This window comes from Rhinatrema bivittatum, chromosome 3, assembly GCF_901001135.1.
Source record: "Rhinatrema bivittatum chromosome 3, aRhiBiv1.1, whole genome shotgun sequence".
In the NCBI taxonomy this organism is placed as follows: domain Eukaryota; kingdom Metazoa; phylum Chordata; class Amphibia; order Gymnophiona; family Rhinatrematidae; genus Rhinatrema; species Rhinatrema bivittatum.
Genome location: NC_042617.1, coordinates 176,129,465 through 176,273,643, shown reverse-complemented (window position 1 = coordinate 176,273,643; position 144,179 = coordinate 176,129,465). Strand labels below are relative to the sequence as shown.

At 45.7% G+C, this 144,179-nt stretch overlaps 1 protein-coding gene and 1 long non-coding RNA gene across 2 annotated transcripts; one reads left to right on the top strand and one right to left on the bottom strand.

Moving 5' to 3' along the window:
* Positions 1-48,947: 48,947 nt before the first annotated feature.
* Positions 48,948-51,891, bottom strand: LOC115087157. Its single transcript, XR_003855448.1, has 2 exons — positions 51,788-51,891; positions 48,948-51,572 (listed from the first exon to the last, which is right to left on the bottom strand). It is a non-coding gene; the product is annotated as an uncharacterized LOC115087157 (long non-coding RNA).
* Positions 51,892-52,078: 187 nt separating this feature from the next.
* LOC115087156 (cytochrome c oxidase assembly protein COX20, mitochondrial) lies at positions 52,079-132,204 on the top strand. The gene is made up of 5 exons (XM_029593954.1): positions 52,079-52,233; positions 52,333-52,380; positions 63,363-63,477; positions 89,840-89,903; positions 129,883-132,204. Exons 1-5 carry the CDS (start codon positions 52,198-52,200, stop codon positions 130,010-130,012), a joined length of 393 nt encoding a protein of 130 aa, XP_029449814.1. The 5' UTR covers positions 52,079-52,197; the 3' UTR covers positions 130,013-132,204.
* Positions 132,205-144,179: the final 11,975 nt, after the last annotated feature.

Sequence of the window (144,179 nt, the reverse complement as noted above, 5' to 3'; positions counted from 1 at the left end):
ATGCTATGGAGCGAGGCCTGAGCTTTTATACACTGAAGAGTCTGACGTCAGCATCCAGGTCCGCGGCCAGGTTCCCACCACGGGCCCTTTAAAACAACTAGAGATGTGTGTGCTCGTGCGCGCCTAGGAAGGGGCGTGGTGCTGATGGCGGCGTCTCTCCACGGGCCACACGGAGAGGCCCAACGAGCAAGGACATCTTGACTAGCAACACTGGGTGGCGAGGCAGGACCGGAGACACTGGAGGGAACCGAGGTCGGAGCTGGCGGCCCACCGCCGTCAGAGAAGAGGAGCCAGGCCCTGGGGCCCGTCTTAGAAGGTGAGAGGGCTACGCTGCGGAGCTGCTACAGGCAGCGCGCGTAACACTTCTAGAGCCCACTCAATACCTTCAATTCATTGAAGCCATCGTAGATTCATTCAAGTACACGCATTCCTGCTCTTGGACAGAGTAACAGTGCTCTACAAGGTTGCCATTGCATTTCTAAAATCAACATTTACAACAGCCTGCCACATTGAAATCATCGGTTCAGTGTGCTGCGGCAGTCAAAAATTATTAGAAAGGGAATGGTGAATAAAACAGAAAATGTCATAATGCCTCTGTATCGCTCCATGGTGAAACCGCACCTTGAATACTGTGTACAATTCTGGTCGCCGCACCTCAAAAAAGATATAGTTGCAATGGAGAAGGTACAGAGAAGGGTGACCAAAATGATAAGGGAAATGGAACAGCTCCCCTATGAGGAAAGACTAAAGAGGTTAGGACTTTTCAGCTTGAAAAAGAGATGGCTGAGGGGGGATATGATAGAGGTGTTTAAAATCATGAGAGGTCTAGAACAGGTAGATGTGAATCGGTTATTTACTCTTTCAGATAATAGAAAGACTAGGGGGCACTCCATGAAGTTAGCATGTGGCACATTTAAAACTAATCGGAGAAGGTTCTTTTTCACTCAACGCACAATTAAACTCTGGAATTTGTTGCCAGAGGATGTGGTTAGTGCAGTTAGTGTAGCTGTGTTTAAAAAAGGATTGGATAAGTTCTTGGAGGAGAAGTCCATTACCTGCTATTAATTAAGTTGACTTAGAAAATAGCCACTGCTATTACTAGCAATAGTAACATGGAATAGGCTTAGTTTTTGGGTACTTGCCAGGTTCTTATGGCCTGGATTGGCCACTGTTGAAAACAGGATGCTGGGCTTGATGGACCTTTGGTCTGACCAGGTATGGCATGTTCTTATGTTCTCACAACAGAAGAATGTGCGGCAATCAATTAAACTGGACAATAGCACTATAAATGAAGTATAAACAATTTAATAAGTGCACACACCAATAGTGCACAAAATTCAAATACTAAACGTAAATACGTAGTTATACATTAAATTGTTTATACTTCATTTATAGTGCTATTGTCCAGTTTAATTGATTGCCGCACATTCTTCTGTTGTGATTTACCTAAATGTGTGTGCCTTTAACTCCGCCCTTTATGTATGTTCTTACATTCTTATATTATTGGGACATTTGGCAGCAGCAATTCATGTAATCCCGTTAACAAACTTACGCATGCATCAACTACAATGGGGACCAAGAACTTAGTGAAACCAACTTCTCCAGCCTTTTCAAACAAAAATCATACCTCTAAGATAAGGAAAGAGATAAGTTGGTGGATACAACCATCCATACTTCAAGAAGGTACTTCCCTTCACTCAGTGCTGTATTAAATCATTCTAGTCACAGATTCTTCCACCATGGGCTGGAGAGCCCACACCAGAATGGAAAGTGCTTAATGATCCAGATGAACAATCAAGTAGTGATGTTCTACGTGAACAAACAAGGAGGAACAGGATCATGGATTCTATGCCAGGAAGCCCTTCACATATGGCAATGGACAATAGAAAATAAGGCCAAGCTTCAAGCCACCTACTTACCAAGCATTGATGGTGAACAGAATATTCCACCCACACGAATAGTCCTTGAATCAAGCCATAGCTAATTATCTATTCAGCCTATTGGGTCACCCATGGATCAACCTCTTTGCAACAGAACAGAACTGAAAACTATATCAATTCTGCTCCATTTAGCCCTGTATGCTACATAAAGCTCCAGACATCTTCCTAATTCTCTGGAATTACAAGCCTCATATACACTTTTCCATCGATACCACTTATAGTGAGGATCGTGCAAAAACTCATGTGAGAACAAGCCACTAGGATTCTCATCACATCGGCATAGCCAAGACAAGCATGGTATGTTTATATAGTTCAATTCTCTACAACACCTCCAAGTCATTTGAAAGACAGCTCTCTTCTACATCCTGTCCTATCGACCGTCAACCTGACAGTATAGATATTGAGCACTCAGTCATAGCGCAGTGATATCTCTTCTAGAAACAATCTAAAATATCCTTCTCTCAGCAAGAAAGCCATCAACATGATGAAGTTACTCCTTCAAATGAAAATATTACTCAAAATGGTATGTTTCGCACAAGCTGAACCCATTCAACTGCAAACCAAGCCATCTCCTGTCCTTTCTTCACTACCTTTCATGATTGTTGCGTCCGGTTGCAGACGGTTGCGACCACTCTGCCTTACCTCTCTTTCTCCCCTTTCTCTTCTTTGGGCAAGATGGTTGTCTCCGATGCCAAGTGCCTCGGTGTTTCCAGACGAGCATGGGCGTCCGCATCCGCCATGCTCACTCCCGTGGCTTCCTAGGGCGCGAGCACGCACAACCCAGACGCTCAAATACACTTCATGGCAGGAACCTCGGGGGCGGCCCCACTGCATGACGTCAGTACCTCCGGGTATAACTAGCCTCCGCTTCCGCTACCAATTTGAGTTAGCAAAGACTTTGCTTCGCTACTCTGCCTGCTCTAAGCTGCTAGCTTAGACTCCTTGTTTCGCTAAAGGGCCTCGCTCCAGCAGAAGCTCTAGACACCTGCTCCTCAGGACCCCTTCGGGGTCCTCACTAACCTAGACAACCACTCCTCGGGGGTCTTCTATTTTATTCTTTCCAGGATATTGGACCTTTGGGTACTCGCTCAAGGGCCTATCTACTTTGTATTGTTGCATCCGTTGGTCTCAGACGGCTTCGACCTCTGTGCCTCACCTTTCTTCCTTCTCTCTCCTCAAGCCTTGGGAAGATGGCTGCTGCCACGTCTTCATGCCTCTCTCTCCGGTTCGGCAACAGCGACAGTGTTCGCCATGATTTTCCTGAGGGCCTCCTAGGGTGCGCAAGCACACGCCACCCACATCTTTATCCATGTCAGGGCGGGAACTTCGGGGGTGTCCCCTCCGAGTGATGACATCACATACTGGTATTTAGCCTGCCCTTCATTTGCTAACAAACTGAGTTAGCAAGGATTGGATTGCCTCCGGTCTAAGCTGCTCTGCCGCTTCCCAGCTGCTGCAGGAAGTTCTCTCTGCCCATCAGGGTATTTCTTCACTAACCTGGGTACCCGCTCCTCGGGGGCCCTTCTGCTCTATTTCAGGTACCTAGCTTGGGATACCGGGTACTCGCTCCTCGAGGGCCTGCTCTCCCTAATCTGGTGCCTGCCACTAAACAACTTCTACCTGCCAGGACCTTCAACAATACAGCTTCTGCTTCAGTGAGTTCTAACCCTTTCAGTCTGTCTCACCTTCAGCTTCAGCGCTCTGTGTCTACATCCGGGACTTGTCCCTTCTACGCCGCACTGCCTACCACCTACTCAAGTGTGAGACGTCCCCTCTGCTGAGGACCCCTGGACTACTACTGCTGGGCTACCTTCACTGCTGTCCGCTCCCCGGGCAGTACCATCGAGCTGTACAATAAATACAACTTCTCTGTGTTTGCATGTATAGAGTCTAGCCTAGTACTGCGGTTCCTCACGGGGCTCTTCCCTATGGGAGTGGCCATCACCGCAGAACCCAAGAATCCACTCCAACACCTCATAACCATAACACATATCCTGCACCACGGACCTTTGGTCCCACTACTCTACCATCAGGAAGATGCCTTCACTCTGTGAGTACCTCTATGAACTGGCGCTCCAACTCCACCCACCAGCCGCGGCGTTACCCGCACTGCGGGCTCCTGCCTATCATGAACATCTGGGTGAGACTATACTTCTGAGCCTGATGAGCGTATTGGGACCTCATGGATCAGTGGCTTATCTTCCTGCATTACCATCTAATCACAGCAGTACAATAAAGACTCTATCCATTCTGTGTCTACTGTGTCAGCCAATTGCAGTGGTTCCCCACGGGGAGGAGCCCCGTGGGGAGAGTCATCTCCATTGCGACAAAGGGTCCACAATGCCTCAAACACAACAGTGATCTGGACTCGCCCTATTACAGCCTATCATTTCCCAGAGAACAGAGAACCTATTTCTATGCATCCTCTGGTCTCCAAATTTATGAAAGGTCTGTTGAATCTGCACCCACAAGTTTGGAAAACACAGTGCTTTGGGAATTCAATGTAGTTCTCACTCACCTAATACAAGCACCATGTGAGCCCTTAGAATCTGCATCTCTGAAATATTTAACTTGGAAGGTTCTCTTCCTTGTAATAATTACTTCCACTTGACGAGTCAGTAAGTTGCAAGTGATAATTGACTTCCTTACTTGCAATTTTTCCAGATAAAGTGGTACTCAGAACACTTACCAAATTCCTGCAAAAAATAGTATCTGTGTTCCATTTAAATTAGTCAGTAGTTCTCCCTACATTTTTTTATAAAACATCATGCTCATGAAGGTGAAAAAAACATTGCATACTTTGGCTGCTGGTTTACTATAAGCACTGTACACAATCTCACAGAAAAGCTGATTGTATCATATGATCCTAACAAACTGGGCACACATGTGGCGAAAATAAAACTTTCCAATTTGATTATGAGCTGCATTCAACATTGTTATGCAGCAGCTGGACTTGATCTCACTAATCCAATCAGAGCTCATCAGGTACGAGCAACAGCTTCTGCCATTGCGTACCTCAAAAAGGTTCCAGTTGAAGACATTTGTAAAGCAGCTACCTAGTCTTCAGTGCATACATTCACTTCCCACTACTGCCTAGATGCCTTGACTTCCATGGACGGTGCAGTATAACGGACATTGTTGCACCACTTGATGCAAAAGTAGTCTGCTATCCATGGTGGAGTCCAGTTTGCTTATAAGAGATCACTTCGCAGCAACCCTCATCTTGGGACTCTTCACAGATCATGTCTAATTCAGTCCTGCTTATCAATAAAAAAAAGTTTGCTTACTGTAAATGGTGTTTTCCCTAGCTAGTAGGATGAATTAGATATGAGATGCCCAGCCTCCTCTCTGAACAGTTTTGGAACAGACTGAGCAGGCTCTGAGGCAATGCCCATGTGGGAATGCCCACATATGCTCGTCAGAGCTCAAAGCTCTACTAGCTTGGAGCAACAGTTCTGTTCAGTGCTGCGTGATGACGGCACCTGCAGATCATGTCTAAGCCATCCTGCTATCTACAGAAAACACAGTTTACATTAAGCAAACTTGCTTTTTTCATGCACATTCAAAGGAAAAAGCCTGTGAGGGAGTCAATCGGGCTGCAAGATGATCGAATAGTAAAAGGGGTGCTCAAGGAAGACAAGAAAATAGCAGAAAAACTAAATGAATTCTTTGCTTCTGTCTTTATTAAGGAATATGTCAGGGTCATGCACACACTAAAAACATTTTTTGATGGTGATAACCGTGAGTGACTAAACAAAATCATTGTTAAACGAGAATGTAATAAATCACATTGACAAACTAGAATAACAAATCACTGGGATTGGATGGTATTCACCCCAGAGTTCTGAAGACCTCAAACATGAAATTGCAGACTTCTTTCTGGTGATTTGCAGCCTATCATTTAAAACACACCTGAAGACTAGAGGATGGTAAATGTGACGGTGGCCAATATGCTGCCAAATTTTTAAAAAGGCTTCTGGGTGATCTGGGAAACTATAGACTAGTGATCCCGACGTTGATGTCTGGCAAAAAGATAGAGGCTATTCTTAAAAACAAAATTACTAGGCACATAGATAGAAAAGGTTTAATAGGGGAAATTCAACATGGTTTTTGCGAAGGAAAGCCTTGCCTTGCCAATTTACTAGATTTTTTTGAAAGTGTAAATAAACATGCAAATAAAAGTATGTTGTTGATATACTGCATTTGGATTTTCAGAAGGCATTTGACAAAAAAAAATCCCTGAGGAAAGACTTCTCAGGAAATTGGGAGGTCATGGGATCGGAGGCATGGCCTATTGTGGATTGGTATTTGGATAAAAGAGTGGAAATAGAAGGTAAGACTACATGGTCTGTTTTCCAAATGGAGAAAGGTCATTAGTGGATTGTCCCAGGGGTCTATACTGGGACCTGTGCTACTTAGCATATTTATAAATGATCTGGAGAAAGGAACAGCAAATGAGGTGACTAAATTTGCAGATGAGTCCAAATTGTTTTGACTCATTAAAACAGCATTGGATTGTGAGGAACTGCAGAAGGACCTTGTGAGCCTAGGAGACTGGGCATCTAAATGGCAGATGCAATTTTATGAACAAATACAAAGTATTGCACGTACTTTGAAATTGTCGGCTCAGTGTGCTGCAGCAGTCAAAAAAGCAAATAGAATGTTAGGAATTATTAGGAAGGGAAAGGTTAATAAAACGGAAAATGTCATAATGCCTCTATATCGCTCCATGGTGAGACCGCACCTTGAATACTGTGTTCAATTCTGTTTGCCACATCTGAAAAAAGATATAGTTGCGATGGAGAAGGTACAGAGAAGGGCTACCAAAATGATAAAGGGGATGGAACAACTCCCCTATGAGGAAAGGCTGAAGAGGATAGGGGGGATATGATAGAGGTTTTTAAAATCATGAGAGGTCTTGAACGAGTAGATGTGAATCAGTTATTTACACTTTCAGATAATAGTAGGACTAGGGGGCACTCCATGAAGTTAGCAAGTAGCACATTTAAGACTAATCGGAGAAAATTCTTTTTCACTCAATGTACAATAAAGCTCTGGAATTTGTTGCCAGAAGATGTGGTTAGTGCAATTAGTGTAGCTGGATTCAAAAAAGGTTTGGATAAGTTCTTGGAGGAGAAGTCCATTAACTGCTATTAATCAAATTTACTTAGGGAATAGCCACTGCTATTAATTGCATCAGTAGCATGGTATCTTCTTGGTGTTTGAGTACTTGCCAGGTTCTTGTGGCCTGGATTGGCCTGTTTGAAACAGGATGCTGGGCTTGATGGGACCCTTGATCTGACCCAGCGTGGCATTTTCTTATGTTCTTATGTAGGGAAAAATAATGTCAACTACACAATGCTAGGTTCCGAGTTAGGAGTCACCACCCAGGAAAAGGACCTCAGAGTCCTTGTGGACAGTACCTTGAAATCTTTGGCTCAGTGTGCGGCAACAGTCAAAACAGTGAATAGAAAATGTTAGCAATTATTTTGAAAGGAATAGGGAACAAAAAGAAAATTATTCCTTACCTGCTAATTTTCGTTCCTGTAGTACCATGGATCATTCCAGACGGTGGGTTATGTCCCCCGTCCAGCAGGTGGAGTCAGAACAAAAAACTCTCAGGGGAGGTCCCTTATAACCACGCCTCCCCTGACTCAATTCTCAGTAAACAGACTATCAAAGCCATCAGAGAAGAGAATAGAAAACCAGAGGGATCAAGTTAAAGAACAAAACAACCTCTGGACCAAAAAGTCCAGGAACTAGATTTGTAATTAACAAACTATAAACTTTGAAACTTGCAAACAGTACTGCGTGGAAGAACAGTCCCACAGTACAAGAAGTACAGAGAGCAAAAGTGATAGAGACAGGTAAGCAGGGATGTCCCACAACAAACTACCCCCAAGTCTAGGGAGGGTGTCTGGAATGATCCATGGTACTACAGGAACGAAAATTAGTAGGTAAGGAATAATTTTCTTTTCCCTGTACGTACCAGGATCATTCCAGACGGTGGGATGTACCAAAGCTTTCCCATCATGGGTGGGCCATGGACAGCCCTGCCCAAATGACCCTATCTCCTAGATACCCGTCCGAAGGTGCCCGGACATCCAGGCGATAATGCCTGGTAAAAGTATGAATAGACTTCCAAGTAGCTGCCCTGCAGATTTCCTGGGCGGGTACGGAAGAACTCTCAGCCCAGGAAGTTGCCTGAGCACGGAGAGAATGAGCCTTTAGCACCAACGGAGGCGACTTACCTGCGCCTAGGTATGCCGCTACAATCGCTCCCTTCAACCAGCGAGCAATGGATTGCTTCGAGGCCATGCAACCTCTCCGAGGTCCTGATCAAAGAACAAACAAATGATCAGAAAGCCGGAACTCATTCGTAATCTCCAGGTAGTGCATTAATACTCGTCGTACATCAAGCTTTTGTAGATCACCCGACTCTGTAGAGGGAAAAGAAGGAAGTTCCACCGACTGATTAAGATGAAAACCAGATACCACCTTAGGTAAAATTGAGGGAACAGTACGCAAGGAAACTCCACCCGGTGAGAAGCGGAGGTATGGCTCCCGGCAGGATAGAGCCTGTAACTCCGAGACCCGTCTTGCTGAACTGATCGCCACCAGGAAGACCATCTTGAAAGTAACATCCTTGATGGTAGCGGAACTCAAAGGTTCAAAAGGTGGATTGCAGAGGGCCCGGAGTATCAGGTTCAAATTCCACAATGGGCAGGGCAGCCGGATTGGAGGCTTCAGGTGTCTCACTCCCTTCAGAAAACGCAGGATATCCGGATGGGAGGAGAGAGGACTTCCCTTCGTTCCCTGAAGGAAGGCTCCAAGCGCCGCCACTTGTACTCAAAGAGAATTATAGGCCAGACCCATATCCAGGCCCTCCTGTAGGAATGAAAGAATTTGTGCCAACAAAGCCTGTGGGGCCAGAATGGCTTTTGAGCCACACCACTCCTCAAAAACCTTCCACACTCGAACATAAGTAACTGATGTGGACGTCTTGCGCGCCCGTAGTAGAGTGGATATGACAGACTCAGGGTAACCGCGACGCCTCAGCTTTCGCCATTCAAAAGCCAGGCCACAAGACAGAAGCGATCTGCCGCTGGAAAAAATATTGGTCCCTGACGCAGGAGTCGCGGAAGGTGAACGAGGCGGAGCGGATCCCCCACCGCTAACTGGAGAAGATCCGCAAACCACGGTCGCCGGGGCCATTCCGGAGCCACGAGGATTACTGGGCCCTGATGAGCTTCTATTCTTCGAATAACCTTTCCCACCAGTGGCCACGGTGGGAAGACATACAGAAGACACCGACGTGGCCATGGAAGTACTAGCGCATCGATTCCTTCCGCTCCGTGTTCCCTTCTTCGACTGAAGAAGCAAGCGGCCTTTGCATTTCTGGCCGTTGCCATGAGATCTAAGCGTGGAGTTCCCCAGCGCTTGACTATCAGGGCCATCGCGTTCTCCGAAAGTTCCCACTCTCCTGGGTCCAAGTGGTGCCGGCTGAGGAAATCCGCCAGAATGTTGTCGACGCCCGCTATGTGGGAAGCTGCCAGACGAAGAAGATGGAGCTCCGCCCATTCCATCAGGCTGTCTGTCTCCAAGGACACCAGAAGACTCCTTGTGCCTCCCTGCCTGTTGATGTACGCCACCGTGGTGGCGTTGTCCGACAGTACCCGGACTGCTCGGTGGTGTACCAAGTGTAGTAAGCCCTGAAGCGCGAGCCGAACGGCTCTTGACTCCAAACAGTTGATGGGCCAGGTCGCCTGTTCCTTCGACCACCGTCCCTGAATCGAGGTGTCCAGACAGACCGCTCCCCAGCTGGAAAGGCTGGCGTCTGTGGTCACTATCATCCAGTCTGGAGACTCCAGGGACACTCCTTGAGGTAACTGGTGAGGGTCCAGCCACCAGTCGAGACTGTACCTTGCAAAGTCTGGGAGTGGAAGCTCCGCTTGATAATCCCGGGACATCGGCTTCCAACGGGAAAGCAATGCTCTCTGAAGGGGCTGAAGCTGGGCAAAAGCCCATGGAACCAGGTCGATGGTGGAGGCCATGGTTCCCAGGACCTGAAGATAGTCCCACGCCCTTGGAACCTCGAGAGTCAAGAAAGTGAGGATCTGTTCGCGTAGCGCCTGAGCTCTCTCCGCACTGAGGAAGACCATGGCCTTCCCCGTGTCGAAATGGGCTCCCAGAAAATCCAGTGTTTGAGATGGATGCAGTCTGCTCTTTGCAAAGTTGACAACCCAACCCAGTTCCTGGAGGAGCTGGATCACTCTGTGGACTGCCTGAATTCCCTGTTCCCGTGATTTCGCTCTGATGAGCCAATCGTCTAGGTAAGGATGTACCAGGATTCCTTCTCTCCTGAGCACGGCCGCCACTACCACCATGATCTTTGTGAATACCCGTGGAGCCGTGGCCAGCCCGAAAGGCAGAGCACGGAACTGGAAATGCTGTCCCAAAATCTTGAACCGAAGATAACATTGATGAGACTGGTGGATCGGGATATGTAGATACGCCTCCGTGAGATCCAACGAGGCTAGAAACTCCCCTGGATGTACCGCCGCCAGAACCGAGCGGAGCGTCTCCATGCGGAAACGAGGGACCCTGAGAAAATTGTTGACAGTCTTGAGATCCAAAATGGGTCGATAGGTTCCCTCCTTCTTGGGAACTACGAAGTAAACGGAATAGTGACCCCGTCCCAACTCGGAAGCCGGAACCGGCACTATCACTCCCAAAGCATGGAGACGATCCAGAGTCTGAAGTACGGCTTGACGCTTTGCGAGGGATCCGCAGGGAGAGAACAGAAACCTGTCTGGTGGCATGTGTACAAAATCCAACACGTAGCCTTGCCTTAGAATGCTGAGGACCCATTGGTCTGAAGTGATTTGGACCCACGCCCCGTAGAAGAGCGAAAGTCAACCCCCCAGGCGAGGAATCGACTCGAGGGTCCTCCTGGCATCATTGCGGCGACTTTGTGGAAGGGCCCGTACTGTGGCCGTCCTTACCGGGCCGATGACCCCGAAAGGACCGATTCCAAGTATGCAAGCGTGAGGAAGGAGCCCGTGGAGGCTGCTGTCTCGAGGGTCGGACCTTACGTTGATTGCGATATCTGTTCCTGTTAGTGTTGAAGGATCTGTAAGAACGCGGTCGATCCTCTGGTAACTTATGAACCGCATTTTCGTTGAGTGTCTTAATGATCTGATCCAGATCTTCCCCAAACAGGAACTTGCCCTTGAAAGGAAGAGACCCCAAACGGGTCTTGGAGGAAGCATCCGCAGACCAGTTCCTTAACCAAAGGAGACGGCACGCAGATACCGCTGCCACCATGGTTCGTGCCTGTACTCTGATGAGATCATACAGAGCGTCCGCTCCATAGGCTATCACGGCCTCTAACCTGTTCGTTTGTTGAGCCTCGGCATCTGGAAGAGCCTGCGAGGTGAGAAGTTGTTGTACCCACCTGAGTCCTGCATGCTGGGCTAGAGAACTGCAGATAGCCGCTCTCATGCCCAGAGTCGAGACCTCGAACACCCGCTTCAGGAACACCTCTAGCTTCCTATCTTGAAGATCCTTCAAAGCTGTGCCCCCGGTAACGGGAATGGTCGTGTGCTTCGTCACCGCTGAAACCGCCGAATCCACTGCGGGCACTCAAAGCAGCTCCAAGAAATCTGCCGGCAAAGGATATAATTTATCCATGGCTCTACCAACCCTGAGATTGGCCTCTGGAGTGTCCCACTCTCTGGCAATTAGTTGCAAAATACTGTGATGGGTAGGAAAAGCCTTTACCAGAGGCCGAAGGCCCGCAAGAAGTGGATCCCCCTTGACATTCGGATCTGGAGCCACCGGCTCAGGTGGAGGGTCAGTATCCATCTCCTGTAGGATGTGTGGAATGAGATCCTCTAACTCCCCCACCTGAAAAATCCGCAGAATTCTGGGATCATCCCCTTCAACCTGAGCTGTCAGGGAGGGGTCGTCTGTGAGCTGATCTAAAAGAGGGTCACCTCCAACTCCTCCTCCTGTTGGCTGTGGCGCTGGTGGAATAACAGGGGAGGTCTTTGAAGTTCCTGGAAACCCCTCAGTGAGAGACCCGGTAAACTGTGTGGAGTCCCCCTAAGGGGGGAGCCGGGCACGGTCACTTGGTCGGAGGAGTATCCCCCCCTCCTGACAGGGAGTCCTTGCAATGCATGAAAGCCCTGTTCATTAGGACTATGAACTCAGGAGAGAAAAAAATTACCTGAGTTCATACAAAGTTGACTCTCCGATAGCGCTCCGGTGACTGGTAAAGGTAGAGTCTGTGCATCCTCAGCTGAAATACCAACGCTTGAGGGAAGAAACAAAATGGCCGCCGTTCCCGCGGTCTGCGAGAACAGAGCCTGCCTCTTTCTGCCCCCGCGGTCCTGAAGCCGCTCTGTGTCCCCCGGAGCGGGGCTGTCCTCCCCCTCAGACGACATGAGCAGTACAAAAAGTCTTTCGTGGAGAAGAAAATCCCCTCAGAGAACGACGTCGCCGCCCCACTACTGCCGCTGACTCGGTGAGGAGAAAGCGGGGGGGGGGGGGGGGGAGGGAGGAAGGTGCAGTTCACGCCGAAAGCAGTGAGAGAAACGGCGAAAACGCCGGCACGAACCTGAAACCCACCCACCGGCCCAGAGAAAACCGCCGGGGAATGACCCTTCCCGACGGCAAGTAGCCCCGGGGAATATAACGTCGCGGGGCCGCGGACCGGGAGACTCCTCACACCAAAAAAGGCGGGGTGGGTTCGCACCAACACAAGCAAGAGGGGAGTGAAAACGGCACTACCGATATGCACCCTCAGCCGTGAATGTTCTGTTTCGAAGACTCCCACGGCGCTCTAAAAACAGAAAGACACTTACCTTCAGCCCTATAAAAAATAAAAAGAAAGAAATAGGGGAAGGAGGAAAAATAAGAAAGAGTTAGAACAGCCTGTCAGCAAGTCCCTGTTCACTGAGGAAGGGGGTTTCTGCCTTGGCTGTCAAGCTACACAAGAGCTGAATCTCTAAATTTAATAAACTTGATCCCTCTTAAAGAAAAATTAGAAAATTTAAGACCTTAAAGGCCAACTGCTGGGGACCTCAGTGTCCCCTGCTCACACCTGCTGGAGTCAGAACTATACTGAGAATTGAGACAGGGGAGGCGTGGTTATAAGGGACCTCCCCTGAGAGTTTTTTGTTCTGACTCCACCTGCTGGACGGGGGACATAACCCACCGTCTGGAATGATCCTGGTGCGTACAGGGAAACTGAGAATATCATAATGCCTTTGTACAGATCCATGGTGCAACCGCACATTGAGTATTGTGTGCAGTTCTGGTCGCCCCCATCTCAAAAAAGACCTAGCGGACATAGAAAAGTTACAGAAAAGAGTGACAAAAATAATAAAGGGGATGGAAAAGTTCACTTATGGAGATAAGCTGAACAGATTAGGGCTCTTTAGTTTGAAAAAGAGATGGGATACGATTTGAGACTTATAAAATCATGAGTGGGGTAGAACAGGTAAATAGGAAACAATTATTTACTCTTTCAAATAACACTAAGGCTTGAGGATACTCCACGAAAATGGCAACTGGAAGATTTAAAACAAATCATAGGAAATAGGTTTTCACTCAGTGCACAATAAAGGTATGGAAGCTGTTGCCAGAGGATGTAGTCAAAACGACTAACATAGGGCCTCATTTTCCAAGCCGCTCACACGCAATAAGTGACCTTTCGCACGCGAAAAGTCCCTTATTGCGTGCGATACCAGGATGGGGGCGGAGTCGGCCCCGGAAGAGGAGGAGTCGGGGCATGACCGGGGCCGACTCTGCGCCGACGCCGCAGACAGCGAAAAGGTAAGTGCCTTTTCGCTGCCTATTTCGCTCCCAATAGCTACACCTCCTATGGTGGCGCTATTGGGTGCGAAACCGGCAGCGATCGGACCGCGACAGTATGATCACTGCCGGCTAGCGCAGGCCTGCCCCCCCATTTCGGCCCCCCGCCCCTCATCTTCTAAAGTATCGCAGGCCTGCGATACTTTAGAAAATGAGGCCCATAGTGCGGTTCAAAAGAGGGTTGGACAAGTTCCTGAAGGAAAAGTCCATAAACAATTGTTAGCCAGGTAGACTTGGGAACGCCAACACTTACCCCTGTGAGTGAGAAACAAGAAACAGATCAGCTATTGGAGATCTTTTGGGTATTTCTAACCTGCGGGCCGATACAGTAAAGCGCGGCCGCAGTTACCCCGTTTCTAACCCGCTGTTTACTCACAATTTGGCCGTGTAAGTCCAACCCGCGATTCACTATCCCTTTTAACCCATCCTTACTGCTTCTTTAAATCAACGGGTAACCCTTTCCGCCCGCGGCATGTATATGATATGTAAACGATCGGATTAGCTATTCCCTCCCATTCAGTAACGTGCGCCCCGACTATCGCCTTTTTAACCTGCAGTTTAGCCGCGTCTTTAACCTGCTAAATTACCGCCTACCCTTACCCCTGCATTAGAGGCAGGGGTAAGGGTAGGCGGCAAACTTTCCCCCAGCCCCCGCTCACCTGCCCTGGCCGCCGGTCTCCGGGGCAGCCCCAGTCCTCTCTCCCCTCCTCGCGAAGCAAGGTGCAGGGCGAAAAGCGACTCGACATGCTATTAAAATATTGTAAATAAAGTGTAACAAAACTTAACTTACTTTTTCTTACAGTCCTCTCTGCCCTCCTCCGGAGGTGCGCACCGTGGCTCCCCTGCCTCCCGGGGGCAGCCGGCAGCGAAAGCGGCTTCCAGCGGCCCCCGCCGGCGAAGATGGATGAACTCAAGCCCATAGTGCACGGGTGCTTGTCAGCAAAGGCGCATGAACGGGCGTGTGTGAAAACATAACAAATAAGATTGATACAATGGCCTACATGCTAGTAAAATCCCTCACCTCGGTCTCACACACACAGAACTGACCTTCACCAAGTACAGAAAGACCACACATTATAAATATGGAGACAAACTGGAATGGAAAACCAAAAAAAGCCACTCTGCATGCAGTGCAAACCTGAAGAAATGGAAAGAGAAATATAGCACCTAACACAGTCCCAGGATCTGCAATAATGCACATAAATTAATCTGCACAAAGTTACACCTGCATTATGGAACACATAACAACCCTATCTATGAAAAGGCAACACTACAAATATTAAATCAGGTCCTAAACACTAATACACCTCCTATTAGGAAACAGAACAAGCCAAGCTGCTACAGAGCCCCACATAGAAATAACTGTAAAACTATATTAATAAATGTTTCAAAACAGCTGATGAACAGAATAACATCAAACAATTAAAAGTCATAAAAATTATAAAAAATTGTCCAAATATCAATAAAAGATTTCGAAACAGCAGACACATCACATAATACTCAATAATTAAAATGGCAGTCAGTCAAGAAAAATAAACTTAAAATGCCACCTTTACTTACCCCCTCCAGCAACTCTCCTACTCCTTTCCCTTGAAAGCACATACCAGGAACAGCAGCGGCTGCTGAAGCTCTGTCCTCACGGTTCTCTTCTTTAGGGCCCACAAGTCACTCACACCCCCCCTCCCCCCCCCAATTAAACCCTACGACCAGTCTCTGTCTCACACATAGACACCAGTCATCTCCCTGCCTAGTCTTATCTCTCTCTGTCTCAGACACACACCCCAGTCACCTCCCTAACCAGTCTGTGTCACACACAACCCAGCCACTTCCCTGCCCAGTCTCTCTCTCTCTCTCTCACACACACACACACACTCCAGTCAACTCCCTGCCCAGTCGCTCTCTCTCACACACAACCCGGTTACCTCCCTGCCCAGCCTCTGTCTCTCACACACACCCCAATCACCCTCCCTGCCCAGTCTCTGTCTCTCACACACAACCCAGTCACCTCCCTGCCCAGTCTGCCTCTCACACTCACCCCAGTCACCTCCCTGCCCAGTTTCTGTCTCTCACACACCCCAGTCACCTCCCTGCCCAGTCTCTCTCACACACACCCGTCACTTCCCTGCAGTCTCTGTCTCTCACACACACCCCAGTCACCTACCTGCCCAGACTGTCTCTCACACACCCCAGTCTCCTCCCTGCCCATTCTCTATCTCTCACACTCACCCCAGTCACCTCCCTGCCCAGACTCTTTCTCTCACACACACATCCCAGTCACCTCCCTGCCCAGTCTGTCTCTCACACACACCCCAGTCACCTCCCTGCCCAGTCTCTGTCTCTCACACACACTTTGCTTAGAGCCCCAATGCTGTGTTCCCCTTTAATTTCGCAGTGGCAGATTTCCCAGTGCTGCTGCTGCCTTCTCAGCCGCACTGAAGCAGCAAACATTTATTTTATAAAAATATGCCACAGCACTCAGGCCTTTCTTCTGGCTGTCAGGATATCCCTAGGCTCCTACGCGCACCCCCCCCCCCCCCCCCAATGTGCCTGCTTTTACGGCTGCTGGGAGCTCCAATTGCCCCATCTGTAATCAGCATGGCTGAGTGCCACTTTTACTTTAAATGCGGTTCTGCTGCGCTCACTGTTGCATGGGGGGGGGGAGGAATCCCTGCAGCATCCGGCCTCTTCGTGCTTGCAAATCACTGCCACTTTGGGGAATCCCTACTCTATCGCGGTTCCTGGCGCGGCTGGCCTCTTTTCTTTGTGGCTCGCCGCTGTGTTTAATTTCAGCACTTCCAACCCAAGGCGGCCACAGGGTCGGGCTTTTCGCCACCACGGGCCTGGACACTGCCATTCCTCCCAGCCCCCCTCAAACCACCCCCCCCCCCGGGCTATGAGATGCCCCCCTTCTTCCTGCCCCACCGGCCAATTAGAGACTTCCTCCTCCCACTGGCAGGATGAAGGGAGGAGGCTTCCAATTGGCCCGCGGGGGGCAGGAAAAAGGAAAAGGGAAGTATAACTGGGGATGTGGGACACCGGGAGCCGTGACACTTTGGTGTGTCACAACACACTGGTTAGTCCTGTGTCTAAAGTTGCTATCACCTTAAATCTAGCCCTGGTGACACCACTGCCTTTTAATAGACTAATTTAGTACTTTTGTTTCTACCTGCCCAGAGCTATGCTTGATTAGATCAATTAAATACTTTGAAGCAAACACAAAAGGAAATGGGAAAATCGGTTTCTACACCATTGCTCAGCATGGTCCTCCTGCATCTGTACACTCTGCTGTATATTTCTGCTATCGTATCACAACCACCTGCCATCCCCTTTTCCTTTATTTACTACTCTTACAACTTTGAAAACAAACAGCACCATTGTAAGATAACCTGTAATTTACTTGTACATTCAGGCAATTTCATGCTTAGCTCATTCTGTATTGACCTGAGGAAGGAGACAAGAGATCTCAAAACCTAGTTACAGATGTATTTAGTACGATAAAGTCTTATTTACTGTCCTTTATTTCTAAAGTACAGTGTAACCTTTGGCACAATGCTCATTCTCAGTCCTAGGATGCTGAACTTTACTCTAAATTACTTTTTTTTTTCCAGCGTATTTCCACTGAGTTAAAAAAAAAAACAGTTAGAGAGGACTTCTTTGTTCTACAAAAACGTCATCTAAGCAAGACAACTTATTTTAATGTAAATAATCTTATAAACGGAACTCTTAGGGTTCCTTGTCCTGTGATTTAGAAATGTATAAATTCACTCCTATAAAACATGTGCATGTGTTCTATTCACTGGGTATTGTATGGGTTATGGAAGGTATAAACTAACTTTACACTGTAAAAGTACAGCGTGTGTGTGTGTGTGTGTGTGTGTGTGTGTGTGTGTGTGCGCCCCTGATATCAACTATTGTAAAATCCGGTGATCACCAGTGCTTTGTCCAAATCGTTCCTATTACAAAAAAAAATTTACTTGTTTGCCTAGGATTTGCTGAACAAACTATACACGTGAGACGGTAAACAGACGGCAGACAAAAAAAAGCTTTCCTCCACAAAGAGCCAACTTTATGTTTCGGGTGTTTGCAGTGTTCTCAATCCGATCCTCAGAACCGGAAGGGAGGAGGAAATAAAGCAGAGCATAACCTAGGGAATTTTTTCTGCCTTAGATCTTCAGATTGCCAGCCCCATCCGTTGAATCAGGTTGGATATTTTTCAGTTGTTTGCAGTGGAGACAGTCTTCCATCTCTTCCTCGTGCTCCCTCCCGCCGCTGCACCAGCCAGTCACCCACCCGAGGATGGAGATGCTCTTTCTGCTGGTTCCGTCGCCTTCCGGCGTCGCCTTTTCTTCCGACGTTCTGTATTTCTCCTCCCTCCCCCTCCGGCTTTTCCTGAAGAGTCTTAGGAAGCGGCCAGACCTTGCAGAGCGTGGATCCTCCGTGATATCGCATACAGACTTTTGCCGAAATCTCAGCTTGATGTCCAGGAAGTCTTCGAGTTCCTTGTGCAGCTTCAGGCTCTCTTCCCGTAGCCGAGTCATCTCTTCCGACAGCTGTAAGATGCTCTGGCGGACATTGTCAACGTACTCGGTCACCCCCACGTAGCTTGGATCGTTCTGCAAGATCATCATCAATCTTTAAAAAGCCTGTTAAGAAAAAATAATAATCATGTTTGTTTGTTGTTGTTTTTTACTTCAGATCCTTTACAAGCTTAACCTTTAATAAAAGTGATACCTAAGTAAATCTAAGTAGTCACCTTTAAAACTTCTATTTAGATTTAATACCCAGGTTCAGAAAAAAAAAAAAAAGAAAATAAAACTCCTTATTCTGGGTAGTTTATCTGCCGTACAAGGGTTGGGTTTCTTTTTGGCCTGCTGCTGTTATGTTTCCCCTTCACAGGCACATTTTCCTTGGTGACATCACTCCTGCTTACAGTATATGACATCATAATACTGAGCAAAGCTACTGTACAATCACTTTCAGGCAGTTAAATGGTTTAGATTTGTTCTTGCACAAATGCAGCATTCCAGTTTGAAAGGCTTACAGTTAAACATGTCAGCTAGCTACCTGTGAACTTTATAAGAAGGGCCCTCCCACTTCTGCAAGGACCATGAAATTGGCTCCATGCCAAGGGATTGCCAAAACAACTGAAGGCACTGCAGCTTCCAACCTTAGGGTTTCCTGAGCCAATGCAACAATAGCTGCTTCTGCTTTCTTCTTAGGTCCCAGGTCCTTCATGTTGTTTTTTTAGATATATGGCCGGGAACAGGGGCATTGGCATGGCTATGGGGAGGGGGGCCAAATGATGGTAAGTACTGCTCCCCCTCCCCCACCATTTGTTATCCCATTTCTGGCAGGATGGTGGCTGTGGTGCAAAGGATGTTTGTTGGAGTCAGCTGATTGAGCTTGACTTGGCTACTAGGCTCCTCCTCCAGCAGGGGGCAGCGGGGTGCACAGGCAGAGCTTGCCTCACACAGGAAGTCCACTGCCAGGATCTATGGCCCACAGAGGAGTTCACCAGAGGCAAGCACAATGAGGGAAGAGGAGATCAGGTTCACTACACACATTAGTGTTGCAGCTACTGTTGCACCCATCTTCCAGCAAAGGGTGGGCAGGGCTTCCATTTTTGCTGCCATGGCCGCAAAGGAGGAAACCAGAGCAGCACAAAGAATGAGGAGGTCGAGGCCATGATAGGGAGTTGCTGCAGGATGAGAGGAATCAGATAGGGTCTCTGTTGTGTCTATGGACACTTGGGCTGAGGAGGGACTGGCGCTTCCTGCAGGGTGGAGCCCTGCAGGTTCTTGCCATCAGCAGGCGGATCCAGGTGAAGTAGAGACTGGACAGGACCCTCACCTATACCAGCCCACGTTCCCCTCGAGTTGAGCCTTTGGGTGCCGGGGGCCAGAAGGACTTAGGTCAGGGTCTCTGTTGATGATGGGAGACATAGTCCAAGGCCAAGTGAAGGTCGTAGGCAGGCAGTGAGCAGACATGTCGAGGTCTGGGCAAGGGTCAGAGGCAGGCAGTGGTCAGGCATATCCAGAGTCCAGGCAAGGTCAAACCAGGTATCCCTCTGAAGGAGAAGACAGGCAAGGCAGGATCAGATGGGTCAGGCGAGGAGTGGGGCAGGCTGAAGACAAAGACTGGAACAGGACTGAGAAGCAACACACGCTACGCACAGTAGCTGGACCTGATGCTGAGGCAGTGAGGGAAAGGCAGAGAGGACCTTTTAAGAACCGAGCCTATGAGGTCATCAAGAGGTGCTTTGGGGCTTTTCCCACCGTGAGTCCTTTAAATAGGGTAGTGTCGGGTGCATGCCTAAGGAGGAGAGTGGCTGGTTAGGGCTGGCAGCATCCTGCTGTGTGGTGAGCTGGCGGTGCTTTACCACAACGGTGAGCAGCGTCCTGCGACGTAGTGAGCTTGCGGCATTTCGCCACATTGGGAGGCAGCACGGCTGGCCCAACCAAGGAGGTAAGGGCTGTGGCTCACGGGAGCAGCCCGCAGACTGCCGAATGCAACAGTCTTCTGCAGAGCATCTGTTGTGTATGTAGGGTGTCAGCGCTGAGGGACGTGTATAAGGGAGAGGGGCTCTGGGTGATGTGTATGGAAGACGGGGTTGTAGTTACAGGGAATGTATATGGGAGCAAGAGGATTCTAGGGGATGTTTATGGAGGAAGGGTGACTCTAGGAGAGGTGTGTGGGAGAGAATAGGGCTCAGGGGATGGCACTGGGGGATGTGTATTAGAAGTGGTCTCCAGTAATGGATTTAGGATTTTGCCTAGAAACTGTTAGTTCTGTCACCCTCTCCTTTCCATTCTGCCCCACCCTGTAAGGTCAGACAACAGAGAGTAGAAGGTCATAGGCACAGCCCCACCATTTCCTGAGGCAGCTTAGAAGTAAATTCTGTAGCAACAGTTAGAAAATTTTGAAGCACACTGGCAAATATTTCCATATTGTACTTTACATTATAAAAATAAAGTCGTTTTACAATCTTGTTTGTTGGTATACTTTATTTTCTTTTTATTAGGTGAGAAAAAGAGATCTCAAGTATTAGTACCTGGAGGAAATACCAGGGATGGGGAGAGGACCAGGGATGGGAAAAGGAAGGGAGGAGGACTAGGAAAGGACTGGAGATGGGGAGGATCAAGGAAGTTAAGACCATAATAACACAAAGTTGCCATACTGGGTCAGACGAAGGGTCCATCAAGCCCAGCACCCTGTTTTGAACCATGGCCAATCCAGGTTACAAGTTCCTGGCAAGTATCCAAACAATAAGTAGATCCCGTGCTACTGATGCCAGTAATAGCAGTGGCTATTCCCTAAGTGAACTTGATTAATAGCGGTAATGGACTTCTCCAAGAACTTATACAAACCTTTTAAAAACCCAGCTACACTAACTGCACTAACTACATCCTTTGGCAACAAATTCCAGAGCTTAATTGTGCGTTGAGTGAAAAAGAATTTTCTCAGATTAGTTTTAAATGTGCTAGTTGCTAACTTCATGGAGTGCCCCCAGTCCTTCTATTAAAAAAAAACTGTTAAATAAATAAATATTATCTGAAAGAGTAAATAACCGATTCACATATACCCGTTCTAGACCTCTCATTATTTTAAACACCTCTATTATATCCCCCCTCAGCCGTCTCTTCTCCAAGCGGAACAACCCTAATCTCTTTAGCCTTTCCTCATAGGGGAGCTGTTCCATCCCCTTTATCATTTTGGTCACCCTTCTCTGTACCTTCTCCAGTGCAACTATATCTTTTTTTTGAGATGCAGTGACCAGAATTGTACACAGTACTCAAGGTGCGGTCTCACCATCGAGCGATACAGAGACATGACATTTTCCATTTTATTCACCATTCCCATCCTAATAATTCCTAACATTCTGTTTGCTTTTTTGACTGCCACAGCACACGGAGCTGACAATTTCAATGTATTATCCACTATGATGCCTAGATCTTTTTCCTGGGTGGTAGCTCCTAATATGGAACCTAACATTGTGTAACTACACCATGGGTTATTTTTCCCTATATGCATCACCTTACACTTGTCCACATTAAATTTCATTTGCTATTTGGATGCCGAATCTTCCAGTCTCACAAGATCCTCCTGCAATTTATCACAATCCGCTTGTAATTTAACTACTCTGAATAATTTTGTATCATATGAAATTTTGATTACCTCACTTGTTGTATTCCTTTCCAGATCATTTTTAAATATATTGTAATCCACGAAAGAACACTGCCTCCTATCCCATGACTTTTTAATTTTCTTAGAAGCCTCTCATGAGGGATTTTGTCAAACACCTTCTGAAAATCCAAATACACTACATCTACCGGTTCACCTTTATCCAAATGTTTATTAACCCCTTCAAAAAAATGAAGCAGATTTGTAAGGCAAGACTTCTCTTGGGTAAATCCATGCTATGTTCCATTAAACCATGTCTTTCTATATGCTCTGTGATTTTGATCTTTAGAATAGTTTCCCTATTTTTCCCAACACTGAAGTCAGGCTCACCGGTCTATAGTTTCCCGGTCATCCCTGGAGCCCTTTTTAAATATTGGGGTTAAATTGGCCATCCTTCAGTCTTCAGGTACAATGGATGATTCTAATGATAGGTTACAAATTTTAACTAATAGATCTTAAATTTCATTTTTTAGTTCTTTCAGAATCCTGGGATGCATACCATCCAGTCCAGGTTTACTATATCTTCCAGATTCACAGTGATTTGGTTCAGTTCATCTGACTCATCATCCTTGAAAACCATCTCCTCAGTACTATTTATAATCCTATCTAGGTGATGCATGAGGTCTGTCATCTTTGCACCAGGCAGTCAAGTTACTAGGCGGTCCTCACGTCCACCATCCACCTAGCTGTCTACATTTCTAATAATTGAATCATCAACTATGACGGCCAACCTAATCCTTCCTTCCTGAGCAGTAGCCCTGGGAGACTCGTCCTCAGTGCGCGAGGTCAATGCATCACCTGGAGAGCAAGTCCTTGCTACAGGATCAATTCCTGCTACATCAGAATGATGCTCTCCAACTGGGAGACCTTTCTGATCCAAGGCAGCACCAGGGCTGCCAGACTGGATTTGGGACTTGGCTACTATGTCCCTGAAGGTCTCATCAATGTACCTCTCTGTCTGCCTCAGCTCCTCCAGGTTTGCCACTCTAACCTCCAGAGATCGGATTTGTTTTCTGAGAGTCAGGAGCTCTTTGCACCGGGTGCACATATATAACCTCTCACTGGCGGGTAAAAAACCAAACATGTGATACTCAATGCAAAAGACTGGATAACCCCTCTCTTGCTGCTGAACTGCTGCCTTCATCTTAATTTTGTTGAGTTCCTAGTTAAGTTTAGGTTGCTATGGCAGTTGGAATTAGAGTCCTTTAAATTTATATGTGCATTCACTAATTAATCTGGTAGTGACCTTCTCAATAAGGGCTGGTGCAATAGTATGATTTAGATAAGAGCCTGATTTATTTTTTATGAGAAGTGTCTCTTGCCTATAAATCAAGGGGTGAGCTAGGGGTGGGTGGAGGGAAAGACAGACACAGAATTAACTCCTTTGGGCTTGCTTATTATCTCAGACACACACAAACTCTAAAGAATATATCCCACTATTTCACCTCCAAACCTTTTAAAGGCCTAAGATGTTCCAAAGCTATACTTACCAATCCTCTTCAACCACAATTAAGTTGAACTTCTCTCAGTGGATTGAGAGGTTTGAGATTCGCACACCGATCCTTTTCTATTGCAAAGGGTATGGGGCCTCTGGAAGCTGGAGCTGTGGAGTTCGAAGCCTGAATCTCTCGCTGTGATCTCTGGAGTCCTCTCCTGGGGGATGCTGGGAGCAGTATGCAGATGAGCCTTCCGGTCCTCTTCTATTGCAAAGTTGGGGGAGAATCAGGGAGACTAAGGGAGGTTCTGAGACTGAGAAAAGGGAGGTGGGTGCAGGAGGGTTTGATGGGTGGGTTCCAGAATCTGAAGAAGAGGGAGAGGTAGAAAGGAGGAGTCTGGGTGATAGAATTTGAGATCAGCAGGGGGGGGGGGGGAACAGCAGATATCTTTACCATGCTCTAGTCCTGATTCCCCTTGAAGTCCCTATCTAACTTCTCAATATAGCATTCACCAATTTCACAGATATATTTAGTCCAATACAAAGGAATAGCCTAAAACATATTTGTTGATTCTTAATTCTAGATATCAAAGTAGACTAACAGGCAACTACAGTTCTTTATTCTTACACAAAAACACTGCCCGCTCTCCTTTCTCACACCCAAATAATTTTCTTTAATCCTCCAGCCTCTCTCCTCATTAAATGATCCCCATTCATCCCCTCCTAGTCTCTCTATAATTATCCTCCTTTGCTCTATCTGCTCCAGCCTCACCTCCATCCATCCTATTCTTGAATGACAGGATGGGAGGGGCTGGATCAGGAAGCAGAGGGCTATTCTCTGCTAAATTAAATTGCACAATTGGGGTCAGCAAATCTACTGACTCCAACATTTTGCCACCCTAGGTACAGACCTAGTGTATTTATTACCAACAACCAAACCTCAGTTCCCACCTAAAAAGATCATCAACTACTAACCATAGATAGGGAACTCCCTAATGTGTGGTTATGTGCGGTAGCCATATATGTGAAATAACCACTCTGTGATTATACATTTTTATGGACACTGTCTTTATTCTCAAAATAAAGACGGTGTGGGTTTTTTTTCCTTTTTTTTTTTTTTTCAAATATTTTGTTTATTTCATATCTGGTCCTTGAGTGCCATTCTCCCTGGCTGTCAGCTCGACTCCCATAGCAGATCTTTTTCATTTAAAGGACCATCCACGAGGTGGAGACCTTAATCTACGATTGACACAAATAGAACAATGGTTCATCTATACATGAAACACAGTATCCCCCCATGGACTGAACCAAGAAATTGACTGGTCAGTATTTTAACAGCAGTTGAATACTGTGGATGCCGGGAGAAATGGAGATACGATACGTTGGATCAGTCCATGAAAAAGGACCGAATAGAGGACAAAGAAGATAGAGTGAAACAGTCCTCTCCGAAGCAGTTGGACAGAAATCATATATCCTGAGGACTTAGTTTGTAGGTAGAGGGGCTTGACTGGGGATGTTCACATTTTTATTAATAAGCTGCTTTATAGATAACATTGTGTGAAATGAACCTCATTGGGTAACGTTAGGTAGAGATGGGGAGAGGCTACTCAAATTTGGTAATGATGAGAAGCAGCATGTGTAGTGTGTAAGCGAGACTGAAGGTTTTTTCAATCAGGTCCGCTCATTGAGCCAGGCAAACCAAGGCTAACCCAGTAATGCAAAAGATCGGGAGGAACCACCAATGTCTTGAAAATACCATAAAGCACAAATAGGTTTATTGAGGTAAATAATATCACTTTGAAGATGGATTGGCAGGTCAATAAAAACACTTGGTGTAATGGACCAAATAGGGAACTGATCTAGATAGGGCAATAGTGGACAAAGACAGGAACGGCACACAGGTTACAGTCGGGTCCGCCCGATGAATTCAGAATAGCATATGCAACACGGGGAGCAAGGTTCACAGTTCTCAACCAGGTCCAGGAATCGTGCGCAAGAAAAAACATGCGATATATGGATAATGAAAGGGAATGAGGCAGTGAAACATACAAAATTAGATAGGCTTTGGCAGCAGGAATATAGTGGGACCTAGTAACCCCGGATGGGAATGGGTAATAATAGAGTTTTAGTTCAAATTGTGTGAGTGCAGCCTCACTCTGAATTAGATCGTGATGATTGGTCCAGGTTAGTTTAAAAGCAGGGAGGACAAAGCAGGACGCCGAATGTCACAGTAAAGGCGTCACGCGCAAGAATTATTCTGAAAGAAAATATGTAAGTAAAAAAGAAATTTTTTGTGAGGTACAAAATTGTTTTTAGTTGAAGGTAATATTAAAACATAGTAGATTAAGTGGTATTTCTTATATTTTTAAGAAGTGTGTTCCAGAGGCCTTGAAACTATGAGGTGGCTAAAGTAAAAACTCTCCACCAGGGTCCCTGAAGTAGACAAACATTGTCGAAACACGGCCGACGTCGGGCAGGCGGCTTCGACTCATGTGAAAGGTAGCAGCAGTTGGGTAGGCTTTGACCCACATCACAGAGGTAGATAAGTATTGATTTAAAGAAGTGCGTGCGTTCTATGGGAGTTGAGCTGACCACCAGGGAGAGTGGCAATCAAGGACCAGATATGAAATAAAGGAAATATTTGGAAAAAAAAAAAAAGGAAAAAAGAAACACAGAAGAATCATTTTGAGAATAAAGACAGTGGCCATAAAAAGGTATAATCCACAGAGTGGTTATTTCACATGTACGGCTACCGCACATAACCACACATTAGGGAGTTCCCTATATATGGTTAGTAGTTGATGATCTAGTGTATTTATTGACAAATCCAGGCCTGGGGTTCTCATGGAGTAAGTAGTGTATGGGACAGAAGGGACGCTTTGGGAATGCGTATGTGAGTGGATTCTGAAGATGTGCATGAGAGAGACGGATTCGGGGGGGGGGGGGGGTGTATGAGGGCTCTGAACAATGTGTACAGAAGAAAGGGGGGTTTTGCAGGATGAGAGGGGTTCTCATGGGATAATGTATAGAGGGGGTGCTATGGAGAATGTGTACGGGAGACAGAGAGTTATGGGGGCTGTGCATGAAGGGGTTGTGCAGGCATAGAAATCTGCACGGATAGGATGATCACAATCTGGGAACAGCATGCTGGACAGGACCAGCGGAAGCACTAGGCGAACTAGGCCTGGACCTAGGGCGCCAACAATTAGGGGGCGCGAGCCATGTGGAGCCACGAGCAGCAGCAGCAGCAGCAAAGGGGCCTGGAGATTTGGCAGTTCGCGAGCAGCGCCCAACCTGCTCGCGGCCCAGAAAACCAAGAACAAGGTAGGAGTCCGAGTCAGGGCTGTGACCAGGGGCGGATGCAAGGCAGAAGGTGCCTAGGGTGCCTAATCCCCTTGCATCGGCCCTGATGCTGGACCAAAGAGTTGTTGATTCCTGCTGCTCAGGAGAAGCCAATAAGCACAGCTACCTGTGCTGCCCCACTCCTAGTGTGACAGATGAACAGTGCCGGTGGCCCATTCCATTTACACATATATACCTCTCTCTGCTGGTACTGACCTGTCCTGTACAGTTCATAAGATCAACTGTTTGAACCATGTAGTGCTCTGTAGATCTCTCTACAGAACACAATGGGATTCAAACTACTGATCAGAGGTTTGAACCAAGTAGGAGATGGCAGCATCAGTAGGAGGATGAGGTCATTAAACATGTCAGCCCTCAGCTTGGGGGCCGAAGGAGGAGCCTGGGAAGTGACAGAGGCCCTGAAAGCATCTAGAGGAGTGAGAAGGGGAACTCTGATTTATTATTATTATTATTATTATTATTATTATTTTTAGGGGAGGGCAGAACAGAAAATTGGAACTTGTGGGAGGCTGGGGGAGAATGAGGACTCAACAATTGGATTGTGAGACAGTCTATGTACCCTGGATTTTCTGGGAGATTCCTGGGCCGTCTTCTCTGCCCTCCCAAATTACTATCTGTATCTCCCTCCATGGTGGTGGCACAGGCTCCCAACCATAGACAGCCATTGGCCATACCATTCTTCCTTTTCTCCCTTTCTCTGAAGCTGAAGGGTTGGAACAGAGAACTGGAGAGTGAGAGCCTGGAGAAGAAAGGCTGAAATTTAGCTACAGTTGCATGCCAAAATTTAGGAAACCCTGGTTGAATTGTATGTTTCAATTAATCTCTAAGTGAACAGAAGTTGACACAACCTTTACAAGGTACAAAAGTTAAACATGGCATCTTTCTGCAAATTTAATGCATAAGTATTATTTGCAGTTTTTTTACAGCTTCAAAATAAGAAAACAGTGAATATGGCACTACTATTCTAGAATATGTTGAAATTTAGGTTGAATCCATTCTTCCTTCCACCTGCACCATATTTCCTGTGTCACTGACTGATACAGAATGCCAAAGCATAATGGATCTGAAGAGGTTCAATTTCGGGACCCCCCCTGAAGTACGAAAGAGCAACTGAACATCTTCCGACTAATCATGCCAGCAGTGAAACGCACAGCCATCTTGAACATACTAATATTTGCAACGCAAATGATACGTAATGCGTAGTGACGCAGTGACCGTACTAATTTTAGCGTAACATAACGTAACTCCATTTTGGAATAATACTTTGTATTGTATTAATACGAATGACAATGTAAAATGTCTAACACGTCAATTAAATGACGAAACAATAGTCTGATCTTAAGCTACACCTACTAGAGGACCACGCTAGCTCATGCTTGTTCAGCAATTTGTGAAATGTTTGTTCAGCAAAAACCAGAACGCATGTGTGAAAGATAAGAGTTGTAAAGTGCATAAAAGTTTGCTCCGGAGGGGGCGTGGCATGCAGTTGTACTGAGCCTATGTCTTAGCTGCATCTTGCTGGCAATAAAAGTCTATCTTTACGGATCAGTGTCTGGACCTCCTTACTGACTAAAAAGAGACGGTTACATTTGGCGAGCCTCAGCCAGGAGGTACCGGGGACGCTATTTTAGCCCCCCAGTTGGTCCGGTAGTTTGGTGGCGGAGCGATCCCCCAGACGCACCTGGTGAGTGGCCACCGCTGAGTTCAGCGATCGGGTTTCTGAGGGACCGTTCCACAGAAATTCTTCTGAGACCTCTGGGCTGGTGATCTGGAAAGAAGGCTTTCGTGACGATCGGAAGAATCCTGCAGGCGAGTATTATGGGAATGATGGAAAAAAGAAGAATAGCTAAAAGAGTAGCAAATAACCGGTCCATCCGTGAGGGGACCGAGGGGGCTTTGATCACACCCCAAGCGGTGGTTTGGTAGGAATTGCATTCCGAAAACCACGCGCATAAAAAGAGGAAAAGAAGTAACGCATACGATAGTGGGAATAGGTTTCTTGTTGTGTGAAAGAGAGTGAATGGCCTCGCAGTTCTAGACCGGGCGACCGCGTTCTAGTCGGGGCAATTGTGACCCTTTTGTGTCTGACGGATACGGACCCCCTTACCTATCCGTCTTCCCTTCCCTCCTTTGTCTGTGAATTCTATCCTAATGGGAGGGGCTATTCAACTCCACTAAAGTTATGACGGAAACACTATAGTGAAGTGTTCGATAAACGTAAATGTACTAAGCCCGGAATGGTTCAGCGATGCACCCATAGGTGGCCCGGTTTGTGTGTAAATTGGCCTCCGGAAGGAACTTTCAATTTCCAAACGGCCACAAGGGTCTTGAAAATAGTTGAGAAAGAAGAAAATCCGGGTTGCCCTGAGGATAAGCCATACATAACTGCTTGGATTGCAGTTATCGAGAATCCTCCGAAGTGGGCAAAGAAGTTAGTGGAGGGAGCCGCCCTCGTAATGGTGGCGCAAGTAAACAAAATGGGTGACCGGAAGTCCTCAAACCGGAAAAAGAAGGGAAGGGCGGCTATCTTAGGAATAAAGGACCATGCGTCATCTGCGGCGGCCATGTTTGTAGTGCAAGGGAACACACGGACTCAAGAAAAAAAAGTTAAACCCCTGCCGCCTGCAGTACTGCCTGACGCAGAAGATCTTCTGCCGCCACCCTATGCCCCTAGCTGGCCCTCAATCGTATAATGCGCCACCAGATCCCCCAGCTCCCGCCGCTGCCCAAGTTGATCATGAAATAATGCCGATTCCCGAAGTACGGCTTGAAGCGGAGGAAGGCAGGCGGCGGCAAAAGTTGAGGACGGCGGCGAGTCGTCCGTATCCGGCGGCACTCGCAGTAAAACCCAAGCCGCAAGTTTACAACTACCAATTAGAGAAACAACCACCGTAGTTCCCGTGGTCCCTACTGAAGAAACGAGTATAATACTACGCAAACTATAAAGTTGTTTACTTACATTACCTTTCACTTCCAGCGATCTTTTTAACTGGAAACAGCTCGGCCCCTCTTACGCTGATAATCCAGATCAGATGCTAGATTTTTTTACGAGGAATTTTGCAGCCCATAACCCCCAACTGGGCTGACATTCGGCACCTCGCCTCCATCCTTTTTACCACCGAAGAGAACGCCGACAAATACAATTAACATGGAAGAAGCAGCTCGGCTGGGAGCCGGGTCAGACGGTAATCCAGATGAGTAGTGAGAGAGCATGCCCCTGTCGCCGATCCCAACTGGGATTTCCAGACGGCTGCAGGGCGAGCCAGCATTGCTGCATACCAAGTCGCCTTTCTCGGAGCTTTAAAGAAAGGAAAGCAGAAAAGTCATGAATATGGGAAAGATCCGCGACGTGGTGCAAGGAAAAGACGAAACTCCTGGAATCTTTTTGGAGAGATTGATGGATGCATATCGGCAATACAGTCCGTTCGACCCAGAGGACCCCAAAAGTCAGTCCGTCATAGTAATGAGCTTTGTCGGACAATCCTGTCCCGATATCCGCCGGAAGCTACAGAAATCAGAAGGATTTGAGGGAATGACTATTAGCCACTTAAAAGCCATGGCTGACAGAGTTTATGTAAACCGAGAGCCGGACGGAGACAAGAAAGAAAAGAAAGAAAGTAGAAAGTTAAGAGAAAGTGTTAGTTTTGTTAGCTTGCAGCGCTGGAAGAAGAACGAATTTCGGAAACTCGGCTAGGCACTATCAGGGATATCCTGGGCCGAGAGGAAGGGCAGGTCACCCTCGAGGGGACCGCCCAGAGGACGAGCTAGCAGAGGAGGATCGTTTAGGGGGGGGAAGGGTGCCGTTGGGAGCCAATCAATGTGCATTCTGTAGACAAGAAGGACACTGGAAGTCTGAATGCCCAGAGTCCCTGCAAATGAAGCAGGAAGGATATACTCCGTCCAAACCAAAGGAAGCTGAATGGCAGATGACTGTAGGAGAAACCTCTAGCGAAGACAGCAGTGAAGCATGACTAGAGAAGGGAATTCTTCCATTCGATCCCTTAGTAGAAATTAAAGTAGGAACTGAGACATTTAAGGGATTGTTTAGATACCGGGGCACAAAGATCAGTCATGACTACCGCTATTACCACACCCACTTCGAAAAACATTTCTATGTAGGGGCCTCTGGAAAGCCACTTATCGCTCCCTTTCTTCAGAAAACGACAAGTCCGGGTGGGAGGACAATTAGTATCTCATCAGTTTCTCTACGTCCCGGGATGCCCAGTTCCCCTCATAGGGAGAGACCTTCTTTGTAAGTTAAGAGCCAACTTACAATTCGAATCGACAGGAGAAATAAGAGCATCCTTCGCTGATAACCCAGTCTCTCTCATCTGTCCACTCCAAGAAGAATGGAGATTACATCTCCCCATAGTCAAACATACCACTACGCACCGATATGGAGGAAAACACCGTCCTCAACGAAAAGCGCAGACAGCTAATGGACAGTATACCTAAAGTATGGGGCTGAACAAATCCAGGAGGAATAGCCATCAACGCTACCCCTATTGGATCGAGATGAAACAGAATGCACAGGTGATAAATCAATCTCAATACCCCATTCCTTATATGGCCAGACAAGGAATTCAGATACACCTGCAAAGATTGTATGATTTGGGCATTCTCCGGCGAATCCGATCTGCTTGGAACACCCCCTCTGTTGCCAGTAAAGAAGCCTGGATCAAATGACTATCGACCAGTACAAGACTTAAGAAAGTGAATAGTCAAGTAGCAGAATCTAGTAGCCCTCGTGCCAAATCCGTACTCAATCCTGGCTCAAGTCTCTCCTGCATCAAAGTGGTACAGTGTCATTGATCTCAAAGATGCCTTCTTCTCCGTCCCGGTGGCGGAGGAATGTCAAAAGATTTTTGCTTTCACATGGGAAAATGCAGATACTGGAGTAAAGCAGCAGTACACATGGACTAGGTTGCCTCAAGGGTATAGGCACTCACCTACGCTGTTCGGTGAGCAACTGGCAAACGATTTAAAGATGTATCAAGTAAAGTATGGGCCAGTCATACAATACGTGGATGACCTTCTGTTGTTTCGAGAGACGTACCTCGAATGTGCGGTATCCACTCTTCAGCTGCTAAAGACATTGTACTCAAAAGGGTATCGTGCAAGTAAAAAGAAAGCGCAAATCTGTGAATTGGAAGTAGAGTATTTAGGCTTCCAAATACGTGGAGGAACCCGATGTCTGGGGATTTCTCGCACCAGTTCTATAAGAGATCAAACCTGTACCCACTTGTAAGAAAGAGCTCCGGGCGTTCCTGGGAGCTGCAGGATACTGTAGGCTGTGGATTGCTAACTATGCAGTTATTGCTCAACCCCTGTACGACAAGCTGCGGGGTAAAGAGGCAGAATCTCAACCCTTCCAATGGGAAGGAAACGAACTGGCAAGCTTACGACAACTAAAAGAAGCCTTAATTGAACCACCTGCCTTGGGGTTGCCAGATGTGATGAAAACCATTCCATCTATTCGTCGACGAGGAAAAAAGGCATGGCCATAGGGGTATTGACTCAAACCTTAGGCTCATGGGAACGACCTGTTGCATATCTGTCAAAAGGAATGGACAATGTGTCAAAAGGATGGCCGGGATGCCTCCGAAGCATTGCTGCTGCATGTCTACTGATAACCCGAAGCAGTTAAGCTAACATTTGGACAGATTTTACAAGTAACAACTCCTCATACTATCAAAGGACTGCTAGAGACCCATGGGCCAAAATGGATGACAAATTCACGTCTTGTAAAGTACCAAGCGTTATTATGTGAAACTCCAGAGATTCAAATACAGGACAGTAAAAACTTGAATCCTGCAACTCTACTCCCAACCCCCACTCCAGTTTCTCATGAATGTGGGGAAATTATGGCAACAGTACATTCCAGCCGACCCGACTTACGCGACCAACCCTGGCAAGGAGCATGGACTTATTCACTGATGGATAGCAGCCAGGTTATAAATGGAGTCAGGGTCGCTGGGTATGCTGTAGTCTCCGAAGACGACATTGTTGAAGCTGAACCCCTGCCCCCAGGGACATCAGCGCAAAAAGCTGAACTAATTGCGCTCACAAGGGCTCTGCAGTTGGCAGAAGGAAAAAACTGTAAATATTTATACTGATTCAAAATACGCTTTCCTTACAATCCAAGTGCATGGAGCTTTATACAAGGAACGAGGATTCCTAACTGCGGAAGGGAAACAAATAGCTAATGCATCGGAGATACATCAATTGCTAGACTCTGTATGGGCACCAAAGAAGGTAGCTGTCATGCATTGTAAAGCCCATACAGGGAGAACTGATCCCATCGCCAAAGGAAACCAATGGGCAGATAAGACTGCGAAAGAAGCAGCACGTGTGCAATCACCACATACATCAACTCCCACTTGCCCACTTCTACAGTTCACGAATGAAACCCCCATTTATTCAGCGGAAGAAAATGATTGGGCACAAACCGAACAATTTCATCAGCAGGATGGGTGGTGGATTGTACAAGAAGATAGGGTATGGATACCCGACGCCCTGGCATGGACTGTTGTCAGGGAAGCCCATAATAAAACCCATCTCGGCCGAGATGCATTAGCAACACTGTTGGCAAAAACTTACTACATTAATAGACTCTTTCAACTAACTAAATATGCTGTTAATCAATGTGTTACCTGTGCAAGGAACAATCCCAGAAATGGACCTGGTCCAGCCCCTGGACATATATTGCGAGGAACAACTCCGTTTCAAGTTTGCCAAATCGACTTCACCCACATGACTGCTTCAAAAAGATACAAAGCAATGCTGGTAGCTGTCTGTACTTATACCGGATGGATCGAAGCCATACCCACTCGAACTGAGACTGCCAAGGAAGTAGTAACATTGCTTCTCCACAAAATTTTACCACGATACGGATTACCTCGGCAGATAAATTCAGATAATGGACCAGCCTTCACCAGTGAAGTCACGCGACGTCTGAGTCAAATTCTGGGCATCCAATGGCACCTGCACTGCGCCTGGAGACCTCAAAGTAGTGGAGCAGTTGAACGAGCTAACAGGACACTAAAAAATCAGCTCGCTAAATTGTGTCAGGAAACAAAGACTAAATGGCCAGACATCCTGCCATTAGCTCTACTACACGTCCGATGTACCCCACGGAAGTCGGGGTTAACTCCTTATGAAATGATGTACGCAAGGCCTCCACCTCTTCCATCTTTTCCTGAATCGCTGCAAATACAAGGGGAAATGTCTCTCAGTAACCAACTCAAAGGACTATATAACACAGTTATTGCGATTCAAAAATACACCTGTGACACTGAACCATTGGTCCTGCTAAACCCGATTCATCCATACCAGATAGGAAATTCGGTGTGGATAAAAGACTGGGATGAGTCTGATTCCCTCCAGCCCCGATGGAAAGGGCCGTACACTGTATTGCTAACTACTCCAACAGCTGTCAAAGTTTTTGGATGTTCTTCATGGATTCATTGGACACGTCTCAAACCAGCTTCAGCCAACTGGCAGGTTTCCAGGATTGGAGACCACAAATTAAGATTCACCCAAGGCAGGCCCAGTGCTAGTCCTGAGTAAAAAAGTATCAGTAACTACAACTGAATATTAATGTGTCCATTTCTTTCCTTCCTTTCAGAATCCATTACTTATGAATGCAACCATCTACGTCATAAAGCAATGTCACAGATTCCGACTTCCAAGATCTACGTTGCATCCATCTTCTGCATTCACTTACTATTCTTCTGTAACCCGACTACCTCTGTTTTCCTGTCCTTGAGCAAGAATTGCACTGAATGTATCAAGCTAATTCGTACTACCACTCAAACTGGATTTCAAGTTGTCTCAACAATCATCCACCAATCTCAACCACCAACTTCCTGTGCCACACTACCTGCTTGCGCCCTGAATACTACTCAAGGCTATCAGTCCTTCCATCGATGTTTAGAAACTGGCAAAGTCATATGTCATACCCCAACCACTCCTAAGTACTACAACATCACCCTCACTGTAGGTCTACCAAAGAGCTATACATCAAGTATTGTCCCAGAAGGAAAAGGCATCTTGTACTACATCAACTCCACTAAGGTTCTTATGGGAAGTGAAACGATTGTCACAATAACGTTCGATGCCTGCGAAGCCATTGATAAACACCCAAATGCACTTCACTGTGGGTCTCAAGCCTGGAGAAATTCCTATGTCTACAATCACAAATACCTCTGCCCATACAACCGGGCAGCTAATCCATCCAGATGGCTGCCATGCGGAGGGGACCTGACATTGTCAGGATGGGCTCTAGTTTGTGATTACACCGGTGGAGGTTACCATGGCTGCCACGGGATTGGACGATTAACTGCAGTAAATGGTAATACAGTATCGATACAATGGCCTCTAAGAAGCGAAGGAATCCCTTGGCAAGATACTTGGGGATTTGGTATCGACGGAACTGGAAAAGACCCCATGACCTACATTACCATCACTCAGCGAAAAGACAAACCTCGTCCAATTATTCACCAGACTACTGTGGTGGGTTATCAATCCTTCTTCGATGAAATATCTCATGCCACTGAGGGATTAAAGAAACATACAATTTCTCAACAAGTAAAAAACCTGTTTGTCAATTTGGCGGAAAACATAGCTCTCTCTCTCGAAGTCAAGAACTGTTTTGTATGTGGAGGAACAGATACAGGAGAGCAATGGCCATGGGAAGCCAAGGAAACCTTCCAATCCGATCTTAACACCTTGAATACCACTGTAACCTATAACCGTAAATCTCATCCATATGAGTGGGCACTACAGACTGATGTTATTGGCAGACTATGTATCTCTCGACAACATTCACGCATCTATACCGTGCCTGTTGGAAATTCTCCATGCACAGGAGTTCTTACTGCCAACCTTACCACCCAGACATGGTGGCAGACTGAAAATTCTACCATGCCAACTCCCATCTGGACTGACTCGACTTTGAACAAGACATGGACAGCTGCAGGTGTTGCTACTACCGTTTTCAATGCTCCAGATGGTTATTATTATGTATGTGGACGAAGAGCTTATGAACAGTTACCAACAAACTGGTATGGAACTTGCTTTCTTGGCTACAATTCGGCCAAGTTTCTTCCTACTTCCCATTACTGCTGGAGAACCTTAGGAGTTCCAGTATACAGTCCCATGAGACCCAACAAACGTCGCAGCACTCCTAAAGTATCCATAGGAGATTGGAAAGATCAAGAGTGGCCTCCTGAACGAATTGTACAATACTATGGTCCGGCCACCTGGGCTGAGGATGGTTTCTTATGGATATAGAACACCTATCTATATGCTCAATCGAATTATAAGACTCCAAGCAGTACTGGAACTCCTGACAAATGATTCTGCCTTGGCTCTCAACATCTTAGCCAAGCAAAACACTAAAATTCTAACAGCTGTCTACCAAAACCGATTGGCTTTAGACTACCTCCTAGCCCAGGAAGGTGGTGTATGTGGCAAATTTAATCTTTCTAACTGTTGTTTACAGGTAGATGACAAGAGTAAAATCATTGAGGAGATCACTGATCGAATGATTCGCCTGGCCCATGTACCAGTGCAGACGTGGACTGGAATCCTTGACTGGACAGGGTCTTTACCCAACTGGCTCACTTCCATTCCTGGCCTTAAAGAACTCCTCTTTCCTCTGATACTTCTTGTTTTTACATGCATTCTGTTTCCTATTTGTCTCCCTCTTATTTTTAGGCATCTCCGATCCATGATTGAACATATTGCTGATCGGCGAGCAGCTGCTCACGTCATGATGATTAATAAGTATGTGTCTGTCTCCACACTTCCTTCATCTGATTCTTCTGACTACGACACTACCAATGATTCGGATACTGATTCTGATAAAGAGTACTTAACTACTAACTTATAAGTCTGATAAACTCTAACCTCTAAGCATTGCCATAATGGAGCCAACGTGTTGTTGGGGTAAGTCGGGCTACAAAGGGGGGTGACACCAATATGGTCCACCCGTCTCAAACCGTGAAGAAACCAACGACCTAACAACATATTAGGGCTCACATTCAATGTCACTGGTATTAACTCTCATTGTCGTTTCAGTTCCTCTTCAGATATAAAGTGATACTTCTGCCTTCTCTTCAAAGTTGAAGTATCAAAGGGGGGAATGAAGAGGTTCAATTTCGGGACCCCCCCTGAAGTACGAAAGAGCAACTGAACATCTTCCGACTAATCATGCCAGCAGTGAAACGCACAGCCATCTTGAACATACTAATATTTGCAACGCAAATGATACGTAATGCGTAGTGACGCAGTGACGTACTAATTTTTAGCGTAACATAACGTAACTCCATTTTGGAATAATACTTTGTATTGTATTAATACGAATGACAATGTAAAATGTCTAACACGTCAATTAAATGACGAAACAATAGTCTGATCTTAAGCTACACCTACTAGAGGACCACGCTAGCTAATGCTTGTTCAGCAATTTGTGAAATGTTTGTTCAGCAAAAACCAGAACGCATGTGTGAAAGATAAGAGTTGTAAAGTGCATAAAAGTTTGCTCCGGAGGGGGCGTGGCATGCAGTTGTACTGAGCCTTTGTCTTAGCTGCATCTTGCTGGCAATAAAAGTCTATCTTTACGGATCAGTTGTCTGGACCTCCTTACTGACTAAAAAGAGACGGTTACAGATCCACCCCTGTGTTGACGGTTGGCAAGGCGTTGTTCTTTCCTTGAAATGCTTTGCTCTTTTTTCTAAATGTATTTTGTGTGGTTGTGGCCAAATAGTTCAATTTGGTTTCATCAGTTCAATGCACCTTATTGCAAAAAGTTTCAGGCTTATCAAGGTTTTGTTTTGCATACTTTAGACATTGACTTATGTGATAAGGCTGTAGAAAACGTTTTTTCTGAAAACTCTCCCATGCAGCTCATTGCTGTGTAAACAACGTTATACTGTAAACCTGTGAACAACTACTCCAGTGTCAGCTAAATCAGTATTTCCCAACCAGTCATGGCACACTGGAGTGCCATTGAAAAGTTACCACTACCTGATGCTTGGGTCCAGAACAGCACCTGGGCTCTGCTTTCAGCCCCTAACAGCAACAAAGTCACCTTTGGTGGCTTTTAAACCTGTAGGAGCTCCTTTCTGAGAACATGTGTAATCATGCATGCCTCTTCTTCCTAGCTACTGCATGGGCCCTGGAGTGTGGTAATTAATGGGCAGCATATAGGGCACAGATAGGCACCACTTTGTGTGGCACATACAGCACCCACTGCAACTCCTTGCCTTCTCCCTCCTGAGCTTTCTCCTTTTGAGTCCTTCCAGCTTCTGTCTTATCCCCAGGGTGAGTGAGAAAGGGAGAAGTGTCCTAAGCACTGGATGTGATTTAATCTGAATGTTGGGAGCAGCAGCAGCAGCAGCAGCAGCAGTGGAGGAGCTCTGTCAGCCACATTCAACAGCCAAGGTGATTAACCAAGCAGGCTGCCCGCATTGCACTGAATTTTCCCTTCTTCTGCACTTATCCTGTAAACAGAGGGAACTGGCCCATTCTTGTGAGGGTCTATGTGCAATGCATGCCTCCTGCCAGCAGGGGCCCTCAGCAGGCTAAGTTACTTGCTTCTCAGTCCTCCAAACTGTATGGCTTGGAGGTCCTGCTGAGGGCCATGTTTTCTGCTCTGCCCCAGTCAGTGTTGCCAGTTTAGCAATTTTGCTGCCAGATTTGGCGACATTTTGAACCCGATAGAGAATTTACAACTGTGAATGAGACTAGGAGCTAATTTAGCTATTTTTGGACAATTTAGCTACAAATCTAGCCTCTTTCTCACAGCTTTACAATTCCCATTGGGCTCCCTATTTATGGAGCATATCTGAAAGCAGAAAAGTGCAAGTGAGTGAGACATCCTCTGGCTAGAATGCTGCAAGAGAGTGCAAGCGAGTGAGACCCTTTCTCTGGCTAGAGTGTCATGCTGTCTGGCTGATTCCTCCCTCACCCACCCCAGCACCTGACTCCTTAACACAGGGTGGCTTGCTTGGCTGCAGGCTGTCTCTATCCCTCCACCCAGACACACTGAGGAATTACATGAGGTTGCAAGGAGAAAGAACCAATCAATTAGCAAAAATAAAAAGCAGGAGCTGCATCATTCTTGTCCTGCGCTTTGACAGACTGACAGCACCAGAAAGAAGAGAGCTATGATTTATTATCAAAAGACCCGAGATATCTTGCAAAGCACTCTCTCACTAAACCTGGGATTCAAGGAACGTAATGATCATGTAGGGCCTCACCCAGGCTGAGCCTTACTCCTGGCTTCCCTGCCTCCTCTGCTCACAAGCTCTTCCTCTTGCCTGTAGCACAGGATCAAGTAATTGCTAGTTAATTTTCTCCAGACATCTCAGAGGGCATGCAGCAGCATCTGGGGCAGAAGATTATCTAGATTGTTATTTTTCATTAAAATCTGTTTACAGTTTTGTATTGTTGCTGCACATGTATAACAATGAGAGGACTAGGCAGATCTGAGAAACTGACAGATTTTAAAGAGAATGAATACTGAATTATTTTAAATCCCTCATTCCCATATTCAGTATTCACCCTGAGGTTTTAGCTACTTTTTACCCAATTTGGAGACTTTTCACAGTGGATCTGGTGATTTTCTTCAAAAAGGAGTTGGCAAAACCGGTCACCGTTTAAAAGCTGTTTTCATAATGGGGCTGATGCAGTACACTGTGTTGAGCCTACCGCAGGTTTTTATTCATGTTTTAGTGTTGGGTTTTCAGCACTAACCTTACTCAGGAATAAAATATGGGTTTTAGCGCTGAAAAAACCCGCGCCAAGAAATCTGCAATATGCTTAGTGCAGGTCTATACAAATTCTATGTAATAGAAGGCATTTGCTATTCCCCAGCCATGCAGGGAGGTGTATTACAGGGCAGATAGCTTAAAGCTGTGACTGCTGGGTCAGAGCAGGAGTAAAACTTAACTCATATTTCTGGTAGCCATGTTCTGCTATTGCTGTGCCCAGTGTGGTAGTGTCTAGCTGCTTCTTTCGGACTTGACACAGCACTAGAATTATTTTGGCCACCAGAAATGTGAGTTTACTTCACCTCGGACCCAGGAGTTTAATTTCCAGTGTAAACTCTCGAAGCAGGCACCTACAGCTAGCTGAACAATACACCGGTGCAGTGCATCCCAACTTTGACGTACTGTTTAATTGTAGATGCCCATTCCAGGGAGCTTACAGTTTGTTCCGTTACCTGTAAATGCTTACTCCAGAGAGCAAATTATTGCATCAAAGGCCATTTTATCAAGGAATGGCAAGTAAATTAAAGGCATAAGCTCTCTTTGATGGGCACCTATAGCTAGCTTAACAAAGCATAAACCTCTCTGGAGTAAGGGCACCTTCAACTGAACAGTATGCCAAAGTCAGATGCACAGCACCAAAGTGCATATAGGTCAGCTGAAAGTGCCTTCCCCAGAGAGCTTATGCTTTGATTTTTCTTTGCATTCCTTGCCAAAATGGCATTGCACGTGAGACTGGTGCTGTGCATCCCAACTTGTGGGCCCATTATCACATTCAAGGCCATTTTGACAGGAATGGCAGTGTGATAGAGTACATGACAGAAAGCCTCAGACTGCCTTAAGGGACCGGCTCCAGCTGTCTGGCCCGTCCACCTTAAGACACACTGGAAGGAGATCCTCGGGTGGGGGTGTTTCCCTGAGGTAAGGGATAAAAAGATGAGGTTGAGAGAGAGAGAGCTGTAATTAAGTGCTGCATCTGTTTTGGAAGTTTTCTTTTGCTTGTCAGTCTGCTGAGGTAAGCAGCCATTTTCCTCTGTTCTGTTACATAAACCTGTAAATAAACTGGTGAAAAGCAGACCCGACTCCAGCCTGGTCTGTTCTCCGGCCTACCCCAGTCCCAGACTGCTCCAAGGGCATCACAGGCAGGTAAAATAAAAGAATAAGCTCTCTTGGGAAGGCACCTACAGCTAGATGAACATAGGCTGTATGACCAGTGCACACTTTAGCGCTGTGTGCGAACTGTCCAGGATAAAGAAAACCTGTGATTGGTGCCTGCCTTAGAGAGCTTATATTGAAAATTTAACTTCTGGGTCTGAGATGTTGTCTATGGCTATGCCCAGTGTGGTACTCCACCTCAGATCTAGGAAGGACTTATATTTCCAATGTAAGGTGTTCAGCTGTAAGTTCTGGGTCTGGAACTTACAGCTGAACAATGTCCAAGTTCTCTTAGGCAGGCACCTACAGCTGAACAGTATGCCAGAGTCAGGATGCACAACGCCAAAGTGCATACTATTCAGTTGAAGGTGCTTTCCCTTATAGGGCTTATGTTTTGTTCAACTGTAGGTGCAAGCCCTAGAGTTTACACTGGAAATGTAGCTCCTTGGATTGAGGGGGAGGAAGTTATTCTATAGTACGCCCAGTGTGGTAGAAACAACTACCGTATATATACTCATGTATAAGTCGATCTCATGTATAAGTTAAGGTATTTTTTTGGGCCCTAAAATCAAGATTTATCTGTCACCCATAGATAAGTCGAGAGTAAAACCTAGGGGGCTTATGAAATGGTGAAATCACACTCAGAAACAAACCGATAACTTAAGAAAATTGCTGTTCAATCCCTCCCGCCCAACCCCAAGACTCACTGAAAGTCCCTGGTGGTCCAGCAGGGGGCCCAGGAGTGATCGCTCGGGTCGTTGGCTGCCAGTAAATCCCTCCCTGCCCCCCATAGCTGCTCTCCTTGTTCAATCACTCCCCCCATGGCTGCCCTCCCTTGCTGCTGACCCCCCCCCTAAAGACTCACCTAAAGTCCCTGGTGATCTGGGGGGGGGGACCCGGTAGTGATCTCCTGCTCCCGGGCCATCGGCTGCCACTAATCAAAATGGCGCCGGCGGCCCTTACCATATGACAGGGACTGGGGGGGTGGGGCCTCCGCTAGACCACCACAGACTATCGGTTAGTTCTGGGGGGAAGGGGTCGGGAGGGTGGGGGGCTATCCACAAATAGCGTAATATGTGTGTATAAGTTGAGCCAGCTTTTTTGTGTCTTTTTTCTGGCATAAATTTCTCAACTTATACACGAGTATATACGATAGCCACTACAACATGTGCACAACAATAGAAAATCATGAACACCAGAAATGTGAGTTAACTTCTTGGTCTGAGGTGGAGTAAAAATTAACAAACACATGAGTGAAAAAGGTAAGAGCTTGAAGTTGGAAGGGGTGTGACCAAAATGGCCTTACGTGTAAGACTGGTACTGGGCATCCCAACTTGGGCACAATCTCACATGCAAGGCCATTTGGACAAGGCATACCAAGTGAAATCAAAGGATACACTCTCTGTAAAGGGTAGCTACAGCCATTAGGGATGCACAGCACCAAAGTGTGTACTCTTCTGCTGTAGGTGCCCATCTTAGAGAGCTTATTCTTTGATTTCACTAGACATGCCTTGCCCAAATGGCCTTGCATGCAAGATTATGCCCAAGTTGGGATTCCCAGTGCCAATTTTGCATGCACAGTTATTTTAATCAAACTCCGTCCAACTTCAAGCACTTACCTCCTTATTCCTGTTTTAAAGCATTTTTTTTCTGCATTAGTGCAGATTTTTCAGGTTAACTCACATTTTATGCATTATTTTTCATTTACTCCTGTTCAGTTTGTGTCACATTAGCTTACTGTATCCTGTGGGGACTCCTGTTTTTAACGTGCATGTTAAGTAAAACCCATGCTAAACATTTACTCCAGCTTTAGCAAAGATTTTATTACATTGGCTCCAGTAAGTACCCTGCCTCATCTTGGAGTTTCCTACACTCTGCATTGTGGCCATCTTAATACTAGTTCTTGCCTTAGCTCTATGCTTGGCCTTATTATTGCGGCCTTCTGTGTTTGTCTTAGTCTTAGCCATAAGAAGATAAGATATGCCATACTGGGTCAGACCAAAGATGCATCAAGCCCAGTATCCTGCTTTCAACAGTGGCCAGTCCAAGTCACAAGTACTTGGCAAGTACTCAGACATTAGATAGATCACAAGCGACTATTGCTTATTAATTACCATCTTAGCAGTTTATGGATTTATCCTCTAGGAACTTATCCAAAACTTTTTAAAACCCAGTTATACTAATTGCTGTACCCACATCCTCTGGCATTGAATTCCATAGTTTAACTATGTGCTGCGTGAAAAATTTTCTTTGATTTGTTTCAAATGAGCTACCTGCTAACTTCATGGAGTGCCCCCTGGTCCTTACATTACTGAGAGAGTAAATAACTGATTTACATTAACTTGTTCAAGTCCTCTCATGATTTTGTAGACTTCTATCATATCCCCCTTCAGTTGTCTCTTCTCCAAACTGAACAGCCCTAACTTCTCTAGCCTTTCTTCACAGGGCAGCTGTTCCATGCCCCTTAAAGGTTAATCACTGCATTTATTTTTGCCAGAGAGGTAATTTGCCTTTAGCAATCCCTGAGTGGGAACTGACTTCCCTGGTTCAGGGCCCATTGCTCTGACCACTAGGCTACAACTCCACTCCACGCCACTTAGCTTTAAATCTTTGGTGTTTGTTCCTAGACTTTGTTCCTGTGTCATGTCTGGGCCCTAGTATCAAGTCCTTCTGTTTCTCTGTTTTGATCTCGATCTGTGTCTTGTTTGGTTCCTGTCTTGTAGTGCTCTTCCTTGTTCTGTCTTGTTTTGTGGGCACCTTCTTGTTTTGTCCTAGCTTTAGTTCTGCATTCAGTCTTGTGAGCACGTCAAGGTTAAATTCTGCCAGCTACCAGAACCTGAGGGCTCAACCCAAGGGGGAGGTAGCTGGTCAGGCAGAAGATTCCTGGTGCCTGGGCCAGACCTGTTCCTATCTCTAATGTTCCTGGGTTCAGCCGGCTCCTGCCCTGAAAGTTACTCATAACTGGCAGCTGTGCCATGGCAATTGTGATGAGTTCATGTTCATCTTCACCTCCATTTGTTTTTAAAATTTGGAAGAGAAACTGGTGGGCCTTTCAGTGCTTCCCTACTTCTTCTTTTGATGCGTTCTCTCCATGTTCATATTGGCAGGCCTGTGGAGGCTGCTGTGCCACACAATAGTTTTGTTAATGTAAGTGTGCCTTGGGCTTGAAAAGGTTGGGAAACAGTGAGCTAAACTATTCAACAAATCATTTGCAATGATCTGTGGGCTCTGCTTTGCAGATCTGACCAGTTTTTAGGCAATTCTATCAGAGATTTTACTTGGTCTTCCAGCTCTTGCCCTGATCTCAACAATTCCGTGTAACCTCCATTTCTTAACCAAGTTTCTAAAAGTTGAAATTGATAATTGGAAGCATTTAGAGAGCTTTTTATAGCTTTCCCTTGATTTGAAAGAGTGAATTATCTTCATTTCCAAATGCTCAGACAGCTGCTTAGAGGAGCCCATGGTTGTTGAAAGTAGAAAGAACAACAATTAGAGTCAAAGTATTTGTTTAATCATGAAATTGTCTTCACCTAACTAATTGAAGATCTAATATAGGTGTCTCAAACTTTCAAGGAAAGGGCCACATAAGATAGAAAATTTAAAAGCATGAAGAGGGCAGGGGTTCCATTTATTTATTTATTCATTCATTCATTCATACATACATACATTTTTATATACCAACAGTCATTGGGAACATCTCATTGGTTTACAAATAAAATAAAGTAGCAACAGGCTTTACAATAAACACTGATCTGGGAAATAGTGATTAAGAGGAACTATCAAGAGCTATCAAGGCAAAAAATGGGAACCATGGAGGGGGGGGGCAGAAATTATTTAAACAATATATGATAACCTGAAACATTATTTACAATCATAGAAGTCAATATGACCTGAGTAGGATGCTTATGTTTGGAGTAGATCACTGGCTGCATTGACGGATAATTATATACAAATCTGGAGCAAAGAAGAATGCATGTAAGGTAAAGGGGGGGTGTTCAGAAACTGTATATTATGGAGTGAACGTATTTGCTGTGCAAGGAGGGGGGAGGTAGAATAGCAATTAACAGGTGTATGCCTGTTTAAATAGCCAGGTCTTGAGGATCTGTTTACAATTCTTTGGGCAGGTTTCCTGGCAAAGACTGGCGGGCCTGGCCAAATCCAATCCTCAAAAGCAGTTATTTCCCAAACTTTTCTAGCCCAAGACACGCCTACATTAATGTTGTGAACGGGAGTGTTTAGTGTGCCCTTGGGCCTCAGCCCGACCCCAGACGAATCCAGGGCCGAACCGAGGGTTGACGGCATGCTCCAGCATGGCTAAACACGGTCTTACCCTCTGCCGGGCCTGCAAGCTCCCAGAACCAACAACAGATGATGTTAGTAGGGGGAACGGTCCTCCGACTGTTCCGAGCCCTTTCGGACCTGCCGCTTGATCGGCAAGGAGCAGCAGGCCGGCCTGAGGTTGAGGGCAGACGGAGGCCTTGACATCTTGTCCGAGATGCCCTCGCATCCATCATAGTCCTGTCTAGGACTATGATGGATGCGAGGGCATCTCGGACAAGACAGGGTTGATGCGATGGCATCACAAGCATGACGAGGAACTTGATCCAAACAAGACAAGACATAAGGCAGGACAACATTGGCACTGTCTCTCAGGGCGCCCTACTCAGCCCACCCGCGGACCACCCCGTCCCAGGAGAGCGAGACACGCACAGGGAAGATCCAGGCAAGAAGGAACTCCAATGACGAAGCCAGTGTCATCCGAAGCTTCCTCCATGTCTTGCGGGAACAGAGACTCAGGAGCACAGGGATGAATCCCACCTGCAGGCCACTCCATTCTTGGGCACGACATCATCCGAGAACCACGGCTTTGCAGGAACGGAAGGCTCAGGAGCACCAGACAAAGACGCAGGGAAGAACATCCTGGCAGGCAGACACATCAGGTCGAGGAAGATCATGGCGGAACATCAGGACATGGTCAGGGACCTCAGGCAAGACAATAAGACATGAAGACGCTGGACGAAGACAGACGAGACGAGGAGCTCCACGAAGAACAGAAGACCTTACAAGGCTCTGGCAGGCGGGAGCCTCCAGAGGGAAGTCACGCTGATGCAAGGCAAAGACAGACTGAAGTTGAAGTCCTTTTATAGGGCTGCAGACCGGCGACTCCCTGGGAGGAGTTTGGCAGGCCCACACCTAGCTGGCCCTATAACTACGGAGAAGTGCTGCGGGCCAGCCCCTAGGGAAAGGGCATGGCTCAAACCAGGAAGTCCATGCAAACACAAGCAGCCTCAGGCAGGCCCCAAAGACATCGAGGCCTCCCAGGCCCTGGAGCAAATCCTGGACAGTTCGCAGGTGAGACCCTGGCTTGGAGCGGCCTCCAGGAAGAGATAAGGAGCCTCCCGTAGCACCGCTACAGGAGGGTTCATAACAATTAACAAAAATGTTGTGTGGCACACCAGCCTCTATAGAGCAGGCATTTTTTGGCATATGAGGACTCATATGCCAAAAAAAGAGCTAGGAAAACACTGAAAGCCCCACCAAACTCTCTTCCAAATTTTAAAACTAAGGAAGATGGGGGCAGAGGCACACATGAACTTGTCATAATGGGCCAGTTCCATCTATATATGTACCAGTGCAGGAGAAGGAAGAAATCAGTATGATGCGGACATCCAGCTCTCAGTTATCTTGATGGGCTTTTGGGTGTGTAGTATCCTCTTCTGACACAGCCTGTGGTTAAAGGAAAATACCATGCAAATTCAAGGCCCTGTCCCCTTCCGATGCAGCCTGCAGTGTGCAACCACCCCCTGTTCTTGATGTGGGCTGAAATGGTGTTACTTCCTCTGTCCCCCTCCACCTGTGGCCAGGTCAGCAGGCAAGTAGAATGGCGGTCAGACCATCTAACCCTCTCCTGTAGCCATGGGTCTCTCTCCCACCAGTGAGAGTCAAACAGCTGATCTGAACCATGCAGGAGAGAATGACACCAACGGCAGAAGTGGGTTAAAAAGCACCAGACCACTAGCTTTGTTCTCCTGGATGGCTGAGCCAGGCTCAGCAGGAGGGGAGAGGAGGTAAAAGTGTGTGTGTGTGTGTGGGGGGGGGGGGGGGGGGGGGGGGGGGGGAATGGGATGACAGTGAGCCCTTGGAGGCAAAAGGAGCAACTTGAAGCTCCAAGAGGAGAGGGGGTAGTGGGAGGGAGCTAGGATTAGGGGACTGAACACAGACTTGGAAATGGGTGAACAGCAGGGACATTAGAGATGGGGGAAGGGTTAAGAGGCAGGGAATTAAAAGTGGAGCAATTAAGAGTGTACAGAGGTGGCTGAGCAGATCACGGGGGCAGGCTCAGTCACAGCACCTGAGTGTGCCTGCCCAGTGATTGGCTCAGCCATTTCCTTGGCTTCACGTTGGGAGTGAATGACTTGACCCTGAGCAACTTAGTCAAATTTATAGAGCACTTCCACAGGGTCTTCGATGAGCTGGGCTGGTCTTCTTCCGCTGCAGCCAATTTCCTGCGTCTTGGCCAGGGCTCTCAAATAGTGGGACATTTCACAATTCAGTTTTGGACTGAGCTGTGGTGGAATGAAGAGAGCCTAACCGCTGTATTCTGACAGGGCCTGGCCGCTCAGATCAAGGATGAACTCGCTGGACAAGAGGTTCCCACATCCCTCAATGCACTGATCTTCCTCTGCACCAAGACTGATGTTTATTTCAAGGAGAGATCCCGGAAGAGGGGTTATTCCCGCAGAGTACCATGTCTGACTACCAGATTCCAACGCCTTCGATTGGCTCCAGGAAAAGATTCTACCCCTGCACCCTTATAGGAGGAACCTATGACAGGCTAGGACTACAGACAGGCCCAGCACCACCGGGTGTGCAATCCGTGCAATTGCACAGAGCGGCACACCTGATCCCACCCGTGGCAGAAGAAGAGGAGGCCCATGGTGCTGCTAGTGGACCCGGTCCCACTGGTGGCAGAAAAAGGTCCGTGGTGCCACTGGTGGACCCGATCCCACCGGTAGCAGAAGGCCACAGCAGAGGAAGCCCATGTGGCAGCTCCTCCTCCGGTGCTGGCCCCGCGGTATTGAACACTCACAGTGCTAAAACGTCCTGTATTCTCGTGAGATAAGAATACAGGAAGTGCTAGCACCGCAAGTGCTGAATTACCGGCGTACCAGCACAGAAAGAAGAGCTGAAAAATGGCTTTTCTCCGTAAAGAACAAACAAGCTGGCAGCAGCAGCGGAGGAATGACCCATGGACCCTGACTGCCTGGTCTGTATGTATGTGTGAGTGAATGGAAGCTTGCCTGGGGTAGATGTGTGTGTGTGCACATGCATGCATGGGAGCCTTCCCAGGATGAGCAGGGGTAAGGGAGCCTGTTTGGGGTGTGTGCGTGTAAATGGGAGCTTGTCTGTGGTGTGGTGAGAGAGAAAGAATGGGGGCTGCAGGTGGATTCCAACCTGCCAGAAGCTGAAATGAAGATGAGGGCCTGGGGCTGCTGGTAGATTCCAACTATAGAGAAGTTTGTCTGAGGGAGCATCCCCCTCCCACTACTCGACCAAAATCCCAGGGTGACTGGAAATCAAAAGTTCCCAGTTATGGAGAGCGTGAATTTTTAAAATCATTTTTAGTTTTATTTTTCAGATGTTATTTGCTGTCTCTGCTGTTTTGAAATATTTTATTGGTGTTTGGGACATTTAAAAAAAACTTGTATATGAGTTTTTAATTATTTGATCTTTTATTTATCAGCTTTTTTTAAAATAATATTAGTATGTTTTAGTATTATGATTATGTATTTATTTCTTGATTTTATTGTCTGATGGGTTTTTTTTTTGGTTTTTTTTTACATTGTTGCACTGCAACAATGCAAAAAATGCATCTGGCTTCTTGTGTTTTCCAGTTCAGATTTTGTCTGCACGTTTGTATTTCTACTTTATGGTTGCTCTATTCTGTATTTGGTGAGGGTCTGTTTATGTTCTGCATGTGTGACTGAGGTGAGGCATTTTCCTAACAGGAAATACATTAGTGTTTTAGGGATTTCGGTTGGTCAAGTCCACACCCAACACATTAGGCCTAATAGCATATGGATTCCAAGTTTCTTTTTTGCAGGGATTCCTGGCTGGCATAATAGCGGTGCATGTAAATATAATGTAAGTGATATTTTTTACCTCAGAATACTGTACTTGGATATTTTTCATGTAAAATATAAATGCATCTCTCTCTTAACTGTGTGTGTGGAATGGGTCGGGGGGCGCATTGTATAAGGTTCGCCTGGGGGCACCTAATATTCTTGCACCATCCATTGGTATGGGGGGGGGGTGACAGTTTTTAAAGTTTTTATCACTGAAGGGAGCTGGGATTTTTTGGGGGGGGCCTGGGATAGAGAATAAATGAATTGGGGGGGGGGAGGGGCAGCATAATAATTGTTCACACAGGGCAGCAAAAAAACCTAGCACCGGCTCCGACTGTAGATTAACAACTGACAGTAGCTCTGTTCTTCCCACCCCCACTTCAAGTTTGGTAAGGGGTCCTGTTACAGTTCACAGAAAAGATGCCAACCATCTGAGGCAGTCAGGTAGGAACAGAGTCAGAGGAAAACCAAGAATCTCACCTTCAGGCATGCTGGCCCCACACAGTATTGCCAATTGAGCAATTTGGTGGCTAGATTTTGTAACTTTTTGAACCTCATGGAGATATTAGAACTGTGAATGCCACAAGGAGCTAGTTTAGCTCTTTTTTTAAACAATTTAGCCACAAATTTAACAATATTTTTCATAGTTCTAAAATTTCCATGACTCAGCAGAAAGTGCCTGTGTACGACTATTTTTTTTCATGACCCCGCCCCCTTTTGCTTCCTCCTGATGATGCATCCATTCCCACAACCAATCAATGTGGGAAGGACTAAGGTCAGCAGAGCAGTCTGGAACACAGCGATGAGGAAAGTCTGGACTGGCACATGAACACAAGCTTGGTCACAGGAAGGGAGGGGCTGAGCCAGGGGTTGTCACTGTACCAGCCAAGTTAAGCAGCAGTGCCAGCCAGACTGTCATCTGAGGCTTCTGTGTGAGCTCAGAAAGGGCTGGTAAAACACAACAGTGAGTGTCCTGGGCAAGTAGAGAACCAGGGAGGGAGGCAGACAAAGTGGCGACTGCAGGCTGGTGAAGGACTGGCAACCAGGGCAAGAGCTTTAGGTGATGCTGCTGTAGTGCCTGCTGGGGGAGGGTGAATGGAAGCACCAGCTGAAAAAGTACATGAGCAACAGCAGATGAGTTGAGTGTGAATGTTAAACACACGTATCCGCCTATCTGTGACAGAAAGAGGGAGTGTGCGCGTGACACCCCCTATCCATTTACACCAATCAGGGGCGGCTCAAAGCAATGTGTTGCCTGAAGCAGGAACCACATACCCCCCCCCCCCAAAGACTCACCAAAGCCCCTGGTGGTCTGGGGGGGCGGGAGCGATCTGCTGCTCCCGGGCCGTCGGCTGTCACTAACCAACATGGCGCCGGTGGCCTTTAGCCCTTACCAAGTGACAGGGGCTACTGCAGATCACTCCCTGGACCAGCAGAGGTTTTGGGGAGTCTTAGGGGGTCAGGAAAGTAGCACGACAGGGTGAGGTGGGGGCTGTGGAATTTTGAAGGGGCACTTTTTCCCACTTCAAAATTCTGCCACCTGAAGCGGCTGCCTCAACCTACCTCATTATAGAGCCACCCTAGGGCAACCAGAACTCAAAAACTCTCATCTTTACTGGTGTTACCGCATAGCAACCTGGTTCCAGCTACTGTTTAGCCACTCTGATGCTTTTCAGGGGTGAGGATCTAGTGACTTTCTTCTAAGAGTTGGCAATATTTCCTATGGCACAGGGAAGTGGGAACAGCGTCTGAAGAGTGCCACGCCCGCTGCCCCACAGCGCATTTTCCACTTCTCATGTGCCTCGTCATCCCCGCTATTATTCTAGTCCACTACTTGAGAGGCAACCACACTGCTCGTTCCACAATAGAAAATCCTGCAATCGGGCACACGGCTCTTCTGTGCCCATGTGACAGACTATGCACGCGCTGGCTCGCTGAGTCTTCTCTTTTCCAACGGAGCATGCACCTTTCCCTCAGACATGTGAGGTGTCCCAGTATGCAGCTGATGTCCCGTGGGTGTTGGATTCGTTAGCCAAGGAGAGGTGGAAGGGATATATCGCGTGAGGAGGCTGCTGAAGAGGAATCCTTGGCTAATTTGAACGGAGGTGTCTTTTTTTTTTTTTTTTTTGAAGCGTGGCCATTGGTTGAATTTCTTAACACTGGCTGTGCTGCCCTTGGTTCTCGAGCTTGGCCTGCAGGAACGCTTGAGTGGACTGGTTTTAGGGCACCTGTAATAAGCATGCATGAGAAATTTGCAAACTTTGATCTCATGCATATTCTTCAGACACATATTCTTCTTGTGACCCTATCAATCTTTGCACATGTATTTTGCATGCTCTATGATTGCTATAAATCTGAAGTGGCTTGTTTCCAGGGTTGCCAGGTTTTTGTGAAAGAACAAGCACTTTGTTTCCAAAAAAACAAGCCCAAAAAAAGCAAGACTGACAAAGGAGTCAAATCTTTTGCGTGTTTCTCCGTTTTAGTGTGTTGCAGCTGGTCTACATGATGTGCACGAATTTCACATTTACAAACACTGCCGACCACAGACTGAATCCATGCTTTTAGTTCACATTCCTCTTCCCAAGCTTTGCAGTACCTTTTACCGTACTTAGCTCAGTTCCTTACTTTAGCCACAGTAGATCAAAACCATTTAGTAGAGTAGCAGGCAATGACAGAAACAGCAAGTATGGACAGGCTTTCTTACAAAGGTGATCTTCTGCAGGGAGAAGAAATAAGAAAAAAAAAATTAAATGAAATCAAAAGTGGTGTAGAACAAATAAAAACACCAGCCCCACACACTCATTGCCCCCTCTCAGCACATCCCTGGCCCCCACGCACTCATTCCCCCCTCCCCACCCCCTACAAACACATCTTCAATCCCCTCACGCTCATTCGCCCCTCCCAGCATACTCATTCCTCCCCTCCTGATACCTGGCTGTAGCCAGCTGAGTGCTACACTCTCTTTCTGCTGCTGCACAGAAGCTTCCTGGGATCTGCCCACTTCCTTCCTCCTGCAATAATTTTGGGTGCGCCTGCTATGGACAGGGCTCATCGGCAGCAGCAGCCAATCACTGCAACAGCAGAGCACAAGTCTGGCCCACCAAGCCCCCAAAAACCCACGATTGGCAGGAAAAATTGCCCAATTAGAAACAACTGGCGAATGGGGGGGGGGGAGAGGGAGTGAATGACTAGAAAAAAACCCCCCAATCTCGCGAGAAATAAGCGAGGTTGGCAACACTGCGTTGTTTTACTGCTACTTGGCTTTCCTTTACTTTCGCTTTACTGACAGACTGCTTTTCTCTTCCCCACCCCAGCAGCATTACCAGAGACTGGAGAGCTGCATGGCTTCAGGGCAGAGTGCGGAGAGGCGGCCGCAGGTACCTGGAGAAACGTTTACATTAAGTATCCACACTGGCTTCATTGTCATGGGCATACTAAAACATGCAACTTTATTACTTTGGTTTCTTGTCTTGCAGATTTTAGACGATCCTCATCCTGAATCTCATGTCACAGAAAATACTGAGGTATCTGTTTGACTTCAATCAGAATTTGAATAACAATTGTGATGTGTGTGTGAGAGAGAGAGGCTAATCCAGTTTTGACAAGGTTAAAGATGCTGACGTAAGATATTTTTAGTTGACTTACAAGACATTGAGTATTATTCTAGGACGGGGCTCTAGTATCTGCCTCCTCTCTCTCTGCAACAGTCACGTTTTCAGGATGTGTATAATATGCAAAAGAGAGATTTGCATGTAGTAGATCTTCAGTGCATGCAAATTAATCTCATGCATATTGTTCTGGGGATTCTGAAATCCTTACTGGCTTGGGGTGGGGGCAGGAGAGAGGGGGATCATTGGCTTTTAATTCATAGTTGATTTATAGTATTCCATGAGAATGGCTAGATACTTAAGTCCTTGAGGGAACATTTTTCTTTCTTTAGAGCAGGTGATGTATGTTATTATATTGAATAAACTGTTCCATAGTTAAGGATGGTGTATATTTTTTCAATCACTTCTATGCTTTACATACACATAAGTATGCAATATTATTTTTTATTGGAGGCTGTAATTTCACATTTAAAATGCTTTAATAACAAATTGGAGTAGTTGATTAAACAATTTAAACTGCATGATGGCTTTATTTTAAACTGTATGCTGATATTATCAAAGTATTAAGCATTTGTCTATTGGGTCACTATTCATCAGCAGAGGGATGGGAAATTAGCCAGTAAAGTTTCACAGCTAAACTTATTTTAGGATATTGAGCAGCACAAAAATGAGTTCTGAATGGAAATTGGTCCTTTTTCCTGACAACTTCTGGAGGGTCCAGAGGCAGCCCCAGGTAGAATCTGGGGCTGCTTCTTTGTTCATCACATTGAAGGATCTTGTCAAGATATCTTCTCAATTGGTTCCTACAGTATTTGTATGTAATCTGCTTTGAAGTGCCTGAAAGGCAGAATATAAATCAAATAAATAAAACAACCATGGTCTTTGTTGTTAGGGCAAAATCATCAAATGGGTTTGCGTGGTACATACCTTGGCAGAAATGAACCTCATTTGTAAGCCAGGGTATGTTGGGAATGATCTTAATCTCTCAACTTTACTGCTAATGCCCTTCTTAGTACTTGTGTAACCCCATTTTTGGGTGGCCGTTAATCTTTGGGTGGCCGCTAGACAGGGGGATTGTGTGCTGGCAGGCGTAACTTGTGAGATAAAGGTACAGGGTTTTTTGTTTTTTCTTTCGGGCTGGGGGGTGGGACAGGTAGGGGAAGGGAGGAGAAGGTGGGGGAGAGGGAACGGGGAAAGCCAGCTGGTCTCCCCGAGGGCTCGGCGCGCGCAAGGTGCACTAGTGTGCACCCCCTTGTGCGCGCCAACCCCTAATTTTATAAAATCGGGCGTACATTTGTGCGTGCTGGGTAGCACGCACAAATGTACACCACGCGTGTATGTTTTAAAATCTGCCCCAGTATGTCTCCTCAGGGCTGGAACCACTCCTGACTAGCTCTTTCATAGTCTCCCCCAGGGTTGGGATTCTTTGTTGGTGGGGAGGAAAGACCAAAGTGACAGGGGTCACTTTTGGTGTGTTTCTTTTCCCAGGAAGAGGGGTATTTTTCCTTCACTGTGGTGCTGTATGTGCCAAAAAAAATCACTGGAGCCAATGATTTAGTATCCAAAAATAAAGTATGTATTGATGGGTAAGCAGGTGAAATATGGTACAATAAATTCAGTCCTCCGCATCACAGATGTACTTGTAAATTACACCTGTACAGATAACGCGAGAAACTGTATCTCGTACTAGGACATGGAGAAATGCCCACCCTCCAGAGTGTGGCTAAGTGAGGTTCCCCAAGAGGCCAAGGTATCCCTTGTTGGGATGGGAAAACCTCTCCAAAACTGGTAAAAGCCATGTAATGCACTGTCCATAGACAGAGAGTCCAAATCCTCTCTCCCCATGGGTGAAGACTCCAGATGGGTGTTCTCAAAGGCTCTTACTAACAGCTGGTGTTCTTCTCTCACGGATCCCACGATGGGAGGGATCCTTTGTGGAACAGGCAGCTCTCGCTGTGTCACTGCAGAAAGGAAGGGGCAGCCAAAACTCTTCCTCCTGGATCTTCAAAAGCAAAAGTATTCGTTACCCAACTGAATTAACACCAGAGTTCTCCCCTGCTGCAGGTCACCCCCATGCCTCCTTCCTTCCTGAGCATGCAGTGGAGCAGGCCTTCCCTACGGGTTCCCTGTGCCTCAAGTCCAGGTGGTACCTGAGGGTCTTGCAAGGTTACAACCATGAAATATGTAAAATCCCAAAAAACAACCCAGAAGGAAGCCTTAGCCAGTGGACTGGTAAGAAACACCTCCTGACCTTGCTTAAGAACCCCCAGGCAGGATTTGCCTGGTTCCTCCAAATAGGCCTGAAAATACAACGAAAAACACAATGCTCCTCACTGCCACCTAACTGTCCAAACCTGAAAACACTGCCCACAATCTCTCAGTAGAGTTGCTTATAAATTCTATCCAGGAGATGGCCATTCCAACATCCTCAAAGGGAGGGGCTGGATATAAACGGTGCCTCCCCTCTTTCTTAACCTATACCCACACTAGCTCACATGAGTACCCCAGGCCATACTGGTACTGAGTCCAGATAAGTTATTATCTGGCTGTAATTTAGCTGGATAAAAAAGAAACGTTCCATGGGTGTATCTGGGAGGAGTTTAGTTATCCGGCTAACTTAGCTGATTTTGAACTATATCTGGCTAGGTTAGCAGGCTAATTTTAGCCAGGCAGAGCAAGTCTAAAATTATCTAGCCTTTTCCGTTGATAAGGATGAATTAGCTATGCTGTTTGGGTGATGTCATCGATGGCACTCTTGCGGATGTTGTTACAGGAAGCAAAGCTTTGAATGCTGCTGCATCTGCGCAGCTCTTCCCATGCATAGCGCATCATTTGTCTCCTTGGTGCTATTTTTTTCCTCACTTAGTCATGGACGTATTTCGTTTTGTTTTTTTTTCTCTTTGCATGGGCCATGTTTTGTCTATTTTTCTATATCTTTCGCATCAGCGATCCCACAACAGCATTTTTCAGCGCTCCTCAGTGTCAAAAAAACCGGGCTTCAAATATTGTAAGTGCGGGGACACATAATGTTCTTCACTGACAATCACAGTTACTGCTATCTTTGTTTGGGCCCAGACCCTGACCAGGTGTCCTGCAAGGACTGTGGCCTGATGTCTCCAAGGGCCAGAAGACAGCGGGCGGACAAAATTGCTCAACTCCACGAAAGGGAATCATGCTGCTCCGGCTCCTGCATGCCTTCTCCAAGACACTCGACTCAGTCTTCGCCAGGGGCAGAAGGCAAGTCCCACGACGTCCTGAGATGATCTTCCTCATTGGAGCCACTGGCTAAATCAAAGGCCAAGTCAAAAATGGGTGGAAAGGTCACTTTGGCACTTATAGAACCCAGGTTGGGGCCTGAACATCGACCCCCTTCAAAAACTGTGTTGAAAGCACAGTCTGATATTTCGAAGCGTCAGCCTGATCGACCACCTGATCGACTATCTGTGTCCTATTTCGACGCTGCGACGCATCCACGGAGGCGCCATACATGACGCACCGACACAGCCCCCCAAAACAATGCCATAGACACATCACTCGACGCATGTCATTGAGCGCCCCAGGGTGCGCGACTCACTGGTGCTTCGTACCACATGAGGCACGATGCATCAACAGCCTTCTGCGATGTGTGCATCATCAGAAGATAAGAGGAAACATAGGTCTCTGTCTGGCCATAAAAAGGACCATGAATTCTGAGATCATAGGAGTCCTCACACCAAAAAGAGGAGACAAGCACCACCACAGTCTCCCAGGGGCGGGGAGTGGACTCCATTCTGGACATATTTACATTTATAGTCTTTACTCTAAGACAAAATAAAATAAAAATGACATTACAAAATAAGCAATTTCTGTAAATAAAACAATATTTCACAGTAAAAAAAAACCAATTTAAAAATAAGCTAAATTAAACAGGTTTTAACCTGTTCCCTAAAAAGTTAATTGAATCTGATTGCCTCAAGTAAATAAGATAGGTCTGGCAACGGAAAAAGCACATTCACGGGTCATATGTAAACGTGCTATTTTTGGTGAAGGAATCTCTAGTAGATCATTTTGCCACCAGAATTGTGGGCTTCCGTTCTCCAGATAAACAAACTGGGACCCAGCTTTCTCCATTAGTTGCCCAGGGTTCTCCACCTGATGTGTCTTTCTCTAGTTTGACAGGCATCCCCTCCGACCCTCTGGAGGAGTCCTCCGATCACTCTTCTCCCCCAGAAGACCTAACATATGCCAAGTTTGTAGAGAAACTGGGAGGAGAATTGGGAGTAGATGGCAAGAAACTGCCTGATTCCAGAGAAGAAATCTTTGGAATACTAAAAATCCTAGAGGTGCCAGCAGAACCCTCAGCTCTACCCTCCCACAAAATTCTGAATGCAATGCTTTTAAAGGTGTGGGAGTCTCCACATTCTGTCCCTCCGGTCTCCAGGAAGTTGGGCCTCAAGTTTAGATTGCAGAAGTTGATGACCTATGGGTGGTCCAACTTCTGTAGTCATCAAATCTGTTATGAAGTACCGGTATGCGAAAAAAATTGAAGTTGCATGCATCTACACCTTCGTACAAGGGAGTACAGGCATTTGGATGAGTCTCTACTACATTTTGTAGTAGAGACTCAAATTATCTTTAATTCCTGAGACTGATGAGGGTTGTGTATTAGTTATTACACCAGCCTGAACACCTAGATTACTCTCAGTTAATCCCAGTCTGTTATCCACCTCCATTAATTTAGAAGATAACACCAGTTGAAAACTGACAAAGCTATGAAATAGATTTAGAGACAGAGGTCTCGATACACGAGACAGTTCTCCAAATGTCCTTTTAAAGAAGTGTCAGTTGGTTCCGTAGATGTAGCCAACATACCCCCTTGTCAGTAATTGGAGGTTGTACAGTATTTGGTGTAGTTTACTCAAAAACAAGTATCAAACCAGTATCGTATTAAACCACACAAAAAACTAGCTGGTGCAACAAAATGAAGTTGCTATTCTGTAATTATAGTATTTATTAAAATTAATATTTTATGGTAGAGAGGAAAAGACCTCAGCACTGGTACCAATCTGTTTTCTGCATTCGGATTTTATTGAAACCAGTAGTTGCAGTCATAGGTCATAAAAACCTCTCATTCTTTATTTCTACTTCAAGAATTTTTTAATTTATAAATTTATAAAAAAATTACTTTTGTGACTGGTTCTTGTGTTTTGTATTTGTATATGACTGCGTTTTTCCTTTCACCATTCATAGCTCAAAAACAAAAACCAGATTTTACTTTTCAATATCAGCAATAAAAGATAGCCATTAATGGAGAAGTCCATTAACGGCTATTAATCAATTTTACTTAGGGAATAGCTACTGCTATTAATTGCATCAGTAGCATGGGAACTTCTTAGTGTTTGGGTAATTGCCAGGTTCTTGTGGCCTGGTTTTGGCCTCTTTTGGAAACAGGATGCTGGGCTTGATGGACCCTTGGTCTGACCCAGCATGGCAATTTCTTATGTTCTAAAATCGCCCGATAGATACTAATTGTCACACTTATCTTATTGAAATGGTTTCTTGATGGATTTTTCGCCAAAATTTCAGAAAGCCTTCTTATAATAACACTTGATCTGCGCTGTATCAGCTGCTGTTAAGGACGCCGACATTGTCAAAGTTTCGCCAATGCTGCGTCAGGGCGATGCGAATTCAAAATTTCACAGCATGTCTCTTCCAAAGATTCTATCGGACTGGACCTCGCTACCATAAAGTGTTAATTTTAAGAAATACTATAATTACAGAATAGCAACTTCATTTTGTTGCACCAGCTAGTTTTTTGTGCAGTATTTGGTATAGCACAAAGACCCATTTGCAGCTGGAGGAGATCCTGTGGAATTCAAAGTGGAAACTACCTCAGCTTTATGCATCAGGGACTTTTTTTTTTTTTTTTTTAATTCTTTATCATTTTAAACAATTTACAAACTGAGAGAGGATTTCATACTTTTCACAATCAGATATATCAACATATAACAAGGGAAATATTCAGTACTTAACATTCCTTATCCAATTTGTGTCTCTTACAATTTAGGAAAAATTAAATCTTAAAAGGAGGCAAGAGAAATATTTAGGAGATAATAGCAAGAAATTAAACAGACACATATGGCATTGCATAATATTACTGTCGGATTCTTTCCTATCATTTTACCCATTACCTAGTTAGCTAAAGGTGAATATGTGGATGGCTTTTGGGCCAAAATAAATTGCTGTATTTGCTCTGGCTGTGAGAAAGCAAAGGACTCGTCACCTCGTTTTAAGAGGCATCTGCAGGGATACCTTAAGGTAAAAGTAAAACCCATGGAAATTACTACTTGTCGGAAAACCAAAAATTCTCTCCTCTTAGTTTGTGTTATTGGAGATAAATTATGATAGATTCTTATCGGTTGATCACAAAAATTAACTGGAAACTTTCTGAAAAACGTTCTCATTACATCATTTACATCTTTAGTGGAAATGAATGACACCAATAAAGTTTTCCTATCTAATACTTCTAGATTTGAATTTTCTAGGAAATTTGTAAGATTATATGAGAGAGGCAATGCTGAAGTATTCCCCACATTTAAAGCCCTTTTATACAAGAAACGGCATGAATTAACAGACGGCATTTTATCCTTAGGAAAAGCAAGGGCTTGTGTTAGAAAGCACTTGAAGGTGATTATAAGAAATTTCCCCAACAATTTGGGGAAAATTTAAAATCCGTAAGTTCAACGATTATTTATATCGTTTCCAGTCTTCATGCAACTGTAAACTGAACCTTAATTATTGCAGAATTAACTTTTGAAACCGCCAATATTTTATTCTCCATTTCAGTTACTTTATTTGTAAGTGTAGATGTTTGCTGAATCTGTACAATCTTTTGCTGATTATTATAAGCCATTGAGTCCACTTTGCTTTCTAGACGCTTTAGGGAAGAGCCGAAGCCAACCATCAGCTCCCAAATAGCTTCTAGAGTGATTGCCTCGGGTTTGGGGGTTTGCAGCGAAGACTCACCCTGGATGCAGGCAGACGCTGGTTCCTGGATTCCTTCCCGAGGGCTTACAGATCTTTCTCTCCCCAACTAGACCTTCGGGCGGACCATTAGTTCTTCTCCCGTACCGGCATTCGGGTCTACTCCGGCATTGGCGGAGTTAATCACTTCCTGCAAGCTGCTGGCCGAAGTTCCCTCGCTCTCAGTCGCACCTCCCGCGTCAGCCATAAGCGACTGGGACGCCTCTCCGCTGGAGTCACACTGCGCCGGAGGCTGTTGTTGATCCGGGCTGAGGGATGTGTCTTCCGGGGGAGGCTCCGGCTCTTCCTCGCTAGAACCTCCATAGGGCTCCCTGACTCCTCCAAACATTCTGACTGGGACAGAAACTGCAGGATCTCTGGCTGTGTTAGGGAAGGTATGGGCTCAGAGGGAAAAACCCTCACTTTCCCTTTTCGTTTTGGCGGCATTTTTGTATTTCTCCAGGCAAACTCAGTCGCAAAAATTACAGCATACAATCCGCGTTTCGTCTATGCCGCCATCTTGCCCCAACATGATCAAATTTCATCAGGGACTTCTTTTTAATACCGTTACCATCTAAAAAGTAGATGACTAGTTTCCAGTATCAGATCTTCCATTAGCTAAAGAGCCTAAGGGATAGGTGGAGGAGATCTTGCCTCTGGGTTCAGAGATCTTTTCCAGCTTTGTACTTCAGTTTCCCTGCAGTAATGAATTGGTTTTATTATGTGCTGATCCAGATTTGCAATCTGCAAAGTAAAAACGTTTCCTTTTCTTTTTCTTACCATTCTCAAATGGGGGGGGGGGGGGACACAGACATAAGGGGCGCGCCCCTTTGGCAGGCGTCTTAGGTATGCCAGTCATGGCACGCCACTGCTTCATACAATTTGAAGGCCCTAGCAGACAGGTGATTCAAACTCTGGGTGGCCAATTGATAACTGCGGCAAGCTCCCAGGCTGGATTAGGAGTGACTAAACTGCTGCCCTCTGATTGATAGTCTGTATCCTATTCCACACTGTTAAAGCATTTTTCAACATTAATTTCAGTCTCATATAGTACTCTGTACTGATCTTTTTTCTCTCTAATTTATGCCAAATTGTTCCACCTAGATATTTATATACACCTCCCTGCTCCAGTTCCTTTATATTTCAATTGCCCCTGGACTGGGAGAAGTGATTGCAACTACTCCCAGTCCAGGGGCTGCACAGAATCCTTTGGGGTCTGGGTCCTTCAACTCTCCACCTCCTTAAGCAATTGTCCCCATATCTTATCTGACAATTAACTTCCCCAAGAAGGGGAGCTTGTTGGGACAAACCTTAGAGGCTGTGACTATTGCCTATCTGTGCCACTATACTAGCAAGGAATACTATAGGAGGGTGAAGCTGATATTGAAAAGTGCCTTAATAGCAAGAAATAATATACAAGCTATTAACTAACTTGCAATTCCTGCATTATCATACAGTTTTGGAATAGTAGACTTAAATATCTTAATTGGATGTAAAAACAGGAAAGCTTCTCCATGCCTATCAGGTCATTTATAAGAACCAGTGCATGCAGAGATCGTACATCCCTATAGCTGAAGGTGGTATGTGTTTTACTGAAATTGATTATGCCAAGAAAGCCACCATAATAAGCCTTCAGGCATATTTAATGGCATTGTGATGGAGTGACCCTATTTCCCTTAATTAACCTGTGTGGGACCAGGCTAGATGCGTGGTCCATCTTAAATCCTTTAGTGGGAGAGAGCTTTATGGGCGAGATCCTACTGGACAGGAAGAGCTGTGTGGGTAGGACCCTGCTGGGAAGTTAAGAAGCAGAGCCCAGCTGGGATCGGGAGGCCCCATGACTCCAGGAGTAGGATCTCCTGATGCTTTCTGAAGTTCTTTTGGAAGTATACTGCGAAATAGGCAGTTATTGTTATTGATTTTCTGTTTGTTTAATAAAAGTTGAGTTTGCATTAGAAAAGGCTGGTGTCGGTGTGGTTTTCTGCTGCTGCCCAGATTTGCTCGGTCATCCTCACAGACATCATCAACAGACACCAGCCACTGACTATGGCTCGCGCTGCCCTGTACAGCTGAGGCTAGTGAGGTGCGCTTTTATAGAAATATAGATAGCTACATAGGTTTTTGGAAGCCCTGGAGGCAGTGAGAGAGAGTGGCTTAGACACTGGTTGAATTAAATTAACCTAGGTGTGGTTATATGCTTCTTTCCCAAGCTTTAGATTCTTCACATAGGATTCATTTCTGTCCATCAAGAAGTCCAAATATTAGAACCGTGCAGAGGCAGTGCTTGCATTCCCCAGCAGCAAGGGAGAACAGAACATTTATTCAACAGCGACACCCACCAACCAACTGAAGACCACACATTTCTGAGTGACCTGCACTTCTCAGTAGAGGATTATTGCTGAGACTTGCAAGCTGTTGTAGGGAGAAGAGTTGCATAAGTTGGAGAGTCTAAATTACCAAAAATGCAGTTAATAGACTTGGTTTGTTTACAGGAAGTCTAGTATTGATCAGAAAATGCTCTTTGGATTCCTGTAGGATGTAACATGGGGCTGCTTTGTGCAAAGCAAAAAGATTTATATTTGTATTTGACAAAGTTCCTTATGAGAGGCTTCTAGGAAAAGTAAAAAGTCATGGGATAGGTGGCGATGTCCTTTCGTGGATTTACAAACTGGCTAAAAGACAGGAAACAGAGAGTAGGATTAAATGGACAATTTTCTCAGTGGAAGGGAGTGGGCAATGGAGTGCCTCAGGGATCTGTACTTGGACCGGTGCTTTTCAATATATTTATAAATGATCTGGAAAGAAATACAATGAGTCAGGTAATCAAATTTGCAGATGATACAAAATTGTTCAGAGTAGTTAAATCACAAGCAGATTGTGATAAATTGCAGGAAGACCTTGTGAGACTGGAAAATTGGACATCGAAATGGCAGATGAAATTTAATGTGGATAAATGCAAGGTGATGCACATAGGGAAAAATAACCCATGCTATAGTTACACAATGTTAGGTTCCATATTAGGTGCTACCACCCAAGAAAGAAATCTAGGCGTCATAGTGGATAACACATTGAAATTGTCGGTTCAGTGTGCTGTGGCAGTCAAAAAGCCAACAGAATGTTGGGAATTATTAGAAAGGGAATGGTGAATAAAACGGAAAATGTCATAATGCCTCTGTATCGCTCCATGGTGAGACCCCACCTTGAATACTGTGTACAGTTCTGGTCGCCGCATCTCAAAAAAGATATAATTGCAATGGAGAAGGTACAGAGAAGGGCGACCAAAATGGTAAGGGGAATGGAACAGCTCCCCTATGAGGAAAGGTTGAGGAGGCTAGGGCTGTTCAGCTTGGAAAAGAGACGGCTGAGGGGGGATATGATAGAGGTGTTTAAAATCATGAGAGGTCTAGAACGGGTAGATGTGAATCTGTTATTTACTCTTTCAGATAATAGACTAGGGGGCACTCCATGAAGTTAGCAAGTGGCACATTTAAAACTAATCAGAGAAAGTTCTTCTTCACTCAACGCACAATTAAACTCTGGAATTTGTTGCCAGAGGATGTGGTTAGTGCAGTTAGTATAGTTGTGTTTAAAAAAGGATTGGATAAGTTCTTGGAGGAGAAGTCCGTTAGTTGCTATTAATTAAGTTGACTTAGAAAATAGCCACTGCTATTACTAGCAACGGTAACATGAAATAGACTTAGTTTTTGGGTATTTGCCAGGTTCTTATGGCCTGAATTGGCCACTGTTGGAAACAGGATGCTGGCCTTGATGGACCCTTGGTCTGACCCAGTATGGCATGTTCTTATTCATGTAAACATATAAATTAACTAGGAGAAAATTCCAATTTGCTCATTGGGGGGAAAACATGTCTTGTTGAAGTATTTTTTTTTCTTAAGTCTTTTAGACTCCTCGGAATCTTAGATGTTAAAAAGGTGCCCTGTGCCCGGGAATCAGTGCTGTATGGAGCTGCAGGATCACTGGTTGCAGGTCTTGGACATTTCTTGGCAACAAGTGAGTGTATGGGGGAATACATGATAATCCAGTTTTACTTCATGACTTGTATATTTACATTTATGAATCACATGTATATTTAAGTATCATAATACACATTGTCTAACCTAAGGTATTTAAACATATGACTTGCCAAATCCCATCATCTGAACTGCTACCACTGTCGTCAGTGTAGATGTGAGGCGGCATGTCTGACAAATCTGGCTCTAGACTAGTAAATGGCGCCCCTTCCCTCCCTCCTACAGATATTTTCTCCCCTGTCTCCCTCTAGGCTTTGTCCCTCCCTCCATTCTCTCGCTCTCATTCTCCCTTCACATCCTGGATGATCCTTTCTTGCTTCACATCACCATTCCAAATCATCACTCCATTGCACCCCCCCCCCCTTCCCAATACGATGTAAGTCTCCATATTCCCCCACCTCCACTGCATGTAGGTCTATCTGTGCTTTTCTGCCCCACCATCCCTAAATGTCAAATGTAGAGAATGAAAGTACATTTATTTGTTTTCTTCATCCCTTCCAGCGGTTCCTGGTATTTTCAGTCTTCTCCCCTACTGGTAGCCATATCCCTAATTCGTCTCTGGGCCCATCATCAGCTAGCAGGATTGGCAACCCTTAATAGCATGTCATCTTCCTCTAGTGTATGGGCAGTCTCACGGAATGAGACACAGGTTGTGATCTCACACCCCCCCATACTGTGAGATTGGCCTTGATCAGCAGAGGAAGGCTCATGTGCTATTAAGTATCCCTCAACCTGCCAGCAGGGCATGTGGCTGAGACTGGACTGGAGGCACATCCAGCCCAGCCTAACAGGCAATGCTGATTGGTTCTAGAGTACCCTGGGTGACGCCATACCCTAAGGCCAGCCCTGCTGTCTGAAATTAGAGGTAGAGCATTAACAGTCCTCTGTATTTCTTCCCCACAGTCCACTTAGCGCAATCTCTGCTTCTTAAAAGGATCTCATTGATAGTGGCAATGAGACACCTGGGGCCATGCTCTCCTCTTCCGCTGAGCTTGAAATTTCTTGCTTTGAACCATGAGGCACTACAGTGTTGCATGGGATTCAAAGCATGATACTGATCTTGGTCAACAGAGGAGGAATTTCTAGCCCTAAGTGCAGCACTGCCGTTGTCCTCTTCCTAACAAGTGGGATAAGAACATGAAGGATGAATGGGTAAGAGGGAGTGAGGGGACCAAAAGTTCTGTAGAATGAGAGGATTAGAGGGGGGAAGTGGGGAGTGCTTGAGGGGACCAGAACGGGTGCAACACGGTAGGGAGAGGATTGGAGGAGAGGGGATCAGAGGGTTTGTGGGGTTGATTGAATTTTCCTTTTCTCCTAGGACAAGCAGGATGGAAGTCCTCGCATGTGGGTGACATCATCTGATGGAGCCTGGCACGGAAAACCTTTTGTCAGAGTTTCTAGAAACTTTGACTGGCAGACTGAGCATACTCAGCCTGCTGCTATCCACGCGAGGTCCCCCTTCAGTCTCTTATTTTCCGCGGTGCAGTTGGTGGAGCTCCAAATCCTCGAAAGTTTGTCTGTTTTTCGGGGGAGGTTTCTGGGTCGGGTTCCCCTTCACATTCAGTTCCTCTGTTCGGTAGGTACTCTAGGCTTTTGCCTTAGCCATTCGCTGATGATTCCCAACTCCCACTCTGTGGTTCCGGCTGTCATTGACTGCGCACCAACCTCTTTTTTTTCGATGGCGATGTCAAATTTTCAATGATGCCCCCAGTGCCTGCGGACCATGTCCATCACAGATCCACATGAGGTATGTATCCTCTGCCTGGTGGTGGCCTTGCATGACATCCGTGGGTGTCGTTTGTGTGACCTTATGACCCCCAAAAGGCGACATGTGTGCCTGGATAAAATGGAGAAGCTCTTCGGCTCTCCAAGACTCTCCAATTTGGCTTCGGTTTCCTTCATGCCCATGGACTGCGGGGTACCGTCTCCATCTCTTTCCCTGGCAGTCCAGCTCTCCAGTACCCCTAAGGACCGGGGAGAGGGAGATCGATCCTCAGTGGTCTCTACCCTCCCCCTAACTTCTGGGTCACAGTCTTCCTCGGCATCGGGGAAAGATCGCCATCGAAGCGGCACCGACCACTGGAGGTCCCACCATCTGGTGCTCCTGGTAGCCCGAGGCGCTTCCTACAGATGTCGGTGCCGGGCGCCGTGCCTCCTCGTGAGCCTTCCGAAGATGTGCTGGCAACGCCTTGTCCCCCTCCATCAGTCCTTACTACCCAGGACTTCCAGGAGGAGTTGGACCGCAGGGTGCAATCGGCAGTGCTCAAAGCGCTACAAAGTGTCGAGCTGCCGGCACCACCGCCCCCATACCGGTGCCTGAGCCTCCGCTTTCCATGTTTGCGCCCCTGCTAGAACATCTGGACCATCTGGACAACTTCTAGGCGCCCTACCGACACAACCGGTGCCCGAAAGGCCTCCAATGCCCTCCACCGGAGCGATCCCGATTCCCGGGTTCTCAGAGGAGGATGAGGCCTCGGGGACCGGGCGAACATGCCCATGATTTCTCAGGCTGCCACCGGTTCCTCCCGGCATATTGCGGTCGATGCCTCCCTCAATACTGGGGGGGGGGGTCCATCGATGCCGCCGGTGCCCCCCACGGCTCTTGGAGCCCACACCTACCGTCCTTCCTTGTCCCTGCCCTCTGCATCCAGGCCCTAATGAGGAGGAGGGTCCCTATGACGTGTGGGGCAATGACTCCTCGGACTCGTCCTCCAAGTTCTCCGACAACCCCCTCTCAGAGCCTTCACCTCCAGAGGAGAGGCGTTGATCTTCACCCGAAGACTTGTCATTTGCCAGCTTTGTAAGGGCCATGGCAGAAGCCATCCCCTTCCAGCTCCTGTCAGAGGAGGATACCCGTCACGAGATGCTGGAGGTCCTCCAGTTATTCGACGCTCCAAAGGAGATAGTGGCGGTGCTAGTCCACAACATCTTCAAGGAGCTCCTGTTCCGTATGTGGGAACACCTGGTGTCTGTTTCCCCGGTGAACAGGAAGGCTGATGTAACTTACCTGGTTCAACAGGCCGTGGGCTTTGAGCAGCAGCACCTACCCCACCAATCGGCGGTAGTGGAGTCCATGCTTTAAAAGGCCAGACACACACTTCTACCCCTCCAGGGCGCGAACATAGGCGTAGGGAGGAAAATGTTCCAGGGGGCGATGCTGGTTGCCCTTATTGCAGCCTACCAGATTTACATGGCCCAATATAACCGCAACCTGTGGAAGAAGGTCCAGGAATTTGTGGAGGGCCACACCCAGCCACAGCAGAAGTCCTTTGCAGCCATTGCTAGGCTGGGGCTGGAGGTGGGTAGACATGGAGTCCGGTCTACCTATGATGTGTTTTTATTTTTTTTGAACCGCAGCCCGCCTATCCACCGGAGGCGTTGGTGCCAGAAGGCTGGCTTGGCTCCGGGCTTCCGGTGTCTCTGGCCAGAGGTTCAGGACAGGCTTGCGGGCCTCCCTTGTACAGGTGAGAACCTGTTTGGGGATAAGGTGAAAGAGGTCATGACGCAGCTGAAAGATCAGCATGATACTCTTCAGCCACTCTCTGCCAGTCCCTCTGAAGGCCCTTCCGCCGCCGGAAGTCCTCCAGGCTGGGCTCTCGCAAGCCCTTCTTTTTGTAATTTAAAGATTTATTAACAGTGGCAGATATACAAACCAAAAAATAGATTACCAATGATACATTCCAATCAATTGCAGAAAACAGAGCACATTAACAGAAAGATCGAGTTACACCCGAAAAATCAAATACATATGCAAGTGATATGTACATTACAAATCCCACTGTGATTTTCTCCCCTAGACCCCCCCCCCCCTCCCCCCATCTTCATAGGTACGTTAAAGTGAGAAGTTTGTGTGGCATAAGAAAACCTCAAACAGCCACCCAAGCAGTCCCCGAAAGAAAAGGAGAATACTCTACATATACAACCACCGAACACATCAGGGAGAATCATTAGATAAAGAGGCTTTCCATCCTATATATGTCTGCCAGGTTTTGTCAAATTTATGCATACTTTTATGTCGGAAAGCTGTAATTTTTGACAATAAATATATTTTGTCTACTTGTTGTTGAATCTCTGCTTTTGTGGGTACTCTGGGATCCTTCCATACCCTGGCTATGATCAACCGTGTGGCCAGGAAAACATAATGGGCCAACCGATTGTGTGCATCAGGGAGGCCCGTAACTTTAAGCCCTAGTAATGCCTGAGCGGGGCCTACAACCGGGAAACCCGGCAACATCTCCCCCAACCATTGGCGAATAGCCAGCCATAAGGTCTGTAAAACAGGACAGTCCCACCACATATGAAGAAAAGAGCCCACTGACCCGCAACGCCTCCAGCAGGTCTCTGGAATCCGAGGCATGAATTTATGCAACCGCTGAGGATACATATACCATCGGTACATAATCTTATAAACATTTTCAATCAGGGAAGTAGCAATATACCCTTTCCCACGGCTTTGAAATATCATTTTCCACTGCTGATTAGAGATATCCATCCCCAAGTCCCGTTCCCATGCAAGTTGAAAGCTCGATTTTGTCCCAACCTCCCTCGCCAGGAATTGATAAATTCCTGACAACAACTGACTAGAGGCGTCAGCTTTCATACATAATTTTTCAAAAGAGGATTGACCGAGCGCCAGATGTGAACCAAGCTGAGTAGTTCTCGCAAAATGAGCGAGTTGCAAATAGGGGAAATATGCTGAATCGGGTAAGTGATACTGACGCTGCAAATCGGGAAAGGATTTAATCCCAATCGAGCCCCAGATATGACCCCATTCCAAAATCCCCTTCTCTTTCCACAAGAGGAAGGCCGGATTATCCTGTCCAGGGCGAAAGTTTTTATGGCCATAAAGACTGGAACTAGTATGGTACTCTCTCCGCTCGACAAGACGGTCACCATGCAGATGCCATAACGAGAGAGTATCCAGAATAGAAGGAGATAATGTAGTCCCCGGATCCACTATCCATGTCCTCCTAGGCTGCCAAAGGAGAGACCGCAGAGGAATATCCCCAAGCAATTCCTGATTAATTTGTATCCATTGTTTAGGATTCCTCCGCTTATGCCGGTCAACCACTTTTTTGAAATGAGCTGCCCAATAATATCGAGCAATATCCGGAACACCGAGCCCACCCATCACCTTGGTCCGAAAGAGGACGCTCCGGGCAACCCTCGGCCTTCGTCCAGCCCAAATGAAATTCATACATTTCCGTTGCCAGAGTTTAAGTTGGGGGGCAGGGACAGGTATGGGGAGAGTTTGAAAAAGATACAGTAATTTTGGTAGCAAGGACATCTTAAACACCGCCATCCGCCCCATCCAGGAGATGTGGTATCTGCTCCACTCTTCCATTTCCCCTACTAATTTTTTCCATAAAGACCCATAATTAAGAGGGAAGAGATCTGAGGACGCGCTCAATTGCACTCCTAAGTACTTGATATGAGAAGAGGCCCATCTAAAGGGAAACAAGCCCTTCAAATGTGCTACGCTTGGTGAGGTGAGGTTAATGTTCAAAATCTCCGACTTCTCCCAATTAACCCTAAAACCCGATACCCTACTAAAGGCATCCATCTCCGAAATCAGCTGTGTAAGGGAGAGTGCAGGTCTAGTGAGGGTAAGTAAGATATCGTAAGCATAGAGGGAAATCTTAGACGAGATCCCTCCCATCGTTAGCCCCTGTATATTCTCCTGTCCTCTAATTTTAATGGCAAAAGGCTCTAAAAACAATGCAAAAAGCAAAGGAGAGAGCGGACAGCCCTGCCTGGTTCCCCCTCCAACGGTAAAATTGGAAGAGTAACCACCATTGATCCGCAAGCAAGCCTGGGGATCCTTATATAATTGCCGTAGCCACTGTAAAAAAGAGGTACCAAAACCCATTCCCTCCAATGTGCGAAACAGATATGGCCAGTGAACCATATCGAACGCCTTTTCGGCGTCTATGGAAAGAGCTATGGTGGGAACCCTATTTCGCTTGGCAAACCAAATGCTATCAAAAATCTTGTGGACATTATCTGCCATTGTCCTCCCCGGGATAAACCCCGACTGGTCCGGGTGAACAAGCTGTGAAATAAAGCAATTTAACCGTGTGGCTAGAATTTTTGCCAAGAGCTTCACATCGATATTAAGTAAAGAGATAGGTCGATATGAACCACAAAGGGAGGGATCTCTCCCAGGCTTCAACAATAGGGTGATCCCGGCCGTATTAGTCTGGGGGGATAAAGCGGAGCCCACTCTCAGAGAATTAAAAAAAGTGAGAAGAATGGGAGCCAGGCTCGTGGCAAATTGCTTATAAAATCGAGGCGTAAAGCCGTCTAACCCGGGGGATTTATCCGCTTTAAGGGTTTTGATGGCTTCCGTGACTTCCAATAAAGTAATTTCTTTATCCAGAAATTGCCGCTGGACTGCTGTGAGTTCTGGTAGAGAAACATCTGCTAAATACTGAGAGATATCCTCCCCCGAAGCCTGGGAGTCCATACTGTATAATTGAGCATAAAATTGAAGGAATCTCTGCCTAATCGTGGTGTTGTCAGTCAACAAGACTCCATCCGCTCCCTTAATTTTTTGTATAGTGGCTTGGGCTTGCTTACGTTTCAGCGTTTGAGCTAAATACTTCCCGGCTTTATTCCCCCCCTCAAAGAACCGCTGTTGAGCCAAAGTTAACTGATGAGCAATCCTGGCTGAATCCAATTGCGCTATTTGATCTTTGGTCGTTTGGATTGCCTGTGAAACCTTAAGATCAGTAGGGTCTCCCATATTTATTTATTTATTTTATTTATTTAAATTTCTTATATACCGGCATTCGCGATGGGAGTCGCATCATGCCGGTTTACAAATAACAAGGTGTGACAACAGAATAAATACTTAATAACTTAAAAACATTAACATGTGATAGAAGAATAAGGTAGCAGTTACAATAAAACAGGGATAAAATGCAACTTGGAATGAAGAGAAGGCAAAAGAGAGATTAACACTGAGATAACAAAAGAATGACCAAGGTAAATAAAACCAAGGTAAATAAACCTGCCTCATTAAAAAAAAAAAAAAAAAAAAAAAAATAAATGAGAATGCTCTAAATCCTTAAGCTGCAGTAACAACCCCTGACGTTCCCCCTCAGTTTGTTTTTTAACAAATGCGGCTCGGGAAATAAATGAGCCACGTAGTACACATTTTAGACACTCCCAAAGAACCCCTGGATCCATCCCCTCGGTATCATTGATGTGCATGTAGTCCTGAATATCCCTAGCAATCTGACGTTGGAACTCGCTATCTTCCAGTAGGGAATCGTTCAGCCGCCAGAATCGTTGCCCGTTATCATAATTTTTAATTTGAAGGGTGAACCAAATGGGAGAATGATCCGACCAGACGATCGGTTCGATATCCACAGCCCTTACCATGTTTACTCGCAACCTATCCACCAGAAACATATCCAGTCGAGAATAGCTACTGTGAGGGTGCGAGTAAAATGAATAGCAGCGAGATTTAGGATATCGAGAGCGCCAGATGTCAATCCCCGAAATCAGGGATTGGATACGTTTTACAGCTTTCCGAACCAAAGTGGAGTCCGCACTACGCCCCGTAGAATTATCCAGGACCGGGTTCAGGGTCGTGTTAAAGTCACCACCTAATATCACACTCCCTTCAGCTTTACTGGCGACAGTATCATACAATTGGGAGTAAAAAATTTCCTTATGAGAGGTCGGGCCATAGATTGACATAAGGGAATACAGCTCAGATCCCACCCTAATATTCAATAATAAATAGCGCTCTTGAGAGTCAGCATGAATATTCAATAACTCATATTGTAAATCCTTTTTAAAAAGGATCCCCACCCCTGCATATTTGTTATCTTTAGTGGCCGCAGCCCAGTATTGATGCGGATATTGGGCATTTTTTAATAAAGCCTCGTACCGTCTTCTAAGGTGTGTCTCCTGTAGATAGATCACATCCGCCTGTAAACGACCCATTTCCTGAAAAAGAAGCTTACGCTTCCGCCCAGAGTTTAGGCCCTTGACATTAAGAGAAACAAATTTAATGGTAGCCATGATAATTATAGGGTCTGATTGATAGTAGAGGGCCCAGTCCAAAAAGCAGACAATAGCATTTCACCCTTAAGCGAAGGAAACTAAGGCAGACATAAAAAACAGTATGCCCACGAGTCCCCAGTATGAAACCACCATGATACCTATGAAGAGATTGAAACCCCACCTCCCTCCCCCACCCCCTTTGAACCTCCTGGGAAGGATACAATCGTTCCCAGCAACTATTGGAGGAAAACCCCATCCGGAAGCAAGGATGAAGCCTCCCACCCCTTAGACATCAAAAAATTACTATTGCTATCGCGGCTAAGTAACATGATCAGATAGAAATAAGCAAAAATAGAAAATCCAAACAACTGGTATAACCACTGCACGGCATGCTGCAGCCAAGGAAGTGACGCCACAAAAACGTCCACCACCAGCCATAACTATGGCAAGTAACCTAAAAAAGAGAAAGGTTAGTTATAGAGTCACAAAAGTCATGGCGGCACATCTTCCACGCGGACGTCACTAGGGTTTCTTCTCAGGCGTTTGCCCCCCTTAGGAACCCGCTGCCATCTAGGGGGTTCTGTGTGTCGACCCTTAGGAACCTTGGGGTCCGAAGTAGGGACCTCCACCGTCATGCCTGCCGCCACTTGTACTCCATCCTCAAAAGTATGAGCTTTGATTGACTTCCCCTCCACCTGGAACCAAATGCCAAAGGGGAATAGCCATCTGTACCGTACTTTCGCCGCAGTGAGGGCCATAGTAATTGGTTTAAAAGCGAACCGCTTCCGCAAGGTAGTGGCAGCCAGGTCCGCATACACTGCAATATCGTGACCTTCCCACCACCAAAAGTGCTGCTTGCGTGCTACAGAGGCAAGTTTGTCCTTATATTGGAATGAGTGGAAGCAGACTATTATGTCTCTGGGGGTATTGCCCACCCTAGGCCCCAGCGACCTGTGGGCTCTCTCAATCTGATCGCTATGAGTGGACTCCCCACCGTCCTTTGCCTGCTCCCCCAAAATCATAGCACAGATCCGCTGAATTACCGAAGCACAGTCCTGGTTAGCCTCACCCTCCGGCACCCCTTTAAAGCGCAAGTTACAGCGTCGGTTTCTATTTTCGATGTCCTCGAGCTTGTCAGCTAGCTCAGTCTGTCGGGCCTGCAGGGTGGAGAGATCTTTCTGTTGCGCGGTCCAGCGCTCATCATGGTCGTCTAAGCGCGCGTCCGTCTCCGCCAGCTGTCGCGCCATAGTAGCATGCTCCTCTTTTATCTCCTGCAAAGTGTTAGCAATTTCAGCTTGGAAAGATTTTATATCCGTGCGGAGCTCTGTGAACCACGAGCGCATTTCCGCGCGAAGCGAAGAATCCTCGTGGGGGCTAGGCGTTGCGCTCTCCGGCTCCTCCATCTGCCGTTGTCCCATGTCCGCCGCCATTTTGGGCGCCGCGAGCACCGCAGCTTCTCCTAGCTTATTGTAAGAAAAGTGATGTAAATCAGGGGGAGATTTTTTCGCCGCCATGAAGCCCCCACTTTCCGCTACCGAATGTGTGCAGTGGGTAGCATAAACGCAAAAGATGCACCGAAAAACACCGACGGGTGAGGAGCTCCCCTCTCAAGCGTCCAGCATGGGAAGTGACGTCACTTCCTCCTCGCAAGCCCTTCTACCGGCCGAGGAGATACTTTCCTCCAGCTGCCCGTGCCCATCCACCTCTGTCCAGCCCTAGAGGTCGTGGCCAGCAGTAATGAGTTCTGAGGGCCCAACCAGCCCCCCAACAGGCCCCGTCCGCCAGCTTTTGACTGGCGGCAAAGGGGCACGAGTCAGAGGCCAGGTCCCCTGGCTGTCGATCCCCCAGTCGGTGGCAGGCTTCTTTGCTTCGCCCACCGCTGGGAAGTGATCACTTCGGACTGTTGGGTCCTCTCCATTGACTGCCAGGGCTACCACCTGAATTTCAGCAGGCTCCCGGAGACCGCTTCCTCATGTCCATCGTGGGGTTCGCCCGCCCATCAGGTCATCCTTCAATCGGAATTTTCTGCCCTCCTAGTGGCGGATGCAGTAGATCCAGTTCCCTATCCTTGACCTCAGGGCGTTAAACTGATTTCTCGTAGGAGAAAAATTCAAGATGGTCTCTCTGAGCACGCTGATCCCACTCCTCCGACGAGGAGACTGGCTCTGCTCCCTTGACTTAAAGGAGGCTTATGCCCAGATTGCAATTGTCCCCAACCACAAGAAGTATCTCCGCTTTCTGGTGGGGACAGCACATTTTCAGTCCCACACATCTTCACGAAATGTTTGGTGGATGCCTAACTCAGGTGTCGCTCGATCCATATCTTTCCGTACTTGGACGATTGGCTGATCCGGAGTGATTTCCACTCCGGGGCCCTAAATGCTCTGGCCTTGTCGGTTCAGACCTTAGTCATTGGGATTAGTTTTCAACTTCCCCAAGTCACATCTCACTCAGTCTCCGCGGCTAGACTTTATCGGCGCCAGGTTGAATATGGCACAAAGGCTTTCCTGCCTAAGGATCGAGCGGTTGCCCTCTCCTCGCTGCTCCTCATTCGCAGCAGAAAGAGGGTGCCAACCCGTCTGCTGCTGTGCCTGCTGGGCCATATGTTGGCCTCGGTTCACGTGACCCCTTGGTCCGCCTCCGCATGAGGGACCCCCAGTAGATCTTGTGGTCCCATTGGCAACAGGCATCCCAGAATCTGGAAGCGCCGGTGACGGTCACGGACCTTCTTCGCCTCTCCCTCACCTGGTGGGAAGCCCTGCCTAATCTGGAATCTGGGCTCCCATTTCAGCCTGCGCCATCCCAGATGACCCTCACCATCGATGCCTCACCTCAGGGGTGGGGGGCCCACACGGACGGTCTGCATACCCAGGGCCTTTGGACTGTGGCCGAGACCCACTGCCAGATAAACGTCCTGGAGCTGCGGGCAATCCGGTACACCTTGTGGGCCTTCCAGGACAGGCTGTCCTCCAAGGTCATCCTTATCAGAACGGACAGCCAGGTGGCAATGAGATACATCAACAAGCCGGGCAGTACAGGGTCTTTCCCCCTCTGCCAGAAAGCGATACAGGTCGGGGATTGGGCCCTCTCCAGAGGGATGTATCTATGGGCCACCTACCTGCCGGGCCACCTGAACACACTGGCGGACTGCCTCAGCCGGTCCTTTCAGCCACACGAGTGGTCCCTGAACCCAGCGGTAACAGCCGACTTAATCCATCGCTGGAGCACACCGGACATGGACCTGTTTGCCTCTCCCCACAATCACAAGGTGAGCATGTTTTGCTCCCTGATTCTGGGAAAGGACCATCTGGCCTGCGACACATTCTCCCTTTACTGGGGATGCGTACCCCCCTATTCCACTCCTCTCAAGGACTCTGAGGAAACTGCAAGAGGACGGGGGGACCATGATCCTGGTGGCACTCTCCTGGCCAAGGCAGGTGTGGTTTCCTCTGCTCCAGGACCTATCCATAAGCGCACTGCTTCTGCTGGGGATGGCCCCCGACTTATCGCAGAACCAGGGCACCCTGCGCCCCCCCCGAACCTCCGGGCCCTGGTCCTCGCAGCATGGATGATGAGCGCATGATCCTCCAGCCCTTACAGCTCTCGGATGGTGTCACCAGGGTCTTGATTGAATCCCAGAAACCTTCCACCCGGAAATCTTACAACTTGAAGTGGAAGCATTTCTCCACCTGGTGCGGCAGCCACGGACTGGACCCCTTCTCCTGTCCGCTTCCCCACCTGCTGGATTATCTTTGGCACCTGTTCGAGTCTGGCCTCCAAACCAGCTCGGTTAGAGAACACCTCAGCGTCCTCGGTGCCTACCACCTGGGTGTCGCCAGGGCTTCCATTTCAATGCAGCCACTGGTTGGGCGTTTCATGCTGAGGATTTGGGTTAATTACTGCTTTAAGAAAACTGCCCCATGTTGACTAGTAACTGGAATAAAAAGGCCTGAAGAGAAAAAAAATGTAATTGTCAGCCCAGAGACAGAACAACTAATGCTGAGAAGGGCATGAGAGTGCAGAGTGAATTCCTGATAAGAAAGGTGCCAAGAAAGCTACAAGAACAAAAGAACTACTGAGTAAGCATAATATATGATGTCTGAGAGGCACATGAAGGAAAGTTACCAGCAAACGTAAGGGATGAGTGGGGGGGAAGAATATGCGAGCCATGTTTAACAGTGTATAAAAGACTAATGCAAATTTAAAACGATGAGTAAACTGGCAGTGCATTCGTAAGCTGGGCTCCGTTTACTTAAGGAAACACAAATCTTGATTTCCTTATAGTTTCCTCTATTTTAACTTTGTATGCATGCATGAAATAAACAATCCTGCTAGCTCTTATAGATCACTAATCTACTTAATAAATGTTATGTTTTGAAACTGAAAGACTGTTTTGTCCTCTCTGGGGAGGAAACCAGGCGGGGTAAGTTTTAAGGTTTTAACAATGAGGAGCCTAGTTCAACTGAAGCCCCCGCTTCGCCCACCAACAACCCCCGTGGGATCTTAACATTGTCCTGGCAAGGCTCATGCGGCTTACGTTCAAGTCTCTTAAATCCTGTGATCTGATGTTCCTCACCTAGAAAGTTGTTTCTGATGGCAGTTGCTTCCGCTCGCAGGGTCAGTGAGATCCAGGCCCTGGTTATGTATGCATCCTACACGTAATTATTTTATGATCATGTAGTGCTGCGCACACATCCAAAGTTTCTGCCAAAGGTGATGACTGCTTTCCACATCAACCAGTCAATCATCCTTCCCATGTTCTTTCCACGGCCTCATTCTCACCCGGGGGAACGTGCTCTCCACACCCTGGACTGCAAGCGGGCGCGCGCTTTCTACTTGGACCGTACAGCGAGCCATAGAGAGTCCAGCCAGCTCTTTGTGTTTTTGACACAATAGGCTGAGAGAAGCAGTGGGGAAGCAGACCCTAGCCAACTAGCTAGCGGATTACATTGCCTTCTGCTACGAGCAGGCAGGCCTCCAGCTGGCTGGCTTACTCTGTGCGGGCTATGGCGGCGTAAGTGTCCCAACTGCGTGCGGTTCCTGTTGCCGAAATCTGCAGGGCCGCGACCTGGAGTTCTCTTCACACATTCGTGGCTCACTACTGTCGTGACAGGGATAGTCGCCAGGACAGCACTTTTGGCCAGTCTGTCCTCCGCTATCTATTCCAGTCCTGAACCCAACTGTTTTCATTGTGCTTTCTGTGGGGCCAGACTTCCCCTGTTTTTTCCCCACAGTGCCGCAGTTGTGTTGTACTCGTTGACAGAGTGTCAACAGGTACAACGGTCTGGAGCTCTGTAATCACCCACATGTGAGGACTACCAACCTGCTTGTCCTAGGAGAAAGCACAGTTGCTTACCTGTAACAGGTGTTCTCCTAGGATAGCAGGATGTTAGTCCTCAGGAATCCCGCCTGCCTCCCCCCAATGTTGGGTTCATCTTCGGTTTGTTATGTTATTTTTTCTCACTCGTATGTTTGCTATATTATGAGACTGAAGGGGGACCTCGCATGGACATGTGGATAGCAGCAGGCTGAGCATGCTCAGTCTGCCAGTCAGTTTCTAGAAACTTTGACAAAAGTTTTCCGTGCCGGGCTCCATCAGTTGATGTTGCCCATATGTGAGGACTAACATCCTGCTGTCCTAGGAGAACACCTGTTACAGGTAAGCAGCTGTGCTTTCCATTGATAAGCAGGCTGAACTGGCTATTCTCCTAGGGCAAGCAGAATGGTAGTTCTTACACATGCGTGACTTCATTGGATGGAGCCTGGCCCAGAAAACTTGTATCAAAGTTTCTGTAACTTTGACTGAACATGCCCTATTCCACGTGTGGTCCCTCTTCAGTCTTTTTTTTTTTTTCCATGGAGCTTTCGCCTGGTGTAAAGTGAGCTTGTGGCTTTTCATTAAGAAATTGCCTTTGGAAATTTTTTTTCACCATCCTTTTCAGGTTTTTCTCACAATTCCATCGAACGCAGGTCCCTCTCGGTTCCCTCTAGTTTCCCCAGTCAGGTTTTTCAGTGGTTCGGTAAGTTTAATTTCACTTCCGTCGCGCCCCCCCTTCCCCCTCCCCATGGAAGCGGTGTCTTGGTGCCCACCGGCATTGGCCACCTGCCATCCCTGTCTTTCATTTTTCCCCTGTCTTTTCATTCGTCATGGCCTCGTCCGGTTTCCATTAGTGCCCCCAGTGTCCGAGGACCGTGCCCATCATGGACCCCCTACGAGGTGTGTGTCCTCTGCCTGGGGGCATTGCACGACATCCGGGATTGCCGCATGTGCGCCCAGATGACACCTAAAGGATGTCATGCTCAGCTCGACAAGATGGAGAAACTCTTTGGGTCCAGGAAGTTCAAGGCATCGGCGGCATCTGCACTGATGGACCTGGGAGCCGCACCAATGGGCACCGAGCATTCAGCAATAGTGGGGCCATCGGTTCCATCAACGCCATCGCCTCTGTCGGTCTCTTCCAGGTCGAGGACGTCTAGTTCATCATCGTCTACCTCGGCACTGCGGAAAGACTGGACCGAGCACTGAGGGAAGCCAAGAAAGCATCAGCACCGGTCACCTTCAATGCACGGTGCTGGGCTTGGGAAGGTGCCGGCTCATGTCTTGATGCCACTGAAGCAACCTTGCGGCGAGGAGTACCCATCCTCTATCAATGCTGGGGTTCCTGGTGTCAGTCACTGATCCACCTCTGGGATCCAAGGAAGTTTGGCCACCCCTCCTGCCTCCCAATCGGTTTTGGCATCGGCAACTTTCGAAGAGGAGCTGGAGCACAGGGTCCAGGTAATAATGCAGTGGGCATGGCAGAGCATCGAACCGGCGGCACCAATGGTGATGGTACAGGTGCTTGCCCTGCTGGGACCGTTGCTGGAACGGCTTATCTGTGTGTTACCGACCCAGTTGGAGCTGATTCCTGGGAAGCCATCGATGCCCAAATAGGGCACCAATGCTTCCCCCAACCGATACGGGGGAATGAACATGTGCAAGAGTTCCTCATGTGGATGTTGCCTCATGAGAGTCCTCAGTCATATTTTGTCTGAGCACAGCATGGATGTGATCTATCTCTGTTTTTTTTTATATAAAAGAATCCTAAAAACTCCTTCATTCGATAAATATATATATAATAAATATATATTTGTTTTACTTCAGTTTTTTCTTAAGTTGCCTCATACCTCTTCAGCCCCACAATACCTATTTTCAGTGCTACTAAAAATAAAAAAATTCTTGATGACGAACTCTGGTCTTTTCTACCATGTCTGGGCAGAAGAAGAAATCAACTACAGTGAGCAGTTTCAAGAGTTGTATCTGTGGGAAGATTATGTCCCTCACCAACAGCCATTAATTGTGTTATCTATGCCTCAATCTGGATCACGACCAGAACCACTATGCCTGTGGATGGGTATGCCCATGCTTGCAGAGGTCCAGGGCTCTGAGAATGAAAGAACTGCATAAATCTCTCTGGAGTTGCAGTAAGTCATCATCCTGCAGTGTAGCCTCATCTGCTCGCTGGGAAAGGAATTGAGCGGGAGCTTCTCAAAAACTCCCCCCATCCGCTCAGGCTGAAGCCATGGGGTCAAGTTCCACCAGCTGCCCTGCATCGAAGGTGAAGTGGCATCAATCATTGGAACCATTGTAGCCTGCATCAAAGAAAAATAAGCATTTTAAGTGCAGTGCATCGGTACCAGCATCAACTAGCCTGATGCAACTTCTATCAATGCCAATTGTGCACTGATGTGTTCGCACAGAGCACAGATACAGTCAGTGCTCTGATGCTATGCAAGCCTGCAGCCTCCATACATAGTCCAGCAATGCACAGTGAAAATCTCATGGCACAGCTCCGATGAACCGACAAAATATTGTCTACGTGCACCGGATTCCTTGACATGCGACTCTAAAGCTATTCAAGTCGTCTTAATATTCTACCCCATCGAAGCCATTGATGCGTCCACCTCAGACTTTGATTTATCAAACTGCTTTACCAGCACAGCTCTATATAACCCATCCTAGATCAATGGGAGGGGGAGGGGAAGGTTGCCCCTGCCGCTGCCAATACCCAGAATAAACTTACCCTCACCTAGACTAATGGCAAAGGGACTTCGCCTGGAGACTGCAGACCCAGTGACCTCTATAGTACCATTTACTTCTAACAGGCCACCTGTTCTCATGCAGGACCAGAATGTAGTAGTACAATTGCTCTCAGCTCCTGAACAGCCCTCCACAGCAAAATGTAACGTCTATCCATACAACCATATTTCCACAGGAGGCCTTGCTGATCTTTCCAACAGTACTGTCTACTGCTTTTTCTGGTCCGGTGTCAGCCATATCTGGCCAGACCTCGACAAAGAGAACATTGGCAACAGAGGCCTAATTTTTCATTCCTGTGAACGGTCCGTTACTGACTGTCCCCAGTAGTGGGAAGAATCCAACATTTTGTGGAGGAGAATCTTCAGATCAGCATGGACCTTTAGGTCCTCCAAATTGTGAAGTCTGGGTACTGGTTGCATTTCTCCCAGCCTCCATCCCTCCCATGTTGTTTGACCCTCCATCTGGATCCATCTCATTTACCACAGCTTCAACTGGAAGTTCATTCGCTTCTCCAACAAAAGCAATAGAACCAATTCCACCATATCAGCATGCCCTTGGATTCTATTCCCGATATTTCCTTATCCCCAAGAAAATGGGGGGATTGTAGCCCATTCTGACTTAAGATGCCTGAACAAATCCATACTCCTGAGAGAAATTCGAAATGAACTCTCTTAGCACAATCCTATATGCAGAAGAATAAATGTATGTGTGCCTTAGATCTGAAGGATTCATATGCTCACATATCCACCCATCCTTTTGCATTGGTGCCACTTCTGCTTCCAGGTGGATTCTTCCCTTTATCAGTACAAAATACTCCCAATTTCGTTTCTTGTCAACCTGGTGGGTCTTTATAAAATGCCTTGCAGTAGTGGTAGTTCATCTCCATCACCAGGAAATACAAATCTTCCTGTACCTGGATGATTGGCTCAACACAGCAAACTCAAGGAGTGAAGTACTACATTCTCTGAGCTCAACAATAGCTCTGTTACAACACTTAGGTTTTCTGCTCAAGAAATTAAGCATGGAGCCCATTCAGAGTCTCAAATTCATCAGAGCTTGCATAAACTCTTATACAGGAAAGAGCATTCATGCCTCCCAATCAAGCAAACATCATGACATTGGTCATCCACAACCTGCTGTTTTCTCCTCGCTCATCTGCAAGGAAAGCAAATGGTTCTTGGTTGGTTGACTGTGACCATCCATGCGGTTCCACTGACCCATCTTCACATCTGCTACCTCCGATGAGGTCTACATTCCCACTGGAATCAACTAACAATTGCTTCTGTTGTCTCCAATGCAGATGACAATGAAATTAGTTGCAGTAGTGGTTAGAACCTCTCTTCGCTTGCTTCCCTGTGAGGTAGTTCTGGCAACAGCTGCCTCAACCAAAGGATGGGGACCACATACCAGAACCCTTCGAACATAAGGCCTCTAGACTCTTCAAGAGAGCCGCTATCGACTCAGTCTTCTAGGATTGAGAGCAATTAGATATGCTCTATCAACCTTTGTGCATTTTCTTCAGGCACAGAGCACACTGATTCAGCCAGGTTTCCCTATTCTATGTTGGCAAGCAAGGAGGAATGGGATCATGGCCTCTCTGTCAAAAGGCCCTAAAAATCTGACATTGGGCAGAAACAAATTGAGCTACTCTTCAGGCCACTTATCTGCCAGGCATATCCAAACCACTGACAGATTGACTCAATGTTTCAAGTACATGAGTGGCCTCTACAGCAGTCAGTGGCCAATGGACTCTTCAGTTTGTGGTCTGCTGTCAGTGGACCTGTTCACATAACAGCATACAGAAAACTAATTCAGTTTTGTTTAATTCTTACAAGTAGATCACAGGTTAGTTTAAGATGCTTTCCTCCTCAACTGGGGACCGAGCCTTATATATGCTTTTCCACTGTTACCACTTATCGCCAGAATAGTGCAGAAAGTTATTTAGGATTGCACTCGTCTAATCCTTATTACCCCAGTGTGGCCAGGCAGATATGGTATGCATATCTCACACAGCTTTCCAACAGTCCTCCCCATACATCTAGGAACAGACCCTGCACTGTTGACGCAGGAAGACAGGACATTGTACCATTCCAACCTTTCAGGCCTCAGCTTCACAATTTGGATGTTGAGTGCTTAGGGATTGAGGATCTTGGTTTACCTACAGAACTTGTGGACATGCTTGTCTCCTCTAGGAAACCTTCCACTAGAAGGAATTATGCCTTCAAATGATACAGGTACTCCAAATGGTGACAACAAAATGTTTTAGACCCCTTTTCCTGCAAGCCTAAGCATCTGCTGAAATATTTGATCCACCTTTCTGACTCAGGCCTCTCTATCTTTTTCTTTTTGTACGGGTGCACTTTAGCACTATAGCGGTTTACCATACTCAAGTGGACAGTAAACTGATCTCTACCTCTCTGTTGATTGTGATATCTTGTTTCATGAAAGGCCTATGACGTCAAACGCCTGGTACAAAAACCACCTGTTCCGTGAGACTTGAATGTAGTCCTTTCCCAACTAATGAAGCCTTCTTTTGGAGTCAGCTTTTCTAAAATACTTGACATGGAAGATGGTGTTCCTCATTGCAGCGACTTTAGCTAGAAGTGTCTGTGAACTCCAAGCTCTTGTCCACTATCCTTCATACATGCAGTTCGTCTACTACAAGGTTCTCTGTATTTGCCTGAAATTTCTCCCAAAGGCCATCTCAGCTTTTCATATCTGTCAATCCATCATATTAGCTACCTTCTTTCCTGGGCCCCACATGCATGAGAACAAAAAAAAAGCCCTACATACTCTGGAGTGCAGAAGGTTTTTAGCTTATAACAAGAAATGAACTCCGCCACATTGGGAAAAACTCCTATAAAACCCCAAACTACTAGAAGTAGTAGTTTCCAAGCATATCTTGTCTAACTGGCTGGCTGAGTGCATTTATCACTGCTATATATTAGCAGGATTGCAAATTACAAACTCTGTGAAGGCTCATGAAAATGATAGCCATGACTGCTTCTGTTGCATATCTTTGAGAAGTACTTATTGAAGATATCTGCAAAGTTGCAACTTAGTCTTTTGTTTGTGCCCTTACATCCCACTACTGTCTTGAAAACATTTCAAAGACTGACAGTAAATTTGGACAAGCAGTTTTGCAAAGTCTTATCTTGCAGTAGTCCAATGTCCACAGTGAGGCCCGGGTTGCTTACTAAGTAAATGCTCCACTGCAACTCTCAGCTTGGGATTCCCCACATGCATTTATTTAATAATATGTAATGGCTAATTCAGCTTTCTTATTGATAGGAAAAACAAGCTTGCTTACCTTAGCAGGAAGAATTAGCAATGGAATACCCACCCGCCTCCCTGGAGTGTTGACTACAGAGCTAGATTAGCTCTGGAATGTACTGAGGAGACTAACAAGGCAATACTCGTGTGGGAACTTCCGCACATGTTCAGTAGCAATCAAGACTCTACCAGCTTGGAGAGATAAGACCGTTCGGTGCCATCAGATGTCACCCACAAGTAATAGCTATTTCATCCTGCTACCTACAGAAAAGCAAATGTTGCTTACCTGTAACAGGTGTTCTCACAGGACAGCAGGATGTTAGTCCTCACATATGGGTGACATCACAGGATGGAGCCCAATCACGGAACATTTTTGTCAAAGTTTCCAGAACTTTGACTGGCCCCTACTGGGCATGCCCAGCATGGCACTAACCCTACAGCAGCAGGGGTTCCCCCATCAGTCTTGTTTGAAAGCTACAGGCAGTACCAAAAAATAAAATATAAAAAGTTACGAACCCAACACCGCGGGGCAGCGGGCGGGTTTCGTGAGGACTAACATCCTGCTGTCCTGTGAGAACACCTGTTACAGGTAAGCAACATTTGCTTTCTCTCAGGACAAGCAGGATGGTAGTCCTCACATATGGGTGAGTACCGAGCTGAGGATGTCCGAACATGCACCAAATGTACCCAAAGGCGTGCAACAGGCACAACAACTGGGGTGGAATTTGGTAGAGGGCATCCTGAACCCCACCGGGCAGGCGGAAGGGTGTTGGTACTTCACGTTGTAAACAGGTTACGAAGGACAGACTGACCGAAGATGGAATCTTGACTTCTGGCTTTGTCCAAGCAGTAGTGGGCTGCAAAGGTGTAGAGAGAACTCCAGGTGGCAGCCCTGCACATGTCAGGAAGCGGCACTGATCATAGGTGTGCTATTGAAGTCGCCATGGCCCTCACAGAATGTGCTTTAACACGGTCTTGAAATGGAATGTCTGCTTGCTGATAGCAAAAGGATATGCAGTCGCCAACCAGGAGGAGAGAGTCTGCTTACCCACAGGCTGCTCTAATTTGTTAGGGTGGAAAGAGACAACACTTGAGTGCTTTTCCTGCGGGCAGCTGTACAGTCTAAATAAAATGCTAGAGCCCGTTTACAGACAAGGGTATGCAGAGTCTGCTCTCCCGGATTGGAATGGGGCCTGGGAAAAAAGGTAGGTAGTATGATGGATTGATTGAGGTGAAAATCTGAGACTACCATAGGTAAGAATTTAGGGTGAGTGCGGAGTACCGACTGGTCTTGCAGAAGTTTAGTGTAAGGCGGATAGGTAACTAGGGCCTGTAATTCACTAAATCTGCGAGCTGAAGTGATTGCCAAAAGGAAAATCACTTTCCATGTGGTGAAGAGGCTCGAATGGTGGTTTCATGAGCCGACCCACAACCAGATTAAGGTCCCAAGAAGGGGCCGGAGGACACGTGGAGGCTTGAGGTGAAGCAAGCCCTTCAAGAAACGTGTTACAAGGGGTTGTACTGATATAGGAACATCCCTGAAACCTTTATGGAAGGCGGCTACCGCACTGACATGCATTCTGATGGAAGAAGTCTTTAGACCTGACTGTGATAAATGCCAGAGATAGGCCAAAAACTTCGTGATGGGACAGGAAAAGGGGGTCAAGGGACTGAGAAGAGCACCATGACATGAACCTTTTCCATTTGTAAGAGTAAGCTTTTCTCGTGGAAGGCTTCCGTGAAGCAAGAAATGGGAAACCGGTTCAGAAAGGTTAAGTGGCTGAAGGATTAACCTTTCAACATCCATACCGTCAGGTACAAGGCGTGAAGATTGGGATGGCGGATGCACCCGTCGTTTTGAGTGATCAGAAGCAGGCCCGTCCCTAAGGGAATGCGCCTGCGAATGGAGAGATCCTGCAGTATTGGAAACCACACTTGGCGTGGCCAGTGAGGTGCTATCAGGATCATAGTTCCCTTGTCCTGACGTAACTTCACGAGAGTCTTCGAGAGAAGAGGAAGTGGTGGGAATGCATAGAGCAGACCGGTTGTCTACGAGAGGGAGAATGCGTCTCTGGGTTGAGAGTGTTTGCTGCGAATGAGAGAGCAGAAGTTCTCTACTTTGCGGTTTTGAGGAGATGCAACGAGGTCTATCTGAGGATATACCCATTGTTGGAAGATGGAGTTCGCTACTGAGGGGTTGAGAGACCACTCGTGCGGTTGAAAGATGCGACTCAGCTTGTCTGCCAACACATTGTCCACTCCCGGCAACCAGGTGGTCCTGAGGCACATCGAATGGGAGAAAGCTTCCGCCCATATCTGTGCAGCTGCCTGACACAGAAGGAAGGAGCCCGTGCCTCCCTGTTTGTTGATGTACCACATGGCCACCTGGTTGTCCGTCTGGATCAGGATAACTTGAGAGCATATGTTATTGCTTGAAGCTCCAGGAAATTTATTTGGTGTTTGGCTTCCTCTGGAGACCGAGATCCTTGTGTCTGCAGATTGGTCACATGGGCTCCCCAGCCGAGGTTGGAAGCATTGGTGGTGAGAGTTATTTGAGGGTCTGGAGCCTGAAAGGGCAAGCCATAGAGGAGATTGGTCTGATGCCTCCACCAGGCAAGAGACTGACTGAGTGAGACGGTTACGTGGAACATGGTTGACAGGGGCTGAACGCTTTGAGTCCATTGTGAGCGTAGAGTCCACTGCATGACTTTCATGGCCAATCGTGCCATTGGTGTGACTTGCACTGAGGACGCCATGTATCCCAGAAGGATGAGAAAGTGACAAGCAGTCATGGATTGCTGAGATTGAAGCTGGTGTGCAAGAGACACGAGAAGGAGCACTCGCTGTCGAGGCAGAAAAGCCTTTGCCTGCAAGGTGTCCAAGTCTGCCCCAATGAACGACAAGGTTTGAGATGGGACTAAGTAGGATTTGTCGTAGTTGACGAGAAATCCTAATGAAATTAGAGTGTGTAAGGTTAGATTGAGGGACGACAGAGCAGCTTGCTGAGTGGGAGCCCTGATTAACCAATCGTCCAGGTAGGGGTAGACATGAACACCTTGAGTCCTGAGGAAGGCTGCAACTACTACGAGGCATTTTGTGAAGACTCGTGGCGCAGATGCTAGGCCGAATGGAAGCACTCGGTATTGATAGTGCTTGGGGCCTACTAGAAACCGCAGGTATTTGTGATTGAGATGGAGTTATCGCAATATGAGTGTATGCATCCTGGAGGTCCAGAGAGCAGAGCCAGTCGCCTCTTTGTAGAAGAGGAAGAAGCGAGCCTAAGGTTACCATCTTGAACTTCTCTCGCTGGAGGTACTTGTTGAGGGCCCATAAGTCCAGGATAGGACGAATGCCTCCCGATATTTTTGGGGATTAGAAAGTACTGGGAATAGAACCCTAGGCCGTGCTGAGAGTAGGGTACGGGTTCTATTGCCTTGGACTGGAGAAGGAGGGATACTTCTTGATCCAGAAGGATGGAGTGATCGGATGTTCTCCAAATTGGTAGAGGTGGGGAGTCTGGTGGCACTGAGAGAAAGTTCAGATAGTAACCCTGAGCAATTATTGCCAATACCCATTGGTCTGAGGTGATTGAGTGCCATATGTTGTGGAAGTGGCACAATCGACCTCCTACCGGTATGTGAGGCAGTGGAATCTGGATGCTGCTCTCTATGTGGAAGTCAAAAACCTGAAGCAGGCCCTGTTGAGGAGCTGCTTGTGGCTTTTGTTTATGTGTTGACGAGACTGTGCTTTTTGAAAAGGTCTCATGGCACGGGATCTGGTTGGTGGCGGGTAGGACTTCTTCAGGCGGAATAATGACTTTCTAGAGCCCTTTCTGAAGGGCTGTTTAGAAGAATAGTCACAAGGCATCAGAGAGAGCTGTCTTAGGGTCTCATGATGGTCCTTAAGTTCCGCCACCGTTCACTGAATCTGTTCGCCAAACAGATTGTCCCCCACACAAGGCAGGTCGGATAGCCTGTCTTGTAGTTCAGGGCGAAGGTCGCAAGACTTGAGCCAGGCCCATCTTCTTGCCGAAATAGTGGCTGCAGATACCCTAGTGGCAGTGTCAAAGATATAAGATGATCTGATCTCATGCTTGCCTGCCTCAAAACCCTTGTTTACTAGGGTTTGAAGCTGATCTTGGAATTGTTGAAGCAGGGTATCTGTCAAATCTTGTATCTGCTTAAAAATGACCCTATTATATTGGGTCATATAGAGCTGATAGGCAGCAATCCGGGAGATGAGCATTGAGCCTTGGAATACCCGGCGGCCAATGGCATCTAAAAACTTCTGATCCTTGCCCGGGGGAAAAGAGGTATGAGTCTTTGATCTCTTTGCTGATCTCTTTGCAGATTCAACAACTACAGATTGGTGATCCAATTGAGTTTTCTGAAAGCCTGGAGCTGACTGCACCAAATAAGTAGTGTCAGCCTTTCTGTGCAATGGAGCAAGGATGTTCCTGGTTCTTCTTGAGGAGGTCCAGAATAACCTGGTGGATAGGGATGGAGGTTATTTCCTTGGGAGCATCCAGGAATTGGAGCAACTCCATCATCTGATGTTTGTCATCCTGTTCAGTCTGTAATTGGAAGGGAACCAATTCAGATATTTCCTTCACAAAATTTATAAAGGAGAGGTCCTCTGGAGGAGAACGCTTCCTACTTTCAGTGGGTGAAGGTAAATCATCGGTGTCTGGCGAGGAATCTTCAGTCCAGGTATCATAAGGATCAGCACCTGTCCCTCTAGGAACTAGAGGGGGGACAGGGTGGTGGGATACCTGAAGATCCTGGTCTAGGCTCCGAAGGAATGGGAGGAATTATCGGAGGCACCGATGAGGGCATCGATGGATGGCTCGGTGGCGCCGGACGTATCAGCACAAATGGCTTCCGCATCCCTCCATCCCTCTGGATGGAGGGATGCGGAACGGTGTTTCTCCTCCCGATGACAGAGTAAGTGGTCCATCGGTGGAAAAGCAGCAATGAGCGCTTCCATCCTGGATAGCAGCGGTGCCAATGCTGCTGGAATCAGGTCGGTGCTCGGTTCCACAATTGATACCGGTGTCGGTGCCGGAGGAACCTGGAGTCATTGCATCGCCTTATCGATGGCCTCTTGAACCATCCGGTCCAGTTCTTCTCAGAGACCTGGAGCAAGCAGCCCCGGCTCCACAACAAAAGGAGGCAGAGGCATAGCTGGAGGGACCACAGTTAAAGGCGGAGTCGCGGCTCCTGATCCCCTGTTGGGTGAGGGTTGCGCCTCTGTGACCCGGTCGCCGAAAAGGTCGGTGCCTTTTCTGGACGGGGTTTTTTCGACAGCGGCGAGGACAATGGCGAGGCCGATTGACTTTGCTTCCTCGATGGTCAGAGACTTACGATGCCGATGGCGATGTTTCTCTCTGCGATCCCCTCTGTCCTGAGGGGGAGTAGAAGGTGTCGATGGCCGAGATGTCTTTGATGCCGGACGGTCACCGGACGGTGGTCAATACTGGCGCGAAGTTGACATTGCCAGTTCCGACGACATTGATGCAATGGACGGAGTCGGGGTTTGAGCACAGAAGAGAGGCTCTATCTTCTCCATTCTGGCCTTGCGACCTTTTAGTGTCATTAAGGCACATTTGGTGCAGGTTAGGACATCGTGCTCTCGTCCAAGACACATTACACAGACTTTAAGAGGGTCTGTGATGGGCATGGTGCGATTACATTCTGGGCACCGACGGAACCCCGACGCCATGGCCATGGAAAAAATTGAGCCGCAGTACAGTCGACGGTAATAGACAGAAAACGGGTAAAAACTTACCGGAGTACCGCGGCTTGAAAAAAGTTAGAGGGACCCCTGTGGGGCAAATAAACTTTTAGTAATTCCGTGAGGAAAATTCCTGTCAGGAATCTCTGCTGGCTGCAGAGTTAGTGCCATGCTGGGCATGCCCAGTAGGGGCCAGTCAAAGTTCTGGAAACTTTGACAGAAGTGTTCCGTGATTGGGTTCCATATGTGAGGACTACCATCCTGCTTGTCCTGTGAGAACACAGTTCACTGTAAGCACCCTTGCTTCCCTCTTCTATTACTAATTTCCCCTCTTCCAGCCTTCCTCATTTATCCTCTTTTCCTACTATCCTGCCCCTCCTGACTGAGATCTCCATTTCTTTCCTCTAAGATCCCTGTCTCCCTTCCCAGCACCAATGACTAAGATGCCATCAGCCCCTCCCTCGTGGTGGGGGGAAGGACCAGATAGTCATTTTCTGACATTCTTGTGCTTTCAGTTAATTGTAATAAAATAAAAATGTACATAGTTTAATATACAAATCCTCCCCCCGGCCACCTTCTCGTGGTTGGCCTGCTTAAAGTACTTTTTTTTTTCCAAAGCTGAAATGTTTGACACCCCCTGGTCTAACCTATAACTTCACCAAGTGTGCACAACTACTTTCTGGACAATGCTTTTGGCTGAGGCAATTCTTTCACTTCATCCCTTCCTCCTTTTTTTTTTTTTTTTTTTTTTTTTTAAAGCCAGAGCAACAAGTTGAGCCCTGTGTCAGGAAATCCCAGATATATTTCCCCAGTGTGCTCCAGCTGCAGGCATTTTCTCCACCTTTTAACGAGCAGTACTTCTCTGCCCAGTCTGGAATTAACCCCTTACCCAGTCAGGTTTTTACAATATTCATAATGATATGCATGAGAGAGATTTGCATGTGATGCCTTCTCTGTTTGCAGCTATCTAATGCATATTCATTGTGAATGTCCGGAAAACCAGATAGTCAAGGGCTATTCTAGAACCACTGAGCTTCAGTAAAGCTAGTTTTGTATGTTATTGCTGTGTGATGTTTGGGCAATCATCAGGAACCATTTAAGAGCAACATATATATAACCTCTCCCACTTGATTAATTTTAGGTGTATGAACTGGTATTTAGCATTTCTGTATTTCAGATAGGCACTGGTTTGTGCAATTTTACAAATCATATTTTAAAAGAAAACCTTTTTTTTTTCCAGGTAGAGTGAGACGATCTTGTGATGTTGGAGTTGGGGGTTTTCTTTTGACGACTCTGGGATGTTGGTATGAGAGCTATTTCCTTATGTTTGTTAATGACAGAGCTGTTAAACTTGTGATACTGTGTTTTTCTGACCTAGTAGTTTCTTCATGCTGCTTTGTGCTTTCAGGTCATTTTGGACCCAAGCAATTTTTTAAATTTTATTTTATATCCCTGCCCAAATTGTGTTTAGTATAGTCATTGCAGTGATGGCCCTGAGTTTGGGGCCCCTACATCAGGGCTCATTCCAGGATCCTGAAATCATAGCCCCTGAATCCAACCACCAGGTGTCATGTTAAAGCAATGATTATGACTCCTTCCCTTTTCATCTCCTGGAGGTTGTGACCACTGCCTCCACAACATTTTCAGCCCTGGTTGACTTAAGAAGCTGAAGACCTGACTTGGGCATTGAACCAGGTAGCTTCCATGTGGCAGTGCACATCACCAACCATCAGGTCAGCTCTGTCATTTAAATATAATTTTTTTTTTTGAATATAAAGTTTTATTGGTCAAATTAAACAATTAACATACAGAAATACCATAATGAGACCAATACAATTTTCAGATAAGAATTCCCCCACGTCCCCTCTCCCTCCCCTCCCATCCCCGTCTCTTCCCAATATCACATCTCATAGATAGTAAGCAAAACAGTAACAATATGAAAGAACAACAATGCGTAACATGAACTAGGACAGTCATGAGTACAAAATCCGAGTGGTATTAGATATGAGGCACACCCCCTTGTATGTTACTGGATCCACGTCCAAAAAAACCCCCCAAAAAAACAACAATCCAAGCTCCTAGCTAGTGTCATCTGGTAAAGAGTGTCCTTGTAGCCACTTAAGAAAGGGTTCCCAGGATCGCTGAAATTTAGAGACCTTGTCCCGACGTATTGCAGTGAGGTGCTCCATACGATGACACAGATGTAGTCTATGGCTCACCGCTGTGAAAGAAGGCAGTTCAGGTAGTTTCCACGCCTTAGCAATTTCATGGCGAGCTGCAATAAGTACCTGTGTTATAAAAGCTTGCAGGAATTTGTCCACATCCGCGCAAGGCAAATTCAACAAGACCTGAAGGGGCCCCAAGATAATATCCATATCAAGCACATCCTGCAACCAGGCACACACTTTATTCCAAAAGACAGTTACTATTGGGCATGACCACCAGATATGAAGGTAGGATCCCACCTGTCCACATTGTCTCCAGCACTGAGCAGATCGCTGGGGAAACATGGCATGCAATCGGACTGGGGTAACATGCCATCTATATAAAAGTTTATAACCGTGTTCCTGAATTGCCGCAGAAATAGAGCTTTTAGCAGTGTTGTGAAATACAACAACCCAATCTTCGTCTGAGACACTGACACCCAACTCAGTCTCCCAGGCTTTAAGGTGAGGAAAAGCAAAAGGGGACCGCGCATTTAATAAAATATACAATTTGGAGATTACACGTCGGAGTTTATCAGCATGTTCACAATAGGTCTCAAATAATGATTTAGTGAGGCGTACTAAATGCGCGTCCTGTATCATTTGTAGAAAATGTCGGACTTGAGCCACTCACAGGAAGTCCCCCCCATACCCCCTTTAACTCTGTTCATGAAGTCTTGGGTTGGGATCATATCCCCGTCCCTCCAGAGATGGCTTATAGTGACTATGCCCTGCTGCTTCCAGTTGTGAAAAACCGGGGAACTAAAGTCCATCTGAAAAGCAGTGTTATGGAACAAGTGTGTCAGCTGCTAATATGTATGGGGACCAACGAGCTGACTGCGCCAATGGGACCATATGGTAAGAGTGGTTCGTAACGCCTCAGGCAGATAACCAATAGTCCGCTATGTGTGTTTGGGCTGCCAAAATAATGCTTGAATAGGCATTCCCGCTATCATGGCTTGTTCTAAGCGGACCCATTGCTTAGTATCGCGTTGTTGATAAGTAGCAATAATAGCTCTCATATGAGCTGCTCCATGGTACCATGCTAAGTGTGGGACCCCCCGCCCCCCACTTTTACGTGGGAGGTAGAGGACAGCTCTCGACACCCTGGGCGGTCTCCTCTTCCAGATATATCCAAAAAGCTTCCTTTGCCAGACTATAAGAACCGTTTTTGGCACTAGTATGGGGAGAGTAGAAAACAGATATAGTAAGCGTGGGAGCACATTCATTTTTAGGATTGCAATACGTCCCATCCAAGAAAAGGCCTTTCTACCCCACCGGTGGAGATCACCTTCTATTTTCTGCCAGAGTTTGGTATAATTAAGGCTAAATAAGTCAGATATACGTGCTCCAATATGAACCCCCAAATATTTAATAAAATGGGTCGCCCACTGGAAGGGGAACGTCTCCTTTATACGCTCAATTTCAGATTGGTTCATAGTTAGGTTCAATAGTTCTGATTTATCATGATTAACCCTGAAACCAGCAACCCTCTGAAAATCCTCGAGTTCACCCTTCACAGCTGTAAGAGAATCAAAGGGTTTCGTTAACGTAAAGAGGACATCGTCCGCAAAAAGCGACATTTTACAATGAATTCCCGGAAGTGCAACCCCCACCACCTTAGATGAAGCACGGACCTTCGAGGCAAGGGGCTCCAAAAAAAGAGCAAATAGCATGGGGGACAAGGGGCAGCCCTGCCTGGTGCCCCTCTGAATAGGAAAGAGCGAGCCATATCCTCCATTCACCTTTACTCTAGCCTGTGGGGAGTCATAGAGGGCTTGTACCCAACCCTGAAAATAAGGACCAAAACCCATTTTTTGCAATACTTTAAATAGAAAGGGCCAGTGAACCAGATCAAAGGCTTTTTCAGCGTCAATGGCCAGGAGTACTGCAGGAATTTGTTTGACCTGGACCCAATCTATCAAATCAATTACTTTACGAATATTATCACTGGCCATCCGATCTGGTACAAAGCCAACTTGGTCATTATGAATCAAGTCGGGTAATATAGTCTTTAACCGCTCCGCGAGAACACGTGCTAGTAGCTTAAGATCAAGGTTTATCAAGGAAATCGGTCGATACGAGCCGCATAACTGTGGATCCCTCCCTGGCTTTGCAATAACCGTAATACCTGCTACATTAGAATGTGCAGCTAACCTCGGGTCACCCCGTAAAGAGTTAAACATGTCTGTGAGGGGTTTAGACAAAATGTGTCAATTTTTTATAATAGCCCCCCGAAAGTCCATCAAGGCCCGGTGCCTTTCCCACCTTCAACATTTTAATAGCGTATTGGACCTCAGCATCAGTGATGGGCCCATCAAGCCGTGCTTGTTGGTCAGGAGTCAGGGTCGCCAAGGCAACTGGAGTTAAGTAGCTATCAATATCCTTGTCTTTAATAGCATGATCTGCTTCATAGAGCGCCGCATAAAACTCTGTGAAGCTATGGCGAATATCGTGAGATGTTGTAAACACCTCACCCTTAGGGTCTTTGATTTTAGCAATATTATTTTGGGCAAGCACCACCTTGAGACGCCGGGCCAAAAGATGGCCGGCCTTATCGCCTTCCTCATAAAACTGCTGTTTGGTAATGTTTAAAGCCAGATTAGTAATGTCGAGATCCAACGACCGAAGTTCCGATCTCGCTCTTTCCAGCCGACTATAAATTTTAGAACTTTGTCTGGCTTGATGAAGCCGCGACAATTGGGCAATAGAGGCGTGCAAGAGTGCCCTACATTCCCCCTTCACCTTTTTACAGTAAGTCGCCTTTCCTCAGTAGGTGGTATATTGGTATTCTAGGACCCAGTGTAATATTTACCCTTGCTTTTTCACAGATAGGGTTATTGTTGTTTGAATCCTTGGTGTTATTACTGTTATGTTACGATGGGATTGCAGTATAGATTTTGTGTGTCTTTTTTGCGGGATTTTGTGTTAGTTCACAGTGTGCCTAGCAGTGGAAGGTGTTTGTGCTGCTGTTTCTGTGAGGTGACATCAGAATTTGAAAATACCTTTTAGTATGATGAGCTGTAAGGGAAACATCCAAGCTCCATTGTTTGGGGGAATTTCAGTGGATGCACAGAGTTACAGAACTGGAGGTGCAGGATTTATATTGACATTCTGTCCCTTCCTATATTCCAGACTTCACTCTCATAGCCATAAAGAATTAGTTGAATGAGGCTATCAATTTTAGAGTGTGAAACTGGCCAGCTTTTTAAAATTACACAGAAGACCCTTTGGACTTTTTTTTATTAACATCAAATATTCAAAAGCTGTGTTCATCCCATCAAGCTCATACATCTCATTAAAGAGGTAAATTGAATAACACAATATCTTTGTTATAATTTGAGTAACAATAATAAACAATCTTGGAATATTATATATTTTTAATATAAATGAAAGGTTTTCACAAGACAAAATGTTTCACGACGATCTATGTATATATTTAAGGAAACATACATAAATTGTCGAAATACATTTCGTTCGTTTAACCTTTAACCTCTGATTTGCTAGTAGACTGAATTACTGTGTCACTAAGTTGTTTGTCTAAAAAGTGTGTCACCAACATGAAAAGTTTGGAAAGCTCTGGTGTAGAAGGTTTAACAAACAAAAAAAATTAATAGAAATAAAGTTGAAAGGTAGACATATAAACTGGATGACAATAGGGGATGTATCGAAGGATTAAGAGGGAGCTATAATTAAAGAGAAATGGAGGTGGTGGTGCTGAAAGCCAGGTTTCAGTTCTTGCTTAAATTTCTTGGTGTCAGTAAATGTTGGAAGGTTTTCTGGTAATGAGTGCCAGAGAGTGGGATCAGCTATTGATATAGCTCTGTTTCTCATATGTTTTAGGTGGTAGTTTTTTTTTATAGTTGGCATTTCGAGTAATCCTTTGTTGTAGGATCGAAGAGAATGTGCAGGAGTATGAGGATTAAAATTTCTTCCTAGTAGTTCATTATTAGGATTCAAATTATTGTGAATTTTTGTTAGGGCTTTGTATATTATTCTGGATTGCATGGGTAGTCAATGTAAAGCAAACAGAGTTGTGGTGATGTCATTAAATTTTCTTTTCCCAGTGAGGAGTCTGGCCACTGCATTTTGAAGACTTTGGAGAGGCTTGAAGTGATTGGCTGGAAGTCTTGGGGGATGCCTGGGGGTAGTCCAGGTTAGAGAAGTTATTGTATAACAGTTCTAAAATCTGATAATGTCAGTAGGGTTTTAGGCGGCTTGATATTCGTAGTTTAAAGAAACCAGATTTGATTAATTTGCTCATGTGAGGTTTTATGAATAAATTTATCAATTTGTACACAGAGATCTCTTACTTGAGTTGCAGGGGAGAGAAGCTAGTTTCCTAGATGGATGCTAGGGAGAATAGTTTTAGATGGGCTTTTGCTTAGCCAGATTAGTTCAGTTTTTTTTGGTTCATTGAAAGTTTCAGTTAAGAGAGGTTTTTAAAGCTGGTCATACACTCAGAAATAAGTGAGGCTGTTTTCTCAAGAGTTTGTAAAAGGGACAAAGAATTGCAGGTCATCTGCATACAGAAAGAAATTCAGTCCAAGGTTAGTTAAATTTGCATAGGGGAAGCAAGTAGATCTCAAAGTTGCTGAAAGAGAGGATCCTTGCGGAATGCCAGTGGTGCATTGGAAAGTGTCAGAAAGGTGATTATTAAGTTTTACTTGGAAGGATTTGTCGGTAAGAAAGGAGGAGAACCATTTTAGAACTTTGCCTTCAATTACTATGCTTTTTAGTTGAAGGCATAGATTATGGTCTACTGTATCGAAGGCAGCAGTTAAGTCAATCAGAAAGACAGTAAGATTTGTTAGTCGCATCCTCATGGTACAGGATAAATTATTGATTGAAGAAGAGTCGCTGTAGAGGGATTCTTTCAGAAGCCAAATTAGTTAGGACATAGGATTTTATTGTCATCAAGGTGAGATTACAGTTGAGAGAAAGCAGCCTTTAAGGATTTTTGCAAGGAAGGTTAAGTTGGAGATTGGACGATAGTTACCCCATTCGTCTAGTTTTCCAGATTTGTTTTTTAAAATTGGTTTAATTACAGCTTGTTTTAGGTTATGAGACACAAAGCCTTCTGTGTGGCTGAGGTTAATAATAGTTGTAACTGGGGAGGTTATTGTTTGGATTACTTGTTTTAGTGAGGATGCCGGAATCGAGTCAAGGGGATGAGTAGCTGGTTTAAGTTTTGATATTGGTTTGAGACTGTGTTGAAGTCTAACAATTTATTTTTAGGATCAATGACATCATAATTGAAAGAAGAGATACTGATTGGGAATTGTTTCATAATTTTGTGAGATAGGGCAGTTGCATATTTGTTACAAGATATTTTAGAGAAAATAGGGTTGGATGTTTGACATGAAGCTTCTTTGATCAAATTCTTTATTATATCAAATAGTTTTGAGTTGAAGATTATTCCATGGATTAGTTTTGCATAGTAATCCTTTTTTTTTTTTTTTAGATTTATTTGTAAGGTTTCGATATTGAGAGAGCTGAGTTTTGTATCTTTTTAGAGGGGCCTCTGGAATTCAATCCCTGGATTGCTCGCTGTGACCTCTGGCCTCCACTCCAGGGGGATGCTGGGAGCAGTATGCAGATGAGCCTTCCGGTCCTCTTCTACTGCCACTTGGCAATAGTGATCATAACATGATCAAATTTAAACTAATAACTAGAAGAGGGGACAATAAGTAAATCTACAGCTCTAACACTACATTTTCAAAAGGGAAACTTTGATAAAATGAGGAAAATAGTCAGGAAAAAACTGAAAGGTGCAGCTGCAAAGGTTAAGTGTTGAACAGGCATGGACACTGTTTAAAAATACAATCCTAGATGTGCAGTCCAGGTGTATTCATAGAAACATAGAAATGATGGCAGAAGAAGACCAATCTGTCCATCCAGTCTGCCCAGCAAGCTTCACACTTCTTTTTTTCTCATACTTACCTGTTTCTCTTGGCTTTTAGTAACCTTAGGTTCTATTTCCCTTTCACCCCCACTATTAATGTAGAGAGCATTAAGAAAGGTGGAAGGAAGGCAAAACGATTACCGGCATGGTTAAAAGGTGAGGTGAAAGAGGCTATTTTAGCCAAAAAAAATCCTTCAAAAATTGGAAAAAGGATCCATCTGAAGAAAATAGGATAAAGCATAAGCATTGTCAAGTTAAGTGTAAAACATTGATAAGCGGAGAGAATTTGAACTGAAGTTGGCCATAGAGGCAAAAACTCATAATAAAAATATTTTTAAATATATCCAAAGCAAGAAAACTGTGAGGGAGGCTGTTGGACCGTTAGATGACGGAGGGGTTAAAGGGGCTCTTAGGGAAGATAAGGCCATTGCAGAAAGACTAAATTAATTCTTTGCTTCTGTTTACTAATGAGGATGGTGGGGAGATACCAGTTCTGGAGATGGCTTTCAAGGGTGATGAGTCAGATGAACTGAACCAAATCACTGTGAACCTGGAAGATATAGTAGGCCAGATTGACAAACTAAAGAGTAGCAAGTCACCTGGACCGGATGGTATGCATCCTAGGGTACTGAAGGAACTAAAAAATGAAATTTCTGATCTATTAGTTAAAATTTGTAACCTATCATTAAAATCATCTATTGTACCTGAAGACTGGAAGGGGGGCCAGTGTAACCCCAATATTTAAAAAGGGCTCCAGGGGCAATCAGGGAAACTATAGACCAGTGAGCCTGACTTCAGTGCCGGGAAAAATAGTGGAAACTATTCTCAAGATCAAAATCGTAGAGTATATAGAAAGACATGGTTTAATGGAACACAGTCAACATGGATTTACCCAAGAGAAGTCTTGCCTAACAAATATGCTTCATTTTTTGAAGGGGTTAAAGATGTGGCTAAAGGTGAACCTGTAGATGTAGTGTCTTTGGATTTTCAGAAGGCGTTTGACAAAGTCCCTCATGAGAGGCTTCTAAGAAAATTAAAAAGTCATGGGATAGGTGGCGATGTCCTTTTTTGGATTACAAACTGGTTAAAAGTCAGGAAACAGAGAGTAGGATTAAATGGTCAATTTTCTCAGTGGAAAAGGGTAAACAGTGGAGTGCCTCAGGGATCTGTACTTGGACCGGTGCTTTTCAATATATATATATTAATGATCTGGAAAGGAATACAACGAGTGAGGATATCAAATTGGCGGATGATACAAAATTATTCAGAGTAGTTAAATCACAAGAGTATTGTGATACATTACAGGAGGACCTTGCAAGACTGGAAGATTGGGCATCCAAATGGCAGATGAAATAATTTAAAATGGATAAGTGCAAGGTATTGCATATAGGGAAAAATAACCTTTGCTGTAGTTACACGATGTTAGGTTCCATATTAGGAGCTACCACCCAGGAAAAAGATCTAGGCATCATAGTGGATAACACTTTGAAATAGTCGGCTCAGTGTGCTGCAGCAGTCAAAAAAGCAAACAATGTTAGGAATTATTAGGAAGGGAAAGGTTAATAAAACGGAAAATGTCATAATGCCTCTGTATCGCTCCATGGTGAGACCGCACCTTGAATACAGTGTACAGTTCTGGTCGCCGCATTTCAAAAAAGATATAGTTGCGATGGAGAAAATACAGAGAAGGGCAACCAAAATGATAAAGGGAATGGAACAGCTCCCCTATGAGGAAAGGCTGAAGAAGTTGGGGCTGTTCAGCTTGGAGAAGAGACAGCTGAAGGGGGAATATGATAGAGGTGTTTAAGATAATGAGAGGTCTTGAACGAGTAGATGTGAATCGATTATTTATACTTTCAGATAATAGAAGGACCAGGGGGCATTCCATGAAATTAGCAAGTAGCACATTTAAGACTAATCAGAGAAAATTCTTTTTCACTCAGCGCACAATAAAGCTCTGGAATTTGTTGCCAGAGGATGGTGGTTAGTGCAGTTAGTGTAGCTGGGTTCAAAAAAAGGTTTGGATAAGTTCTTGCAGGAGAAGTCCATTAACTGCTATTAATCAAGTTTACTTAGCTAATAGCCACTGCTATTAATTGCATCAGTAGCATGGGATCTTCTTGGTGTTTGGGTACTTGCCAGGTTCTTGTGACCTGGTTTGGCTTCTGTTAGAAACAGGATGCTGGGATTGATGGACCCTTGGTCTGACCCAGCATGGCAATTTCTTATGTTCAAGTTTGCTTAGGTGTTTTGTTTTTTTTTTTTATTCTTTGTGTTTCATTATACCAAGGGTTCATCAGTTTTATTTTGAGAAAGTTATATTTGTTAAAGAATCTGGTTTGTATCAGGCTAAATTTGTCTGCTATTTCCTTAAGAGTTGTATCCCATGAGTTTGAAGGCCTCAGTATAGTTTGTAAGTTAAGTCATAAATTTTGGATTCTAAAGTTTGTTAGTGTATCAGTATTTATTTTCCTTCTAATCATATAAGTGTTAGTATTTTCAGGAAAGCTCAATATTTGATTTTTGAATATTAGTTCAGCTTTGATTAGATGGTCAGACCAGGGAATTGTTGAATGTTTTTTTGTTACATTTGTTTGGGTTAGCGAAAATTAGGTAGAGTGTATTTCCAGCTTTGAGTGGGTTTATCCTAATGCTTCCATTGTTTCAAGGAAAATGTCACATGGGGAAGATCTTGGAGAATCATTTACATGAAGGTTAGTCTCCTAGGATAACTGTAGTTTCAGGATTAGGAAATTCTTTAGTGAAGAGTTCAAAACAAATCAATATTGGATTGGTATACTGCCCTCCAGGTCTTCACCTTAAAGACTGCTCACCTCTAATTGATTTTAATAAGGCCACTTCATATGACGGGTCAGTATCAATTTTCTTTATGGATAAATTGAGTTTTTGTTTTATAGATTAGTAATCCACCACCTTTTCTCCTTTTTCTAGGTACATGGAATAGGTAGTAGTTTAGATGAGAGAATTGATTTAAGAGTACATTGTCTTTGTCAGTTAACCATGTTTCAGTAATACAGAATATTGATGGCTGTTGGTCATTAATAATATTGATTAGTGGGATTTTGTTTTAGATGGATTGAGCATTTAGAAGAAGGGTGAGCAGGAAGCCTGTGTTAAGATATTGGTAATTCTTGTTTGTTGGAAGGAGTGGATGGTTGATATTCTTGGAAGAATTTTTATGTTTTTGTTTTACATATTGATATGAGTGATAAACATTTTTCAAACCTTCTAATTAATGAGAAAATGAGATTAAAGGTGAAGAAAGTAGGTGAAGTGGCCAGTTCTGTAATAGGAGGTGACCACCGCTTATGTTATTGACAGATTGAGGAGCTGACGAGTTAAAATGTTTGATGGTTTTTGAAGAAAGTATACTCTCTGAGCAGAGAAGTGTTTCTGAAATGGTTGAAGATTTGAGTTTTTATCAGCAGGAGGATTGTAGAGTTAATGGTAAAATAATTTTAGTTTGTTTTATATTCAGGCATGACTCAGGCACACTCAAAGGGGCAGGCTCCTTTGTTGTGCTCCTTCGTGCGCGCGCCCCTCAGCATAAGCACAGTTGGTGTAGCCATGGTGGATTAGTGCTGCTGGGAGCGATGTGGGCGGGTGTTAGGCAGCGCTGTCCTTGGTGCTGGACTCCTCCTTCTGGTGGGGTGGGGGAAGGAGGACTTCGCTTCCAGAGAGTTCACAGATGCTGTGATTGTGGCAGGGAGAGTCCACCAGGCAGTCGGGGTGGAGAGGAGGGTGCTTCAGCGAAGTTTCCTGGGGCAGCCCTTCCCTTGCTACCTTCGGCGGTGCCGCTGTGGATCAGTGAATTATAATAATTATAATAATTCAAAAGAATTATCTGATATAGGGGGGAGTCCTTGGGATTGATTTCACTCTTGGAAGATGGAAAATAATAAATCTAAGCAATAGATGGTAACTGTCTCAGGAATTTCTAGGTTCTCCAACATATATCTTCTAAACATGTCCTTGGCGGAGACCATAGGAACACAAGGAAAACTTATAAAGCGCAAATTTTTGCATTGCAACAAATTCTCCACTTTAACCAGACTGTCCTGGAGAGTTTAATTTGCAATACCATGTTGAACTTTAGAAATTTGTTGGCAAATTTGCATGATTTTAAATAAAGATTCACATCTTTGTGCAAAAAAGTCAATTTTTTATTGAGAATTATTCACATTTTAAATATTTAAACTGTGTACAAATACAAAATTTACTAAGTACAAAAATCAGAAATTTATCAAGTAAAGACATGTTTTAACTGTGAAATATTACTTTTGAAATACAGTGAAACTTTTTTATATTTTCTTGAGTCTGTTTTTCCAAGTATGAGTATACTGAAAATGCCCTCAGTATCATCTGTGTGCCATCCTGTTAATTACACACAAAGATATGGGCGCCTATATTGGACACATGGCAACAGACAAAATAGTTGACGTAACACTAATTTGAAAGTTGTCAGCAGTTGTGCTGGTCATCAAGACTTCTATGAATTGAAAATAATACTCTCTGCCAGTTAAAGTGATTAATCTCTTCCCATATGTTTTATGGATACATATGTTCAGCGTATCATACCCCTTTCATGATAATGAAAGGAGTATCGGAGAAAGTTCTTTTTTACTCAACGCACAATTAAACTCTGGAATTTTTTGCCAGAGAATGTGGTTCGTGCAGTTAGTATAGCTGTGTTTAAAAAAGGATTGGATAAGTTCTTGGAGGAGAAGTCCATTACCTGCTATTAAGTTCACTTAGAGAATAGCCACTGCCATTAGCAATGGTTACATGGAATAGACTTAGTTTTTGGGTACTTGCCAGGTTCTTATGGCCTGGATTGGCCACTGTTGGAAACAGGATGCTGGGCTTGATGGACCCTTGGTCTGACCCAGTATGGCATTTTCTTATGTTCTTATGTTCTTATAACCTTCTTATAACAGCGTAGGACAGTTAAACAGCGCCAGAACTCCCTTTTGTGCACCTATAGTGTTAACCATCTCCAAGTTCTTTTTATACCCCTTGTTAACAATTTCCATATTATAAATGTTCAATGTATTTGACAAAGGAATCGCCTGATTTCCTGCATTTTTGTTTAAATGTAAACCGATGTGATATGTAAAATCGAACACCGGTATATAAAAATAAATAAATAAAATAAATATATGTACATATGCTTTTATGAATAGCTGTCTGAGATGCCAGCAATTGTAGACTTCCAAAAAACACATCTCGATCTTTGAGGCTGACAACATATATAGGTGCAAGAACCTTTGTATAAAGATTACATTTTTCTAAAGGGACACTACTCCACTCCATCCAGAAATTATATCAGACTCATCTTTGAGGGATCAAACATTCTGACTGCTTTCTCGGTTTACTTCAACTTCACCCCTTCCCTCCTGTTCACTTGAGGATGGAGGGTGATGAGAGAACAAAAAAAAAAAAAGATTCCCTCCAGCCAGTTGGGAGGGGCTGAGCAGAGTGTGTGTACTTTGAAAGTAGGCAGGCATGCTTTAGCTCAGTGTTTCCCAACTCTCTCCTGGAGGTACACGTACCCAGGCAGGTTTTAAGGATTGCCACAATGAATATCCATGAGATAGATTTGCATACATTGAAACCCAGGTAAGCAGATCTATCTAATGCATATTCAACATGGATATTCTGAAAACCTGTCTGGTTGGGTATGCCTCAAGGAGAGGATTGGGAAACTTCGCTTTCTTCAAAAGATTGCATTAAAAGGAGGGAAAGCTTCAGGAATGTTGATTCTGCAGCAGGTTTGTCAATTATGCAGCAATAAAGCTAATTAATGTGGTTTCTTTCATGTCTGCACAAGTGTGGAAGCCTTCATAATGAGACCACACCTTGAGTACTGTTCTGGTCACCGCATCTCAAAAAAGATAGTTGCACTGGAGAAGGTAAAGAGAAGTTTGACCAAAATGATAAAGGGGATGGAACAGCTCCCCTATGAGGAAAGGCTAAAGAGCCTAGGACCGTTCAGCTTGGAGAAGAGACAGCTGAGGGGGGATATGAGAAATCTTTAAAATCATGAGAGGTCTAGAATAGGTAGCTGTGAATCTGTTACTCTTTCCTGAGGTCTGCCTGTGTGAGAATGAATTGGTGCCTGCCTGGGGGTCAGTGTGGGTATATATTTATTTATTTATTTATTTAACAGTTTTTTATACCGACCTTCATAGTAAATAACCATATCGGATCGGTTTACATTTAACAAGGGAATAACTGGAGTAACAATTCAATAAAACCATAGATAACAATAGATAAGAATAAGTCAAAGTTACAATCAACAGGAAATAAAGAACTTGGAAGCTTGTAACAAGCTGGAAAGAAGATAAGGCAGGTAATAAATATAAAGTGATGCAATATTGCGTACGGGTAAAAAGCTTAAAGGTGCTTTAACCTGGAAGTGTCAGTGTGTATATGGGGGTGTGTGAGTGACTGGGAGCTTGCCTGGGTGTGTGTGTTTGTGTGTATGAGAGCGTGTGTGTGTATGTGTGTGTGTGTGAGTGAGAGAGAGAAGCCAGGGAGTGAGAGCTTGTGTGTGGGTGGTGGGGAGAGAGAGGGTCTTAGAGCCTGAAAGTGTGTCAATGTCTGAGAGAGGGAGGTTATGATGGGTATAAGATCCTGTGTGTGTGAGAGCGAGGATAAGGTTTGTGCGCTCCCCTAACCTAATCCTCGACAATTTCAGAGTGACTGGAAATCAAGAGTTCCCAGGTATGGACAGAAAGGGCTTTTTAAAATCCTTATTAGTTTTAATTACTGGGTTTTATTTGTTATGTATGCTCTTTTGAAATATATTATTGGTGCATGGGAAATTTTTAAAAAATGTATTTGATTTTAATTAATAGAAATTATTCTATTTATCAGTAGTTTTAAAATATTCTTTTATTAGAATGGTTTTACTATTATAATTAATGTTTTGTTTCTTGATTTTATTTGTTTTGAGGAATGGGGGTTCTGTTTTTCCATTGTTACACTCAGAATCTGGCTTCTTGGGGTTTCCATTTCAGTTTGTCTAATTTGTGATCCTTTATTCTGTATTTGGTGAGGGTCTGTTTCTGCTCTGTGCATGTGACCATGATGAGAGATTCTACTAGCGTGTCTGTGTAGGGATCTATAGCAATTGGGGTTGTTTTGTTTCCTCGGTAGGTTATGCATTGGTATTCTGGGACCCAGTGTAATATTTAGAGTGCTGCTTTTTCACAGCTGGGTTTATTGTTGTTTGAGTCCTTGGTGATATTACTGTTATGTTACGAATTGCTGTATAGATTTTGAGAGTCTTTTTTTTGTGGGATTTTCTGTTAGTTCACAATGTGTCTGGCAGTGAAAGATGCTTATGTTGCTATTATTATGAGGTGATACCAGAATTTGAAAACATTTTTTTGTTTGAGTTGTAAGGGAAACACCCAAGCTCCATTGTTGGGTGAATTTCCATGGATGCAGTGTGTTACAGAAATGGAGGTGCAGGATTTATATTGACATTCTTTTCCTTCCTGTATACTTTCCAGACTTTACTCATAGCCATATAGAATTAGTTGAATAAAGCTATCAAATTTTAATAGATTTTCTGTACTAAGCAATAGTAGAAGAAGGTTTGGGGGGGTGCTGGAGAGGCACACAAATGCATTAGCCCCCGGGCACCAGAGACCCTTGGTACGCCACTGGGCGCAAGCCATATGGGACCGCAAGCGGCTGCAAAGAGGAGTGACGGTTTGACGGGCTACGAGTAGAACCCAACCTGCTCGCGGCCCAGAAAACCACACACTCGGTGGGCACAAACAAGAATGAGGTAGGAGTCAGGGCCGAGACCGTGGGGTAGCGTAACAGGGAGAGGGGTGTGGAGGCGCAAGGCAGAAGGTTCGCCTAGGGTACCTAATCCCCTTGCACCAGCCCTGGATATGATAGAGATATTTCCATGCACAGGAGGAAAGCCTCTTTCAATGGAAAGGAGGCTACAGAACAAGAGGTGATGGGATGAGGGTGAAAGGGGTAGACTCAGGAGTAATCTTAGGAAATATTTCTTTACAGAGAGGATAGTGGATGCATGGGAATGGCCTCCCATTAGAGGCAGTAGAGACAAAAACAGTATCTGAATTCAAGAAAGCATGGGATAATTACAGGGGATCTCTGAGGGAGCAATGAGAATCAAAGCTAAATTAGTCAAGTGGATGGGTACACTAGATAGGCCATATGGTTTTTTTCTGCCATCATGTTTCTATGAATCAGCTGCAGCAACCCAGAGTAAGAAAGTTTTAGAGGCCCTTTTTTTTTTTTTTTTTCTTTTCTTACTCTCTGGTAGGCAAAGCTGAAGATACGTGGACTATCGCTGTTTAATGACGGCAAGTATAGCCCTGAAATCCAGTAATGCGCCTTACTGTTGGTAAGAGTACCTAATGAGTGCCTAAGCTGGCTAATATGTATATAAAAAAGGGGAGTGCAAAGCATTGAGATCTAGAGTTTTCTTTGACTATGGGAAAAAATAGAGAATTCTGTTTGTCTTAATCCTTATTTTTCTTCCCTTATTGGGAATTATTTGGTAAAATTTTATATACCATGTGTAAATTGCATTACCCAAGCAGGGATACAATAAAACATAGAAAGAAATAAAAATTTGTGCAATTAAAGGGAAGGAAAAGTTACAAAAAACATACCATTCTACTTAAATCTCAGTCATTCCTTAAAAAAAATAAAACTAATACAAATAAAATGACAAATGACATTGTTATTAGGCAATGGTAAATGCCTGTGTGAAAAGCAAGGTTTTAACTGCTTTCTTAAACTTTACAAATTTATTTTCAACAAGGTCCAATCGTAACATGTTCCACAGGGTTGGAACCTGATAGCTAAAAGAAGAGTCTCTAGTTGAGTCAAGATAAATCACAGATGGCGAAGGTAGAGCTAACAAACCTTTCTGGGAAAAACAAAGATCTTAGTTATATAAGGAGATAGCAATTTAGTGAGATATGATGGAGAACTTGTATGTAGTGCACAAAAAAGTGAGACAATTTTGTATTTAATATAAATGATTGGAAGCCAATTAAGTCTGACCTAATAGGAGTATTGTAATCATATCTCTTGAGTGCGTAGATAGCAAAGGTTGCTTACCTGTAACAGGTGTTCATAGGACAGCAGGATGTTAGTCTTCACATATAGGTGACATCATCAGGATGGAGCCCAATCACGGAAAACTTCTGTCAGTTTCCAGAACTTTGACTGGCCCCTACTGGGCATGCCCAGCATGGCAGTAACCCTGCAGCTAGCAGGGGTCCCCCTTCAGTCTTATTTAAAAGCTACAGGCAGTGCTGAAAAATAAAATAATAAAACGTTACGAACCCAACACCGTGGGGTGGTGGGCGGGTTTCGTGAGGACTAATCCTGCTGTCCTGTGAGAACACCTGTTACAGGTAAGCAACATTTGCTTTCTCACAGGACAAGCAGGATGGTAGTCCTCACATATGGGTGAGTACCGAGCTGAGGATGTCCTAACATGCACCAAATGTACCCAAAGGCGTGCAACAGGCACAACAACTGGGGTGGAATTTGATAGAGGGCTTTCCTGAACCCCACCGGGCAGGCAGAAGGGTGTTGGTACGTCACATTGTAAAGAGGTTACGAAGGATAGACTAGCCAAAGACGGAATCTTGTCTTCCGGCTTTGTCCAAGCAATAGTGGGCTGCAACGGTGTAGAGAGAACTCCAGGTGGCAGCCCTGCAAATGTCAGGAAGCGGCACCGATCATAGGTGTGCTACTGAAGTCGCCATGGCCCTCACAGAGTGTGCTTTAACACGGTCTTGAAATGGAATGCCCGCTTGCTGATAGCAGAAGGATATGCAGTCGCCAACCAGGAGGAGAGAGTCTGCTTACCCACAGGCTTCCCCAATTTGTTAGGGTGGAAACAGACGAACAATTGAGTGCTTTCCCTGTGGGCAGCTGTACGGTCTAGGTAGAATGCTAGAGCCTGGAGAGCGGTGACGTCACCCGCAGCAATGGCCGCCTGAACTCCGTGCTCTCTCCTCCGCCCTCAGCAATCCTCACCCCATCGCGAGCATTGCTGAGCGAAAACTCCCCAAAACACAGCGATCTGCAGCGCCAGAGCCCCGCGATGACCACACCGCGGAAAAAACCAGATTTGAACAGGTTTTCCTTCGCAGCGGCGTCCACGGCTGCGGCCCTGAATAGTGAGGAGGGAAACAAAATGGCGCCGGCGCGCAATCCCGCGGACCCTCCGGAGGAGCAGGCCAGAAGTGGGGATGAGCTAAGCGATCTGGAGGTACCTACCCGCCCTGAATTTCGAATGTGGTTTCAGGAGCTGAGGGGCGATGTGGCCCGGTATCGGGAGGAGATGGGAGTCATGATAGCAGGCATCCAGAAAGAGGTTAGCGATCTCGGCTCCAGGGTGAATGATACGGAGGTGGGGCTGCAGGAGACGCAGACTGAGCTAGCCAGGCTGCAGGAAGAGCAAGGGAAGGTGCAAGAGTTACAGGAAGACCTTCAGCGTCAGGTGGAAGATTTAGAAAACAGAGCGTGAAGGGTCAATCTCCGATTTCGGGGCATACCTGAAGGGGAGGAGTACCAAGACTGTGCAATGATTGTGCAAAGTATATGCGCTCAACTACTAGATCCGGAGGGCAAAGCGGAGAGTTCAAGAGAGGTAGTGCTGGAGCGAGCTCACAGGATATATAGCACTCCCAGAAATAACTTGCCACGTGACATAATTGTGTGCTTCCACAGCTTCTTGGTGAAGGAACGAGTGGCACAGGCTGCCAGGGGCCTGGGCACAGTAACGTGGAAGGGACATAAAATTGAAATATTCCAGGATTTAGCCGTCTCCACCATAAAGAAGAGGCGAGCCTTTCGTGATGTGGTACGCATCTTGCGAGATCACAATATCAGATACAGATGGCTTTTCCCCTTCGGATTACAATTTGCCATTGAGGGTGTTACCTCTAGAGTTCATCAAGTCATGGAAGCAAAGGATATCTTGAGAGCTGCAGGACTTCCAGACCCTAGCGTAACCGAGCGCACGGATAAACTGGAGGATGGGGGGCAGCGCAGAGGACAACGGCCCAGGTGGCAGCGAGTGGACACGGGCAGGGGACGTCTGAGCCGGAGATCGGGAGGAGCTCCTGCCCTTGAAGCACCTGGATAGGACACTGGTGGCGGGAGTGCTTGAGATCTATGACACTTGGCTAGGCAAGCTGGGTGTGGCGGGCCTGAGGGCTCTAATAATGCTTCGTGGGATCTGGGTTGCATGGTCTTGCACCTTCGGATTTAACTGTTGATCATTATCTGTTCTGAGTTATGTTATCGGTTATGTTGCAGCGGGAGTGGTATAGTGACTTTAAGGGTGGGGGGCGACGATTTTCAATTCTGATAGTGAATGGGGGTGGAGGAGGGGATGGTTCAGTGCGGCGGGGAACGTCAGCTCTCTCAGGGCTTGAACCACATGGTGGAGAGTGGTTGCAGGATGGGAGGGGCGGGGGGAGGGGGGGAAGGGTTTGGGGAGTGTAAAGTTAATACATCTGGTGGCTGGTGTGCTTCTATATATGGGTATGTTGGTAATATGCTATCGGTAAGGAGGGGGGTCTGGCAAGCAGATAGCGTTCAGCTCATTTTGTTGTAATATGGGGGCTGTTAAATATTGCTTCCTTGAATGTGAAGGGCCTTAATACTTTTCATAAACGCCAGCTGATGTTTAAGGAGATGGCCCTGTTGAAAGCGGATGTCTTTTTCAGCCAAGAAACTCATATCAGAAAACGCCACGAGCGTTTGCTTATCTCTGCGGGGTACCCTCAGGTGTATCACGCTGCAGCGACGGTGCAGCACAAATATACTGGTGTGGGGGTATTTTTCGCTAAAGATGTGGTAGTGGATGTCTTGTCAGTACTTAGGGATGTGGAGGGACGATACATATTAGTGAAAGCTACTATTAATGAAGTGGTGTTTACCTTGCTGAATGTCTATGCTCCAAATACGGACCAGGTCTCATTTTTTACTAAACTATCCACAGTTCTTAGTGAATGGGCAGAGGGGCAACTCGTAGTAGGGGGCGATTTTAATTTTACCCGTTACCCTTACTTGGACAATACGGGTAGAGGAGGTGTTGGGAGCAAAAATATTCGGCAAGCTCTCAAAAATCTGATAGCGGACAGGGGCCTGGTGGATATTTGGTGGCTGCGTAACCCTACGACCCGTAATTATACTTTTTTCTCAAAACCTCATTCCTCTTACTCGAGGATTGACTACTTTTTGGTTGATAAAGCTCTGGTGGGGGCCATCCGGGACGCTGATCTTGGTATCATCTCATGGTCTGACCATGCTCCAATTTGGATTAAGCTTTATTTGGGGAGTCCGCAAGCCAGAGTGAAATTCTGGCGGCTGAATGATAGGCTACTGGATGACAAGCTCTTCGTAGCTGAGATAAAGATTAAAATAGCACAGTATCTAGAGCTCAATGATAACGGGGAAGTTACTCCTGGTGTGCTATGGGATAGCCTGAAGGCCTATGTGAGGGGTCTCTTTATAGCCCAGGCCTCATATGTGAAAAGGAAGAGGGAACGAGAGAGAAGTCAGTTGTTGGGTCAAATAGCTCGATTGGAATTGCAACATAAGCGTACCCTTGACCCGGCCCTGATAGGACAATTAGGGGAGGCTAGAGGGGCGCTACAGGCCTTGGATAAGGATCAGATTGCCTTTTGGCTACAGAGACTGAAGCAACAACATTATGAATGGGGAAATAAGGCAGGGAGACAACTGGCCAGGAAGCTAAAAGAAAAGGAAGCGCAAACCAGTATTACTAAGATTAAGGGGCCCCAGGGTCGATACGTCTACACCCAGCAAGAAATAGGGCAGTGCTTCAATAAATTTTACCGTACTCTATATGATGCAGACCCATTGAGTACTCAGGAGGAGATAGATCAGTATCGCAGGGAAATACCTCTTCCAGTTTTGTCTGATGAACAGCGGACCCAGCTTAATAGTGAACTTCGGGTAGGGGAAATAGCTTTCATTATCAAGCATCTTAAATCTGGGAAGGCCCCGGGCTTGGATGGGCTCACTGGGAAATTCTACAAGACTTTCAGTGGGGAGTTGACACCCGTTTTAGTGTCCATGTATAATGATTTACGTGGTGAGGGATCGATATCCCGGGAGGCAAACACTGCGGGTATCACCATATTGGCCAAGCCGGGACGGGATCATACACTCTGTGGCTCCTATCGACCCATATCCTTGATTAATATAGATATGAAAATTTTTGCGAGGGCGTTGGCTGTCCGGTTGGGGAAAGTGGCGCCAGGGTTGGTTCATAGCGACCAATCCGGGTTCATTCCAGGGCGACTGGCGTCGGACAATGTGCGACGGGTGGTGGAATTGATGTGGTGGGCCCAGACTAATTTTATTCCCGCAGTTTTACTTGCGATTGACGCCGAAAAGGCGTTTGACCGGGTGCACTGGCCATACCTGTTTCAAGTAATGGAGGTTATGGGATTGGGAGAAAACTTTATCACTTGGATTACCAAATTATACGGGAACCCACATGCCCGAATTAAAATCAACGGGGCATATTCCGACCCCTTTGAAGTGAAAAGGGGCACGAGGCAGGGGTGTCCATTATCCCCGTTACTATTTGCCCTGTCGTTGGAACCGTTTGCAGAGCGTATCAGAAGGCACCCAGACATCCAGGGGATCCCCATTCAGGAGGTATCATATAAACTCACTTTTCGCTGATGATTTGTTATTTACAGTTGCCCAACCAGAGAATTCATTGGAGGCTATGAGAGTATTTGGCAGCTTATCGGGGTTCAAAGTTAACGCTGATAAATCTGAATTACTTAATGTTTCTTTGTCACAAGATCAATATGCTGAGCTGGGGCGGGCGATGCCTTTTAGGTTGGCTAAAAAGGCCATTAAGTATCTGGGTGTCAAAATTGGGACCCATATTGTTGACTTATATAAACTTAATTACGATGCCTTAATGATTCGTATACAACAAGATCTAGGAAGATGGGACAGGTCAGACCTCACATGGTTCGGGAGGGTGGCAGCCATTAAGATGAACGTTTTGCCCCGCTTTTGTTACCTATTCCAAACCCTACCTGTAGCGATTCCGGAAGGAGCTATGAGGATCTGGCAACGAAAACTTTTTCAGTTTATCTGGAAGAGGAAACCCCCCAGGGTATCCCGCACTATTTTATATAAAGACAAGGCTCGGGGAGGACTCCATATTCCTAATCTCCAGTGGTATTATTCTGCTATCATGTTGGGAGTGATCGTTAGCTGGCATGTGTCGGGAATTTCCAAACCATGGGTAGCCATAGCGTCGGCTAGTTCGGAACCGGTGCCATTAACTTCTCGGGTCTGGAGCAGAGACGTGGGGAAGGATACATTTCAATCACTTACCCCGTTCACACAACATGTTTTGAGGCACTGGGGAAAATGGAAGGAGCACATGGTGGGCAACAAGAGCATTTACCCACTTACTACTTTCTTATTGCATCCTAGATTCCCACCGGGGCAGGAGGGCGGCTTTGTCCGGAGATGGCGACACTTGGGGATTACCATGGCTGGTCAATTCTATCAGGGGTCTCAGCTGATTCCAGTAGCAGAGTTTCAGAGCACATATGGTTTATTACCCAAAGACCTGTATGCCTACCGACAAATTACACACTTCCTTCGATCCGAAGGGGCACCTGGTGCTTGGTCACAGGGACGGTCTCTATACGAGTCACTCTGTGCACAGGCTAAACCGGTAACCAAACCTATCTCCCGCCTATATAGGCTTCTCAATACTGGCTCTCAGGGACAAATGGGTTACCAAGTGAGATGGGGAAATGATTTGGGCACTCCCCTATCGGAAGAAGAATGGGACCAATGCCATATGATTGTGGGGCGGGGCTCTATTTCTGCTTCTATTAAAGAGAATGGGTATAAACTCATGTATAGGTGGTATATGTCCCCGGAAAGACTGCATTGTATACGACCCCGGATCAGCGACCGTTGTTGGCGTAAATGTGGGGAAAAGGGAACATTCTTCCATATGTGGTGGCTTTGTAATAAAATTCAGGGGTTATGGACTGACGTGATTGGGTTTATCACCAATAACCTGGGGGTAGATGTTCCGCTCGATCCCAAGGGCTGTTTGCTTGGGTTACTGGGAGACACTGGGGATGAAAAGATGAGGAGACTTGTGTTGCATGTCATTATTGCCACAAGGTGTGAAATTGCCTTTAAATGGAAAGGAGACGATGTGCCTACTCTCGCACAGGTATTATCCAGATTGGATAGAGTATATCAGATGGAATACCTAACTGCAGTCACTCTTGACCGGGTTCGCAAATTTCATGCCATTTGGGAACCCTACCAAGTATGGAAGCACATTCGGTAGTGCATTTTCTTTCTTTCTCTACCAGCCAGATGGTTGCAGAGTATTCTGAGCATAGCTGGGGGGGAAGGGGGGTCAGGGGAGGGAACAATGGGGAGGACATAAACAGGGGAGCTGTTCAATAATTCACGGCACACCTATTGCTGCTTAAGTTTCTGTTTATTATGACCAGGGGTACATTGATGTAACATTTGTGCATGTATCACATTAAGCATTCGTTTATTTGTATACAGGGATGTATGCATACTGCTTGTGTAGTTGACTGTTTACCTGTGATGGTGTGTTGTAGTTCCTGTTCTGTAAAATATTAAATAAAAAATTACAAAAAAAAAAGAATGCTAGAGCCTGTTTACAGTCAAGGGTATGCAGAACTTGTTATCCTGGATTGGCATGGGGCCTGGGAAAAAAGGTAGGTAGTATGATTAATTGATTAATGTGAAACTCCGAAACTACCTTGGGTAAAAACGTAGGGTGAGTGCGGAGTACCGCCCGGTCCTGCAGAAGTTTAGTGTAAAGCGGATAGGTAACTAGGGCCTGTAATTCACTAACTCTGCGAGCTGAAGTGATTGCCAAAAGGAAAATCACTTTCCATGTGAGATATCAAAGTTCACAAGAGTGAAGAGGCTCGAATGGTGGTTTCAGGAGCTGACCCAGAACCAGATTAAGGTCCCAAGAAGGGGCCAGAGGACGTAACGGAGGCTTGATGTGGAGTAAGCCCTTCAAAAAACGTGTTACAAGGGGTTGTACTGATATAGGGACATCCGACACCTTTATGGAAGGCGGCTACCGCACTGATATGCATTCTGATGGAAGAAGTCTTAAGACCTGACTCTGACAGATGCCATAGATAGTCCAGAAACTTCGGGATTGGACAGGAAAAGGGGTCAAGGGACTGAGAAGAGCACCATGACGTGAACCTTTTCCATTTGTAAGAATAAGCTTTTCTCGTGGAAGGCTTCCGTGAAGCAATCAAGACATAGGAAACTGGTTCAGAAAGGTTAAGAGGCTGAAGGATTAACCTTTCATCATCCATGCAGTCAGGACAAGGCTTGAAGATTGGGATGGCGTAGGCACCCGTCGTTTTGAGTGATCAGAAGCGGGTCCTTTCCCAAAGGAATGTGCCTGCGGATGGAGAGATCCTGAAGTATTGGAAACCACATTTGGCGTGGCCACTGAGGTACTATCAGGATCATGGTTCCCTTGTCCTGACGTAACTTCACGAGAGTCTTCGAGAGAAGAGGAAGTGGAGGGAATGCGTAGAGCAGACCGGTTGCCCATGAGAGGGAGAATGTGACTCTGGGTTGAGAGAGTTTGCTGAGAATGAGAGAGCAGTAGTTCTCCACTGAGTTTTTGTGGGGACACAAAGAGGTCTATCCGAGGATAGCCCCATTGTTGGAAGATGGAGTTCGCTACCGAGGGATTGAGAGACCACTCACGTGGTTGAAAGACGTGACTCAGCTTGTCTGCCAGCACAATGTCCACTCCCGGCAACCAGGTGGCCTTGAGGTACATCGAATGGGAGAGAGCTTCCGCCCAAATCTGCACAGGTTCCTGACACAGAAGGAAGGAGCCTGTGCCTCCCTGCTTGTTGATATACCATATGGCCACCTGGTTGTCTGTCTGAATCAGGATGACTTGATTTGAAAGGCGATCCTGAAATGCCCTGAGAGCATATCCGATTGCTTGAAGTTCCAGGAAATTTATTTGGTGTTTGACTTCCTCTGGAGACCAAGATCCTTGTGTCTGCAGATCGGCCACATGGGCACCCCAGCTGAGGTTGGAAGTATCGGTGGTGAGAGTGATTTGAGGGTCTGGAGCCTGGAAGGGCAAGCCCTGGAGGAGATTGATCTGATTTTTCCACCAGGAAAGAGACAGACTGAGTGAGTTGGTAACGTGGACAACGGTCGACAGGGGCTGAATGGATTGAGTCCATTGAGACCTCAGAGTCCAGTGCATGAGTCTTATGGCCAAGGGGCCAATGGTGTGACATGGACTGAGGACGCCATGTGTCCCAGGAGGATGAGAAATTGGCATGCAGTCGCGGAGTGCTGAGACTGCAGCTGATGAGCAAGAGATGCAAGAGTCTGTGCTAGTTGTCGAGGCAGGAAAGCCTTTGCCTGTAAGGTGTCCAAGTCTGCCCCAATGAACGACAAGGTTTGAGATGGGACTAAGCAGGATTTGTCGTAGTTGATGAGAAATCCTAATGAAATTAGAGTGTGTAAGGTTAGATTGAGGGACGACAGAGCAGCTTGCTAAGTGGGAGCCCTGATTAACCAATCGTCCAGGTAGAGATAGACGTGAACACCTTGGGTTCTGAGGAAGGCTGCGATGAATATGAAGCATTTTGTAAAGACTTGTGGCGCAGACGCTAGGCCGAATGGAAGCACTCAATATTGATAGTGCTTGGGGCCTACTAGAAACCTCAGGTATTTGCGATGAGCTGGAGTTATCACAATATGAGTGTATGCGTCCTGGAAGTCCAGAGAGCAGAGCCAGTCTCCTCTTTGTAGAAGAGGTAGAAGCGAGCCCAAGGTGACCATCAAATTTTTCTCGCTGGAGTTACTTGTTGAGGGCACGTAGGTCCAGAATAGGACGGATGCCTCCCGATTTTTTTGGGGATTAGAAAGTACCGGGAATAGAACCCTAGGCCGTGCTGAGAGTATGGTATGGGTTCTATTGCTTTGGACTGGAGAAGGAGGGAGACCACTTGATCCAGAAGAATGGAGTGATCGGATGTTCTCCACATTGGTAGAGGTGTGGAGTCCGGTGGCACAGAGAGAAAGTTCAGATGGTAACCCTGAGCAATTGCCAATACACATTGGTCTGACGTGATTGAGTGCCATATGTTGTGGAAGTGGCACAATCGACCTCCCAGTGGTATGTGAGGCAGAGGAATCTGGCTGCTGCTCTCTAGGTGGAAATCAAAAACCTGAAGCAGGCCCTGGTTGAGGAGCTGCTTGTGGCTTTTGTTTATGTGTTTGACGAGACTGTGCTTTTTGATAAGGTCTCGTGGCACAGAATCTGATTGGTGGCGGGTAAGACTTCGGGCAGAAGGACTTCTTAGAGTCCTTTCTGAAGGGCTGTTTTGAAGAGAAGTCGGAAGGCATCAGAGAGAGCTGTCTTAGGGTCTCATGATGGTCCTTTAGTTCCACCACTGTCCGTTGAATCTGTTTGCCAAACAGATTATCTCAGACAAAAGGCAGGTCAAATAACTGTCTTGTACTTCCGGATGACTGTCAGAAGACTTGAGCCAGGCCCACCGTCTTGCCGAAAAAGCAGCTGCAGATACTCTAGTAGAAGTATCAAAGATGTCATAAGATGTTCTGATCTCATGTTTGCCTGCCTCAAAACCCTTGTTTACTAGGGTTTGTAATTGTTCTTGAAATTGCTGAGGCAGGGAGTCCAAGAAGTCCTGTATCTGCTTAAAAATGACCCTCTTATATTGGGTCATATAAAGCTGATAGGCGGCAATTTGGGAGATGAGCATTGACCCTTGGAAGACTCTGCGACCAATGGTATCTAGGAACTTCTGTTCCTTGCCAGGGGGAACAGAAGAGGGAGGCTTTGACCTCTTCGCTCTCTTCTGTGCAGACTCCACCACGACAGAGTGGTGATCCAGTTGTGATTTCTGAAAACCTGGAGCTGACTGCACCAAATAGGTAGTGTCAGCTTTCCTGTGTACTGGACCAGTGGAGTTAGGATGTTCCCAGTTCTTCTTAAGGAGATCCAGAAGGACCTGATGGATGGGAATAGAGGTGAATACCTTGGGAGTATCCAGGAATTGGAGTAACTCCATCATCTGGTGCCTATCATCCTGCTCAGTCTGTAATTGGAAGGGAACCAATTCAGATATTTCTTTCACAAAGTTTATAAAGGAGAAGTTCTCTGGAGGAGAATGCTTCCTACTTTCAGTGTGTGAAGGTAAATCGATGTTCGTCGAGGAATCATGAGCCCAGTTATCATAAGGATCAGCACGTGTCCCTCTAGGAACTAGAGGAGGACAGGGTGGTGGAATAGCTGAAGGTCCCAGTCTAGGCTCCGAAGGAATCAGAGGAATTATCGAGGGCATCGATGGCTGGCTCGGTGGCGCTGATGAATGTATCGGCATCTATGGCTGAGGCAGAACTCCCGATGGAGGGATGTGGAACGGTGTTTCTCCTCCCGATGTCACTAGGTGGGGAGGGCACTGGAGCCATCCGAGACCCAGGATACATCGGTGGAAAAGCGGCCATAAGCACTTCCATCCTGGAGAGCAGCGGTGCCAGCGCTGCTGGAATCGGGTCAATGATCGGTTCCACAAGTGGTGCCGGAGGAACCTGAAGTCATTGCATCGCCTTGTCGATTGCCTCCTGAACCATCCGGTCCAGTTCTTCTCAGAAACCTGGAGCAAGCAGTCCCGGCTCCCGATTAAAAGACTGAGGCAGAGGCATAGCCGGAGGGACCACCATTACAGGCGGAGTTACGGCTCCGGATCTCCTGTCGGGTGAGGGCGGCCTCGGTGACCCGGTCGCAGAAACGGTCGGTGCCTTTTCTGGATGGGGTTTCTTTGACAGCGGCTCAGACAATGGCAAAGTCGATGATTTCGCTCCCTCAATGGTCCTAGACTTACGGTGTTGATGGCGATGTTTGTCCTTGCAATCCCCTCTGTCCTGAGGGGGAGTAGAGGGTATCTATGGCCGAGATGTCGTCTATGCCGGGCGGTCACCGGCCAGTGGTCGATGCTGGCGCGAAGTTGATGGTGTCTGCTTTGACAACGTTGATGCGATGGCCGGAGTCAGCGTTTGAGCATGGAAGAGAAGTTCCATCTTCTCCATTCTGGCCTTGCGACCCTTTGGTGTCATTAGGGCACATTTGGTGCAGGTCAAGACATCGTGCTCGCGCCCTAGACACATTAAACAGACTTTATGGGGGTCTGTGATAGACATGGTGCGGGTACAGTCCGGGCACCGATGGAATCCAGACACCATGGAAAAAATCGAGCCGTGGTACGGTCAATGGCCAATAGGCCATGAGGGCCAAACTTGACGGTAATAGACGGAAAAGTTAGAGGAGGGACCCCTCTGGGGCAAATTAACTTTTAGTAATTCCGTGAGGAAAATTCCTGTCAGGAATCTCTTCGGAGCTCCTTTACCACGAGGCTACTGCTGTGCAGAAAAAAGAAGGCTGAAGGAGGACCCCTGCAGCCAGCAGGCACTTTGGCTTCTGTCAAAGTTCTGGAAACTTTGACAGAAGTTTTCCATGATTGGGCTCCATCCTGATGATGTCACCCATATGTGAGGACTAAGATCCTGCTTGTCCTGTGAGAACAATCTAGCCAAGATGTTTTGAAGCAGTTGTAATTTAAGCTGATAAATTGGTACGCCTGATGGTAAAGAATTACAATAGTCAACTCTGTATGGTACGAAAGCATGCACCAAGGTTTTTAAATGATGTAATTCAAAAAAGGCCATAAATGATGGATAAAATCTAAGATAGAAAAACATTTTCTGAATAACAAATGAAATTTGAGATGTTATAGTAAGATGTGAGTCCAAATCATCACCCATGGTACATACAGTATCTTTCAATGGAATATTAATTCCAGCCATCCCCTGAATCAATATAGAAGTAGTTCTAAGGTTAAACCAAAGAGCTTCAGATTTAGCCTGGTTTACTTGTAAATGATGATGTTAGCCAAAGAGCAACAGAATCCAAACAGGAATTTAAAATATTGATGTAAAATTTAGAACGAGTTTTAACAAATAATGTGATTTGAATATCATCTGCATAAAATGAAGGCCCACAACCAGGGCCTTGAACAAGAGTAGCCACAGAATTTTCCTGAAGATCTGTTGGAGTTGGTGTCTCCAGACTGAGCTTAAGGAGTCTCTGCCCTCAGGAGCAAATTGAGGGAGACTGAATCCAGGAAAGACAGTTGGGGAGTCACAGCCACTATGTATTAATAGGATATAGATGTGGAGGAAGGCATTTGTATAAAGTAGATCTCTAGTAAGGTACCAGGGGTGTAGCGAGTGTAGCATGTCTTTGCAAAGCTGCCTGCATTTGGATTCTATTTTTCCTTCCTCCTAGAATGCTGGATAGGAAGGAAGACAGTGCTCCAACTTTGAAACAAGCTGGTGAAAGATGGGCAGTTAGGCCAGCATTCAGGAGCCAGGTTTGCATTATGCAGTCTACACTGGGGTGCTGAGGAGGGAAGGTGCCAGAGCGCGAGAAATCCAATGGAAATGAACACAAGTAGTTTTCAGAAAGGGGACTATTATGGTCAACTTAGGAAAATGATGGGCCCTCTGTTAAACTACTTTGGTTGTTGCGGGAGCATGGGAGATCTGGTTTTAAAAGTCTGTCATGGAATGTTGGTGATGAAAGAAGGTATGGGCCATCTGGTAAGAGAATACTTCCTGAAAGCACAGGGAGGGTGTATTTGCTGCAGGAGTAGCGATCAGTGATTTACTTGCTGCACAGGTAGCGCACAGTGATTTATGTGCTGCAGGGGTAGCATGTGACAGTGTACTTTCTTCAGAGGTGATGCCTAGTTTAAAAGATTATCAAAGGGCTTTAAAGGGATTGTCAGAGGATTCCAGAGTCAATGGGGTAAAACCGTGGTGGCTGCCAAAAGGGGCCATGGAGCCTAGACCCCAAGTCTCTGGAGGAGTCCAGGCCACACAGCAAAATTAGGAATGGCAGAGTATTTAATGTGTGAACAAAGAAGTCATGCTACAAAAACCTGTTTTTTTGCAAAAGCTGAGGCAACAGCATGGGTGTTCAGGGAATGCTATGTTGCAGGACGCCTTATTTGTAGCAGAGCAGCCATGTTAGGGAGCAATGTCTTTGTGAGGAAGAGAGACATAGAAGACAGCTAGCCAGACCAAGGAGATTGGGACACTGGGGTCTCAGAGGAAGTGGCTCAGTTAAAGAAGAAGCAAAGAATTGTGAAGCCCCAATCCAAGAGATGAAGATTCAACTAGTAAGGAAGGAGGATGACCTCCAAACCACTGAGGATGTCAAGCTATGAAGCCCCAGTTTGAAAAGGATATTGCAATCCTTCTCTCTCAGCTTCAAGATACTTAGAAGTAGCTGCAAGACAAGGCTCAACAGAAACTAAATATGAGCTTTAGGCGCTGCCTATTAGAGGAGCAGGATGCAAAGCAACCAAGAAGATAGATTGTGAGAGTTCCAGAACAAGCTTGTACAGAGCGAGCAGGCTCAGATAGAACTCGTAGAATGGATTCATCTGTTAGCAAAAAAAAAGATATAAACATCCACTAATAAGCTGTCTGTTGGAAAGCGAGGCTAACTAGCAGGAGAGGTCTGTGCTGTCAGAACACAGTTACAGGAGACTTAAAGACAAGTACAAGAAGAGACCAGCCAGAATTTAAGCCTAGAGCTTTAAATTCAAAACATGGAGAAAGAAAAGAACAATCTGCAAGAGGGAAAACTAAAATTTGCAGAAGTCATAGATGGTATGAAGCAAGAGTTTAAAGGAGAAGACCTGAGCCTATGCTATATCAGAAGAAGAAGAGCTCAAGGCCATATCTACAATGCCTGATAAAGCAAAGTTGCCAAGATAGGAAGACTAGCAGAAGGTCTCAGCTAGAAAGCAAAGTTACAAGAATGAGGGAGTATGCTCGAAAATGGAGACTAGCTCCTCCCTCTTTATAGAGCAACAAGGAGGGGAAATGAGAAAAGAATATGAAAGTGAAGTTGAGATATTAACACCTGTAGTGGGGCTAGAAGTGTTGGTAAAGTTGAAGCAACCTGGAGTGGAGCCAAATTTGTGAAGGAAGGGAATGGAGAGGAAATGGTCAAAATACCCACTACTAGAAAGGAAAGTAATAGGGAAACTTAGAACAACTGTGTACAATATAGACCTGCAGGGGCTGCCAAATGAGGCAAGATATAGATCTGTAGTGGTCCAGATGTTAGGTCATAAAGGAAAATACCGAACTAACGGTCTTAATGATGACCCATAATCATAGGAGAGATAGCCAAAGGACGGTTAAATATACATGGCCTTTTTACAGATATCCAGAGGGAAGAATTGTAGGAAGAATGGAGTAGCTGACTATTACATAGCTCTTGGGTCTGTTAGTACAACTAGGAAAGGTAGAGGTTGGTTTGCCTTTAAAATGGAAAGACGACACATTGGGGCCGATGTAATAAGGTGCACTTAAGCTGCCACGGCTTTGAGCACCTCCATATGCGTTTATATGCACAGAGCCCTATATGGGGTTGTAATAAGGGTTTGTGCGCAGGTAAAAAGCGTGTACGAATGCGCTTACAGACCCACGGTTTTTCCTGCACAAATGCATGCTAATGGCATGCAAAGGAGGTGATTAGCTAATCATAGGCAATGCAGGTAGTCTCGCTAATGCAGGTTTTTTACCGTCACGGTCAAGGTACGAGTTAAGTGTTAGCGCCCACTCAGGCTGGCCGGCCGCCCGCCCCCATGTCGGCATCTGAGCGTCCTGAAAGCCACCTAGTTGAGTGCCTGTCTTGGGGTCGGAGTGGCCAGCTTAGCTAGGCACTTTTCAGGGTGACCAATCGGCCAGCAGCGCTGGGTGCTTTTCTCAGCGTTGGAAGGGCCAGCTTAGAGAGGTATTTCCTTAGGCGCTTTTCTCGACGTCTGAGTGGCCAGATTTGTAACCAGCTAAGCGCCTAGGTTAGCGCCCGAGCGGCCAGATACATGGCCAGAAGAGCTCCTAGCTCAGTGCCGGAATGGCAAGATTGGTAATTAGCTAGGCGTCTTTTTGGGCACTCGATCATATAGATTCACGACAGAGTAAGCGCCTAGCTCAGCACCTGAGTGGCAACATTTTCTAGGTGCCTTTCTGGGCGCCAGAGTGTCCATATTCACTCCCGGCTAAGTGCCTATGTCGGCACCCAAGCATCCAGATTAGTGCCCAACTGAGCACTGCTATGCCAGTGTGAATTAGCATCCATGAAAATATTTGCCATGTTTTCTGCAGCACAGTTATTTGAAACATTAAAAATACTTTCCAAGGTCATACTTTCACTTAATAGGGAGACCTGTTTGCTTGTTCGCTTTTACGTGCTGATTATCGGTGCAGGTTTTGAGTACGGATGTGGCTGCTTATTTCATAGCCCCTTACCGTGCTTCGGTACGCACATTTTTCCGCTAATAACTAGCTCCTGTTTTGCAGTGGGTCTTATTACATTGGCCCCATTGGGTCTAAATTAAGATATGGGGTAAATAGAGGAAAGAAAAGTAAAACGTGGACAGTTTACAAAGCCTTCCTATGGAAAAAGAATAGCACTGATTTCCTGTCCTGAGAGGTATTCCTGGTAGAGGCAGGTGCTCAACCTAAGACAGCTGAGCTAATGAGGATATGTGAAGGAGTATATAGGAAAGATCCCCAAAATAGCTTAAAGGATTGGGTGGCAGTTATTTAGCCAGCTCACATTAAGAGACACCCAGGAGAGAAAGACAAGGCAAAAAGGGTAAGTCTCTAGAACAGTGGTTCTCATCCTTTTTCCCATGTCACACCTGACAGACCACACTCATGTGAGTGACACACTGCTCATTACAATTCACGGCGGAGATAAGAAGTAAAAGTCCAGTATTTTTATTGTTAAGAATGACACAAGGGAAAGAGAAGTAATCTGTCTGAACAGAAATTGCATAAATAGTAAACATCCCATAGCAAAACAGCACCAATTTCCAGCACTTAACAGTAACCTCCTTACCTAAGAAAAGGCAACACTGAAAATATTACACCAGGCCTTAAGATACCAATACACCTCCTATTAGGAAAACAGAACAAACCAGGCTACTATAGAGCCCTACATAGAAACTACACGCCAGCAGAAAACCTCACCTCAGTCACATGTGCAGACCCTCACCTAATAAAAAGACCATAAAGCATAACTAGAAATATACAGACAAAAACTGAACTGGAAACCACAAGCCAGAGAGACTGTATGCAGAGCAACAAAGGAAAAAGAGAACCATCAACAGTCCTCAAAGCAAATCAAGAAATATAAAATCAATAGCAGTAAGCCATACTAACAAAGAGAACAGATTCTTTCAAAACCGCTGATGAATGGAATATCCAATAATTAAAAACTCATAAATTTCTAGATACCAATAAAATATTTCAAAATAGCAGACACAAAGACCCAGTAATGAAAAATAAGGATAAAAAAATACTTTGCTTTGCATACCTAGGAACGTTTGATATCCAGGTGCCCTGAGATTGTTTTGAATTAGCAGGAGGAGGGAAGATTTGCTTGTAACTCTCTCCTCTGTCACACACAAGCGTTCCCTCTTACATTGGCTCTCAATCACACACATATACACATGCTCTCTCTCACTTATATAGGCTCTTAATCACACATTTACACACATGATGTCTATCTTTTCACACTTAACACGTACACAGGCTTTCAATTACACACATATCCTTGTGACCTTGAGCAAGTCACTTAACCCATTGCCTCAAGTACAAACTTAGGCCTGGATTCACTATTCTTGCAGAGAATAGCGCCGGGATTCACTATTCTTGCAGAGAATAGTGAATCCCGGTGCTAATGGGGGGGGGGGTGCGGGTCTGTGAAAGCCGGCAGCGATCGCACCTCCGCGAAAGCCGCAGTGCGATCGCTGCCGGCTTTCGCGCCCAGTAGTGCCATCGTAAAAGGTGGTGCTATTGAGCTTGCTACTGGCAGCGAAAAGGGTTCTTACCTTTTCACAGCCAGCGATCTTTCTGCCGCATCCGCCCCGAGCTAGCTATCGCACGCGAAAATGACCCCCTTAGATTGTAAGCCCTCTGCGGATAGGGAAATACCTACAGTACCTGAATGTAATCCGCTTTGAAGGGCTGAAAAAAAGTGTGAAAAGCAGAATGTAAATAAATAAAATTAAATAAATACTGTTTCTCTCTCACACACAGGCTCAATCACATACTCATATGCTCTCTTATCTACACTGGCTCTCAGTCTCACACAGACATACATGCTCTCTCTCTTACTTATACACAGGTTTTAATCATACATACACATGATCTCTCTCACTTACACATATAGGTTCTCAATCATACACTTACATTCATGCTATCTCTCTCACACAAACAGGTTTTCAATCACTGTCACTCACATACATGCTGTCTCACACATACAGAATCTGAAACATATATGCTTGCTCGCTTACTCAGTCTCCCCACGGAACTAGCGGCAGCTCAACCTCCTTCCACTGTCAGCCCTTGCGGCCTCGAGAAAGGACTCCCTAATTAATATGCAAGTTGGACTTTTAAAATTCAGCCTTTAAATGTATATAATCCTTCTCAAAGGGATAGAATATTCGCCAACCTGTTTACAGGTTTTCATTCAGCAAGGAAATTCCCTTCCTAGAGTTTGATTTTTCATTAGGTTGGCAAAGAGATTTATCAAGCTGTGGGTCATGCACATAGTTAAAATACCCTCCCAAAAATAAAGCACCAGGCTCATATCTTATTAACTTCATTATCACTATAAAAAAAAAGAATGATCAGTTATCTGATGCATAAACCAATGGGCTTACCAAACAATTCTACTTCAAGTATCAAGGAACACCCTCCCGGGTCTTATAAAAATTCATTTAAAGACATGTTTACATCCTTCATTTTACAGCGACATTTATTTAGACTTTATTATCATTAACAAACTCATGACATATAGCAAATGTTGCTTACCTGATGCAACAGGTGTTCTCACAGGACAGCAGGATGTTAGTCCTCACAAATGGGTGACATCGAGGATGGAGCCCAACCACGGAAAACTTCTGTCAAAGTTTCAGGAACTTTGACTGGCCCCTACTGGGTATGCCCAGCACGGCACTAATCCTGCAGCCAGCAGGGGTCTCCCTTCAGTCTTGTTTCAAAGCTACAGGCAGTGCCGAAAAATAAAATAAAAACGAAGGTGGCGGGCGGGTTTCGTGAGGACTAACATCCTGCTGTCCTGTGAGAACACCTGTTACATCAGGTAAGCAACATTTGCTTTCTCACAGGACAAGCAGGATGGTTGTCCTCACAAATGGGTGAGTACCGAGCTGAGGATGTCCTAACATGCACCAAATGTACCCAACGGCGTGCAACAGGCACAACAACTGGGGTGGAATTTGGGAGAGGGCATCCGCACCCTACCGGGAAGGTGGAAGGGTGTTGGTACATCACGTTGGAAAAAGGTTACACAAGACAGATTGGCCGACGATGGAATCCTGTCTTCCAGCTTTGTCCAAACAATAGTGGGCTGCAAATGTATGGAGAGAACTCCAGGTTGCAGCCTTGCAGATGTCAGGAAGCGGCACCGATCGAAGGTGTGCTACTGAAGTCGCCATGGCCCTCACAAAGTGTGCTTTAACATGATCTTGAAAAGGATTGCCAGCTTGCTGATAGCAGAAGGAGATGCAATCCGTCAACCAGGAGGAAAGAGCCTGCTTACCCACAGGTTGCCCTAACTTGTTAGGATGGAAAGAGACGAATAATTGAGTACTCTTCCTGTGGGCAACTGTACGGTCTAGATAGAAAGCCAGAGCCCGTTTACAGTCTAGGGTATGCAGAGTCTGTTCCCCGGAGTTGGAGTGGGGCCTGGGAAAGAAGATAGGTAGTATGATGGATTGATTAATATGAAACTCCGAAACTACCTTAGGTAAAAATTTAGGGTGAGTGCGGAGTACCGCCCGGTCCTGCAGGAGTTTAGTGTAAGGCAGATAGGTAACTAGGGCCTGTAATTCACTAACCCTGCGAGCTGAAGTGATAGCCAAAAGGAATAATACTTTCCATGTGAGATATTTTAAGTCACAGGAGTAAAGAGGTTCAAAAGGTGGTTTCATAAGGTGACCAAGAACCAGGTTAAGGTTCCAAGATGGGGCCGGAGGACGTAAAGGTGGCTTCAAATGGAGCAATCCTTTAAGAAAACGTGTAACAAGGGGTTGTACTGAAATAGGGACACCCCTGATACCTTTGTGGAAGGCGGCTACCGCACTGACATGCATTCTAATGGAAGAGGTCTTTAGACCTGATTCTGATAGATGCCAGAGATAGTCCAAGAATTTAGAGATTGGACAGGAAAGGGGATCAAGGGACTGAGAAGTGCACCATGATGTATACCTTTTCCATTTGTAGGAATAAGATTTTCTTGTGGAAGGCTTTCGTGAAGCGATCAGGACACGAGAAACTGAATCTGAAAGGTTAAATGGCTGAAGGACTAACCTTTCAACATCCATGCCGTCAGGGACAAGGCTTGGAGCTTGGGATGGAGGAGGCATCTGTCGTTTTGAGTGATCAGATGCGGGTCCTTTCCCAGAGGAATGTGCCTGTGGATGGAGAGATCCTGGAGTATGGGAAACCACACTTGGCGTGGCCAGTGCGGTGCTATCAGGATCATAGTTCTCCTGTCCTGACGCAGCTTCACGAGAGTCTTCGAAAGAAGAGGAAGTAGAGGGAATGCATAGAGCAGACCGGTTGTCCACGTGAGGGAGAATGCATCCCTCGGCCGAGAGTGCTGGCTCCGAATGAGAGAGCAGTAATTGTCTACTTTGTGGTTCTGAGGGGACGCAAAGAGGTCTATGTGGGGATAACCCCATTTGTGAAACAGAGAGGTCGCTACCAAGGGATTGAGTGACCACTCGTGTGGTTGGAAGACACGGCTCAGCTGGTCTGCCAATACATTGTCTACTCCCGGCAGGTAGGTGGCCCTGAGGTACATGGAGTGGGAGAGGGCTTCTGCCCAAATCTGCGCAGCTTCCTGACACAGAAGGAAGGAGCCTGTGCCTCCCTGCTTGTTTATGTACCACATGGCCACCTGGTTGTCCGTCTGAATTAAGATTGCGTGGTTCGATAGGCAATCCTGAAAAGTCCTGAGAGCATAGCGAATTGCTCGCAGCTCCAGGAAATTTATCTGGTGTTTGGCTTCCTCTAGTGACCAGAATCCTTGAGTTTGTAAATTGTTTACATGGGCTCCCCAACTGATGGTGGAAGCGTCGGTGGTGAGGATTATCTGAGGGTCTGGTGGAAGAAAAGGCAAGCCCTGTAGGAGGTTGAATTGATTTGTCCACCAGGCAAGAGACAGATGGAGTACATCGGTGATGCGAACAATGGAGGACAGAGGCTGAACAGCTTGGGTCCATTGCAATCTCAGAGTCCATTGTGTGACTCTCATGGCCAGACGAGCCATGGGAGTCACATAAACTGAGGAGGCCATGTGTCCCAGTAGAATGAGGAAGTGGCGAGCTGTAGCTGTAGGTTGAGACTGCAGCTGGCGAGCTAGGGACACAAGGGTTTGAACCCGTGGATGAAGAAGGAAGGCTTTTGCCTGTAAGGTGTCAAAATCTGCCCCAATGAAGGATAAGGTCTGAGATGGGACTAAGTAGGATTTCTCGTAATTGACAAGAAACCCTAGAGAAAGCAGAGTTTGAATTGTTAGGGTCAGGGAGGACCGAGCAATTTGCTGGGTTGGGGCCCTGATTACCCAATCGTCCAGGTAGGGGTAGACGTGGACACCTTCCTTCCTGAGAAAAGCTGCAACCACCACAAGGCATTTGGTGAAAACTCGTGGTGCAGATGCCAGGCCGAAAGGGAGCACTCGGTATTGGTAGTGATTTCGGCCTACTAAAAAACGGAGGTATTTGCGATGAGACTGAGCTATCGCAATGTGAGTATAGGCATCTTTTAGGTCTAGAGAGCATAGCCAGTCCCCTCTTTGCAGCAGAGGGAGAAGCGAGCCCAGGGTTACCATCTTGAACTTCTCTCTGTGAAGGTACTTGTTGAGGGCTCGTAAGTCCAGGATTGGTCGAAGTCCTCCTGACTTTTTTAGGATCAGAAAGTACCTGGAGTAGAAACCTAGTCCTTGTTGTGAGGGAGGAACGGGTTCTATAGCGTTTGACTGGAGGAGAAGGGAAACCTCCTGCTCTAGAATAATAGAGTGATCGGTGAGTCTCCACGCCTGCAGGGGTGGGGAGTCCGAAGGGAGAGTCAGGAAGTTGAGGTGGTAACCTGTGCAATTATCGCTATCACCCATTGATCTGTGGTGATATGCTGCCATTTTTCTAGAAAGTGGCTTAACCGACCTCCTACTGGTATAGTTGGAAGAGGGATTTGGCATTTGCTCTCTAATTGAAAGTCAAAAACCCAATGCAGGGCCGGGTTGTGGAGCTGCTGCGGGTTTTTGTTTGAGACTGACGAGGCTGAGTTTTATGGTAAGGCCTCGCAGGCCTAGACTTGGCTAGTGGGGGGATAATACCTCCGTGGATGGAAGAATGACTTTTTTTGAGTCCTTCTTAAATGGTTGTTTAGAAGGCAAGTCAGAAGGAATAGATGAGAGCTGTTTTAGTGTCTCATGATGATCCTTCAGTTCTGCAACAATTTGCTGAATTTGCTCACCAAATAAATTATCCCCTAGGCAGGGCAAATCAGAGAGCCTGTCCTGAACTTCCGGGCGAAGGTCAGACGACTTAAGCCAAGCCCAGCGTCTGGCAGAGATGGCCGTAGCAGAAAGTCTAGTGGAAGCATCAAAGATGTCATAAGCTGTTCTTATTTCATGCTTCCCAGCTTCAAACCCTTTATTTAGTAGGGACTGAAGCTGTGGCTGGAACTGCTCTGGTAAGGCATCTGAATACTCCTGCATCTGTTTCAGGATGACCCTATTGTATTGGGTCATATACAATTGATAAGAAGCTATTCTGGAAATTAGCATAGCTCCTTGGTATACTTTCCTACCTATACTATCTAGGAATTTATTTTCCTTAGTAGGAGGTATGGAAGAATGTGGCTTTAATCTTTTAGCTTTCTTTTGAGCTGATTCTACCACAACAGAGTGATGATCTAATTGTGGTTTCTGAAAGCCAGGTGCTGACTGTACAAGATAAGTAGAGTCAGCTTTTTTGTTCACTGGAGCAACAGAACCAGGAGATTCCCAATTCTTTTTTAGAAGGTCCAGAAAAACCTGATGAATTCGAATAGAGGTGATGACTTTAGGGGCATCCAAGAATTGGAGCAACTCCATCATCTGGTGCCTGTCATCTTGTTCTGATTGAAGCTGAAAAGGGACCAACTCCGACATGTCCTTCACAAAATTTATGAAAGAGAGGTCCTCAGGGGGAGAACACTTTCTACTCTCCGCAGGAGAGGGTGGTGAAGGCAAATCATCGGTGTCAGTAGAGGTATCATCACCCCAGGTGTCATAAGGATCAGGCTGCTGACCTGTAGGACCATGAGGGGGCTGTATACCTGAAGGCCCCGGTTGAGGCTCCGAGAGATTCGAAGGAATTACCGGGGGCATCGAGAATTTCCTCAATGGAATCGGTGCTGGCATCGGTGCCGGCATCGAAGGAATCGGTGTCGGCATTGAAGGAATCGGTGCCGTCATCGAAAATCTCGGTGGAGCTGATGTGCGTATCGCCCCCGAGGAATGTATCGGTGGCGATGGACGACAAGGCACCGATGGAACTACCCCCGAAGGGGGAATTCGGTACTGTGTTTCTCCACCCGATGAGAAGGCTGTCTGTGACCTGGGTGTTACCGGTGGAAGGGCATTCATAAGCGCTTCCATCCGAGCAAGCAGCGGTGCCAGTGCTGCTGGAATCGGGTCGGTGACTGGTTCCACTCTCGGTGCCGGGGGTCGGTGCCGAAGGAGTCTGGAACCGTAGCATCGCCTTATCGATGGCCTCCTGGACCCAGCCGGTCCAGTTCTACCCGGAGACCTGGGGTAACAAGACCCGGCTCTACGGGAGAGGGAGGCTGAGGCTGAGCCGGAGGGACCACCGTCACCGGTGGAATCGCAGCTCCCAAACCCCAGAGGGGTGAGGGTTGCCTCGGTGTCTGCGAGACAGGAGTGGACGGTGCCACTTCTGGTCGAGACTTCTTCGGAGGCTCGGACAGCACGGAGGTCGATGACTTCGATTCCTCGACGGTCCGAGACTTATGACGTCGATGGCGATGTTTGTCTTTCCGATCCCCTCTATCTTCGGGGGAAGGGACAGGCGTCAATGGCCGTGAAGACGTCGATGGCGGACGGTCACCGGGAGGCTGTCGATGATGATGGGACTTCGACGGTGCTGGTTCCGATGACGTCGATGCAATCGATGGCGTCTGAGTATGAGCATGGAAAAGGAGTCCCATCTTCTCCATTCTAGCTTTGCGACCTTTTGGTGTCATTAAGGCACATTTGGTGCAAGTCAGGACATCATGCTCACTCCCTAAATACAAAACACAGACTCTATGTGGGTCAGTGATGGAAATAGTACGTGTGCAGTCTGGGCACCGACGGAACCCCGACGCCATGGCCATAGGCCAAAAATTTAGCCGCGGGACGGTCGACTGCCAACAGGCCTCGAGGGCCAAATTCGACGGTAGTCGACAAAAACGACGGCAAAAAACTTACCGAAGTACCGCGGAGTAAAAATTGAAGAAGGGAGACCCCTGAGGGGCAATTTTTTCTTCAAGAATAAAGTTGAAGAGATTCCTGTCAGGAATGTGGTAAGAGCTCCTTAACCGCGTGGCAACTGCTACACGGAAAAAAGAAGACTGAAGGGAGACCCCTGCTGGCTGCAGGGTTAGTGCTGTGCTGGGCATGCCCAGTAGGGGCCAGTCAAAGTTCCTGAAACTTTGACATAAGTTTTCCATGGTTGGGCTCCATCCTCGATGTCACCCATTTGTGAGGACAACCATCCTGCTTGTCCTGTGAGAAATATATATATATATATATATATATAATTTGATGAACTATTACAAGGCAAATCAACCCTGATGTACTGTCTGCCTTTCTTTCAGGATATACTGCAGATACAATAATGCAAAGCTGAGATCACAACAGAAAATTATTCAGGAAGGGATGAGAAACAAGGTCTTGTTTGAGGGCAGCAGTTTGGATCCTGAAAGACGACAAAATGGCAACAATTAAGGCAATAGCTCACACAATTGAAACCAAAGGAGTGGCTTTTAGATGAACGTAAATCATGTCAGATTTCTTTTTCTTCTGAACTCTTCCGGTGAGGGTGGTCCTTAAACTGTATGGCTCTGACCACATGCCAGCACTACTATTCTTCTGCAGTTCATTCTTCAGCATGATATGTTTCCTCTCACATTTGTGAATTTTCTTGGTTTTTTGCTTTGACAGAAAGTGTTAACTAAATTAAGGTTTTTTTATTTTTAGTTTAGTTTTTTTTGTTTTGTTTTGAAAATGAACTAGAATATTTCCCTATGAAGAATCTGTATATGTTTTAAGAAATGTCTGTATATCCAAAATAAACATAAAAAAAATTACAGCAACTGAAGTGTGATATGGTTGTACTCTTGCTTTCTTAAATCTGTTAGTGTTTTAGCATCCATCGCATCCACAGGAGGTTGTTCCGTGAATCTACCACCCCCCCTTCTTTCCAAAGGTGTTATGCTTTAGTTTTCAATCACTTATTCATGACTTCTTCCTCTAGATAGAACTTCCTTTATGCTGGAAAATGCTTGCTGCCGGTGTATTTTTAATATGGGTTTGATATTTAAAACTTATTTATGAATAAAAAAAATACATCCAAGCACATACTTGAACTAAGAAGAACAGAACAAAATTTAAAAAAATGGCAAGAAAACAGTTATAATTACATCTGTCCTGAAAGAGAGGTGGATAAAGAGAATATAGGAGCTGATGCAATTGTAAAATTATAAAGCAAAAACAAATGGTAACTAAACTGCAGAAAACAAGCAAACACAAACACATGAAGAGACTTAAGTTTAAAAGTAGCCAAACGAAAAGGAGAAACTAGTGGTTGACCCGACTCCACTTAAACTACCCTGTCAGCTGGATTTTTAGCATCCAGTCATACCTTTGTGTTTTGGTTCATAAAATATTTGTGTATTAGATTCATATTTACCACACAAGGAAATCAAAGCAAAAAAAATCAAGAACATCCATATTTTTGCCCAAGAAAAACATCTTTTATTTAAAAAATAACTTCAAAGTCCAGTTATGATCATATTCTAATGCAAATATAACTATGAAGGCAGCTCTGGCTTCCACACTCCACTCTGAACTTCCTAGTAATTCTGACAGCTTCAAACTGTCCACTGAGAGATGTTCAGCCTCAGGTCCCTTTTTCATCTCCTGTTGAGCACTTTGTTGACAAATAAAACACCCTACTTATAGGAGGCACATCAGATGGAATGCTGAGGAGTTCTAGGACATATCGCTTGAGCATACCTTTAGGGGAGGACACTGGTCATTTAGGAACATTGAGGAGATACAAATTCAAACATCTCCCCTGCTTTCAAGGACTTAAGTTTACTATGTATGACAAGCATCCTTAAGGATAATAATGCAGGTTTGGATATTCTGGACCTAACAACATAAATGTTCCAACCTGCTCTCAATACTTAATGTGTTGATGTACTTGCACCTTCAGTTCCTTAGAGAACCTCAACTCCTTATCCTTTCACTGAATTAAAAAATGCTCCAGCAAAGTAATGGCAATTCACAGACAGTGTAGTATAACCACTTGGGACATAGAAGTTAAAATGCATATTTTCTTCCTGATGCCAGGTGATTCAGCCATACTCACCCACATGTATTCCAGGAGCTCCCTGTTGGAGTCATGTCTTTTTTACTTTTGCTGAGGATGTATATAGAGGGAAGGCCATATGGATTCAGAGTTTTCACCCAGACACAAACTAGTTTGAAGGCCACAGGCCAACCTCTGAATGAACTCCTGTTTACTGTTTTGCACTGTGAAATGTTTTCGAACAGGCAAGAGTCTATTTAGTTATTCCACTAAATCTATGATGAGAAAATTAGCAACTAACTTATACTAAAGCTTGAGAGAGAAAGTGAAGGCCACACAGCTGTGTATGAAATTTGATAAGAACTCAGAGGGAGGGAACATCACTTTTTCCCCACAAGCATTTGTAATGCATAAGGAGAGAAAGTGAGAGAGGGGAGAGAAAGCCCTGGACGTGATGGTATGGCTGATCCTTTGGAAATGTAAGCTTTTTATATCTATGTAGCAATTGTTATTGTCTATTACTTCTGTGTAATCTGACTTTATTTGTTCTATTCTCCTATTGCTCAAATAAACTCACTTTCTTAAATACCTGGAACCGTGATGTACTGAATCAAAGTTTGTGTAGGGAATAAGCTCCTGCGTTCAAGCCCCACTGGTATAAGCCCAGTAATTGCGTGTGTTTATATGAGATTAGCCCCCCAGGTCAGAGCCCCTGGCAAGGATACCAGTGTACACGGTCTGAACCAGTAACACTCCCCTAGGAAAGGCTACACTAGCACCTTTTCCATCTGACCATCTTGCTCCACCACTGATGCTAAGGCCACCAGAGGGCTCCTTCTGTAATCAAAGCTTGGGAGGGAGCTACGTAAGCAACTTCCCCACAAGGCTCCGATAGCTGATCAATTCCTGCAGTAGTCACAGAATCTAGCTGCTGCAGTAATGCAGCTCCTCCCAGAATCACCAGGATGCTATGCACCTTGGGGCTGTGTGAAGCATCCACTTCTGTACAGGGAGATGTTCCACTATCAACCCCAGCCACTGAAGCATTAGTCCCTGATCTGAGAGAGCCTTAAATTGTCAGCTGAGAAGGATCTAGGGTAGGCATGAGTTACAGGGAAAAAGCCCTTGCCCTTCCTTTCTGCTTAACTATACTTGCAAGTAGAAGAAAAGCAAGAAAACACAGAACTCATCCAGGTCAGTACGTTCAACCTTCTGCTATCTTGGATCCCCTCCTTTTTGACATTTAAATGTATTGATCCATGGTTAATTATAAAAAGTTGATGAACACTAAAGTGACCTATGGAGCTGGTTGAGATGTGAAGCAATCAACATATCAATGTTGGCATAATATGCAGACCACTATCATCAATATTAATATCCCAGTACTACAATATAATTTACTTAATTCACAATGCTCACTTGCATTCATTTTATAATTTTTCTCCATAAATATAAAAAATGTTTATAGATTTTTTTAAACTTTTGTTTAAAATACATATACCCCAATACCTAGCCATCCAGAATATACTATTATCATTTTCTCAATGAAAGAGGAAATCTTCAGCCAGCACTAGGACAAATCTCTTATTTTCTTCCGATCAGGAAAGGAATATGAAGAGTGACGTTATCAAATTTGCAGATGATACAAAATTATTCAGAGTAGTTAAATCACAAGCAGATTGTGATACATTACAGGAGGACCTTGCAAGACTGGAAGATTGGGCATCCAAATGGCAGATGAAATTTAATGTGGACAAGTGTAAGGAGTTGCACATAGGGAAAAATAACCTTTGCTATAGTTACTCGTTAGGTTCCATATTAGGAGCTACCACCCAGGAAAGAGATCCAAGCATCATAGTGGATAATACTTTTAAATCGTCAGCTCAGTGTGCTGCAGCAGTCAAAAAAGCAAACAATGTTAGGAAGTATTAGGAAGGGAAAGGTAAATAAAATGGAAAATGTCATAATGCCTCTGTATCGCTCTATGGTGAGACTGTACTTTGAATACTGTGTACAATTCTGGTTGCCACATTTCAAAAAAGATATAGTTGTGATGGAGAAGGTACAGAGAAGGGTGACCAAAATGAAAAAGGGGATGGAACAGCTCCCCTATGAGGAAAGGTTGAAGAGGTTAGGGCTGTTTAGCTTGGAGAAGAGACAGCTGAGGGGGGATATGATAGAGGTCTTGAATGAGTAGATGTGAATTGGTTATTTACACTTTCGGATAATAGAAGGATAAGGGAGCATTCCATGAAGTTAGCAAGTAGCACTTTTAAGACTAATCTGAGAAAATTCTTTCACTCAACACACAGTTAAGCTCTGGAATCTGTTGCTAGAGGATGTGGTTAGTGCAGTTAGTGCAGCTGGGTTCAAAAAAGGTTTGGATAAGTTCTTGGAGAAGTCCATTAACTGCTATTAATCGTTTACTTAGGGGTAGATTTTAAAAAGGTGCGTGCACTTGTACACTCAATTTTATAACTTGCGCGTGCAAGTTATAAAATCAGGGGTCGGCACTCGCAAGGGAGTGCACAATTGTGCACATTGGGGTAGATTTTAGAAAAGTACGCTGGATTTTATAAGATACACGCATATCTTATAAAATCCGGGGTCGGCGTGCATGCAAGGGGGTGCACATTTGTGCACCTTGCGCGAGCCGAGCCTTGCGCGCGCTGCCCATTCCCTCCGAGGCAACTTTCCTTCGGCCTCCCCCCACCTTCTCCTACCTAACCCCCCCCCCAGGAAAGCCCTGGGACTTACGCAAAATAGGCTCGGCGCGCGAAGGGGTTTTTTTTAAAGGTTTACGCGCATAACCCTTTTAAAATCTACCCCAGTGCGCGCACCAAGCCACACTGCTTTCCCCTGTTCCCTCCTAGGCCGCTCCAAAATTGGAGCGGCCTGGAAGGGACCTTCCCACCCCTTCCCCTAACCTTTACTCCCCCTAGCCCTAGTCTAACCCCCCCAAAAGTTTTATTTTACCTTTTGCACGTGCCGGCAGCCTGCCGGCACGCAATCCTCCAACACAGCAGCAATGGTCGCTCTGTTGGAGGCCTCTAGCTCCGCCCCTGCCCCCAGACCGCCCCGCCCCTTTTGTAAAACCCCGGGACTTACACATGTCCAAGGGCTTTACGTGCGTCGCAGGGCCATTTTAAAATAGGTCCGGATTTACGCGTGTAACCTTTTTAAAATCCGGCCCTTAGGGTATAGCCACTGCTATTAATTGCATCAGTAGCATGGGATCTTCTTGGTGTTTGGGTAATTGCCAGGTTCTTGTGGCTTGGTTTGGCCTCCGTTGGAAACAGGATGCTGGGCTTGATGGACCCTTGGTCTGACCCAGCATGGCAATTTCTTATGTTCTTATGCTTCTTGAGCAATTATTTCACTGCCATCACCAGAACAAATCCTTTCAAACATTAGACTGCTGTAACTTCTTTTGTTATATTTTATCATCCAAATATTTGTGATGTCATTTCACTACAGTGTACAGGTGCAGCATGCTGCAGATACAGATCTTAATTGATTATGCAAATCCATTGATATCTGTGTAACTAGACCCCATATCGATTAAGAACTGTATCTGCGGCATGCTGCAGATTATTAGGAAAGGAATGGAGAATAAAACAAAACAGGTTCTTGTAATCGGTGAATATTGTGAATTTATGCTGAGCGCCCTCTAGCCACAGGCGCCATTCTTCTAGGGCTAACTTGATAGCAAGCAATTCACAGTCTCCAATGCTATAGTTTTGTTCCTCGGCAGAGAACTTGCATGAGTAGAACGAGCACGGAACTAGGGATCCAGAGGTTGAATGTTGGCTCAGAACTGCCCCAGCTCCTTTGGCCTTGACGAAGGTGTAACAGATTAGTGCTTTCCACCCAGGATCGTCAAAGGTCCGCCGAAACACGGCCACAAATCTAGAATGTTCTTGCAGTAGTGAATCGGATCACTACCATAAGGGTGAGGCCCAAGCCAACGCCTTCCCATCCAGATGAGACAGATGAGTTTCGTAAGTTCATCTTGGAAGATGGAGGGCTGCAGGGAGAACTGCATGTAGCATTGGTTAATGAAACCTCTGCAGAGCTTGGAGTCACCATTAAAACAAGGCAGAGCTGGTAGGGCCAACAAGGCTCTAGGAGTGGAGGGAGATGGCTGTTGGTAAGAGGAACCCGGTACAGGAACTGAATTAATGGATTGGGCATCAAGCCGGGCATGCAGAAACTTGATGGAGGAGGCCAGTGCCTCAAGAAATTGTTGCTGCTCTCGTACCTTTGAAGCTAGGCCAGGAATAGCCTGGAGGGCACTCGGCTCCGCCGAGTCCATGGTCTTTGCAACCTGTTGCGCTAGAGGTGGACCCTTGTGCAGAGGTGGGGTTTATCCTATGGGTCCCTACCAACGGCAGGCGGAGTGGGCTGATGGACGGAGGCTGGCTGGCGCTTCACCAATACCAGCCCTCTTTCCCTGCGGGTTGAGCCTTTGGGTACCGGGGGCGGCTGGGCTTAGGTGGGCCTCCGTATGTTGTCATCGATGGAAAGGTAGAGAGGTCAGCCCAGAGGCAGCAACAGCGAAGGTGAGAAGTCTGTACTGGGCGAGGCGGAGTCCCGGAGACCCAGGCGCCAACAGAACCAAAGTCAGATAGGGGGCGCCCGAGCAAGAACAGGCCAAAGCCTGAATAGGCCAAGTCCAGGACGTAGACTGAAGAAGTGTCGTAGAGCAAACTGGAGTCTGAGCCGGCGGCAATCAAGGAGCGGTGGCAAGGCAAGGCTGAGGTCTGGGTGAGGATAAGATCAATAGCGTAGTCAGGCAAAGTAGTGGTCCGGACTTGGAGAGGATCAGTGGCGTGGTCAGACAAAGCAGAGGTCCGGGCTTGGAGAAGAGCAGTGGCGTGGTCAGGCAAAACAGAGGCCCGGGCTTGGAGAGGATCAGTACCGTAGTCTGGCAATGCAGAGGTCCGGGCTTGGTGAGGATCCGTAGCGTAGTAAGGCAATGCGAAGGACTAGGAATCAGGAACGAAGGAGAACAGGAACTGGAACTTGCAGGGATCAGGAACCAGGAACGCAAAAGAATCACCAGGAGGCAACGAAGTACACGACCAGCATGGAGACCGGTTGCAAAGGCGACTGAGGAGCCGAGCCTGGCCTTAAGTACTGGAGCTTCGGCGATGTCATCATCTGGGGCCGCGGCCAAGTTCCCGCCGTGGGCCCTTCATAAGTGACTGATATGCACGCGCTTAGGGAGGGCGCGGCGCTGAACAGCGGTGTCTCTCCGTGGGCCATGCAGAGAGGCCGGATGCGGAGCACAGAGGCCTGTAGCAGGAGCCTGAGCACTGGGGGTGGCCCGAGGACGGAGCCAGCGGCCCACCACTGCCAGAGACATGAAACTAGACGCTGGATTTGGCAAAGAGAAGTGAGGGAGCTGGGCTGCGGGTCTGCCGCGGCCAGCACATGCAACAAAAGCTTCCCTGGGGCATTTCTGTTCCTTGGAGTCCAAGCCCACATAGCTAGTTGCCCTGGTCTATGAACCACTGGTTGGGAACAGAGCATAGAGGGATCCCTCATCGGACGTTCTCAGTGAGGCAGGTTCCTGGGGTATGGTGAGGACATAGAGGTCGCTGATGAAGAGGAATAGATGGGTCTCCCTTTGACCCCTCTCCTTCACTAGAAAGAAGGAAGTTTCCACCAGAGGACTTCTCCTTCACAGGATTTGTAATGGCAATGGCCAAGTCCATTCCTTTTATGTTGCAGATGGACGAGGAGTCCAGAAATAAGATGCTGGACAACCTCTAACTTAAGGAGCCCCCCCCCCCCCCCAAGGAAATCATGCCAGTCCCACTGCATTAGATTTTTTTTTTTTTTTTACGAGGTCTTGATGAGGACGTGGGAGTGGCATCCATCAATAAGGCGGCGACTGCAGTCTATCTTATCCAGAAGGCCCCCAGATTTACAAGCATCAACTTCCCCACCAATCAATGGTGGTTGAATCTGCTCTCAAAAAGGCCAAGCAGTCTAGGACCCACTTCTCAGTGCCCCTGGGGAGAGATCCTATAGCCATGGATATTATTGGGAGAAAAGTATTTCAGGATGCTATACTTTTGTTCATAGTGACCCACCAGGTTTTCATGAGCCAGTACACGCAAAACATAGTGAAGCAGGTGCAGAAAATGTCTGAACAGCTGCCTCAACAATAGCAAGACACCCTCCAGTCACTGGTGAATCAGGGGATGGTGTGGAAAACACAGGGTCCGCTCAACTTACAATGTTTTCGAAGAAGCAGAAAGTGTCTGCCATGGGGATTGGTGCTTGTAGGCTCACCTGGCTGCGAGCCTCCGATCTCCAATTTGTAGTGCAGGAGAGTTCACTGATGTGCTGTGCATGGAAGAGAATCTTTGCAGATAGAGGCAAGAACACAGTGGTGCAAATATGTAAACATTGTGTGACTCTCCAGCAACTCTCCACTGCCACCCCAGACCCAGTCTCATCTAGGAGGTATCCAAGGCTAGGGCAGAGGAAACACTTCTGCCCTGAGGTGGCATCCTCTGCCCCCTTGGTCCAGACCACAGCAGGCCCCTCGTGTTTGCTATAGGCAGCAGAGGGCACCAAAGCCCCAGATGGCAACCCAGTCAACCTCTAGGACGGGGTTTTAACTGGATCACAGAATGGCCCAGATTCCCATTTCTGTTAGTTTGTCCACCAAATCACCCAGAGGACCCTTTTTGGGGTCAATTGCTGAATCTAGAGCTGCTTCAAAAGGAGCTCTCCTTGCTCTTGACTACTGCGGCGGTCGAGCCTTTTCTACCAGGCAGGTATAGAAATGCTGCATCAACAGAGACATTTTTTCACTTTCTATCAGTCACGTATCCCTGGATCACACATCACCAGCAGAAGTGAGCAAAAATATGGGGTGAGGAGTGAGAAGGATCGAGTGCTGGAGAAGCTCCCTCTCTGCTGCTGTTGCCGCTGGTTAAATTTAAAAGCTTTACCTGACTTTTGCCGAAGAGAGACCTAGGCAGGGGGCGGGACCCGGAAGTGACGTCTCCGGGAGGCACCCGTGCGGGTCAATAAAGAACACAGCCCTGCGGCACTCGAATCGGGTGAGGAGTGAGAAGGATAGAGTGCTGGAGAAGCTCCCTCTCTGCTGCTGTTGCCGCTGGTTAAATTTAAAAGCTTTACCTGACTTTTGCCTAGGAGAGACCCGGGCAGGGGGCGGGACCCAGAAGTGACGTCTCTGGGAGGCACCCCCGCGGGTCAATAAAGAACACAGCCCTGCGGCGCGCAGCCGAAGCCGCACGCTCCTGGTAAAAGAAAAAGAATGGGCAGGAAACGTAAGTCTAAGAACATTACTTCATCACCAACATCTCCGATGTAAAAAAGAACTGGACCAATGGACTCACACATTATTAGGATGGGTGAATCCGTTGTAGGGGGATTAATAGAAGGGGCTGCTATGGCAGCAACACCCACTACCCCCAAGTCCTCACAACATCTCTCCCTGAATTTGTTGCATCTGATAATCCTGGGAGTAATATCCAAAGTGGCAATGTTGTAGGAAATGAGGGTATAGTTAGAAATATTGTTGTTCCGTGCCCAACGGTTCCTGTGTTTGATACAACTGTGGAAGAATATGTGCCAGAACCTGAAAATGTTACTATGTTGGACTTGTGGAGATTAATGATGAGTATGGATAAGAAGTTTTCTGGGACGGTATCTAAAGTTCATACTTTTTCAGAAGAAACCAGGGAAAAACTGATGGACTTAGATAATAGAACTGAAAAAATTGAGCTATCAATGGCAAATTTGAATCCTATAGTTAAAAATATACAGGCAACTAATGTAACCTTTATAAAGGATAATCTAACTTTGCACTCTAGGATGGAAATGATAGAGAACGATATGAGATCATATAACTTGCGTTTATTAAATTTCCCTAAATCTAGACTGATGTCAGATAGAATTGTTTAGGAAATATCTATTTGAAATTCTTTCATATGAAGCTCAGGCTATACCCAATATCTCAAAAATGTATTACTTGCCTATTAGGAAAATTACACAGACTGCTGAAGGAGGAGTAGACACACTAGAGAGTCCAGGTGTGTCTACCTTCCTTGAGGATTCTTTGGATAATATTGAATCTAGAGCCACCCTGCTTGTTTCCTTTCTGTTAAAAAAAAGATAAGGATCTGTTCTTTAATAAGTATTTTCAAAACAAAAATTTTAATTTTTGTGGACAAAAGATACAGATTTTTCCTGATGTTTCAAGAGTAACTCAAGCAAGGAGGAAACAATTTTTATCATTAAAACAGGCAGTCTTGGATTTAGATGCTACTTTCTTTTTGAAATTCCCATGTAAATGCCAGATTACATATCAATCAAATAAGTTCATTTTCTTTGACCCTTTACAGTTACAGCGTTTTATTGGGGATAAAGTTCAGACTTCTCAGTAATTACAGAAATGGGATGGATAAATAATTGACTAGCACTCAATGTCTATACTCCTCCTTTCTCCTAGATGTGGGCTAGTACAGAAATATTTTGTTTTACCATGTTAGTATTAAATATATAAATTCTTCTTTAACTGTATTCATGATTATATCATTCGATGTAAATGTTATAATTTGAAAAATTATAAATAAAAAAAAAAAAGAAGTGAGCAAAAATATGTTAAACACAAATTTAAAATTTTGTCTAAATAACCAAGAAATAGAGGACACATCTAGACTATTCATTCCATGGCCTGAATAACTATCTGGCAACTTGGCTATAAGACATTACAAGAAAAATTCCCAAGGGCACTATATGCAAATTGCTTAGAACTGTTCAAGGCTTTCAGCAAAACTATTTTTTAAATTGTTTAACAGCGCTTCATCAGCAAATTTAGAAAATGGATATAAGATCTTAGATGATATTTAACACCTCATAGATTACACAAAATATTCCCACAGGTATGGAAACAAATACAGAATAAAGAGATCATAAAACAAACAGAAATGTGCAGATAAAAATTGAACTGGAAACTGCAACAAAGCCAGATGCTTGTATGCAGCAAAGCATTACCATTCTTCATAAAACATTAAATATAATTATGAAATATAAATCATGAATCTTAATAGTAAAACCATGCTAATAAAAAATAAATATTTCAAAACATCTGATGAATAGAAATCCAAGAATTTGAAAATGTTATAGATTTCCCACTGACCATATTACTCCAACTTTAGTTGACCTACACTGGTTACCCATTGAATCACGGGTGAAATTTAAAACTCTGCATCCTGGACAAACTTATACATGGTGAACATAAGAACATGATAATCCAAAAATGCCAATAGTATGTCACAATCTGAATAGAGACGCTCAAAAGTATTAATGACCTGTCATAATAGGCTTCATCTTATGCATAGATATGCTGGATGAGTGGCCTTATATTTAATCATAGGTCAAAGTCCAATTTTTTTATATATTTTTTCTTATGCGATGTGCAAAGCATGCGATTTTTTTAAATTCAACAACTTAACTTAAGAACTTCGCTGAAGCCAAGGACAGTAAACATGCCCAACATGGAACCATGTTTCGAACTCCCGTTGTTCTTTCGCAAGGGCTTAGTTCAGCGTTGTATTTGTAGTTCGTCTTGATTTGAGATTTAAACCATGGCGTTTCCGCGTATATTTTGAGCATCTCTATTCAGATTGTGACATACTATTGGCATTTTTGGATTATCACGTTTGAACTTTTGCCATAGTTTCTGTATTTATCGTAATTGGGATTCACGTGAGTTGCTGTTGAACATAAGAACATGCCATACTGGGTCAGACCAAGGGTCCATCAATCCCAGCATCTTGTTTCCAACAGTGGCCAATCCAGGCCATAAGAACCTGGCAAGTACCCAAAAACTAAGTCTATTCCATGTTACCGTTGCTAGTAATAGCAGTGGCTATTTTCTAAGTCAACTTAATTAATAGCAGGTAATGGACTTCTCTTCCAGGTAGACTGGTTAAATACAGCCATTAGATTGCATGTTCCACAAAGAAATTTGTGTTCTGCAAATAAGGGCTTACTATCCTTACCCTCTGTTCACTCAGCACATTTGAACCAAGTTAGGGAGAGAGCATTATCTTTGGCAGGACCCAAAATCTGGAACATGCTACCAACAATTTTGAGACTTGAGACCAACTTTAGAAAGTTTAAGCATGATTTAAAAACCTTGCTTTTTAGCGAGGCATATACGGTATGAGCTCAGTCTGCTTTTTTTATGTATTTTTTCCATATTTTATGCATTTTAGTGTTTACCCTGCTTAGATTGTTTCTATTGTTTTTTTGTGCCTTTTATCACTTTGTATTTTAATAGTACACTATTAAGCCTTAATTTTGTTAATAGTAGTTAATTATAACTTAATGAATTTTTATTTTATTTTATACTACTGTTTACTTTATGAATTTTAGGCCTTATTTTATTGTTGATTTTTAGTTATTACTTTTAATAGTTTTTATTTCATGTATACGAATGTTATGATTGCATTTGTCATTGCATTATTGTTTGCTCATTCTTATTGTGATGTGAAACGTTATGATGGCTTGTCTTAGTGACTGTATATAAAACTTACTAAATAAATAAATTCAATAAAATATTTCAGTACAGCAGAAACAAACACCACCCAATGATTAAAACTAATATAAATTAAAAAAAACGGAGGCGAATTGGAAGAACTTTGCTTACCGGGGGTCAAGCCGTAGCTGGCCCCAACGGCTATCTTTTCACAGCGGAGCATTGTTTCTACTGGGACTGTTTCTGGTGTGACACCTTGATGCTAAAGGAAGGTATTTAAGTGCTTTCCCTTACTTTTCTCATTGAGGCGAATTGGAAGAACTTTGCTTACCGGGGGTCAAGCCGTAGCTGGCCCCAACGGCTATCTTTTCACAGCGGATCATTGTTTCTACTGGGACTGTTTCTGGTGTAACACCTTGAACCTTACGACTGCAGACCCAGGAAGCTATTTAAAGAACTTTTCCTGCGGCGCGCAGTCGACGCCGGCGCGGGTCTGCTTCGGGGAGTCTGCAGAAGAAATTTTTGGATTCAACCTTTTCAGCCTCCTCTGATGCTCTAACTGTGAGCAATTGGTAGAGGGGAACAAGTGAAGGTATATATTTTTTTTTCTTCAAAATTAATGCCTCATACAAAGCGCAAGGGGAAGATTAGGGCAGAGACCTCGACTGCCCCAGCGACAGTACCCTTGCAACCTCCCATAACTGTTTTTTTCTCTCCTACAAATCAAATAACTCAGAGTAGGCAGCCCGTTGCATTGATAAACGACGAGCACACGTCTTCAATGCTGGACTCACATACATCCTTAAGCCCCGGAGCTCCAGATATTCCCACTCATCCTAGCAGTCAACAGCATCAGATGTCTGAGACAGCAGGTAATCCTAAGTTGGTGACTGAAAGCATCTCCTTCGGGGTGAATAAAGATGTATGAATGGCTGCTAATATGTTCATTGGACAGTCTGGAAATGAAACCCAACTGCAACAGCAAATATCTGGAGCAGCTGGGGGAGATATTCCAGACTATATGCCAAGGACATCATCACCAATAGATAGAGAGGGCTTGAATCTGAAACAACAGGTTCAAGAATCTAAATTGGATGTACAGTCTCTGGGTTTACAGCTGGTATCAAAGCAAGAAATTACATTAGAATTGGTATGGAAGGCACTGACTTCACTAGATTCATCAATAGTAAAGTTGGCAGAAATGTCTGAAACCAAAAATCATATATGTAAATTAGAACCTGTTGTTAATGAGAATACCAATAATGTAAAGGTAATAGAAAATAAAGTATGTAAAATGCAAGAAATACAAGGGAAAATAATGCAGGGAGAAACACAAAACTCTAGGAAAATTGAAACTTTAGAAAATGAAATCAGATATAAAAATTTGAGAATTGTGAATTTTCCTGGTATAAAATTAAGTTTTCCCTTAGATATTTTTAAGCGGTATCTCACAGAAACTCTTTTACTTCCTAAAGAAGCAATTCCACCAATTGCAAAAATATACTTCCTAAATGAAGGTTGGAAAGAAAATAGGAATCAAGAAAATAGTAAACAAATGCAAGGAGTTGGAGAAAATCTGATGGAGTTTTGGGAACAATCTATACCAGAACAAGTAGATTTCAGAGGAACATTATTGGTTTCAGTCATATTTCAAGCAGATAGAGATTTAGTTTTAAAACATTTCTTTCGCAATCGATCAAAAAATTTTCTTGGTGGGAAAATTTGGGTGTATCCGGATATTGCCAGGGAGACGCAATTGCGAAGGAAAAGTTTTCTATCAATGCAACAGGAAGTCAGAGACCTGGGAGCAGATTTTATAGTGAGATATCCCAGTAAATGTGTAATCAGGCTAAATAATAATAGATATGTTTTCTTTGAGCCCATTCAGTTGAGATCTTTTATTAATGCAAAAATCCCCAGAGATAATCCAAAATAGATACTGGAGAATAAGAGAAAAGGTTCGCATTATTTCTGAAAAAGTTTTTCCTGGTGATGTGCAGTAAATACATGTTTTAGAGCATTAGATTTTCTTTTAACAAGTCATATAG

Bases quoted from the DNA above. Each gene is read 5' to 3' on its own strand.
- LOC115087156 (XM_029593954.1), top strand. From the start codon at position 52,198: ATGGCTTCAGGGCAGAGTGCGGAGAGGCGGCCGCAG. The intron at 63,478-89,839 runs GTGAGTGTATGG...TTTTTTTTCCAG, and splicing joins TGGACATTTCTTGGCAACAA to GTAGAGTGAGACGATCTTGT. The intron at 89,904-129,882 runs GTATGAGAGCTA...CCTTTCTTTCAG, and splicing joins TTGACGACTCTGGGATGTTG to GATATACTGCAGATACAATA.